At 41.0% G+C, this 144,179-nt stretch overlaps 1 protein-coding gene and 1 long non-coding RNA gene across 6 annotated transcripts; one reads left to right on the top strand and one right to left on the bottom strand.

Moving 5' to 3' along the window:
• Positions 1–25,569: 25,569 nt before the first annotated feature.
• On the bottom strand, positions 25,570–47,447 carry LOC132399745 (uncharacterized). Its single transcript, XR_009514056.1, has 3 exons — positions 47,321–47,447; positions 33,471–33,634; positions 25,570–31,847 (listed from the first exon to the last, which is right to left on the bottom strand). It is a non-coding gene; the product is annotated as an uncharacterized LOC132399745 (long non-coding RNA).
• Positions 45,590–135,272, top strand: LOC132399744 (ankyrin repeat domain-containing protein SOWAHA). 5 transcript variants are annotated; one of them, XM_059980445.1, is made up of 11 exons: positions 45,591–47,488; positions 68,492–68,553; positions 76,755–77,105; positions 83,484–83,633; positions 93,116–93,178; positions 102,629–102,730; positions 113,918–114,004; positions 114,986–122,543; positions 123,991–124,063; positions 127,459–127,554; positions 129,653–135,272. In XM_059980445.1, exons 1-8 carry the CDS (start codon positions 47,347–47,349, stop codon positions 115,019–115,021), a joined length of 993 nt encoding a protein of 330 aa, XP_059836428.1. In that variant the 5' UTR covers positions 45,591–47,346; the 3' UTR covers positions 115,022–122,543; positions 123,991–124,063; positions 127,459–127,554; positions 129,653–135,272. The 5 variants fall into 5 exon arrangements, with proteins under 5 accessions (XP_059836431.1, XP_059836428.1, XP_059836430.1 ...); XM_059980448.1 differs by lacking the exons at positions 114,986–122,543; positions 123,991–124,063; positions 127,459–127,554; positions 129,653–135,272 and adding an exon at positions 95,092–95,140 and having other exon boundaries at positions 45,590–47,488; positions 113,918–114,005; XM_059980447.1 differs by lacking the exons at positions 113,918–114,004; positions 114,986–122,543; positions 123,991–124,063; positions 127,459–127,554; positions 129,653–135,272 and adding exons at positions 95,092–95,140; positions 103,655–105,108.
• Positions 135,273–144,179: the final 8,907 nt, after the last annotated feature.

The following is a 144,179-nucleotide window of genomic DNA, read 5'->3' as shown; positions in this document are numbered from 1 at the left end:
AAGGGAGTCGCGTAGGGAGCGATCCCTGCGGAAAGCCGAGTGGGGGGGAGGGGAAGATGTGTCCAGTGGTGGGATCCCGTAGGAGGTGGTGGAAATTATGGAGGATTATATGTTGTGTCCATTCATCCCCCCCCCCCCCCCATCCCTCCCTACCGGCCTCCCTCCAGGCTCTTATCCCTGCAAACGGAAGAAGTACTACACCTACCCCCACACTTCTTCCGTCACCACCATCCCAGGCCTCAGACAGTCCTTTCAGGTGAGGCACCTCTTCACCTGCGAGTCAGCTGGGATGATATACTGTATCCGGTGCTCCCGATGTGGCCATTTATACACTGGGGAGACCCGCCGCAGACTGTGAGTTTCGCCGAACACCGGCGCTCAGTCCTCCAGCAGGATCTCCCTGTGGCCACACACTTCAGTTCCACAGACCACTCACACTCCGACATGTCTGTCCATGGCCTCCTCTACCATCAAGATGAGGCCTCACGCAGGTCGATGGAGCAATACCTTATCTCCCGCCTAGGTAGCCTCCTACCTGTTGGCATGAACATTCAACTCATAGACCTCCGTTGATACCCCAGCCCCCCCCCCCCCCCTTACCCCCAATCCCTATCTATTATTTTAGTCTGGTTCTCTTTCTCTCTGCTTTCCCCTCTCACTATAATCTCCGCCCAGCCCTACCTTTCTTTCTCTTTAATTTCCCATAATTTCCCCTAGCCCATTTCCCTTCAGCCTATCACTTCCCAGCTCTCTACTTCATCCCTCCCTCCACTTCTTATCCCCCCTCGACCATCCCATGTTACTTCACTCCTGATGAAGGGTTTCGGCCCGAAACGTCGTCACTACCTCCTTCCATAGTTGCTGTCTGGCCTGCTGAGTTCTGCCAGCATTTTGTGTTTTTAGGTGATAGAAGAAGGCAGGTGAGGAGGAAGGAAGGTTGCTGGGGGAAGGCGGTGAAGTGAAAGGCTAGGAGTTGATAGGTGGAAAAGGTAAAGGGCTGAAAAAAAAGGAATCGCATAGGAAAACAGAGTGAATCATGGGAGAAAAGGGAGGAAAAGGGTCACCAGGGGGAGGTGATAGTTAGGTGAGTAGAAAAGAAAGGGTAAGAGGGGAGCCATAATGGGGAAAGGAAAGGGAGAGAAGGGTGACGCTGGGGAGAAATTAACAAAAATTGGAGATGACAATGTAAACACTGTCAGGTTGAAGGCCGCCCAAACGAAGTATGAAATGTTGTTCCTCCAACCTGATTGTGGTCTCATCGTGGCAGTAGAGAAGGCCACGAACCAACATGTTGGAATGAGAACAGGAAGTGGAATGAAAATGGGTGACCACTGCGAAATCCTTCCTGATGCAGATGGAACCAGTATTTGGCCAAGTTTTCTTTTGCTAAAACAGATACTCACCCCTCGTCTTCTGTGTTTTATTAATTAATTAACATTTCAGCATATTTTCACAAATATGATTTGATTTGGCTTAAAACAAAGTGAAGTAGACTTTCACCTTCGCAATTTGAGCAATGATTTAGCAAAGCAGATTTAGGCTGAGACACTACCAAATTGAGATCGAATAATCAAGAATGCATTTCTACCAGTCCTTCTCCCCATTCCAAGCACATTAAGAACCAAATGTGGAGTCGCCGCAGTTGAATAGCTTGCTGAGAATCTTGTTGCAGTTTTGCAGAAAGTAGTAGTAACAAGGTTATCTGCTATTGTCTGGGTAGTTGGAATTGTACTGTAGCAATAATCAGTGCCCTGTAAGGAGAAGGAAAGCAACATTTCCTTGAACTGCTGTGGCTTGTTCTTGTGGAAACCTGGCTCACGGACAACATCCTTGCACCAAACATCTACAAACCATGCACTCAGGGACTTGGACTATATCATTATTTTTTACATGTATTTTTACTGCATCCTGTTTTGCTATCATGATTATATGTGCTGTGTGTGACCGTAGGTCCTGTTTTTCACCTTGATTCCAGAGTAACACTGTTTTGTTCAGCTTTATTCCTGTTAAATGACAATTAATCTTGACCTTGAACATTAGAATACATCCGTATTTAACATTTGACAGATGGTGTACACCCCAGGGTTCTGAATTAGGTGGCTGAAGAGATTGTGGAGACATTAGTAATGACCATTGGTAAAGAACCGTTGGATTCTGCAATGGTTCTGGAAGACTGGAAAATTGCAAATGTCATTCCATTCTTCAAAAAGGGAGAGAGACAGAAGAAAGGAAATTATAGGCCAGTTAGTCTGACCTCAGTGTTTGGGAAGATGTTGGAGTCAATTGTTAAGAACATGGTTTTGGAGTATTTAGAGGCACATGATAAAATAGGCCATAGTCAACATAGCTTTCTCAAGGGGAACTCTTGCCTAACAAATCTGTTGGAATTCTTTGAAGAAATAACAAGCAGGATAGACAAAAGAAAAGTAGATATTGTATACTTGGATTTTCAGAAGGCCTTTGATAAGGTGCCACACATGAGGCTGCTTAACAAGCTATGAGTGCATTATACTACAGGGAAGATTCTAGCATTGATAAAGCAGTGGCTGACTGGAGGAAGGGAAAGAGTCGGAATAAAGGAAGTCTTTTCTGGTTGGCTGCTGGTGACTAGTAGTGTTCCACAGGGGTCTGTGTTGGGACCAATTCTTTTTACTTTATATGTCAGTGATTTGGATAATGGAATTGATGGCTTTGTTGCAAAGTTTGCAGATGATACGAAGATAGGTAGAGGGGCAGAGAGTTTTGAGGAAGTACAGAGACTATAGGACAGGCAGATTAGGAGAATGGGCAAAGAAGTGGCAGATGGAATACAGTGTCGGAGGTGTATGGTCATGCACTTTGGTTGAAGAAATGTAAGGGCTGACTGTTTTCTAAATGGAGAGAAAATACAAAAATCTGAGGCACAAAGGGAATTGGGAGTTCTTGTGCAGGAGTCCCCAAAGGTTAAGTTGCAGTGAGGAAGGCGAATGCAATGTTAGCATTCATTTCAAGAAGAGTCGAATATAAAAGCAAGGATGCAATGCTGAGGCTTTATAAAGCACTGGTGAGGCCTCACTTGGAGTATTGTGAGCAGTTTTGGGCCCCTTATCTTAGAAAGGATGTGCTGAAACTGCAGAGGGTTCAAAGAAAGTTCATGAAAATGATTCCAGATCTGAATGGCTTGTCATATAATGGCTCTGGGCACATATTCACTAAAATTCAGAAGAATAAGGGGTGACCTCATTGAATCTTTTAGAATGTTGAAAGGCCTTGATAGAGTGGATGTGGAGAGAGTGGCTAAGACCAGAATAAAGGGGTATCCTTTTAGAACAGAGATGAGGAGGAATTTCTTTAGCCAGAGATAGGTGAGTCTGTGGAATTCACTGCCACAGGCAATTGTGGAGGGCATGACTGTATGTATATTTAAGGCAGAGGTTGATAAATACTTAATTGGTCAGGGCATGAATGGATACTGGGAGAAGGCAGGAGATTGGGGCTGAGAGGAAAATTGGATTAGTCATGATGAAATGGCCTAATTCTACTCCAATGTCTTATGGTGTTATGATCCAAGATCACTCTCCAGAAAGCCAGCACAGACCGAATAGTTTGAATTGTTTCCTTCTGCTATGCAAAGTGTAAGATAAGGAGATGTGGAATAATTAATTTGGATATATACAAATAGCTGAAAATTAGAATATAGGTTAAAAGAAAAGACTAACAAATTTGTGTATTCCTCTGAAGGGAATTAGATTCAAAAGTGAAGAGGTTGCTTCACTTGTAGAAGATTTGACTGCAGTTATCTAAATGCTGTCTATTCTGTTTTGTACACAGAATGTCAAGAAATATAGAATGATCTTGGGAAAAGTAACCTGCAGGTTCACCAGCGTAAAGTTTGAGACTAAAGGCTTTGTCACAGGGACATATTGTAAATATGACTACCATTGAGGGCTGCTGTAAGGGACTAAAAATTATTAAAGGTGATTTTGTGAAATTATTAACAAAAGGTGAAGAGAGTAAAAAATATTCTTTAAAAGTTTAAAACTAGGGCACCTCAGACTGAAATTAGACAGCACCTTGTTACACAATGTGATGGAAATGAGACCATTAAACCATAAGATGTAGGAGCAGAATTAGGCCATATGGACCGTTGAGTCTGCTCTGCCATTTCATCATGGCTGATCCAGTTTTCCACTCAGCTCCGATCTCCTGTCTTCTCCCCGTATCCCTCCATGCTCTGACCAATCAAGAATCTATCAACCTCTGCCTTAATATGCATACAGTCTTGACCTCTTCAGTTGCCTGTGGTAATGAATTCACCACTCCCTGGCTAAAGAAATTACTTCTCATCTCTGTTCCACCACTCGATAGGTTTCAAAGAGGTCACCTCTCATCCTTCTGAATTCTAGTGACTACAGACCATCAAATGGTCTTCATTGTTTTTTTTTGTTTTTTCTTGTTATCCAAGACATATCTATGTCCTGATTTTATTGATTTATGTTTATATTTTTGCTTCCAAACTGTTATTGCAATGTTTGATCTTATATATGCCTACTGCTTTTTACATCTTAACAATTGATAATTGATAATGTCCATTGAAATTTGTGAGCTGGAATGTAAAGGGATTGAATCATCTTGTTAAAAGAAGAAAGGTCTTCGGCCATATTAAGCAACTTAAAGCTGACATTGCTTTCTGACACAAATGGCCATTTTATTATTGGTTCTGGCGAATTATATAATACTAAGGTAGTACTAGCTAACCTGTATGCTCCCAATTCTGACAATGTTAATTTTTTTGAACGCTTTTTTTCCTCATTACCAGATCTGAACCTATATTCTCTTATATTCGGTGGCGACTTTAACTGCTGGTTAGACCCAACTTTGGATCGATCATCCCCTGTTAATAGATTTTTTTTCTTTCTTTTTTCTGTTTTTTTTATATTATACATTATGAAATATTTAGATTTACTATGTCCATACATATATCTTATGGCTTATGTCTTGGTAAACTCATTTATATTGTAACTATTATGTATGTTTTTTTTTCATATGTAATGGAATGTGTATGTTGGTAATTTCTTTATCAATATATCATCTGTATTCTGTCCATATTATTAATATTAATAAAAAGATTTAGAAAGAAAAGAAAGAAAGAACTCCAAACTAAATGTGACCTTCTCTCTACTCAACCAGTTGAACGTCAACTTCTTGAAAGTAAGAGTCGCTTTTATATTCATGGTGATAAATCTGGCAAGTTTCTAGTTAATCAGTTGAGACGTTCTAAAGCTAAACAACATAGTACAAAGATCCGGAAGGAGAACGGGGATATTACATCACATCACTCAGAAATTAATGACTTATTTAATAATTTGTATTCTCGGCTTTATTCCTCCGAATCCCTGAATGAGAATATTTCTGTTGATCTTTTTTTAAATAGCTTGAATATTCCTTCAATTTCATCTGATTCTAAAGCAAAACTTAATGAGCCTATATCATTAGAAGAAGTATCTTTTGCAATCTCTGCACTGTCATCAGGCAAATCTCCTGGTCCTGATGGGTTCCCCATAGAATTTTATAAGTCATTCTCTTCACTTCTTTCACCTCAGTTACTCTCAGTACTATCTGATTTGTTTAATTATGGTAAATTGCCACCCTCATTTAATTAGGCATGTATTATTCTTTTATTTAAAAAGTGCAAAGATGCAACAGAGTACTCCTCTTACAGGCAGATTTCTTTGCTTAATGTTGATGTTAAAATTTTGGCCAAAGTTTTGGCTCATAGATTAAAAACTGTTATACCATCTATTATTTCTGATAATCAAACTGGTTTTATTAAAAATCATCTTTCCTTTTTTAACATATGGCATTTATTTATTATTTTATAATCACCTTCAACTGGGACTCCTGAACGCGTTATCTCTCCTGATGCGGAGGAAGTGTTTGATCGTATAGAGTGGAACTACCTCTTTGTGGTTTTAGAAAAATTTGACCTCAGTCAAAGTTTTATCTCTTGGATCAAATATCTATGTCCTACCGCCTCTGTTTTGACTAATTCTCAGCAATCCCAGTTGTTTAACCTTAAACGTGGCACCCGTCAAGGATGTCCCTTAAGTCCCTTTCTTTTTGATTTGGCTGTAGAGCCTCCGGCGATTGCATTTCGAAGTTGTCCTGAATTGATGGGGATCTGGAGGGGGGGTGTTGAGCACAAAGTTTCTCTTTATGCTGATGATCTATTACTTTTTCTTTCAAATCCATCCACATCCTTACCTCCAATGTTTTCACTTCTTGATCAATTTAGCCAGTTCTCTTGCTATAAACTTAATTTACATAAGAGTGAACTTTTTCCAATTAATAAAGAAGCACAAGTATTAGTATTTTGTGACCTCTCCTTTAAAGTAGTTGATAATCAATTTACCTATCTTGGTATTACAGTTACAAGGAATTTTAAGGATTTTTACGTGAAAATTTTGCCAATCATTTGTACTCTACAAAACGGAGTTTGTCACAATGGTCACCTTTATCTATGTCCTTGGTAGATCTTGTTAATGTTATTAAAATGTATGTTCTCCCTAAATTTTTATACTTATTTCAATCTATTCCAATTTTTATTTCTAAAACCTTTTTTGATTCCTTAGACTCTATTATTTTGTCCTATCTGTGGAAGGGTAAGCGTTCCAGAATTAACAAAACTTACCTTCAAAAATCTAAAAAAAGAGGGCAGCATGGCCTTACCTAATTTCTGTCTATACTACTGGGCAGCTAACATTCGTTGTCTTATCTTCTGGTCTTTTTTCCATAGGCAGTCTGACCGCCCTAAATGGGTAGCAATGGAGCTGAATTCCACTAAGGATCTATCTATTTCTGCATTTCTTGGATCTGCACTCCCTAATAGTTTGCCTAGACTAATTGTTAATCCTCTTGTTAGACATACTCTGCAAATATGGGCCCAGTTTAGGAAATTTTATGGTTTCTATGGTTTTTCCCTTTCTAGTCCTATTTTACATAATCATCTTTTTCTACCTTCTATGCATGATTCAACCTTTTATGATTAGTATAGAAAGGGCATTAGGTATTTTGTAGATCTTTTCATTGATAATCACTTTGCATCATTTCAACAGTTCTCTGCTAAGTTTAATCTACCAAATGCCCATTTCTTTAGATATCTCCAAATTAGACACTTCATTAATCTTTATTACCCAACTTCCCTGAGATGCCCGAGAAAAATGCTATGGACTTGTTTCTTTCTATTAATCCATTGTGTAAAGGTTTAATATCTTTTATTCGTGATAAATTAGTATCCTTACGGCGCGCCACTTTGGATAAAATCAGAATGGCTTGGGAGCATGATTTAAATATCCCTTTATCTAATGAGGCTTGGGACTCAATTCTCAAGTCGGTTAACTCAACTTCTCTTTGTGCTTGCCACTGTCTTTTACAATTTAAGATTGTTCATAGGGCTCATATGTCCAAATCTAAATTATCTCGATTTTATCCTAATATTAGTCCTCTTTGTAATAAATGCAAAAGTGGCGAGGCTTCTCTCATTCATATGTACTGGACCTGTCCTAGTCTAGAGAAATTTTGGAGGGATGTTTTCTTAACTTTATCCTGTATTCTGAATCTCCACTTCGAACCTAACCCTTTAATTGCTCTTTTTGGTTTCTTGGCTGAGACAGATATACGTTTGAGTTTGACTAAACGTCGAATATTATCTTTTGCTTCTCTCCTGTCTAGATGTCTAATTCTTCTTGGATGGAGAGATGTTGCCCCACCCTCGTACGCTCAATGGCTTAACAACATTATGTCCTGTTTAGATCTTAAAAAAATTCATTACTCAATTCTTAATTCAGACATAAAGTTTCATAAGGTCTGGGGACATTTTATTGAGTGTTTTCATAACTTTCCTTTTGACCAAGTTTCTTTTTCAGTCCCTTGCTTTCAGCTTTTTTTTTTGGTAGAAGGCATTATTATCTTCCGTTTTTAATTGTATTTACAGTTTTGGGGGTTTGAATGTTCTGATTTATATTTCCTAAGTTTTGCTCTTGTTGGTCTGGAGTTTTTTTTTCTTGCAGGTGTGGGAGTGGATACTAACTTCACACGACTTCAATTTGGGTGCTTTTTCAATTATTATATTCTGTATTATATTACCATTGTATGTCTATCTTGCACAGTATTGATTTCCTATTTCGTTCTTGGGGTTTTTTTTTGTAGTGTTGTAGAAAATGCATAAACAAAACCAATAAATAAACAAATGTTCTTCATATGACAAACCATTCAATCCTGCAATCTGGAATTTGTTTGCAAAGGATTCTGTTTGCAAGATCGTTTGACATTTTTACAACCATAATTGATGAGTTTGCTTTAGCTAAATGTAACGAGGGATATGGAACTAGGAAGATAAATGGATTTGAGGGAGAAATGAGCCATGATCTAATTAAATGGTCTTAGATCCCACACCACCAGGTTCAGAAAGTTATTACTGTTTAACCATCAGACTCTTCACTCATCACAAGTTTGAACTGATTCTACAGACTTACCTCCACATAGCCCTTACAACTCATGTTCTCAGAATTATTTTTATTTGCACAATTTGCCTTCTTTTGCACATTGGTTCATTGCCAGACTTTGCTTATGCATAGCTTTTCATAAATTTTATTGTATTTATTTTCTTGCAAGAAAATAAATCTCAAGGTAGTATATAGTGACATATACATATTTCAATAAATTTACTTTGACATTGTAGGTGAGATTGTTTTTATAGGCAGTGGAATACAGGAGACCTAATGTTTTATCAGATGCATCTATTGACTGCATTATCAAAGACATGTTTTCAGATGCAGGTGCATTTGAAACAGGACGATGTTGCAAAGATGGATGCAGGTGGTTGATGTGAGACACTCTGCTTGTGGACAGAAATACATCACTTTAGGTATATCATGCCAAGTTTGCAAAAAGCGTGCTCCAGCCTCAGATAGTACCAGAGAAGGACAGAGTTACAGAGACATAAAACAATGGCTTTGTTTTTGCCAGTGTTTGGACAAAAGATTTTTTGCTCAAACAGTACAATACACAAGATCTTAAATCTTATGTATTGAACATCCCATTTAAACACTTACTCTGCATTTTAAACCAATTTAGAAGAAATATTTTATGAACAGATTATATTAAGTATCGCTGCCATTGTAGTTCTACCACACTAACGATTAAAATCATTTTCTTATTGTACCACTTGCCCAACAGGCTGGTATATGTCTAGGGGAAAAGGAGATCCAGCCACCCACCAATCCCAGCTCCCGTACATGCAGGTGCTGTGAGAATCGAGTTTATGCCTCGTGCCCGCCCACAGTATCAAACCCACAACAAATACCGTTATGAAATACACTTTAGAGAGTTTACTAAAATTAAAAGAGTATTAGGCAATACAATATATATGCAAGAGAAAAAAACAAAAAGGCGCCAACTTATCAAAGTTCAGTCAGTTTAGTGCACATCGTTGGAGCTCAAACATCGAACCATTCGACCCCTCGTCGCTTGCCTCCGACCTCCACGTCTTCGCACCTAGGACCACGCCCGGTGGTCTTCCGAGCAGTGCAGCGCACGTCCACCTTCCTCGACGTCCTCCTCCCGGCTCTCTCCCAAAAGCCCATGAAAAACCCCTCCCCCAAGTTCCCAGCCTCACAAGACAAAATAACATTCCCCATTGGTTAACAAATGAATACAATTACCATATCAACAAGTATAAAACAAAACAACTGAAAGAGAAACACTTATCAGACCAAGAAGCATTCCTACTCTTAACAAACCAAAAAATCCATTTTGAGTAACATACACAGGACATTGTACATTCTCTCCCCACCAGCAAATGTCATGCCCTCATGGCATTACCAGAGTTCCCCAAAGCTTCTTGCAACACACAAAACCCAACCCAGGTGCAGAAAACAGTGACATAACTACCCAGAGCAGTAGAAATCACACTCGATTCTCCTGGCACCACATATGTCAACCGCTCCGGGGGGGGGCGCCTAATCCTCTGAGATCTCCATACTCCTTCTGCCCCACTGGGCTCCCTCTTCACCTGCGAACCCACTGTCTCGGACTCCCCAGGTCTACCTGACAGACCCTCACCCCCTTCTTCACGGGGATCCTCCCTCACCTGAAATCTCTCCGGCTCACGCTCAGGTTCCACCCTCTCTCCCACCAATGTAGGCTGCCTCTCCATCTGACCCTCAAGACCTTCCCTCCTCTCACCCAACTCAGTATGGGAAGGGCCAGGAGCCTCCTCATCTGGTACTGGAGCACCAGCGAATGGGAACAGGGGCCACTCATCTGAGTCATCCTCTTCCGAAACGGTAGCCATTCCCGGGTGAGGGACCCATCCCCGCTCTTCAGCAGCGGGCTCTTCCCTTTCTCCGCACCCTTGCAGAGTCCTTGTACTAGGCGCAACCTCCCTCTCGGGCTCCTTATCCACCTGCACCACTTGACCCAGGGGCAGCAGGTGTTTCCGATGGAGTACCTTGATAGGCCCTTTCCCATCCTCAGGTTTCACCCGATAAACTGGCAGGTTCGGCATCTGGCTCTCTATTACATAGGGGCTGGCCGCCCATCGACAAGCCAGCTTCTGCTTACCAGGGAGTCCCAAATTCCATAAAAGGACCCGGTCGCCCAGCAATAATTGGACAAACTTCACCTTTCGATCATACCGCATCTTATTTCTCTGGTTTTGTTTGGTAGCTGCCGCCTCGGCCAACTCGTACGCCCGCTGTAACTCCCTCTTCATGTCAAACACATACTTTAGATAGGACTTCCCGGGTAATTCACCCACTTCACCCCCAAAACACAAGTCAATTGGCAACTTCGCTTCCCACCCGAACATCAGATAATAGGGCGAGTACTCTGTAGCATCAGTGCGGGTACAATTGTAACAGTGAACCAGTTGTCCAATATGACAACTCCATCTACTTTTCTGCCCAATCTCCAGCGTCCCAAGCATATCCAACAGGGTCCTGTTGAATCTCTCTGGCTGAGGATCTCCCTGTGGGTGATAAGGGGTAGTCCTGGATTTCTCAACCCCAAGCATAGTCAGTAATTCATGGATAAGACGGCTCTCAAAGTCCCGCCCCTGATCACTATGGATTCGCCTGGGAAGTCCATAATGAACAAAATATTTCTCCCATAACACCTTCGCCACTGTCGTCGCCTTCTGATCCTTAGTGGGAAATGCCTGAGCATAGCCAGTGTAATGATCGGTGATGACCAAGACATTTGCGGTGTTGTTGGTGTCAGGCTCAATCGACAGGCTCAATCCATACATACCAGGTCCAGAGGTCCCGCACTCTGCAAGTGCAACAGTGGAGCCGCCGACGCTGGCAGGGTCTTTCTCTGGATGCAACGACGGCATCCCCTACAGTATTCTTCGACGTCCCCCCTCATCCGGGGCCAGTAGAACCGGTCTTTGAGTAATCCATAGGTCTTTTCCACCTCCAAGTGTCCAGAATCATCATGTAAGGCCTGGAGTACAGCCTGTCGATACTCCTCCAGCAGGACCAGTTGCCAACAGCGGGGTTGGTCCGGAGGCGCCGTTACCTGGTACAAGATTTGGTTCTTTAACTTTAACCGAGACCACTCCTTCAACAACAGAGGCACGCATGGGTGTTTCGCCTTCTCAGCCAACACCCCATCCCCCTTCTCGACCGCTCTCCACACTGTGCCAATGCCCGGGTCATTTTGCTGAGCAGTTGCCACTTCCCCCGGACTCAGTTCCGGCAACTGTTTAGTCTGCAGTGCGGTCAGGTCGCAGTAAGCTAGGGGTATGGCGTCATCAAAACCCCCCCAAGTGGTCCACGGCTCTTTCCATCCTCCCTCTTCCCTTGGCCTTCACGGTGATAGCAAACTGACACATCGCCTTCACTCCAGGGGCAGGGACACTCTCCCACTCCTCGTCCTTTTCCTGTCCCCCCGGCTCCCGACGTGACAATGCATCCACATCGACATTCTTGCTTCCGGGGCGGTACCTCAGGCTGAAATCATATACCGTCAAGGCCGCCAGCCACCGATGTCCTGTGGCATCCAGCTTCGCCGAAGTCAAAATATAAGTGAGGGGATTGTTATCCGTTCTCACCTCAAACTTGGCTCCGTACAGGTAATCGCCCAGCTTGTCCACCGCCGCCCACTTCAGCGCCAGGAACTCCAACTTGTGAATGGGATAGTTTCTCTCCGATGGCGACAAGCTTCGGCTGACAAAGGCTACCAGCCTCAATGCTTTGCCATGCTCCTGGTACAGAACAGCCCCGAGACACTCTCGGCTGGCATCTGTGTGCAGCACATAGGGCTTCTGGGGATTGGCAAAAGCCAACACCGGGGCCTGGGTCAGTGCCCTTTTCAAAGATCGGAACACCTCTTCACATCGATCATCCCATCTTGAGCCAAAAGGTTCCGCTGGGTTCCAGTATCCTGTCTCTGGTCCCCCTTCCTTTTCTTTCCCACCGGGGGATAGCCACACAACAGCTGAGTCAACGGATGACACACTTTTGCATATCCTTTCACAAATCGGCGGTAATACCCACAAAACCCCAAAAATGAGCGCAGACCACCCACTTTCTGGGGTCTCGGCCAGGTGGTCACGACCTCTATCTTGGTTGGATCAGTAGCCACTCCCTCTTGTGAAATGATATGGCCAATGTAACTAACCGATGACCTGCAGAACTGGCATTTGTCCAGGGAAAGCTTCAACCCTTCTTCATTAAGCCGGCCCAACACCTTCAACAGCCTCTCCTCATGTTCCTCCAAAGTCGATCCAAACACTATCAAATCGTCCAGGTACACCAGCACCTCCAACAGATTCATATCCCCCACAGTTCTCTCCATGAGCCTCTGGAAAGTGGCTGGGGCTCCGGATATGCCTTGGGGCATTCGTTCGAACTGAAAGAACCCCAGCAGGCAGATAAAAGCAGTCTTCTCTTTATCGGCCGCACTCATCGGGATCTGGTAATACCCACTTCTTAAATCCAGCACACTGAATCACTTTGCACCGCTCAGGCAGGCCAACGCATCCTCGACTCTTGGGACAGTATATTGATCAGGGACAGTTCGCCGATTCAAAGTCCTGTGGTCAACACACATGCGCACTCGCCCATTCTTCTTCCGTGCCACCACTATTGGGGACGCACAAGGACTTCGAGACTCAGCTATGATTCCGGCCTCCTTCAACTTGCACAAGTGCTGCTGCACATCCTCAACATCTGCCGGAGCCAGCCGCCGGGATCTCTCTCGGAACGGGGTGTCCTCCGTCACCCGGATGGTGTGGCGAGTGCTTTTGGAGCAGCCAACATGAAACTCGCCCCGAGAAAAAACAGCTTCCATCTTCAGCATCTTCTCCACTAGCCTGCGTTTCCACTCCGGCGACACTGGGGAATCCCCGAAGTTAAAGGCTTTAGCGGTCAGCTCCCTTCGATGCTCCGATCCCTCCCCGTTAGGGGTCCTCACTGGTGCGTTAGACATTACCGTCACCGGGAACAGATGTGCCAGTGACATTCCCCTCTTAAAGGTGATTTCTCTTGCCGTGGTGTTCCTAACACTTATAGCTATACGCCTCGCATGTACCACCCCTGGTCTCTGCATTTCGGCCCTCACCAGCGCCTCCGCCGGAAATCGTGTCTCCCCTTCAAGATCACCCGAGGCGTCTACTAACAGGGCTTCGCCCATCGGCACTCCTGGGAATCTGGGGTCCCCATCACGGGTGCTACCTCCCCTGGTCGGATCACCTTGGGCCTCGCCTGCGTACACCACACCGTCCCTCGTTTACACTCCGGGTCCAGCCCTTGGGAGGCAACCCCTTCTTCGAACACTGCTCGAAACACTGGATGCACCGAGAGGGTCTCCAGAAAGTCTTCCCCCCCTTTCTCCTTACAAGCTCCCAGGAGCCATCGCACAACGGGGGAGTTAGTCCCCACCAGGAGGGCAGCGGTTTCCACCGGGTCAGGACACACCAACACCAACGTCTCAATAGGATCAGACACTCCCACATCGCCCTCCGAGAACTCCAATCTCACCGATAGGTACCCATCGTACGGGTAGTCACCCTCGCTCACACCCCAAATCTGCAGGGTGTCAAATGGGGTTACGGGCAAATGCTTTAGATGTTGATTGTAGAAAGACTGGTACAATAAGGTCACCTGTGATCCCGTATCAAGAATGGCTTCTGCGTAAACTCCCTCTATCCGTAGACCCACACTGGCACGGGGTCCTACCAGCCCATCCGGAATAGAGGCGTGGGCACCCGGTGGTCTTCCGGCTGATCTCTGGGAACGTGTTCCTCCAGAGGCTCCAGTCAGTTCCCTCACTGAGCCTCTCCTAAGTTTCCCAAAACCTCTCCCTTCTTAGTCGCAGGGGGGCTTGTCCTCCGCGGGACTCCTTGTCTCTCACAATCCCACCTAAAGTGTCCCTCCTCTCCACAGCTATAGCACACCCTCGGCCGCCCACAGTCCCGCCTGAAATGCCCCTCTTACCCACAGTTAAAGCACACGCTGCCTGCCGCCCCTCCTCTCCCAGGACGGCTCCCGCTGCCAACCCACTGCACTGGTCGCCTCCGGGAGTGGGTACCTCCCGTGTCCCTCCCCTCCAAAGGGGGTTCCCTACTCCCCAGGGGGTTGTCATTCCTCCACCCAGCCACCACTCCCTGTATCGCTGAGGATCGCTCCCGTAGGCCCGCGCCCCTTTTCCACCCCAACGCTCTCTCTTCCTCCCGCACCTCTCTGATCAGTTGCCCGAATGATGGAGGGGGGCCTTTCCTATAAGCCTGCCGGATAGTCCACGCCACCTTGTCCTCCTCCAGAGAGCCACTGAATATCTGACTTATCCTCACGCTAGCCACGTCAGGCGCCTTCACTAACCCCCGGCGCCGCAACCCCGTAAGCATCCCCTCCATCCTAAATATATACCCGGAGAGCTTTTCCCTTCTCCGTTGTTCCAGGCGTTGGAACTCTGCTAAAAGCAGCCAGGGTTCCCCTGACAACCCAAACGCTCCCTCCAAAACTTCTATGCATTCCTCCACTGAGGCCCCAGGCTTCTCAGCTTTCAACTCCCGGACTATTTTGGCTGCTAAACCCCTCAAACTTCCCACCAATCGCTGCCTCTTCTCCTCCTCTAAGCCTGGCCACTCCTCTAACATCAAAGACCTATGCTCGATCTAGGTCTCATAGTCCACCTCCCCGTCCGGAGTAGGCTTGGCTCCGGAGAATACCCCCAGCTTCAGCCGTGGCCTCTCGGCCACTCCCACCAGGGAATTAAGTGCGGCTGCCAGCTCCGAGGCTTCCACCCTACCTGGGGAGCGGGTCTTAGTCACAACTCCCTCCTCTCACCTCCCTTTACTAGTGCCAGGCACCTCTCTGGGGTCCACCTCTAGCTCTAGCTCCTCAGCCTCATCCTCGGAGAGGGTGTGGAGCCCCACGGCCCTGCCTCCCCCGGAACACTGACCGTCGCCGGCAGTTCCAACGTCCTGACATCAGCACTCGTACAAACCAACACCCAGCTAGACTCTACCTCTTTACCACACTGTCTAGCTACCAATTCTACCTGCCCAATACCCTTCACCAAACTTAAGCCCCACACTATCGCATCTCCCGAAACTCGAAAATTCAATCCGCTCACTGCACAGGCATACTGCACCGGTACACCTTCAAATTCGCACCAGTTAACAATCTTATCTCTGTCCATCTCTGCTCTGCTGCCTGTGTGATTCCACAGCCCCTGACAATCCAATCCCAGACAAGCCCCCACAAATGTACCACTTGCCCAACAGGCTGGTATATGTCTAGGGGAAAAGGAGATCCAGCCACCCACCAATCCCACCTCCCTTACACACAGGTGCTGTGAGAAACGAGTTTATGCCTCGCGCCCACCCATAGTATCAAACCCACAATGAATACCGTTATGAAATACACTTTAAAGAGTTTACTAAAATTAAAAGAGTATTAGGCAATACAATGTATATGCAAGGGAAAAAAGCAAAAAGGCGCCAACTTATCAAAGTCCAGTCAGTTTAGTGCACATCGTTGGAGCTCAAACATCAAACCATTCGACCCCTCGTCGCTTGCCTCCAACCTCCACGTCTTCACACCTAGGACCACGCCCGGTGGTCTTCCGAGCAGTGCAGCGCACGTCCACCTTCTTCGACGTCTTCCTCCCGCTCTCTCCCCAAAAGCCCGCGAAAAACCCCTCTCCCAAGTTCCCAGCCTCACAAGACAAAATAACATTCCCCATTGGTTAACAAATGAATACAATTACCATATCAACAAGTATAAAACAAAACAACTGAAAGAGAAACACTTATCAGACCAAGAAGCATTCCTACTCTTAACAAACCAAAAAACCCATTTTGAGTAACATACACAGGACATTGTACATTATCTTTGAATAAAATCTTTGAGTGATTGATGCTGCAACTCTTAAAGTCTCCACTTCTTTGTCAAGAGTTAGGGTCAATATCGAAAACAGGAGCTTGAATCCCGGAAGCTGTAGCTCGATGGCCGAAGCCTAAAGACAGGTGGCTTGCCCTGGAGTTGGAGGACTGTCCGTGAATGTCAGTGGGAGGAAAGGGGCTTGTTTTGCTGTTGTTGTTTTGTGGCTTGTATGTTCTGTCTTGTTCTGTTCTGTGCCGTTCTGCTGAGCCCAAACAAGTGGTAACATTTATGGGCTGCCCCAGCACATTCTTGGGTATGCTGGTTGTTAACACAAATGACACATTTCTCTGTATGTTTAGATGTGCATGTGATAAGTAAATGTGAATCTAACTCAAAGGAAGGCTTTCTTAACAAGAAATGGTTCTGCAGGTTCAGGAATCAAAGTCAGTTAGTTAAATTCATTACATGAAGGTTTATACATCAGATTGCTACTTCAACAGGGAAGGCATCCCCCAATCAGTTACATATATGGTTGTATCATCCTGCTTTAAGGGGAGAAGGCAGGAGAATGGGGTTGAGGGGGTTTAATAAATCAGCCGTGGTGGAATGGTAGAGTGGATTCGATGGGCTAAATGTCCTAATTCTGCTCCTATGTCCTATGGTCTTAAAAATGCCGAACTCCACACATCCTTGCTGGAGTAATTCAATAGGAACCCAATGTTCATGCAACCTCTCAGGCTAAGATTAGTCAATTCAGAAATGAGTCTTGGACTAGGAAACAAGCCATATGAGGTATAAAGGAAGCATCTTGGAAATAAACATCATGGTATTTTGAAATTTTATATTATGCTTGAATGAATGAATGAATGAAGGTTTTAAAAATGAATAAGAAAAATAAAGGGATGAAATGATAACTAGTTTGAATTATTAATAGAGAATGAACGATATAAAACTTAGTGGTTTAATATATACAGAGAAGCAATTACTCAAAATAAAGTCAAAGAAAATAAAGTAACACCTTTCAATTTATGAAAAACTACATAAACAAAGAAGCAAACAAGTGTGCAAAATAAGATGAACTGTGCAAATAAAAAAAAACAAGGATTTAATTGTAGAGTCTTTGAAAGTGATAGGTTGTGGAGTTAATTCAGTGCTGAGGTCAGTAACAACATGCAACTAGTTCAGGAGCCCGCTGGTTGAAGGGAATAACTGATGGTGAACCTGGTTGTGTGAGACTCCTGTACCTCCTGCTTGGTAATAGAACTGAGAAGAGCTGCAATTCTGCTGCCCACATCTGACTTGCTCATTTCCCTTTGATTAACCTCCACTGGTATCTGGTACAGCTGCACTTCAATTTAACATTACTTTTCTTTAAGTCCCTCCAGCCCTCTCCCCACCACAGGTTCTCAAATACTTAGTCAAATTCCAGTTTCCACTGCTTTCATTTTCCCAGTTTTAACCACACAATCTTGGCAGCTATTAGTTCAGCTGCCTGGACCTAAATCCGACAGATTTCTCATCGAGCCTCTCAGCCTCCCAACTTCCTGTAAATTCCTTAAAGTATACTGTTATGGCCATGTTTAGTTACCTGTCCTACAGAATCACGATTAGAATTAGGTTTATTTTCATAACGTATGTCAGTGATTCTTGTTTTGTGGCATCAGCACAGTGCAAGACAAAAATTTACAATAAAAGTTACAATTTAAAAAATAAATAAATAGCAAGAGAGGAGTAGTGAAGTAATGTTCATTGGTTTCAAGGACCATTTAGAAATCTGATTGTAGAGGAGAACAAAAAGACGTTTGTAAAATGTTGAGTGAGGGTCTTCTGAGTTCTGTATCTCCCCATTTTAGTAGTAATGAGTAGAGGGCATGCCATGGATGGCGAGGATCCTTAAAGATGGATGCTACCTTCTTGAGGCACCACCTTCTGAAAATGCCCTCAATGGTGGGGAGAGTTGTTCCCCAGATGGAGTTGGCTGAGTTGTAAATTCTCTGCAGCTTTTTTTGATTCTATAGAATCTCCATACCAGTCAGAATGCTCTGTGGTGAATCTGTAGAAATTTTCAAGTCAGTTTGTTGAGATTTTCCTCAAACTCCTAACAAAGTACAGCCACTGGCATCACACACAAAATGCTGGTGGAACGCAGCAGGCCAGGTAGCATCTATAGAGAGAAGCACTGTCGACGTTTTGGGCTGAGACCCTTCGTCAGGACTAACTGATCTAGGTTTTTCATGCATAACAGTCTCTAGAGTTTACAGAGAATGGTACTAAAAGCAAAAAAAAAAAATCCGGTGAATGGCCTGGCCTGATGAAGGGTCTTGGCCTGAAATGTCAACAGTGAAGGGTTTCGGCCCGAAGCATCGTCACTACCTCCTCCCATAGATGCTGTCTGGCCTGCTGAGTTCTGCCAGCATTTTGTATTTTTATTCTCTTAAACAAGAGATTCAACTCCCATCAGAACCGTTGGGCTCTCTTCTTCACCCAGTTTAATTTCATCCTCACCTACCACCCTGGCAGCAAGAATACTAAGACTGGTGCTCTCTCCTGGCAGTTTGATGTGTCTGAGGACAACGCCAATCCAGAGCCCATCCATCCTTGCTCGTGCATTGCCGCTCTGATAATTTGGGGAATGGAGGGGCTGGGGCTGGTGAGGGGCGCCTAATGGTCAGATCCAGCTTTTGTCGCTGCTACACTGCACATCAGAGTGTTGGACTAGGGTCAGTCCTATCAACTGATTGTACATCCAGGAATTCAACAGACCCTGGAATTTATCAAGAGATGATTTTAGTGGTCATCTATACCCCAGAATGTCCACAATTTTGTTTCTGCTTGTCTAACTTGTGCCCAGAACAATAATCATGCCAGCATCCTATGCCATGTCAGCTGCCTCAGAAAGCTCTTCAGATTCCATGCAATCTAGCTCACTGGCTACTTTATCATGGATCGTAGAAGGAACCAGACAGGCTTTGTAAAACTTGGGTGTGGCATTTTCATTTAATGCTAATTTTACCCTTGATATATTGAATTTTCCAGTGCCATCCTTGAACAATGCTGTGGCATCACCCAGTGAACTTTCTTAACTCGCTTTCACTTGACTCCATTGCCAGGATGTAGCATACAAATGGTGGAAATAGTTCCTGTTATGTTTCCCGTAACTGGGTGTCTAACCAGCAGAGAAAGAAGTATCCATTGGAGTCTGGTGGTACTATTTTCGAACAGTGTTTATTAGTAAAATACATGAATCAATATGAACAATGCAAATATATAGATAATACACATTAGCAATACTAAACCTAAAAATGTGGGTATAATAATAATCAATAATAAACAATGTTTATTAGGGGATGTCTAGGGGATAATGAATTGTCATTTATAAGCATAAAGTTCAGTTCAGTTCATACGGGCTGAGGTAGTTGTTGGTTGTGGTGTTGTAATTGTTGGAGAGAGAAAGAGAGAGAGCGAGCAAACACTAATAGCTACAGGCATTCAAACCTTCCTTTACTTTCTTGATCCGTTGATGTGTTGTGGCCATTCAGGTATGACCCCTCTGTCCTTCAGCTGGACCGTTCTTCTGTGGTGGACTCGTCACCCAGGCAAAGGCGGACACACACACAAGCCCCCACTGACCCTGCTATAACACTGTGAGTTAAACTGACCGATCCTTTGTTTGGTCCCCGATGCCCCACACCTTCATGTGGGTTCCAACACTCAAGCAGTGCTCAATAGTGTGTCTCCTGGTGTGTCTGAGGGGTGTCTCTCCAGACCTCACTTTTATCCCTACTCACGGGGTCTCAGGTGTCCATCAAACCAGCCCACTCCGGCTATCCACTGAGGAATTTTAATGAACAGAATAGCTTAAGATAAACAATCCTCTGAGAAGCCAAAAGTCTTTCAGGAGTCATAATATGGTGGAACAACAAGTCTCTCTCCCAGGATTTATCTCTCTCTCATCTGTAGCAGATATTCCAATTCCAGCATGTTTTCCCTTACATCTCTCTCTCTCATTAGCAGCATAGCAACAGTAACGGTTTGCGATTCTCCCGGGGGGGGGGGGGGGGGGGGATCATGAGCAACTCTGCACCCTTCTGCCCATCAGAGCTGTTCATCCTTTGTAACATTCCAATCGAGTTGTAGATGTAGATGACTCAACCAATTATGGCCCCACAATGTTGCCCCTCCTGTTTTTACCCCATACAAACCCAATGTGGCTTGTCGATAGTGGTATTTCACTGTTATTAATGTCACTCCCATAGCATATATCTTTTCCCCAGTACAAGTTCTTAGTTAGTTCAGTATCTTTGAAATGCTGTTCCAAGCTTATTTGGTGGAATGTCAGAAACAGCCCAGCCAGTGCCCAATTCCACTTTAATTAATTTGCCATTCACCTCTACTTTAAGCCATTTTGCTTCTCTCCTGTTAGCTTTCTCATTATAAATCTCATGGCTATGCAGTCCTGTGTCACTCCCAGCATTACCAGATTTTTTTTTATTATGAACAGCACGTAGATTAGTCTCCTTCCTGTGCAATCTATTTATTTTTGTCTGTCTGACATCCTCTTTGTCCTACTTTGTTGTATTTTCTGCAAGTTTCACCTTTAAACCTGCTTTGGTAGGGTGTAGGTGAGCCCATTGTCACAACGGTAATACATATTCTGTTTAGACATTGCAGTTTTGTTTATGCTCACTTTCATTCCTAAATGCAACTCAGTTATGTCTCTGGCTGTGGTTTCCGTTGATATAGCCATTTCAATTGTTCTTTCAAATGTGAGCTGTGCTTCAGTTAGGAGCAGTTTTTGAACACTTTTTTGTAAGATTCCACAAACTAAACAATCTTTCACTGCATAATTAAGCCCATCCCTGAACTGACAATTTTCTGGTAACTTCTACTTTACAAAAAGACCACTTGACAAGTTGATGGCCAAAAGAGCATCTTTATCTGGGACGGCAAATGATATTTACAATACAGAGGCTTCCAGGTACCTCGTGTGGCATGGGTGGAGGAACTACATACAATGCATACTGGGAGTAAAAAGAGCGGAAGTAAAGACCCCGCCAACCCCAGATCCCACCTCTTGCTACCAACAACTCCCCGATTAGTAGTAACTTACTTTTAATAATACTCACATTACAACACTTCTCCCCCTTTAAAATCCAACATTCCCCAAATATAGAAGAACTGGGAAATAAAAACAGTGGTATCATTAGCAACAGGTTACCAATACAAAAACACCTAAAAAACGTGGCAAATTCAACATTCAATCTAACAACAAAAGAAACTATCCAATCAAAGATTCAATCTGTCAGGAGGTTTGCGAGGGCGCTGCGATCTACGCATTACCCCCGGTGACCCAGCAGGCACCGCTGGTGAGGATGTTTTGGGTGGATCTACTGTTGAGTACACGAGAAGGGTCTGTGTGTCTGCGTGAGAGTGTCCATCCTCTTCAGGGAACTCTGCCCCCTCTGCCAGTGTCTCTCCCTCTAGCAAAGTCACTGGTGGATATGCTTTCCTGGTATGCATTAAGGGGTGATTGCTCCTTAACTGTTTTGGACTACTGAGCTTCTTTGAAATCGGTGGCAAGCTATTCTCAGCATTATTGGCATCTGCAGGTTTGCCAGCTAGCTTGGAACACACTGAAGCAGGAACTTTGGTTTTTTGAACCATCGTCACGACCGTGGCTCAGAATAGACCCAATTGCAAATTTTTCATAGAGTTCCTTGTTATAACTTGGAACTATCTGGAATTCAACAGCAGGAAATTGCAATGCATTTCAGAAAACCTTTTGTGTTTGAACAAAGTTCTTGTCTGTTAAATCACAGTCATTGATTTTGATGATACATTCATTCTCCTGGAGCAGGTTCTCTTTTCTTGAACGGCTGTTCTGTTCAATACCACGAATACTCAGGCCAAGGAATCTTCCACTCAGCGTAGAGTTAAAAGGCACCACATGGATTCCCAGGGGGCCACTGCCTCCAGAAGATTCTACTCTCTTCGTCAAATCACTTAGAGTGCTTTCTGAATGCTTGTCTGGTGGTCCTGGAGGCTCTGTTCTTACATCATCTGTGGGTGCCCCGTTTGCTACTGTTACGATTGGCTTCACATGCAGGTTCCTGTTAGCGGGATCATCAGGCTGAGATGCACCTTGCTGTAACTGGGCAGGTGGTACAAGAGCTGGGTCACTGCTTCACCGTACTAGAAGTGGTGTGCTGGCTTTCAGTGTCGAGGGGGTAACTTCAATTGCTCCTGTAATAGGCTGAAGAGCCACCAGCTGTGCTGCGAGCTCACTCTCAAATGTGTCCGGACTGTCCGTCACTCACATTGCCATCGACGACTTCATCTGCACGCTGCACCTCATGCTCTTCCATCATGTGTGCATATTTAATTTCATGCCAGTTGAGCCGGATTTTGCGAAGCCGGTCGCGGCCCAGAAGATTGGGCCCACTGCCCTTAGCTATCACCAGCCTGGCTTCAGCCTTCTGGCCCCCGGCCAAAATATCCACATATAACACCCCTAAATGAGGTATGGGCTGCCCCGTTTAGGTCCTGAGTTGGAGATTAGATGGTCTGATGGGAGGCAGGTTGGATCGCCATGTCCTCCTGTAGGTCTCCTCACTGAAGACCGATGCAGTAGCCCCTGAATCAACCTTGAACTTAATGTCCTTTCCCCTGACAGTGACTGTGGCATAATATGGTTCAGGTGGTCCCTCATCTGTTACCACCCCAAACATGTTGTAGGCACACGCTGTCTCTCCGTCTGCTTCTCCCAGGTGGTGTGTGGCTGCCCGAGTCTGTTGAGCTTCCCCTGCCCAGGCTTAACCTCACCCTTTATGCTCCTGCACTTTTTAGCTAAATGTCCCTTCTTGCCACAAGCATGGCAGACAGTATCTTTGAATTTACAAACATTTGCATAGTGCATTCCTCCACACTGAAAACATTCTGCCCCCTTTGCCTGTCTACCAGTCTCCCTCCTGACTTGGAGCACTGCCGTCGACTGCGACCCCCCCCCCCCCCATATCCTTGGCATTATCAGCAGCCATCTCCATGCCTTGGGCAATCCCTAGGGCCTCTTGAAAGTCAACGGCAGTGTTTCCCCCAATAAGCGGCATTCTTAATGCCGCATACTAATCTGTCACAGAGCATGTCATCCAACACGGCTCCGAAATCGCAATGCTCCAACAGCTGCTGAAGCTCAGCCACAAAATCAACCACAGACTGACCTGGCTTCCGGACATGGCTGTGAAACTTGAACCGTTGAACTATCACCGAAGGCTTCAAATTGTGGTGGTTCCCCATGAGCTTGACCAGTTCGTCGTATGGAATTTCTCCCGGTTTCCGCGGTGTAGCTAAGTTCCATATCAGTTTGTACGTCCTTGCCCCACACACACTCAGGAGAATAGAGCTCTTCTTAGCCTCCTCAGTAATTCCATTAGCACAGAAAAAGTGGCCCAACCTTTCCTCGTACTCCGGCCACTCCTCGATTTGCTCGTTGAACACACTGACCGTTCCGAACGCAGCCATCCAAACACGAGGCTCCTCGCCCGCTCACAGCTCCTGATCGAAAACGGAGCCAACCCGTCCACAAAACCAGTTTATGTTGTTGCCAAAAATATGTGGTAACTTCTACTTAACAAAGAGACCACCTGACAACTTGATGGCCAAAAGAGCATCTGTATCTGGGACGGCAAATGATATTTACAATACAGAGGCTTCCAGGTACCTCGTGCGGCCTGGGTGGAGGAACTATATACAATGCATACTGGGAGTAAAAAGAGCGGAAGTAAAGACCCCGCCAACCCCAGATCCCGCCTTTTGCTACCAACAGCTTCCCGATTAGTATTAACTTACTTTTAATAATACATTACAACAAATTTCTTCAATTCAGCCTCATAAGCTAAAATGGAGTTCCCTTCCTTTTGTTTCTGCTTATGAAAGCAAAAACTTTCTGCAATCAATGGTTTTGGTTCAAAATGCGCCTGTATTTTGTTCAAGATATCAGCAAGGCTTATTTCAATTAATTTGGTTGGAGTAGTTAAACTTCTAAGCAAACTGTATGCCTTTCCACCTGTTGCACTCAGCAAAACTGGTACTCATTTCTTATCGGTTATCCCAGAGGTCGGCAACCTGCGGCTCCAGAGCCACATGCGGCTCTTTGATCTCTGTGATGCGGCTCCCCGTGGTTTGTTAGCTTTTGAAATGTAATTCGAAATTTGAAGATTATGGTGATCTTGTACAATATGAAAACTTTGCGGAGACACCGTTTCCTGGCACATCCGAACCGGCTCACAATTAGCCACCGTTCCGGCTAAGGGAGATAGCCTACGGGGGTTTGTGAGTACGTGTCTTTTGGAGCATCCGCGCCCACGGGAACGGGTTGAGGGAGGCTTTAAAGCAAGGCTGTTTAGTTTGAATAAAGTTACCTTTGACTGCAGTCTTTATTTTAGCGCTGAGTGTAGCACTACACCGCTACAACGTGTTTTTTATCGCTATTAATATACATCACCACTGCCAATGCCTGACACCCACCAGTGCGCGCTTTCTTTTAATTCTTCGATCCAAGGTAGGCTACCTATGTAGTAACCTTCAACCCAACGTCTTTTTTTCGGAGTTCAAAATGTTTTTGTTGCATGCAGAAATGTAATTTCGTTTTCTCTGCAGGAGTTCATCAATTTCAAAAATGCAACACATTATAGTTTGTTTATACATAGCATAAAGGCAAAAAAAAACTCCGTTGTATGCAGTGTTATTTCATTTTGTGGCTCCCAGTGTTTTCTTTTCTGTGGGAAATGGGTCCATATTGGCTCTTTTAGTGGTAAACGTTGCCGACCCCTGGGTTATCCCATTTGATCCAAATTACTGCTCAATTCTGTCAGTATACACCCAGTTAATCTGTTGTGCAATTTGAATGCAGCTTTCTACTTTTTAAAAAAATAATCACCTGGCCTTCACGTTTATGAATCCATGAATTTTGTCCATTTTCTGCCTTAATTTTTAACTTAACCATTTCTCTCCCCTTGCGAAGCAACACTATTTAAAAACCCAAATGTCTCTCTCGCAAGAAAAAGAAACCAAAATGTGCTTGCTGGCTTTAACAAATAGAAAGACATTGTGTTTAATTTAAAGCCTCCTCATCACCATTGTTGTGCTTTGTAAATCAAAAAACTAATCAAAAGAAAAACATGGGATCCAGGGATAAATATGTCTATTTTGTTTTACTTTAGTGTGGAACGTACACATGATGTGGTGGCATAATGATGTCTGACATTTAACCTGTAATGAATTATGTAAACAAAGAATGCTTAATCAAACAATTTACAATACTACTCAAATATTAATACATAGTATATATTATGTGATCTGAAAGAAAGCAATCTTAATTTTCTGTTATCTATAAATTGTGTCTTTAATGTTTGTTTCAAAACTATGAGAAATTATGTAATGGATAACAAACACAAAATACTGAAGGAACGCAACAGGTTAGGCAGCATTGATGGAGGAGAATATACAGTCAACATTTTGGGCTGAGACCCTTCATCAGTAATGGGTATTGAGTTTAAGCAATTTATAAAGTTTGAAGGCTTTGAAAACACAAGACACCCGGAATTCAGCTGATTCCTCCTTTAGCTGGCATCCACAAGAGTCCAATGTAAGTCATAGGTAAGTTATCAGCACCTACACTCCTTCCAAGATGCGAGAACACTAAAGGCCGATGGCAGGGCTCCCCTGCACTAGAGATGCCCATCTTTTTTTGTTGCAACACTGTTGAAACAGTGAATAAAATGGAAACAGTGATGCACATTTGCTGTTCTGGAGCCAACACTGTCAAAGCCCTGTGAATCTGTGACAGGATTTTAAAATAAGTTCATCCCCCGATTAAATTTGTTTTCAAGGCAAGGATACCAGTTTGGAATAAGACTACCCAGACAAGGACTGTGGCAAATCCTGATCAGCCAAGGGAACACTCTTGAGGCAAGAACCAGATATTCAACTGTGCAAGAGGCCATGATATCATGCATCTTCTATCTAGAATCTCCCACTATTGCAGAAGGTGAAGAATTATGAGGCAGGATGAAATTGATGGGGAGCCTCTCAAGCATGTGTAAATGCTTTTATTATTGTGTCAAAACTTGACTGACATTGTAAGCTTGATTACGAGTGTCTTACATTCAAGACCAACAGCATGTTACACATTAACATACTGTTCTCTGACAATAAATGTAGATACTAGAAAATGTGGGCCTAGATCATTGGAGCCAACAATTAGTGAAAAGACATTGATGGTGAAATGCACTACTGGCTTCAAAGTACTAACGTGCCCTTTGGTTGATTAAGGGAAATGGTATGTGAAAATCCTGACCAAGTGCAAAACTCATGGTTTACTGGATAGTGGTGGCCGTTGCACTGCATTTACCTACAGCAGACTTCCAAAGGCATTGTAGGTAAAGTCTTTCAAATTCTTTGGAAGTACAATTGAACCAGTGAGGGTCCACATGCTCAGCACAGGGCTACACTACAAGGCTAATTAATCTGCTGTACCAGGCTTCCAAAATGGACCATACGAAATAGGAGCAGAAGTATGCCATTCAGCCATCGAGTTTGCTCTGTCATTCAATCATGGCTGATCCAATTCTTCCAGTCATTCCCACTCCCCTCACCCCTTGATGCCCTGGCTAATCATAAACCAATCTCTGCCTTAAATGCACCCAATGACTTGGCCTCCTCAGCTGCTCGTGGCAACAAATTCCACAGATTTACCACACTTGGACTAAAGTAATTTCAACTGCAAACTCTGTTGTGGGAGGAGAAAACCAGGTGGATATGTAGAAAAGAGCTTCAAACTTCCTTGAAGGACAAAATCCATACCGACTCTTTAGAATATCTGATAAATGATTGCTCAAAAAGTAGGAGCATTTGGGATTGTATTGAGAACCTCAAGCCAAGCACTGCAAACACACAGAAAGTGAATAAGAAACAGGAGATACAAGCCACTTCACAGACAATGTCCCCTCTAATTTGTAATGACCAGTGTGCACATTGATCTTGTGGTGTGCAACTGTTTGCCCAGTGACAAGAATGTCACACTGAATCTTAAGTGGAAGTATAATAAGTCATTATGCTTTAAATGAGCCAGTAGTTCTTTTATGCTGCATGTCCTTTGGCTTCTTTAGAATTCAACAATGAATCGATAATTTCTTCAATAAAAACAGTATAAACAAGTTCTAAAATCTGCAGACAACTCATTGCAAACTCCACATTGTGAACTGTCCACATCAGAAAACAGAAAAGGAATGTGGTTGTGTATGATCATGAAACATACTTAACATGCCAACGAGGTAGAGAGTGACAACCTTTTGTGCACAGTTGAAATACCCTTGTGCACTAATAGCAAAAGACATGCAGACACCTTAGAGGAAACATCCACAAATCACCCATCCACTTTTTGCATCGTCATCACCTAATCCATCTGTGGAAGGGTCTGCGGTTCCCACACTGGGCTCTTTAGTCACTTTAGAAAAAATAAAGAACACAAAGTGGAAGCAAGTTAACCTCAGTTTTGAGTGGTGTCACAACATCAACCTTGCTCTCAACACCAGTACAACCAAGGAACTAGTGGTGGACTTCAGGAAGAGAGGGGGAAGTTGAAAGAACACACATCAGTCCTCATCAAGGGGTCAGCAGTGGAAAGGGTGAGCAGTCTCAAATGACTGTCAACAGCTCTAAAGATCTATCCTGGGCCCAACATATTGATGCAAAGAAGGCACGACAGCAGCAATGATTCATTAGCAGTTTGAGGAGACTTGGTATGTCACCAAAGATCAGGAAATTTCTACAGGTGTACATTGGTGAGCATTCTAACAGGTTACATCACCAACTGGTATGGGGTGGCCAAGGGAGAGGATTGGAAAAAGCTGCAGAGCTACTCTCTATATACACATGACTGTGGCTAGGCATAGCTCAAATATCATCTATAAATTTGCTGATTATACAACCATTGCTGGTAGAATCTCAGGTGGTGACGAGAGGGTGTACAGGAGTGAAAATATGTCACCTAGTGGAGCGGTGTCACAGCAACAATGTGGCACTCAACATCAGTAAGACAAAAGAGCTGATTGTGGACTTCAGGAAGGCTAAGATGAAGGAACACATACCAATCCTCAGAGGGATTGTAAGTGGAGAGCGTGAGCAGTTTAAGTTACTGGGTGTCAAGATCTGAGGATCTAACCTGGTCCCAACATTTTGGTGTAGTTATAAAGAAGGCAAGACAGCAGTTATACTTTATGAGGAGTTTGAAGAGATTTGGCATGTCAATAACTACACTTAAAAACTTCTATAGTTGTACCAAGGAGAGCATTCTGACAGGCTGCATCACTGTCTGGTATGGAGGGGCCACTGCACAGGACCGAAAGATGCTGCAGAAGGTTGTAAATCTAGTCAGCTCCATCTTGGGTACTAACCTACAAAGTACCCAGGACATCTTCAGGGAGATGTGTCTCAGAAAGGCAGTGTCCATTATTAAAGACCTCCATCATCCAGGGCATGCCCTTTTCTCACTATACTATACCATCAGGTAGGAGGTACAGAAGCCTGAAGGCACACACTCAGAAATTCAGGAACAGCTTCTTCCTGTCAGCCATCCAATCCCTAAATGGACGTTGAATCTTTGGACACCACCTCACTTTTACTTTTAAATATACAGTATTTCTGTTTTTGCATGTTTTAATCTATTTAATATGTAATTGATTTACTTGTTTGTTATTATTTTTATTTTTTCTCTGCTAGATTATGTATTGCATTGAACTGTTGCTGCTGTTAACAAATTTCATGTCACATGCCAGTGATAGTAAACCTGATTCTGATTTGTAACACAAATTACTATATATGTATATACAGATATACATAGTATATTTTTTAATAGTGTCTTCAGTGTAATGCTGCCACAAAACAAATTTCACAGCCCACAGTATGTAAGTGAAATCAAATCTGATTCAGTACTATCAGACCAGAAAAGATGTATCCAGACAGTGATCAGGCAGGCAAGTTGGCTTGGAAAGATGATATGGCAGGAGATGTCAAGGACATCAGCCAGCAATCTTCAGAATGAAACTGGGAAGGTACCTACCTGGAAGACCCTCCAATAGTGATCCGAGAAGGATCAGACTCTTTCAGCCGAAAAGTCCTCATTTCAGAGGTTAACCCTTGTAGCTATATGTTCATGAGATTCATGTGCATTTTTCATACAAGCAATGAAGTTCAAAGTGCTTTACAGTGGGATAAAGCGCAAACATGAAACTAAAAGACAAAAAGATGTTAGTTAAAAGCAAAGTTAAATAATTAGGTTTTGTGTTGGCATTTAAGTGTTATCTGAGTCTGCAGCCCTTCTAGTTTAAAGTATTGAGTTCCACCATTTAGGAGCGTTGTTCAAAAAAACTGACCAGCCAATTATCTTTTGAGAGAGATAGTTTACATTTAAGAGACTGACAGAAGAAGACCTGAGAGCTTGAGCAGGGTTATTAAACAAAAGCAATTCTGTTATTTACTCCAGTCCCAGATCATTGAGCACTTTAAAAACAAGAGGACTTTAAAATCAAATCTAAAAGATACAGGAAGCTAATGAAGAACGATTAGGCTGAGAGTAATATACACTCATCCAGGCTTTAGTTAAAAGTCTAGCTGCATATGTGTGCCCTTTGATGGGAGTTTTCATGCGCAGCAGCCTCTACACTAGGGGATCTACACACAGAAGTGCTGGTAACAATTTCAATCCACGTCCTTCTATTCATTTGGAAAATAGCTCTGCAGGGCATCCTTGGACTCAATTGAAGACAAGTATTTATAAAGGAAATATGTAACAGCCAGTAGATTTAAAGAGTTTTAATGTAGGAAATTATTGCAGCTGGGTGCTGCAAGTAGAATAGGAAACTGAGCAGATAATCTATTTTAATTCTGTGCAACACAGTCTGTTGGAGGAATTCAGCAAGTCAAGCAGCATCAGTAGGGGAAATAAACAGATGTTTCATGCCAAGACACTTCGTTAGAACTTGATCCAGCATTTATCATTTACTTTTAATTCTGTTGCTTGAGGGATATTTATCAGCCATGTCAGAGGGAACTACATTCTTCTTTAAAGTGTGTGATAGAATTTTAATTTAACATTTCATCCAAACTGCAGAATTCCTGACAAGTTTTAGGCTTTTGGTCTAGATACTGTGTTTTTTTTATGGCTCTGTAGATTGAACTCATGACCTTACAACTCGAGTAAGACTACCTCCATTTAGCCACAACTGACAATTAATTGAAGTTAGCTTTAATTCTGACCACATCAACCTAGAACAGATGTCAGATTCAACGACTTGAAGTGACAGATGTGTGGAGATGGCTAGGTGCTATTAAAATAGCACATAATAAAAGACCGATTATACAAACAAAACATAGGATCGTATCTATCACATTTGGAGGACTAGGGATGCAGAAGATTATAGAGAGTGTGGTTATTTAAGCAATGATGTGATGTACTGAATTGAAAATAATCAGAAAAGCTGTTATGCTTGTAAATGTATGTTAAAAGCCCCAGCTACATAAAACAGTAGTCTGCTGTCAGAATTCAAGGGATAAAGGAGCACCACAAGTATTCACTTTCAAACTATGCTCCATTTTTGTTTTGTTATCAGATTTTGTGTATCACTGACAAATTCACTGAACCTCACAAATCAGGAAAATCCCATGAGTGATTCCTGATTTGGGCTGTTAGTTGATTAACTGTGGCAGTTGGCCTTGAGACAAAGAAATCAAAATTCTTACAGGGCTGACAGGGTACATGCAGGTGTGACATTTCCCCTGGTTAAGGCATCTCAGAACCAGGGGTTACTTATCCACATAAAGGGCAAGGCCATTTGGTGCTCTGATGAGAAGAAATTTCTGCACCCACAAGGTAGTGAATCTATTGGACACATTGTCAAAATCAGGTTTAATATCACTGATATATGGATAAAATTTGTTGCTTTGTGGCAGCAGTGCACTGCAAAATAAATTAAGTATTGCAAAAGAGAGCTGCTTCAATTTTTTTTTAGCACAGTAATTATTCCCAGCACCATGGGCTGCTGAAAGGAGAAAATGTCTAGGATTTTGACCTTGAGCACGACAATTATCAAGAGCAGCTAACAAGCAGAAAAGTCAGGTCAAAGCCAAATCAGGCTTATTTATAATGTCTTCACAACCTTGCACTTAAAGTTGTAAATTGGACAGAGTACATGCACATCAAACTCCAAAGCCCCTATTTGAGCACCCAGAGCAGTACTTGGTGCCACTGGAGATCCGCAGTCCTCCAGCGCAATCACATCTAATGATTCATCACATGAAGATTGTTCTTTTATCTTCAAGGGTCAGTTTTGGTTTTTGAGCAGATGGCTAAGAGTGAAGCAAGTGTTCTTGACCCTGCCTTGACTTCTGATCTATCCTGTGTTGGTATTTCACCTCCTCCTGCAGGAAAGAGAAAAGCATACTAGTAAGTTCATAAGTTCACCAGTGGCATGTTTACAATGTTTGGTTACCTGGGAATTTGTGGAAAATTGTAAGACCATAAGGTGTAGGAGCAGAATTAGGCCACTTGGCCCAACACATCTGCTCCATCATGGCTGATTTATTCTCTCTTAACCCCATTCTCCTGTCTTCTTTCCATTACCTTTGACACCCATCAACCTCCATTTTAAATATACACAATGACTGTGCCTCTACAGCCAACTGGGGTAATGAATATCATAAATTTGGCAATGAATGCCACAATAATTGATGTGGTTAATAATGTTGGAGTACTTTTAAGAAAATAAAACTGGGTTATTTCACAAATCTACCTGTAAAGAGGGTTTCTTCTTTTTGTTAACTAGCAGGAATGCTAATTTACTGATAATGAGAATGGTATTCCTTTGTAAACCAAATGGGGATTAATGTTCTTTCTTCTGAGTCTGTAAGCTTTTGTTGACGGGCTTTTGGGCAGATCGGCACGAGGGGGTCGAGAGAGACGACGCAATGCTGTAAGCTGGGCGAGGATCGGGGGGTCCGAAGCCGGGAGGTACTCCGAGGAGGGGGGATGAAGCTAGATGTGCTTGGTTGACCACTCGGAGGTACCTGAGCTGCGAGTCGAGGAGTTCGGAGGGGATCGAATGGTGGCCAGAAGACTTCAGAAATTGAGCTCCAACGGTTGTGCACGAAGTGGTTTGGACTTTGATAAGTTTGGCGCCTTTTCTTTATTTTTTTTCTCTTCATATATACTGTATCGTTATTAATCACTTAGTTATAGTAACCTTTATAAATTGTACTCATTTAATCGCTTATGGTGTACTGTCTGTTTTTGGGCGAGGCGGGGACATCACACAGCATCCACACCAGCTGATTACAAAGTTTGGCGGGGCCGAAGGCTGCTCCCCCTAGATGAAATGAGCTGAGCGAGCCTGAGGTGACCCAGGGGGTTACATACCTTTCTCAACAAATGCCTCCGGCAGATCCTCCACCTCAAGTGGTACGACAGGGTGTCAAACCTAGACCTATGGAAGAGAGCAAACCAAGAGCCCATGGTATTTCAGATAAGGAGGAGGAAGTGGAGATGGGTCAGCCACACCTTGAAGAAGAGCCAGTCGAATGTCACTTGACAATCACTCGAATGGAATCCACAAGGGAAGAGAAGAAGAGGTTGCCCAAAGCAAACCTGGAGGCATAGGCTTTTGGATGAACTGAAAGCCACCGGCCAAACCTGGGAGACTGCAGAAACATCTGCTAGAGATCACAGGAAGTGGAGGACTTTTGTTGAGGCCCTATGCTCATGGAGTGAAAAGGATTAAAGATTTCAGAAATCTGCTTGGTAGATTGGTGTTAGGCACATTTAGGGTGAATCAGATGGAGCAGTGATGGTAATAGTTCATTTAATGAGAAGCATAAAGAGGAATATTGAGTTTTCATAAATTTTATTGTATTTATTTTTCTTATAAATACTCAGAAGGAAATGATCTCAAAGTAAAAAACAGTGACATATACAGTATATACTATAATAAATATATTTCTAACTTTGAGGATGTGTTCACTAACCATGACCAATGCAAGGTTATTTACCTTCTTTCAATGATGGAAACACATCCTTAGCATTAGATTCCTGATGTTGAACTCCTGTGTGCCCTTCTCCCATTAAGACTTAGCAGTTTCCCTTCATGACTTCTCCCATCCCAAATAGGGTCCCTCCTCCGATGCACCTCCCTTAGCAATATCTCGTGTAGAGCCTGAGCAATATGGAAAAGACAGTTTTATTCCACAAATGGGCTGTACAGATTTTTCTAAACATGCCATTTACAGCCATAATGCACATTTCCCTTGAGCAGTGTTGTTCGAGATTTCATTATATCTGTCCAGGTACAGTTGTTCCTAGCCATTTAAGCATCAAGTAGGACATAGGCAATTCCAAGGTTACAATGGAGTTAGATTCCAGAGAACTGGTCATAAGCCAGAAATAAGCAAAACAATGTGAGTGGACGAGCTGCTTGGCCCTCCAGCTCTACTTGGCTCAACCCAACCCAGTTGTTACGGCTCAGGGATCTGTGAAGGGTAGTGGTTGATGAGAGATCGTAAGACAGAGGAGCAGAAATAGGCCATTCGGCCCATTAAGTCTGCTCTGCCATTTCAGCATGGCTGATTTATTATCCCTCTCAACCCCATTCATCTGACTTTTCCCCTTAACCTTTGATGCCCTTACTAATCAAGAACCTATCAACCTCTGCTTTAAACATACTCAATGACTTGGCCTCCACAGCCATCTGAGGCAGTAAGTTCCACGGTCTCATCAACATCTGGCAAAAAAAAAAATTCCTAAAGGGACACATTTTGAGGCTGTAATATCAAGGAAACATCCTTGCCATGTCCACGCTATCTAAGCTTCTCAATATTCAATAGGTTTCAATGAGATTCCTCCCCCCTCATTCTTCTAAAGACATCAGGCCCTGTTGGTGTACCTAGTAGGGTACTGAAAATCTGTGCCAACCAACTGGCAGGTGTGTTCAGGGACATCTTCAAGCTCTCACTGCTGTACTCAGATGTTCCAACTTGTTTCAAACGGGTGACCATCATACCAATGCAAAAGCTGCCTCAATGACTGTTGCCCGGTTGCATTCACATCTACTGTGATAAAGTGTTTTGAGAGGCTGATCATGGCCAGAATGAGCTCCTGCTTAAGCAAGGACCTGTACCTGCTGCAAACTGCTTATCATCACAATAGGTCCACAGTTGATGCACTCTCACTAGCTCCCCACTTGGTCTTGGATTATCTACATTAGCCTACTGTTTATTGATTACAGCCCAACATTCAACACCAGTATAAATCAACAAGTTCCAAAACCTGGGCCTCTGTACCTCCCACTGCAGATGGATCCTTGACTTCCTCATTGGGAGGCTATAGTCTTCCAGATTGGAAATAACATCTCCTCCTCACCAACAATCAACATTCCCCACTGCTCTGCTCTCTCTACAACTACGATTGTGGGCCAGGCACAGCTCAAACATCTTCTATAAGCCAATGACACAACTATTGTTGCCAGAATTTCAAATGGTGACAAGGTGTACAGGAGTGCGACAGATCAGCTGGCTGAGCGGTGTTGCAATAACAACCCTACACTCATCATTCAAGGAATTGATTGTGGAAGATGAAGTCAAGGAAACACATACCAGTCAATGTGAAAGCTGAGCAATTTAATGTTCCTGGAAGTCAACATTTCTGAAGATTTGTCCTGGGCCCAACTCACTGATGCAATTACAAAAAAGACAGGACAGTGGCTATATTTAATTAGGAGTTTGAGGAGATTGGTATATCACCAAAGACTCTAGCAAATGTCTACAGATATACTGTGGACAGTGTTCCCACTGGTTGTATCACCGTCTGGTATATAGAAGGGCCACTACACAGGATTGAAAAAAAAAACAGCTTAAAAGTTACCAACTCAGTCAACTCCATAGCCATGAACCTCCCCAGTATTGAGGACAGCATCCATCATTAAGGGCCCCAGTACCTAGGATCTATCACACCCCTTCTTCCTCTCTGCCATCAGATTCCTGAATGGGCAATGAACTCATGTACACTACCTCACTATCTATTAGTTCTCTTTTTGTACTACAAATTTAATGTTTCATATTTCTTATTGTCATTTAGTTTTTGTGTTTTGCAAAGTACTGCTGCCACAGAAGAACAAATTTCATGACATATGCCAATGATATTAAGCCAGATTATGATTCAGATTTTAAACTCCAACAAATACAGGCTCACAGCCATCAAATACTCATTAACCTTTTCAATCCTGGGATCATTCTCATGAACCTGCTCTGGTCCCTCTCTAATGACAGCACATCTCTTCTTCAATAATGGACTCAAAAGTTCTTGTAATACTACTATAAGTTCAAAGTAAATTATCATCCAGGTACACCATATATAACCCTGATATTCTTTTTCTTGCAGGTATACGCAGTAAATTCAAGCGACCACAGAATCATTGAAAGACCGCACCCAACAGGATGGGCAAACAATCCATGTCTTAAAGACAGCAAACCAAGCAAAAAAAGAAAAAAACATAACAAACAGCAAGTAGAGAAAAAGATGAAGATTCCTTGAAAGTTAGCCCATAGTTTGTGGGAACAAGTCATTGATGGGACAAGTGAAGTTGAGTGATGCTTTGGTTCAAGAGCCTGGTGGTTGAGGGGCAATAACTGTTCCTGAACCCAAGACCACAAGATCATAAGACATAGAAGAATTAGGCCATTCAGCCAATCAAGTCTGCTCTGCCATTCCATCAAAGCTGATCCCGGATCCCACTCAACCTAGTGGTTTAAAAGCATTTAACACAAGCTGTTTTCTCCGCCCGCCCACCCCCCCCCCCACCCCCAGTCCTGCCGAAGGTTTTCAGCCTGAAATGTTGACTGTACTTTTATCCATAGATGCTGCCTGGCCTGCCAAATTCCTCCAACATTTTGTGTGTTGCTTGGATTTCCAGCATCTGCAGATTTTCCCTTGTTTGGAAATACCCTGTTCCTACCCAACAGAACCAGAAAATCCATCCCACCAGTCTCCCAGATGCACACTCATATGTACAGTCGGTCTAGAAATCAGGCATTCTTAACTGGGGACTTTAATTAGTGCCAGCTGACCATTGTAGTCAATAGTAACAAGGGTGTAAGTATATATTCCCCATGCATACTCTAGTGGCTTCAACAGGCTAATTCACATTGCTAGTGCCAATGCCATTCCTATGGGCTTTTAACTCTCCTGCATTGATCACAGCAGTTCTCAAGAGATTAATATTTAATTCTTGGAAATTACAGCACAATCCCTGAGGATTTATGAACCTAGCTGCCAGGATTCTGTTCTCTAATGCATTTTGAATCACTGATTCGCTCAAATAGGTTGCCAAAGCTAAAAAGGAGTATTACAAGCCAAAAGCTCTTAATGACAGTACCCCTTTAAAATGCTTAATTGTACAGGTATCACAAAGCTTTTGAGCCTAAGCCAAGTTCCCAGCTTCAATCCTGAAAGCAAGACTTTTGGCATTGTGTAGAGTCTTTGGACCATGGTCTGCTAGAAAACTTTTATAAACATTGGCAAACAACTGTGCTAATGTTTCCATGCAGCCCTCCATTACAAAATCATCTAATGTTTTACTGACATTCTGCTTCCTGCATTGTTTGGCACTAGATTAACAACATGAAAAAGTGTTTCCTAGAGCCTTCACAATGACATCAGTGAAAGGAGCCAACATCCAATGTGCATTTTTTTTTGCCTGCCTAGTACAAGTTTATGTGCACATCTTTGTAAAAAGAGGTGATGTTAAGTTGGGGATTCACAATTTTCAATTTTAATACAGCATCAGATTTTTTTACCTTCAAATTATCTTTAATCAAACAGAAGGAATCAATGTTTTCAAAATTTTATATCCTAATGACTTGGTAACTTCCCGCACCTCTTCAATTCTGTTATATTCCCTGCAATTTCTCCGAAGATCGTCACCTTGTCATGGAGGAGAGGCTTATCAGTTCCTGAGATTCCAAGACTGATGTAGTCTGGAACTTAGCTCCTGGTAGGGCCATCCATGGTCAAAGGAAGGTTCTAGACCAAAAGCAATCCAACCAAGATGAGGCATCACAACAGCAGGAAAAACAGAGGAAAGCTACAGCAATCTAGGCCATTGAACTCAACCCTCATCTGTCAAGGACCATGCCTGTTCAGCCTTCCTACAGTAAACATTGTCATGCACAGGCATGATATGCACAGGCATAGGGGAATAACCCCTTAAAGAGAACACCATATTCTACTTAAGTGACTGCACTATTATTTCCCTGGGACTTCTACGCATACTTTACAGCACTTCTAATCATACAACACAGTAGGTCCATGGCCTTGTTAATGATTCCCATAAGTCTCCTTCCACCAAAGCTTTATGCTTATGAAGACAAGCTGAGGAGGTGAACAAACTAGACAGTTTTCAGAGCTGAGAAAGTTGGAGAACTGGAAAAATCCAATGTTAAAGAAGTTCTCTGCATGTAATAAATCTAATTTTCTATTAAGCACTTTGGGATGATCAGATTACTATAAATGCAAGCCTTTCTTCTCTTTATATTCTGGAAATAATTTATATCCAGGGTCTTAAGACAAGGTAATATGACCTGTTTAATGACTCATGGAAAGAAAATTTTCTAACTCAACTCAAAAATAATTCTTGCAGGAAGTTAAGATTTGATTATTCTATCTATTTCTCAACTTTCTTGAAAGCGGTGTTTTGAATTTTTGGAAGGTAAGCTATTTTACAGAAAATAGTAGCTTCACCTGGAGGAAAGTGCACAGGAAAGAGATGTATAATAATTCACTGCATGGTTTCTGAATTCTGCAGATGACACAAGCATGGGGGCACAGTAAACAGTGCAGAGAATATCGATACATTTCAAGATAGATAGATGGGCTAGTGGAATGGGTGAATAGATAATGGATAGATTTAATGCTAAAAATGTGAAATGTTATATTTTGGCAGGAAGCATGAGATGAAAGAATAGAAACAGTGGACACAATTCTAAAAGGAATGCTAAAACATAGGTACAGAAGGCATATCAATGATTTCCACACCCCCACCCCACACACAAAGTGGTAGGGCATTTTGAGAATGCTGTTGAAAAGAATACTAGGATGCTGAGCTTTGTACAGCATACAGTACAGAACAATGGATTTATGATGTGAAAATGAAAGAATCCTGCAGATTTTTTCCACTGAGGCCAGGGGAGAAAAAAAAACAGAGGTCATGGATGAAGGGGGAAAAGTTTAAAGAGAATTTTGGGGGGGGGGGGCTTCTTCACGCAGAGAGTGGTGGGAGTGTGGAATGAGCTGCCAGATAAAGTGGTGAATGCAGGCTCACTCTTGACATTTAAGAGAAACTTAAGACAGGTACGTGGATGAGAGGTATATGGAGGGATATGGCCCTGGTGCAGGTCAGTGGGACTCGGCAGAAAAATAGTTCGGCACAGCCAAGAAGGGCCAAAAGGCCTGTTTCTGTGCTGTAATGTTCTATGGCTCTATGGTTCTATGCTAGAAATCTGCATTAGAAACCAAAACTGCTGGAAACTACTCAGCAGACCAGGCAGCAATGCAGATAGACAGTTATCTCAAATCAAGGAGGCCTTCAACCTGAAATAGTCTGTTTTGCTTTCTGCTGAGTTATTGCGTGATTTTACAATTTTCTGTATTTAAAACCAAAATATAGGCAGCAGTCAGAATAGACAGGGAACAGTGGCTCTGATGTCCTTTGACAGAGGAAACATGAACTAGAAGACATGGAATGTCCATAATTTACACAAAAACTAGAAGTGCCATCAGTGTCTTATTTTTGCGTAATGAGTCTTGGGTTCTGGAATGCAGTGCTGAGTTTTCTTAGTGAGGGTTCAATCTCTGTTTCAGTTGGAGGCTCCCACCTGTTTCAAAAGCCCGACAATCATACCAAGCACAACCAAGAGCAAGGTGAGCTATCTCAAGAAACCACAACCACAAGAAACCGTTACCGAAGAAACCACAACCAAGGGAGATGAATGACTTCAGACCTGTTGCTTTGACGTCGCACATGATGAAGACCATGGAGCGGCTGATAATACAGAATCTGAGGCCACAAACCAGGCATGCCCGGGATCCTCTTCAGTTTGCGTATCAGGAGAAGGTGGGAGTGGAGGATGCTATCACGTACTTGCTGCACAAATCCCTCTCTCACCTGGACAGGGTCAGTGGTGCTGTGAGGATTACATTCCTGGACTTCTCTAGTGCCTTTAAGTTACCACTCAATGCACTTTAGTAAACTATTTAAGAACTTTTTAAAAGCTATTTATTAATGCTTTTTGGGAGGTTGATTTTAGATGCATATCATATTTATACTGAGTTAAATACTGTATGTAATTAGTTTTGCTACAATAAGTGTATGGGACACTGGAAAAATGTTGAATTTCCCCTTGGGGATGAATAAAGTATCTATCTATCTATCAATGACTAACATCCAGGTGCACTCACATCTATTGTGATGTGCTTTCAGAGGTTGATCATGGCCAGAATCAACTCTTACCCAAGGAATGACCTCTTAGACCCACTGCAATTGCCAAATAGGTCTACAGCAAACACAATTTCACTGGCTCTGCACGGCATTGGATCACCCAGACAATAGCAATACCTACATCAGGCTGCTGTTTATTGATTACAACTCAGTGTTCAACACAATCGCACCCTCAGGGCTAATCAACAAGCTCCAAAACCTGAGTCTCTGTACCTTCTTTTGCAACTGGATCCTTAACTTCCTCATTTGGAGACAGTCAGTACAGATCAGACACAAGATCCCTTCACTGAATATCAACACTAGCACACCTCAAGGATGCATGCTTAGCCCAGTGCTCTGCTCTCCCTACAACCAGGATATATGGCTAGGCACAGCTCATATGCTATCTATAAATTTGCTGATGACAACTATTGCCAGCAGAACTTCAGATGGCGACGAGGAGGCGTACAGGTGTGAGATAGATCAGCTGGTTGAGTGGTGTTGCAACAAACTTGCACTCAATGTCACTAGTTTTGATTATGGATTTCAGGAAGGGAAAGTTGAGGAAACACATACCAGTCCTCATCAAGACGTCAGCAGTGGAAAGGGTGAGCAATTTTAAGTTCATGGGTATCAACATCTCTGAAGATCTATCCTGGGCCCAACATGTTAATGCAATTACAAAGAAAGTACAACATCAGCTAAATTTCAGTAAGAGTGAGAAGACTTGGTATCAAAGACTTTCACAAACCTCTACATGTGTACCATGGAGAGCGTTCTAACTGGTTGCATAACAATCTAGTATAAGGGACCACTGCACTGAAGCAGGAAAGAAAAGTTGCAAACTCAGCCAGCCCCATCATGGGCACTAACCTCATCAACATCAAGGACATCTTCAAAAGCTGATGCCTCAAAAAGTCAGCATCCATCATTAAGGTCCCCATCACCCCGGGCATGCCCATAACATGCAGATAAAAATCTAGCACAATTTGGGGGAGATCAATTACAAATTAATCAAGGCATAGATCCATGTATCAGGAGCCAAGATACTCTCCAAAGTAAAGCCCCGACTGTGCCAGAATCTCAGTTTTAGGAACCTAAGCAGTTTTGATAATTCTGATACTTGCTTGGTTCTTCATGCATCACTGCTCACACACCCACCTGTGGTAGGTCTGTAAGCTGGTGTGAAGAGCTAGGGTACCTCAAGATACATTTCTCTGATCAATCGTTCTGTAGAGTTCCATTTCCCTGAGAATGAGTACATAGTCAGTGCCCTTTCCAGATGCATGAGAATCACTTTTCAAAATGCGCTGATGATCCTACACATTCAGGACTCAACAACACCTCTATGTGCAATCTGGACAAGGGTTATTAGGATGCAAAACAGCTTCTTCCACCAGGCTGAGTGACAAACTTCCTGCCACAACCCAGGTCTTCGCATATGAAGCACCAGTTGCCCTTTTTTTTTTTTAAAACATGTCATAATGCACCTCATTCTAAATATCAATCTGTCAGCATACATGTTATTATTTGTTAATTCATCTCTGGTAGTAGTACTTTGTATTGTGTTTGAGTTACATGTACCGTATTGTGCAGCTTGGTCAGGGGAAATTGTTTTCTTTGGTGACGTACATACGGTATATACAGTTGAATGACAAATGTGAACTTTAAGCTAAAGGAATTTGAAAATTGACATTTCCTCGTTGACTCTTACCAATTTTATTGATGCACTGTAGAAAACATCCCATCTGGATATACAACAACTTAATACGGCAACTGAACAACCGTGCTGAGCAGTTGACATACCAAGCATTAATCACCTGTGCTCTACTTCCTCTGTATCTGTTACAGTTCATTCTACATTGTTATTATTTTACATTGTTCTACCTCAATTCATTGTTTAATGATTTGCATTCTGTTTGGACAGAATGCAAGGCCAGTTGTTCACCATATCTCAGTAAATGTGACAGCAGAATACCAAATCCAGAAAACCCCTTTGTGATTGAGATAATCATCTAGTTTTGGGATGTGAGCAACAGTGAAAAACCCCCTTCTTCCTCAGTGACACACTCAACCACCTGTCCCTCACTGAAATAAGGTAGGTACAAATATGGTGCTGGGGTGGCATCTCCCATTCAAATTATACTCCTCTTGAAGAAGGCTGCAATGCAAAAGACAGGAAATTATAGGTGAGTTAGCCTGAATGCAGTGGTTGCAAGATGTTAGTCCATTATTAGAGGAGTTTTTAGGGTACTTGGAGGCCACAGTCAGCGTGGCTTCGTTAAGGGGGAAACCTTGCCTAACAAATGATAACAGGCAGGATAGCAAAGGAGAGCCAATGCATGTTGTTTACTTGGATTTTCAGAAGACTTTTGACAAGGTGCAGTGCATGAGATTACTAAACAAGAGCCTATGGTATTAAATGAAAGACACTAGTTCTGACAGAAGATTGGCTGGCTGGCAGAAGGTAAAGAATGGAATAACTGGGGCTTTTCCGGTCAGCTACTGATGACCAGTATTGTTTCACAGGGGTCAGCAGTGGGTCTGCTACTTTTCACATTATGCATTAATGATCTGGATAACAGAATTGATGTTTTTGTGGCTAAGTTTGCAAATGAAACTGTTTCCTTCCTTATGTTTGATGTGTCCAATTTCACTGCTTGTGGGTGAAAATGCCTTGTTAATGAGAGGTCAGAGGGGAAAGGCCAGATGGGTTAAAACTGACAGGAAGGCAACCATAACTCAAATAGCTATATTTTTCAAGAACATTGTGCAGAAGAATATCTCTAAGTGCACAACACATCGAACCCGGATGTGGATGAGCTACAGCAGGAAGACAACAAACAGACACTCAGTGGCCAATTTATTAGGTACAGGAGGTACCTCATAACATGGCCACTGAATGTAGATTGGACTCAGTTAAAGGCAGATGTTAATTCAACAAGATCAGTCAAAGAGATTCATAACTGCATTGCCACCAAGCTATAATGACATATTAATGTAATTCACCAAAACCTTAGCCAAAGACACATTTTAAGGAGTACCACCTGAAAAATAGAGCAGAAGTGGTCTCAGGAAGGAATTCCCAAATCTATAGCATTTGAAGGTCTGTTTGCCAATAGAGTAATTGATCACATGAGTGATGGTGATATATTTTTATTTACACACACACAAAATTAAGATAGAAGCAGCTTTAAACAAATTTGAGTCCAAAATAAGATGTGCTGAAAAGCCAAGTGGATAATGAGTTTAAGAGTAACTATCTGATGTCGTGGTGAATCAAGGTATTGCCATGTAGTAGGAACAATTAGTTATTGTGATTATTTGGATGTAGCTAAAAGATGACCACTAACATTGTTTATATTGTACACATAAGCAAAGAGGATTAAACAGTGACAACAAAACTCAGTTTTGGAACTCCAGACTATCACCCCACATCTTTGACATCAGTCCAATAAATTACTGTAGAGTCATAATCTTCAATTAAAATTTCAGGATCGCATACATTTCTAAACCATTTCAGTTCGCTCTACAAAATTCCAAATAAGGTTACTTTAAGATTCAACATGTTATGAAGCTTTTGTTTTCATCTTTCCATCCTATGGTGCAGAAAAACAAATGGGTATTTTAAATACTGATGTTTAATAATTTCATATGCACAAGCTGAGTATACTATCTAAATTTGCCAATGAACTTACAGCTAACTCATCCAAAGACCTACCCCTTTGAAGCATATCTTTCCTCAATTCCGAAAACGTATACAATGAACATCCGGGGCATTAAAAAAAAGCAGAACAGGCCATCTCCTTGCTAGTCCAAAACAAAGTCTGACTGAAGTCAACAGGCACAGATTAGGACTGCACAAGATGGCCTACATGGCCTTGTTCAAGACTAGTGCTCAATGAATACAAATAATGGCCAAGTGGTTCACTTGAAGACTGCCATAACTACCGGGGTAGAGTCAATTATTGGTGTAACATTGCAACTATTTCTGTTTACAGAGGCCAGGTGAATTGATTAATCATTACTTTTTATAAAGGCCTTGTTATGTTTACTGTAAACTAATGCCATCACTGCTCGTACAGCATATCATGTTTGATAAGCAGCAGACGATCTCACCACATAACAACTCTGATTAAGATTAGAGGTGGAATCAGATACACATCAACTCTGGCGGGGCCATTACTTCCTACAAAGTGAAACCTAACATCATGAATGGCAGTGGCGCTTCACTCCTAGATGAGCTCAACTTTTATGGCATGCTTTGAAAGGGAGAATAAAATTACTAGTTGAGTGGTGTCACAGCAACAACCTTGCACTCAATGCAATACCAAAGAATTGATTGTGGAATTCAGAAATGGGGGGGGGGGGGAAATACACCCCCCCCCCTCAGTGAGGTATCAAAATAAGCAAATTTCAAGTTCCTGAGTGACATCATCTCCAAGGATCTATCCTGGGCCCAACATATCGATGCAACTACAAAGAAGGCATCAGTGGTTGTATTTTATTAGGAGTTTGAGATTTGGTATGTCACTAGACATTCACAAATTTTTTACAGATGTAATGTGGAGAGCATCCTAACTGTTTGCATCACCATCTGGTTTTGGGGGAGGGGGAGGGGCAGGGTAAGCCACAAAAAGTTATAGACTCAGTCAGCACCATTATGGGCACTAGCCTTCCCAGCATCCAGGATATTTTCAAGGAGCAGTGCCAAAAAAAAAAGTGCATCCACCATTAAGGACCCCCAATACCCAGGACATGCCCTGGTTTCATTGCTATTATCAGGGTGGAGGTACAGAAACCTGAAGGGACAAAGTCAACAATTCAGAAACAACTTCTTCCCCTCTGCCATCAGATTTCTGAATGGGCATTGAATCCATGAACACTTCTTCAGTATTTTCTCTCTTTTTGCCCTACTTAATATTTTAATATACCCTCCTTAATGCAAATTAGTTTTATGTACTGCAGTGTACTGCTGCCACTTACAAATTTCACAACATGCCAGTGATAATAAACCTGATTCTGATGTTTAGCTTCTCCATATTCTCATTTACAGCATTATTGCCAAGTCACCTTTGCTTCTTTTTGAGAACTGTAGCACTCACTGCACAGACAAAAGAGGCTATTATTGGTTGACACAAGAAGAATGGCACTCAGACAGGAAGTGTTATCAGAGGTTGGTCTGAGAACTCCACTTGAGTTGCTTTAAGCGAAGTAGCAAGTTTTAGCCGGATAGCAGCAAAGCAAAACTCCCCTTGGTGCTGGTTTTGTCTTAGTGCCAAATTAGGAAGTGTTTTAAGATTAAAGTGGACAGTGTCACACTTCTTTATCTACCATGTTGTTAACCACACATTTAGTTTGTCTACATCTTGAAGTTTTTTTTGCATCCTTTTAATGCCCCAGTAAATGTGGAAATGCTACAATTAGACGACAAATGGTGAGCTCTTTGCACTACTTTCAGGAGCCTTCTGTGTACTCTCAATGCAGGCTAATGGTTCCAAATATCATCCTAAATGCTCTTCCTCCATTTTAAAATTCTGGATAATACCAAAGAACTTCATAACTAGAGTTAATCTTAATCTTTTATTCCCCCCCCCCCGAACACAGATGTTAGCTAAGTATTTGCTTCTAAAGTTTGTTTCCATCATTTATTTTTTGTTCAAGTTCAATTGGCATTCAACCATACACTAATACAGCCAAATGAAACAGCGTTCTTCCAGGGCCAACACGCAAAACACAGTACCAACTGTATACTGTACAGAAGAAAGAACATATTTGACACCAGTAAAATAAAGTCACACTAAAAAAATATAGCCCAAGTCCCTGAGTGACATGATCTCTAAATTAATGGTTCATGGGTGTTAACTGCTTCTTCTTGCTGATCCCAGCAGTCTATAGACAAATGTACACATGCACTCCAACTTGTCACTCCACCAGTCGAACACTGTAGGGCAGCACTGATGGAAGAGGTCAGCCCCCAATGCAGCATAGACACTGCTCTACATCACCTCCAGCTTCTTCTCTCCTGGACTGCTGCAACAGGCAAGCTCATGGCTTAAGCCCTAGCCCTTGCTATGACTGAGGCAATGAATGCAGCTTCCCCACCATCTGGAAATAGACTTGCATTGTTTTACATGATCAATGTTCAACAGGGTCTGTGATTGCAAGTGAACTGTCCAAGACAATCATTTGCAGTTAGACGTCACACCACCTTTGTGCACCAAATGCAATGTCATTCTGTGCAAGGCAGTAACAGTTCACACCCAATCCCGCTCCAGTTCAAGGTTAATGTCATTCAAAAATACATGAATACAGCCAAACAAAACAGCATTATTCCAGGGTGCAAAATACGGTACCGACAGTCACACACAGCACAAGACACATAATGCTTACGTGAGAATAAGCATTTGGCACAGACTAGAAGGGCCGAGATGGCCTGTTTCCATGCTGTAATTGTTATATGGTTATAAAGGACAGCAAGCACAAAAGAGATCAGTAAAACATAGACCAATGCCCTGAGTCAATAAATGTTGCAGCAGTCTGCAGTCAAATACAAGTTTGTCTTCTGCCAGGCAAACACTGGGGGCAACACCAACTCCAGCTTGGATACTGCACCACACCACCTCCAGTGGAGCACATTGACTCTTGACTTTTCTTCTCCTGGGCAACTGTAAACAGACACTTGCTTGAGACCTAGTCCTTGCTATGACTGAGGCCACACAGTTTTGCCACTGTTCACCCATGTTGTCTGCCAATAAATCAGTGAATCAGCCTTGAAGCATTAACATTGTCCAAAGGGTGTTGCAATCACCAGAAAAGTGACTAAGACAATCCCTCACTGTTAGGATTGCCCACCACCCTCACACAGACTCCTCCAACACCTCTGATGTAAGCACAGATCATGCTACTGCCAAGTCCAGTTCCTTCAGTTCCTCCGCCAAAGAGCAGCTCGCAGATGGAGTACTCCTGCAATACCCTAAGTTGTTAATGTTCAACGTTGTCCTGTGATCGTAAAGAGACAAAATCGCCTTTGGTTAGCTCCCAAGTGGCTGCTGCGTCTGAACGCGCCACCATCTTACTGGAATTTTGCTCTTCCTGTGTATCATAATTAACTCAAAGCATATTTTTAGTCGTACATTCCTAATCTAATGCAAGCTATTCAGTATTATCTTGGTTTGTCTTAAGTTTTTATTTGAGTCCCTGAAGCAGGACAGCAGCAAACCGAGAACTGAAGAGGTAGCAGACCAGAGTGCTATTGCGCAGGCGCCTTGGGGAGGCGCGGCTGCAGGCTGCGCCTGCGCGGTGAGTCAGTCGGCTGGAATTTGAAGCACGACGCGGGCGGCGCGCGGCGGAGGTTCGCGTCTGGTCCGTTACCTTCGGCTCGTCGCCTCCCAGCAGCTATGGCCGGGTGCGAGCCCGTCGAGGAGCTGCGAGAAGACGCCCTGGTCGATTTCTTGGTGAGGAATGGTGGCCGCGTGAAGAACAAGGAGCTAGTGCAGCGGTATAAAGGGTTTATCAATGCCCCCGATCCGCAGCAAAAATGTGAGTACTGTATACCACCTCACACCTGGGGTATTTATACCGTGTACGTCAGGGCTATTGGCTGCATGAGTGGTCAAGCGGAGTGTCAATCAATGCCGGAGCGTCCTGGACTACTCCTATCACGTTGGGCGAGGGTGGTCTTTGGAGGCGCCAGAGTTAAGTGCGGGATAGGAATTGGCGTGTAAGACACGGTGCATGGTGTGTGGCACCATGTGCAAATTAAAAAAATACTGGCTCGGCTGTCATTATGTACCTCTGAAAGCATTGCTATTCATCGTTAGAGATCTGAAAGGGAACCCTTGCGTTCAGCTCACCGGTATACCTGTAATGTTGCCTGTTGGGAGAGAAGGACTTGGCCACTGGGCGGGTAACACTGCCGAGGGTGAATGTATTTTCAGGTTGTGATGACCAATTCGGTTTAGATTTTATTTTAGTTTGCTTGGCTTCAATGTAGTGTTTTGTAGTTGCGACGACTGTCCATTGCCTACGATTTGATTGCGGTCCATACTTAGATTTGTAGGGATGGTGTCTTCTGACATTTAACAGGTTGTATTCGTATAGTGATTTTGATTATAATGCGTTTAATGTCCCAAGATGTTTATCAGACAAATTTTATAACGGAGTCATATAGAAATCTTGGAGACAAATAATCGGAAGTTTTGGTTAAGAGAGATGTTTTATTAAGTTTAGAGCAGATCAGATTTTTAAAAAATTGTTTATTTAAAAAAAAATCTCAATGTTGATTGAGGTTACCGGTGAAATGGCCTTCCGTAGTGGAACTTGGGAGACTGGCTAGGAGGTCTTTCAAATAGACAAGGCTGCAGGTAACCAGTAGAATCAATGATGGAATGAAGTAACATTGTAGAAGTACAAATATATTCTTGCACTAGAATCAAAAACACCACCACTTTTTTTTTCAGTATTTAGCTGGAAAAATCACTTCTCATTAATGCATGTTGGACATGCAGTGTGAAGTGGATTTTTGAGTGGGTGGCAGAATTGCACTTGGATATCTGAGAAAGGAGTGTGATGAAAAATTAGAGAAAAAAAAAGATGTTAATTCTTTAAGCCCAAAGTCTAAAACTTATGTACGCTATTGCATGAATTAAAAAGAAATATGTTGAGATTTGATCAGGGAAAGAACTGCAAGTACTGAGATCTGTACTTAGACCTATTTGGATGAAATAATCTTCTGTCTTTGTGATAGTTTTAAAAAGATGATTATTATAATAAAGTGTTAGTCTCAAGATTTATTGCTTCCCAGTGAATTAGTGCAGCATTGCTCATTCTTGGAAGAGATATAGCTGGAAGGTGTTTCACAGAAATGCATATCCTGTATTTATTTATAGTGTAAATGTTAGTATATGGTGAAAATGTCTAGGAGTGATGTATCAAAAAAATTGGGCATACTGTATTAAGGTTTGTATTTTCAGATACATTTTTTGTTTGCTATGATTAATGTGGAAAACATAATTAATTTTGGCCCATAATCCAGTTAAAATACATTTTTAGAAAGTAAACAATAAATACACAAAACTTGGCTTCACAAAATGTGCTTATGTAAGAATTTATTAAATGTCCCTAATGTATCTGTCTCCACCATCATTCCTGGCATTGCATTCCACATTCTTAGCACTTTCTGCAAACAAAAACTACCTCTGATGTTCCCCCTACAATTTCCTCCAATTATCTTAAAATTATGCATTCAATTAACCATTGCCATCCTGGGATAAAGGCACTGTTTATCCACTCTATTTATCTATACACCTCAATCAAGTCACCTCGTGTCCTCCTTCAGTCAAAAGACAAAATCCCTAGCTTACTCACCTTTCCTCATAGGACACCTTGGCAAGCCTCTGGACCGCATCTTCCAAAAAAAAGGGCGCCCAAAATTGAACACAATATCTCAAATGTGTAACCAGAGTTTTATAGAGCTCCAACATTACCTTGTGCTTCTTTCACTCAATCCCCTAACTAATAAAGCCAAGCAAACCATATGCTTACTTAACCACCCTATCAACTTCCATGGCTACTTTGAAGGATCTGTGGGCATTGTCCCCAAAATCCTCCTTTTCCTCTACACTGCTGCGAATCCTGTCAGTAACCATGCAGTCTGCCTTCAAGTTCAACCTTCTAAAGTGTACTACTTCACACCCCTCCAGATTGAACTCCATCTACCACTTCTCAGCCCAGCTTTGCATCATATCAACGTTATGTTGTAACTTATGATAATCTTCTACACGATCCACAATATAACTAACTTTTATGTCATTGCAAACTTACTAACCCACTTCACTTCTTACTCACTTCTTCATTTAAGGCATTTATAAAAATCACAAAGAGCAGAGGTCCTAGAACAGTTCCCTACGGAACGCCACTGGTCACCACACGACAGACAATAGACGCTCTATCTACTTCCACCTTCTGCCTTCTGAGGGCAAGCCAACTTTGAGTACATGTATACAAGTTTCCTTGGGTTACATGCATCCTTAATTTCTGAATGAGTTTACCATCTGGAACCTAATCAAACAACTTACTAAAATCCATGAGGAATATAGCTGTAGGAGAGAAGAAAGACTATAAAATATCTTTGGCAAGTAAAGTTATGAAAAACTCCAAGCTATTCTATAAGGATGTCAGGTGCAAGAGGGTTGCCAGGGGAAAAGTTAGTCCTGATAGGTACCATAGGAGTAAATGAACACTTCCCATCTGCATTCACCAAGGAGAAAGAAATAGAAAATAATGAGTTCAAGTAGGGTAGTGGTGGGGGGGGGGCAGTTGTTTAGATGACATGGAATGTATAAGGGTTGATAAATCCTCAGAGCCAGATGAATTCTATCCCAGGATACTTTTGAAAGGAAAGAAGAATCTAGCTGGGTTTCTTACAGGTATTTTACAACTTTGTTAGGTGTAGATGAGGAGCCAGAAGACTGAAGGATAACTAATGTTCCTTTTTTTTCAAAAAAAAGCGTAGCAGGGATAAGCCAGGTTGATTAACCTGGCATCAGTGGTATAGAAATTATTGGAGAAAATTCTAAGGAACACAATTAATGTAAATTTGGAAAAGCAGGGGTTGATCCATGGAGAGTCGGCATGGCTTTGAAAAAAGGAAATCCTCTCTCAATAATTGAATTTTTAAGGTGGTAACCCAAGAATATTGAAGCAGGTTGGTAGCCTTATCTGTATGAACTTTAGTAAAGCATTTAACAGTAATCTAAAATATGATAATCTAAAATATTAAAGCACGTAGGACAAGGCAGCTAATTAGATCAAAAATTGGATTGGTGATAGGAGGTATAAAAGAGTTGTAGAAAGTTGTTTTTCTGTTTGGAAGCCTGACCAGCAGTGTACCACAGGGATCAGTGCTAGGATCCTTGTTGTTTGTAATGTATATTGATCACTTGAATTTGACTGTAGGAAGAATGATTAAGCTTGCAGATGATATGGAAGTTGATGGTGTTAGATATAGTGAGAAAAATTGTCCAAAGCTACAGCACAATCTGGATTAGTTGGAGAATAGGCAGATTTTTTGGCAGATGGAATTTAATTTGAGCAATTGCAATGTAATGCATTTTGAGATGAAATAAGGTAGGACACAGACACAAACAAGAAAATCTGTAGATGCTGGAAATCCAAGCAACACACACAAAATACTGGAAGAACTCAGCAGGCCAGACAGCATCTATGGAAAAAAAAGTACAGTCAGCGTTTCGGATCGAAACCCTTCGGCAGGATTGGAGAGAAAAACAAGTAGATTTGAAGGTGGGGATAGGGGAGAGAGAAACACCAGGTGAGAAGTTAAACTTGGAGGGGGAGGAATGAAGCAAGGAGCTAGGAAGTTGATTGGTGAAAGAAACAGAAGGCCATAGAAGAAAGGGGTGGGGGAGCACCAGAGGGGGTTGTGCCTCCACCCTCCACCCCCTCCCCCATTCACCATTTCCCATCCCCTTATCCCTCTTTCATGTTATCTCTTATCCCGCCCATTGCCTCCCTCTGGTGCTCCTCCACTCCCCCCCCCCCCTTCTTCTTTCTTCCATGGCCTTCTGTCTCCTTCACCAATCAATTTCCTAGCTCTTTGCTTCATCCGTTCCCCTACAAGTTTCACTTCTCGCCTGGTGTTTCTTTTACCCCTCCCCCCCCCCCCCCACCCCACCCCACCTTTCAAATCTACTCCTTGGCATTTTTTCTCCAGTTCTGCCGAGTTCTTCCAGCATTTTATGTAGGACATGTACACTATTGATGCTAAGAAACATTGATGAACAAGGGAGACCTTAGGATTCAAGTCCCTTGTTCCCTGAAAGTGACAATGTGGGTAGGTGGTGAAAAATACATTATATAGTTGTCTATGTAGGTCCAGGCATACAATATAAAAGTTCAGATATAATGTTACAACTTTTCACTGCTCTTGGAATACTTTGTGCAATGCTGGTTGTCATGCTAAAAGAAGGTGTGGTGTTGGAGAGGATGCAGAGGAAATACACTTAGATGTTGCCTGGATTGGAGGACTTTCATTATAGGGAGAGGTTAGAGAGGTTGGTCTTATTTTATTGAAGAAAAGGAGGCTGATGGGTGATCTGATAAAAGTTTACAAGATTATGAGAGGCACAGATGGAGTACATAGAATATTTTTCCCATGTGGTTGAGGTGTCGAAATCAAGAATTCTTAGCTTTAAGGTGAAAGGAAGGAACTTAAATTGAGGTTGAAGGGAATGTTTCTTGAAGAGTTTGAAATGAGAGTAAAAATTCTGCTGAAAGAGGAAATGGAATCAGATATAATCACTACATTCAAGTGGCATTTGGATTAAAAATGGGCTTAGTGTATAGCAATGCAGTGGTGGACTGGGTGGGCCAACGAGCCTGTTTCTGTGCCGTACAACTCCAATTAAAACATTTAAGGACTTTGAGAATATAAATTAGATTTTACATTTGCTGCCAACTGATTAGCTAACTTCTTATTATATGTTTCCCAAAGATTTATATTAATACTGGGTAAGTATTTGGTAATTGGTTTAACATTACCACATGTACCAAGATACAGTGAAAAGCAGTGTTTTGGCAGACTGTTCAGACAGATCATTCTAAGCATAAATACAATGGGGTAGTACAAAAGGAAAATTAATAACAGAATGCAGAATATATTGTTACCTTACAGAAAAAGTGTGGTGTAGGTAGGTAAAATATAGGGATGCACAAATTCAATCAATCAATCGCACTAAGCCCACCAGATAAGTATTTCTGCCCTTCCCTCTGAGCTTTAAGCATATCCATATGGGTCACGTAGATTGATCCTACCAGACAATGGTTGGAAGGTTTACACTGGGGTAGGCTGTTAGGTTTCATTTGAGTAAACCATATCATCAGCTTTCTGCTTATCTGGGCTGTCATTCTGATGGAAACCAAAATGTAAATGCATAGAACGTAGTTCTGAAAAGTTGCACGGAAGTTAACAAGACCAAGGCTTCTCAGGTGATAAAGTGCAGCAGCATGTCAGGCAGAATAGAACCTTGTAAGTTTAATGGTTTTGTTCTGCAGCTTCAAAACATTGTGGTTAGTCAGCTAACCAATAAGTATGTGACTTAAAAAAAAATTGCACTAACTTTCAGAAACATTGCTGCAAAATCTCAAGTATAATTTATAAACCTCATTCGTTCTGGGCATACACTACTAGCAAGCACATTCCATTATGTACAGTGTGAACGTATAAAATTTGCAGTAAACAGAGGTGAATTTTACATTTGAATCTGAGGTTGCAAGGCTACTACAGGCACTAGAGATTATCAGAATATGTGGAACAATTCCATTAAGCTCAATTGTTTTAGATGAATAGCTGGATGATTTTAGTTGGGAATAAACAATACAATTTGGAGATACACTATCAAGAAAGAATTGCTGGAAATTAAAAGAAATGAAATAAGCAATGCCAACTTCAAAAATTGTATTTTGCAAAAGTGTATATCCACTGTATTACAAATGAAATATTATATTCAATGAGGATATATTTTTAGGATTAGAATCCCAGACTGCTGTTGAGTGTAATGGACATATTTCAATTAAGTAATTCCATCAATCTCAAAGGCAATGCTTTTAATTCTATATGATATTAATGGTTTGCTTGGTAGCAGTTGGACATTAAGTGGGCTGCTAATTGTAGCAGTGTGCTCCACACAGCGCTGGAATAACGATATGCAGACGGTGAGTTGCAGTTGTGTTCAAACTTAGTGGCCTCGCTTTTAAGCCTTCCCGTTTCCGCCCTCCCCGGGTGGGAATGCTATAGGGGGCGCATATTCACAGTCCCTTCACACGCGTGGGCTTTTCCCCTTGCTGGTGAAGAAGGCTTGGTGCCCTTTTTGGGGCTGGCCTCTGCCAGCGCGCACCGTTTTGTGAGCCGGTTCAAGTGCAATGGGTCGCCACATAACCCCCCCCCCCCCCTCCAGAACCAGCGATACACCCCCCAATGTCCACAGTCTGAGTTGGCCTCTGTTTGGGAGGTCTGCCTCTGCACCTCGGTGCCTGAGCCCTGACCGGCTGCGCCAAGTCCACATGGGCCGGTTTGAGTCGGTCCACTGTGAAAACCTTCTCTTTCCCCCCAATGTCCAGTACAAACATGGACCCGTTGTTCCTGATCATCTTAAACGGCCCCTCATAGGGCCACTGTAGCGGTGCCCGATGTCTGCTCCGGCGTACAAAAATAAACTTACAGTTCTGCAGGTCTTTGGGTACGCAGGTCGGGCTCTGTCCATGCTGTGAAGTGGGTATGGGGGCCAGGTTACCGAGCCTCTCACGTAGTCTGTCCAGGACTGCTGCGGGTTCTTCCTCCTGCCCCCTTGGGGCAGGTATGAACTCTCCTGGGACGATCGGGTGCACAGTACACCAACTCAGCCGACAAGGTGTGCAGATCCTCTTTGGGCGCCATGCGGATTCTGAGCAGGACCCATGGAAGTTCGTCCACCCAGTTAGGCCCTTGCAGGTGGGACATGAGATCCGACTTCAGGTGACGGTGGAAATGCTCCACTAGCCCGTTCGATTGTGGGTGGTAGGCATTTGTGTGGTGCAGCTGTGTTCCCAAAAGGCTGGCCATAGCTGACCACAGGCTGGAGGTGAACTGGGCGCCTCTGTCGGAGGTAATGTGGGCTGGTACACCAAAGCGAGATACCCAGGTTGCAATTAGTGCTCAGGCGCAGGATTCGGAGGTGGTGTCAGCGAGCGGGACTGCCTCTGGCCATCTTGTGAACCGGTCTACGATACTTAGGAGATGCCGCGCTCCTCGCGACACTGGCAGGGGGCCCATGATGTCCACATGAATGTGGTCAAAATGCCGGCGGGTGGGGTGGAACTTCTGCAGCAGGGCTTTGGTGTGCCACTGCACCTTGGCTGTTTGGCACTGCATGCACATTTTGGCCCATTCACTGACCTGCTTGCGGAGTCTGTGCCAAACGAACCTGTTGGAGACCAACCAGACGGTTGCCCTGATGGAGTGGTGCGCTAAGTTGTGAATGGAGTTGAAAACTCGCCGCCGCCAGGCTGCTGGGACGGTGGGGCGAGGTTGGCCGGTAGCCACGTCACACAGTAGGGTCCTCTCACCTGGGCCTACGGGGAAGTCTTGGAGCTGAAAACCGGAGATTGCAGTCCTGTAACTAGGGATCTCATCGTCTGCCTGCTGCACCTCTACCAGCGCTGCATAGTCCACCCCCGGGCCTGGATGGTAGGTCTGGATAGGGCGTCCGCCACGACGTTGTCCTTTCCCGAGACATGCCGGATGTCTGTCGTGTATTCAGAGATGTAGGACAGATGTCGCTACTGGTGGGACGATCAGGGATTGGACGCCTTCGTGAACGCAAAGGTGAGCGGTTTGTGGTCCATGAGCGCAGTGAGGGACCTACCTTCTAAGAAGTACCGGAAATGCCAGATTGCCAGGTATAATGCCAACAGCTCCCGGTCGAAAGCACTGTATTTGAGTTCGGGTGGTCATAGGTGTTTGCTGAAGAACGTCAGGGGTTGCCAGTGACCCTTGATGAGTTGTTCCAGCACTCCACCGACTGCTGTGTTGGATGCATCCACTGTTAGGATGGTAGGGACATCCGTTCTGGGGTGCACTAGCATCGCGGCGTTTGCCAAGGCTTCTTTGGTTTTAACGAAAGCGGCTACGGCCTCCTCGTACCAGGTAATGTCCTTGCCCTTACCCAACATCAGGGTGAACAGGGGGCATGATTCGAGCTGCTGAGGGGAAGAAGCGGTGGTAGAAATTCACCATACCCACGAATTCCTGCAGACCTTTGAATGTGTTGGGTCGGGGGAAGTGTCTACCTTGGCGGGTAGAGGGGTTGCCCCGTCTTTAGTAATCCTGTGGCCCAGCAAGTCGATGGTGTCGAGTCCGAACTGGCATTTGGCCGGGTTGATTGTTAGACCGTACTCACTCAGTCGGGCGTAGAGTTGACAGAGGTGGGACAGATGCTCCTGACGACTACTGCTGTCTATGAGGATGTCGCCCAAATAGATGAAAGCGAAGTCCAGGTTGCGTCCCACCATGTCCATGAGCCGCTGGAACATCTGTGCGGCATTCTTTAGGTTGAACGGCATTTGGAGGAATTCGAAAAGGCCGAACAGAGTTATGAGTGCTATTTTGGGGATGTTGTCCAGATGCATTGGGATTTGGTGGTATCCCCGGAGGAGGTCTACCTCGGAAAAGATTCTTATGCCATGCAGGTTTGCTGAAAAGTCCTGAATGTGCGGCACAGGGTAGTGGTCCGGTGTTGTAGCCTCGTTCAGTCGGCGGTAGTTGCTGCATGGTCTCCAGCCCCCTGTCGCTTTGGGCACCATGTGCAGGGGGGAGGCCCATGGGCTCTCGGACTGCCGTATGATCCCCAATTCCTCCATCCTCATGAACTCCTCCTTCGCCAGTCGGAGCTTGTCCGGGGGAGGCCTTCGAGCACGGGCGTGGAGGGGTGGTCCCTGGGTCGGGATGTGGTGCTGTACTCCGTGTCTGGGCATGGCTGCCGTGAACTGTGGTGCCAGAACTGATGGGAACTCCGCCAGGACCCTGGTGAAGTCGTTGTTGGACAGCGTGATGGAGTCCAGGTGTGGGGCTGGCAACTTGGCTTCACCCAGGGAGAAAGTTTGAAAAGTCTTGGCGTGGACTAGTCTCTTCCCTTGCAGGTCGACCAGCAGGCTGTGAGCTTGCAAAAAATCTGTCCGCAGGAGTGGTTGGGCCACGGCGTGCCAGTGTGAAGTCCCACGTGAACTGTAGCCACACCGTACGGGTGCCGTAGGTCCATATTGTGCTGCCATTTGTGGCCCGCAGGGTGGGTCCCGGTTCTCTGTTGCGGGTGTCGTAACTCGTCGGAGGTAAGACGCTGATCTTGGCCCTGGTACCAACCAAAAAGCAGCGTCCCGACTGTTTGTCCCAGACATCCAGGAGGCTACCCTGATGGCCAGCCGCCGTAGCCATCAGCGGCGGCTGGCCCTGGCGTTTCCTGGGAAGTTGCAGGGCGGGCTCCAGTGGCAGGCTTCTGTTCCCCACTGCTGGTGGTAGTGTTACGTACTCGTGGGTATCTTGTACTTGTCACGTGACGGGTGCTGAAGCTATACTGGACTTAAGGTAATGGTCTTGTGATGGTGGAGTGATGTCATTTTTCTGCCAGTAGAGGTCATGTGACAGGTTTTTTCAACAGTATAAAAGGAGGACCCCCTCCCTGTGAGGAGGGGCAGTTCATTGCTGGATTTGCCATTTTGACACCATGCTACTGCGTGGTCCAATATTATGATGCAGTTCTGTTGAAAGGTGGAGTTTTCTTTAATGCCTAAAGTTTAAAAGGTCATTGCCGGCAGTTTCTTTATAATACTGCCAGTTAAAAATCAGTGGAGAGTGAAGATCAGAGTTCGAGAGCTAAAAGATCAAGGAAAGTCAATTTCGATGGTGAAACAGGTTTGACCTTCTTTGATCCTCATTTGGAAGGAATTCGTTGGCTGTCCCCGTGTTAGCCCCTGCGATAAGAGCAGAAAGGGTTGGGTACAGTTTCGTCAAGGAAAGGTCAGTGCCTTTAAGCCCTTTCATTTTCATTTTCGTAAATTCACCGGGAAAAGTATAGTTCGACTGGGAACTGCAGCAACACGACGTGAAAGAGAATTTAAATCGTCTTAAAAAAAAGTCTCTACTTTAATAGACTGTAAGCATTTTGAACTTTCGCAGTACTACGTTGAAGAACTGTTTTTGCAACATCGCTTTAAGAACTGTTTTGGCTTTATCCCTTTAAGAACTGTTTAAGCTGTCGCACAGCAGCTGATTTCCGGTTGCGCTAGTTGTTTGTTTACTTTTTGGAGTTTGTTTTTCAGTGTTTAATAAATGTTTTATTTGTTATTAAAAAAAAACCTGCCTCACTTATATATTTATTGTTGCTGAATCCGTAACAGTAGAAGCACCATTGTTCCTTGACCTCCGCACTGCTGCCTCTGGGTTTTGTGGGCTCTGCTGCCGGGCCTGGTCCAGTCTGCTGTTGGGCGCATGGCTTGGTGATCTGTGCGACGGATGCCCCACTCTCCTTAGCTTTCCACAGCACATCTGCCCTGGCCACCACCTTCCGGGGGTCACTGAAATCTGCGTCGGACAGCAGCAGGCGTATGTCCTCGGGCAGCTGCTCTCAGAATGCCTGCTCAATCATGAGGCAGTGCTTGTGTCCTTCAGCCAGGGCCAGTATCTCGTTCATTAATGCTGATGGCGGCTTGTCTCCCAAACCATCCAGGTGCAATAAGCGGGCAGCTCGCTCGCGCCGTGAGAGTCCAAAAGTCCTTATGAGCAGGGCTTTGAATGCTGTGTATTTGCCGTCCTCCTGTATGACTGTATGAACTCCTCAACCTGGGTGGCCGTCTCCTGGTCGAGGGAGCTCTCCACGTAGTAGTAACGTGTGGAATCCAAGGTTATCTCCCGAATGTGGAATTGGGCTTCTGCTTGTTGAGGTCGCAGCGTCTAGAAGCTTGGCAGTTTTAACGAAACTGCATGAACAGATGCGACGTCGTTCATCTTTGGTCCAAATATCGTTTGGGCCATCGGGGTCACCAATTGTAGCAGTGCTACACACAGTGCTGGAATAATGACACGCAGACAGTGAGTTGCAGTTGCGTTAAAGCTTTATTCAAACTTCGCAGCCTCGCTTTTAAGCCTTCCCGTTTCCGCCCTTCTCGGGCAGGAATGCTGTATTCAAATATTCACAGTCCCTTCCCACGCGTGGGCTTTTCCCCTTGCTGGTGAAGAAGGCCTGGTGCCCTTTTTGGGGCCGGCCTCTGCCAGCGCGCACTGTTTTGTGAGCCGGTTCGAGTGCGCTGGAAAGTGGGTCGCCACATAATAAACCAGCATTTTTCTTTGTGTGTAACTAGTAACATTGTTATCCAGTTGAGTGTGGTTAAAATAAAACATCTGACAGCTGCTTTCATGAAATGATTATTTGAAGCGTGTTTCCTCTGAACGGTGCTAAACTGTTAGTCTTGATTGTGATGACGTCTGTAATCCACAATTGTCTGAATCAAATGTGTGTTCTGCCAACTGAGTAGAGTGATTTTTAAGGGTGCATCTGTGGTCCATTCTTACACTGTCAGTGTATCCTTTATAATAAGAAAGATCCTGCTACTGTATCATTTTTATTGCTGACCAGAAACCTCCATAATCTTAAATTTATCAACTGAAAATATGAATTTTCATGAAATGTGAGTTCCATAAAATTAATACTGAGAATGTTGATGTTTGCTTGCTTTGTGCCCTTCCTCTTTTTACTACTTAGATATTATCCTGCATTGCCTTTTGTTAAATTTATTTAATTTAATTTAAGAACTCTGTGCTGGTTTCCAGATACTGCTCATCACTAGCGGAGTTTGTGACTGTTAGGTGCAGACCATTTTATTTGCCACGTGAATTCACCTCTATCCTTGTATTTGGTGTCTACATTCCCCCCCCCCCCCAGCGCTAATGCTAAGGAGGCGCTATGTGATCTGTATGGGGCTATTAGTGAACTGAAGAACGCGCACCCTGATGGTCTGTTTATTGTCGCCAGTGATTTTAACCACGCGAACCTTAAGTCAGTGCTCCCCAAATTCCATCAGTATGTGGACTTTGCAACGAGGGGAGAGAACGCATTGGACCTGGTTTACACAAACATCCCCGACGCGTGCTGGGCAGAGCCCCGCCCCACCTCAGATACTCAGACCACATCTCTGTTATGCTAATCCCAGCATACAGACAGCTCATCAGGTGCTCCAGCCCAGTTCAGAAGCAGGTGAAAACCTGGCCAGCAGGAGCCATATCTGCTCTTCAAGACTGCTTTGAGCACACTGACTGGCACATGTTCAGGGAGGCTGCAACCGATGGCGACTCTACCAACTTAGAGGAGTATACAGCATCAGTGACCAGCTACATCAGAAAGTGCATTGATGATGTTACTCTGTCCAAGACCATCACTATATGTGCCAACCAGAAGCCATGGATGACCGCAGAGGTGTGTGCGTTGCTGAGGTCACGCGACTCCGCCTTCAGAGCAGGCGACAAGACAGCTCTAACAACAGCAAGGGCCAAACTGACCAAGCCATCAGAGGGGCAAAGCGTGCACATGCCCAGCTAATCCACAGTCACTTCCAGGACAGCGGCGACACGCAGCGCATGTGGAAGGGCGTCCAGGACATCACCAATTACAAGACAACATCACCTGACTGCAGGTGATGCCTCCCTCCCAAATGCGCTGTATAATTTCTACGCCCGGTTTGAGGTGGAAAATGACGTGGCTGCGAGGAAGTCCACCTCTCCTACAAATGACCAGGTGCTGTGTCTCTCCGTGGCTGATGTGAGAAGAACCCTATGCAGGGTCAACCCACGGAAGGCTGCTGGACCAGACAACATCCCTGGTAGAGTGCTCAGAGGATGTGCAGTCCAGCTAGCAGATGTTCTCACTGACATCTTCAACGTCTCCCTGAGCAGCGCCACCATTCCAACGTGCTTCAAGGCCGCCACCATTGTCCCCGTGCCGAAGAAGTCTTCAGTGTCCTGCCTAAATGACTACCATCCCGTTGCACTTACATCCATCATCATGAAGTGTTTCGAGAGGCTTGTCATGAGGCATATCAAGACCCTGCTGCCCCCCTCACTTCACCCCCTGCTGTTTGCGTACCATCCCAACATCCCAACCATACAAGAGCAAGGATGTCCTTTTGCATTTGTACAGGGCCCTGGTGAGACCACACCTGGAATATTGTGTACAGTTTTGGTCTCCAGGTTTGAGGAAGGACATTCTGGCAATTGAGGAAGTGCAGCGTAGATTCACTAGGTTGATTCCTGGGATGGCAGGGCTGTCAGAGAGATTGGAGAGATTGGGCTTGTACACACTGGAATTGAGGAGATTGAGAGGGGATCTGATTGAAACGTTTAAGATAATTAAAGGATTTGATAGGATTGAGGCAGGAAATATGTTCCAGATGTTGGGAGAATCCAGTACCAGAGGGCATGGATTGAAAATAAGAGGTCAGTTATTTAAAACAGTTGAGGAAGAACTTCTTCTCCCAGAGAGTTGTGGAAGTGTGGAATGCACTGCCTCGGAAGACGGTGGAGGCCAATTCTCTGGATGCTTTCAAGAAGGAGCTAGATAGATAGATATCTGATGGATAGGGGTTATCTGATGGATAGGGGAATCAAGGGATATGGGGACAAGGCAGGGACTGGGTATTGATAGTGAATGATCAGCCATGATCTCAGAATGGCGGTGCATCTATTGTCTATTGTCAGCCGCTCAACAGATGACGCCATTGCCACCACCCTCCACCTGGACAAAAAAGACACATATGTTCGGATGCTGTTCATAGACTTTAGTTCGGCATTCAACACAATCATCCCTCAGAAACTGATTGGAAAGCTGAGCCTACTGGGCCTGAACACCTCCCTCTGCAACTGGATCCTAGACTTCATGACTGGGAGACCTCAGTCAGTCCGGATCGGGAGCAGCATCTCCAACACCATCACACTGAGCACAGGGGCTCCCCAGGGTTGTGTGCTCAGTCCATTGCTGTTCACTCTGCTGACCCACGACTGTGCTGCAACACACAGCTCGAACCATATCATCGTTCGCCGATGACACGACCATGGTGGGTCTCATCAGCAAGAACGACGAGTCAGCTTACAGAGAGGAGGTGCAGCAGCTAACGGACTGGTGCAGAGCCAACAACCTGTCTCTTAATGTGAACAAAACAAAAGAGATGGTTGTTAACTTCAGGAGGGCACGGAGCGACCACTCCCCACTGAACATTGACGACTTCTCAGTAGAGATCGTAAACAGCACCAAATTTCTTGGTGTTCACCTGGCGGAGAATCTCACCTGGTCCCTCAATACCAGCTCCATAGCAAAGAAAGCCCAGTAGTGTCTCTACTTTTTGCGAAGGCTGAGGGAAGTCCATCTCCCACCCCCCCATCCTCATCACATTCTACAGGGGTTGTATTGAGAACATCCTGAGCATCTGCATCACTGCCTGGTTTGGAAATTACACTATCTCGGATCGCAAGACCCTGCAGCGGATAGTGAGGTCAGCTGAGGAGATCATCGGGGTCTCTCTTCCTGCCATCACGGACATTTACACTACACACTGCATCCGCAAAGGAAACAGCATTATGAAGGACCCCATGCACTCCTCATACAATCTCTTCTTCCTCTTGCCGTCTGGGAAAAGGCTCCGAAGCATTCGAGCTCTCACTACCAGACTATGTAACAGTTTCTTCCCCCAAGTTATCAGACTCCTCAATGCCCAAAGCCTGGACTGACACCTTGCCCTACTGTCCTTATTATTTATTGTAATGCCTGCACTGTTCTTGTGCACTTTATGCAGTCCAGTGTAGGTCTGTAGTCTAGTTTAGCTTTCTCTGATTTTTTTTATTACGTAGTTCAGTCTAGTTTTTTGTACTGTGTCATGTAACACCATGGTCCTGAAAAATGTTGTCTCATTATTACTATGCACTGTACCAGCAGTTACGGTCGAAATGACAATAAAAGTTGACTTGACTTGACTTGATGCACTCTTGACTGCTGTAGGCATTACTAAGGAGAAGAAGGTACGAGGGAAACTGAAAGGCCTAAAGGTATCAATATGCCTTTTTCTATTTCCCATTGTAATCTATAATCTATGGTCCACATCCCAGCTACTTTTGGGAGGCCTGCCATCAGGGTCCTTTTACCTTTGCAGTTTCTAAACTCAACCCACAAGTATTCAACATCTTCCCAACCTATGTCCACATCTTTCTACTGATTCAATGCTATTCTTTACCATTAGAGCCACACCACCCCACTGCCTACCTTCCTATCCCTCCGATCCAATGTGCAAGTTTGGATATTCAGCTCCAACTACAACTATCCTTTAGCCACGATTCAGTGATGGCCACAACATCATACTTGACAACAAGATCAACCACCTTATCTCTTGTACTCCATGCAATATATAACACTTTGAGTACTGTATTTGTTACCCTTTTTGATTCAGCATCCTTCATGCACTGATACACTCACCCTGTTGGCTGCAATTTGCCCCATCATCTGCCTGCCCTTCCTGACAGTCTCCCTGTATGCTATCTTTGCTTTTTTACCATCCGTCCTAACCTGAGTCCCTTCACTCCGGTTCCCACCCCCCTGCCAAATTAGATTAAACCCTCCGGAACAGCTCTAACAAACCTGCTTTGTTAGACTATTGGTCCACCTCAGTTTCAGGTGCAACCTATCACTTTTGAACAGATCATACCTCTCCCACGAGAGATTCCAGTGATCTAAGAACCTGAAGCACTGCCCCTGCACCAGCTTCTGAGGCACGCATCAATCTGCCAGATCAGCCTGTTTCTACCCTCACTGGTGCATGGCACAGCAATCCAGAAATTACTACCCTGGATGTCCTGCTTCTCAGCTTTCTACCTAGCTCTTTAAATTCTCTTTTCAGGACCTCTTTGCTTTTCCTTCCTATGTCATTGGTACCAATATATACCAAGGCATCTGGCTGCTCTCTGACTCTCTCCAAAATGCTGTGGACATGATCCGAGACATCTCTGACCCTGGCACTGGGAGACAACATACCATCCGGGTTTCCCTTTCACATCCACAGAATCTCTTGTCTTTTTCCATGACTAATGAGTCCCCTATCACTACTGATCCCCTCTTCTCCCTCTTTCCCTTCTGCACCATGGACCTATGCTTAGTGCCAGTAACCCGGTCTCTGTGGCATTCACCTGGGAGGTCGTACCTCACAACAGTATCCAAAGTGGTGTACTTATTATTGAGAGGAATGGCCCCAGGGTTGTTCTGTGATAACTGCGCTAGCACATTTCCATTTCTCCTGACAGTCACATAGCTACTCGCCTCCTGCAACTTGGGGGTGACTACTTCCCTGGTGATTAAGGATCTCATCACCAAGGACATTCCCTCTTCTGATTGCTATCATCAAGGAGGAGGTAGAGGAGCCCAAAGACACATACTGAACTTTTCAGGAACAGCTTCTTCCCCTCCGCCATCAGATTACTAAATGGAAAATTAACCCAAGTATACTACCTCACTTTGTTTTGTATTACTAATTTAATCATGTATATTTCTTACTGTAATTTATAGTTTTTATTATGTGTTACAATGTACTGCTGCCATAAAACAACAATTACAACATATGCCTGTGATGCTAAAACTGATTTTATTATGGCAAAGTGTACAGAGTTTTGTAAAGGGAAATCTTGCCTGTAAATCTGTTGGAATTCTTTGGGAGGCAATGTGCCATTTAGATAGTCAGTGGATGTTGTTTACTTGAATTTTCAGAAGGACGTTCACAAGGTGCCACACCTGAGATGTTAAACAGATAAGAGCCCATGTTAGAGGCATGTTATGAGCATGGAAAAAAGTTGGCTGACTGCCAGAAGTCGGAGTGGGAATAAAGGGGTCATTTCTGGGATAGTTGCCAATGATCAGTAGAGTTTGCAGAGGTGAGTGTTGGGACTGCAACTTTTCATTAATAATCTAGATGAAGTAACTGATGGAGTTTGCAGATGTCAGCAAGACAGGTGAAGGAACAGGTAGAGTCCTTTAAGTAGGGGCTCTGCAGAAGGATTTGGGCATCTAGGGACAGAGGGAAAAGAAGTGACAGGTTAAATACTGCATAAGGATGTGTGGGGTTATGCACTGTAGCAGGAAGAGTAAGTGCATCGATTATTTTTTACTTGGGAAGAAAATTCAGAAATTAGAGTTGCAAAGGGTCTTTCTTGGAAGTCTTGGTTCAGGTTTCACTCAAAGTTAATTTGCAAGTTGGGTCGGTAGTAATGAAGGCAAATGCAATATTATCATTCTTTGGACGTGAATATATACAGGATGTACTGCTGAAGCTTTATAAGGCATTAGTCAGACCACATTTGGAATATTATAGGTAATTGATGCCCCATATTTAAGGAAAGATGTGCTGGCCCTGGAGAGGGTCTGGAGGAAGATCACAAGAATGATCCCAGAGACATAGGCTTAACATATAAGGAGCATTTGATGCTTCTGGTCCTTTATTTGACAGTTCAGAGAGATCTCATTGAAACCTACCAGACACTGAAAGGCTTGTATAGAGTGGACGTCAAGTGAATGTTTACATTAGTAGTGGAGCTCAGAATCCAGGAGCTGTGAAGACCAAGTCATTGAGTGTATAAGAGGCTGAGATAGCCTCTTAATTGGTAAAGAAGTTAAAGGTTGTGGAGAAAAAGTGGTAGAATACCAAATGAAAAAATCCATTGTGAATGCCAGAGAGAGCCTGATAAGTCTATTACCAGTGATTCCCGATGGGGCAGTTGCATGTGCTCAGGGGGCATTAGGGAAAATAGAAGTCATGGTGGGGGGGGGGGGGGGAGAGATGTGGTAAGTGGCACCTTAACTTAAGGCTCGAGACCTGACAGACCACATCAGCTTGCTGCTGTCCTCAACATCCGATAGGCATTCCCAGTTTGTGTTTTTTTTAATTTAGTCCCATTAATGATTGATAAATATGTGCAGCACATCTGTGAGTCTGAAGGCAGTGAAACCTTGAATTCTAATCCTGCTAAGAAACACAAGCTAGAGGAAGTGCATCAATACAATGTTACATACCTGGAGAATGGTTTTATTCCATTTCCATCAGATCAGCGACACCCCATAGTCTTATTTATAATATTGTACTATCTAATGAAACGCCAAGATTGCAGGAACACTTCCATAAAAGACACCCTGAAAAAGCTACTTACAGTATTACTCATTACCAGAAGATGAAAGAAGCATTTAAAATGTGTTGCACGTTCAGGTCATCTGCCAGGAAAGCTAAAAGTGACCTTGATAGTGGACTCATTGCTTCTTATAACATCTCCAAAATGATAGCAAAGTGTGGAAAATTTCAAACAATTGGTGAAAGATTAATAATGCCTACTGTATCAGAAGTGCTCACCACTGTTCTCAAAATGGACACCAGTATTTTACAATCAGTTCCTCTAAGTAATAACTAGTTCATCTTATTGACGAAATGAGTGAAGACATTGAGTATCAACTATGCACAGAGCTACAATAAACAGAATTCGGGATACAACTGGATGAGTCAACTGTGAGACAATGAGGCAATGCTAATGGCATATGTACGGTTTATTAAAAATGGATAAGTTTATGAAGAGATTCTCTTTTGTAAAAAGTTAAAAACAAATATCAATGGAAAATCAATTTATGGCCAGTTCAAAATGTATATTGAAGATAAAAGAATTGCGATTAGGAGCATAATTTCCTGTGCAACAGATGGAGCACAGGTTGCTATGCTGGTTTAGCGGCATTTATGAAAAAAGAAATTCCAAGTCTGTCTGCAATCCATTGCGTAATTCATTGTCAATATCTCGCAGCCAAATACCTCAGCTAAAGACTTTTTTCAAGCATGACTCTTGTAATATCTGCTATCAACAAAATTAAAGCTTATCATTAAATCGCAGAGTATTCCACCAGTTATGCCAAGATAACAGTGAAGAATTTGAATGCTTGCTTCTTCACACTGAAGTGTTTTGGTTATCACAAGGCTGCTGCTTAAAACGATTCCTTCATCTTTTTGACATTGTGGTTGAATTTTTGCTCCAAGTCATCTTGGGGAAACAAGATGAGGCATACCTAGCTGATCTGTCTGAGAAAATGAACGTTCTAAATATGAAACTGCAGGGTGAGACTTTCAATTTAATCCAAACAAAATGTGCAGTGACCACTTTTAGAGGAAAATTGAAAATATATAAGCAAAACACTGGGAGAAGAATGTTCTTACAGTTGCCCTGCATGGAAAGTATAACACTTTCTCTCACAGACAGTGATTTGCAAGAATACTGCTTACACATGCAGTCACTGAAGAAGGATCTTCAGAATTGATTCAAGGATTTGAACGATCTGGAAATTCTGGACTGGGTAATTAACTCATTTCTTTGCAACGTGGAAGAACAGGAAGAGAGCTTGCAAGATGAAATTTATCAAAATTCAGAATGAAGAAAAAGCAAAAATGCTTTTCAAACATGTCTGCTTTTGTGGTATGTGGCTACACTGTCATACAACATTTCCTGGTGTTTGAAGAAGAGCCAAACTGCTCTTCATTGTATTTCCATCCTCCTACCTTGTTAAGAGGCTTCAGTGCAGTGAACCACATACTCACAAAAAAAACAAACCACTTGGACACTGTTACACGTGGGGACTTGAGGTTTTTGCTGACACGACTTGAACCAGATGTTTGAACTCTTGCTAAAAGCCATCAAGCTCAAGGATCACATTGATATTGAAGCTGCTGTACAGTGCACAGGTACTGTGTAAGCTAAGTTTAAAGACAAATAAAAATTTAAAGCAGAATAATGTTTCTGATATTAGCATAAGGTAGACATGCTTTTACACAATGGAAATGCTGGAAGGTATATTGTGCCTAAGAGGGGCGTTGGCAAACACAAAGGTGCTTTAGGGAGATGTTGTGCTGAAAAAGATTGAGAAACACTGGTCTATATCCATATAGCTTATGGTTTTTATAGCCTTTGCACCTTGTTGTCAACCACACTATACTTTATCTTTAACTGTAACATATATTCTGTCTTCTGTTATTGGTTTACCCCCCCCCCCCCAACTATTTTGAAGTAATTGGCTTAAAATGATCTGTGTGGATGGCTTAAGTTTTTGACTGTGTCTCAGTGTGACAACAATAAATCAATATCAATACTGGAATTGCATACAGTACATGATCTGTGGTATGTCTAAATTCTTATGCAAATACCATAAAAACATTGCACATGGGAGCAGAATTAGGTAATGCATCAGCTCCGACATTCCATCATGGCTGATTTATTATTCCTCTCAACCCCATTCTCCTGCCTTCTCCCTGTAACTTTTGATATTGGTCTAATCAAGAACCTATTAACCTCCACTTTAAATATATCCAATGACTTTGCCTCCACAGCTGCTGTTCAGTGAATTCCACAGATTCATCACCCTCCAGCTAAAGAAATTTATCCACATCTCTGTTCTAAAGGGACATCCCTCTATTCTGAGGCTGTGCCCTCTAGTCCTAGACTCCCCCACAATAGGAAACACCTTTTCCATATCCACTCTATCGAGGCCTTTTAGTATTCAATAGGTTTCAGTGAGGTCCCCCCCACCTATTCTTCTAAACTCCAGCAATACAGACCCAGAGCCATCAAACCGTCCTTATGCATTAACCTTTCATTTACAGAGTTGTTCTTGTGCCCCTAATTTTAAAATCCATTATTTATTTTGCTGTTATTACTTTGAATATTTACTAACTTTGGATAATCTACAGTATATATCAGCCTTCTCACACCTCTGAAATTTGTTTTCCTACTTTAAAAAAATATAGCTGTTGAAGATGAACTTTTGCTTGATGGTGCATCAGTTTTTACTTTATTGAAGCTTAATTATAAAAAAAAGCTGCATTGAATGTTCTAGATCTAGGGATGGAGCTACAATGCAAAATGATACTAAAATCTTTATTTTTCCACAGCTAAATATCGTGATATCTTTAAAGATATTATCAACAAGATTGCAGTGGTAAAACAGGAAGATGTGAGTATTTGCTATATTTAACTTCTTTCTTCCATGCTTTCTTTACCAATGTATACAATTTGCTTACAAAGATTTACAACTAAATCTTTATTACATACACCTAGATATTCAATTATGTATAGGGAATCCAATAAATGAAAGTGTGTGTGTGTGTGGTGGCAGTTTTGATAGCCTTCAGTATGCTCTATATGTCTTGTTTACAATTCCAGTGGAATGGGAATGTTACCTGAGCAAATTTATTTTGAATTTCATAGGTTGAGAATCATAAAGAGTTCATTACTGAAACCAAAAAGCTGGTTAGTTGTGTGACTAATTTACATTTCCAAACAGTTAATGTTTCTAATCAAATCCCTTCATATGGATTGAATGACAGGAGAGACAGCCAGTATAAAAAAAAATTAGAATAAGAACTAACTGGTGATAGGTGCCAGTAGATGATGGTGAGAGTTGGAATTATGCCAGAATCTGAGAGGTGATTGGTGGAAGTGATAAAGGGCTGAAAATGATTAAATTTGATGGAAGAGGAAGTTGGAGCACCTCCCTCCCTTCCCTCATAAACACAAGAAATTCTGCCAATGCTGAAAAACTTCAGCAGTGTACACAGAATGCTGGAGGCAGCATCTACAGAGGGGAGTAAATAGTTGACGTTTCAACCCAAGACCCTTTATCTAAATAGTAAGGATGGGGGGCAGAAGCCAGAATAAGAAGGTGGAGAGGGGAAGAAGTACAAGTTGGCAGGTGATAGCTGAGACCAGGTGAGAGGAAAGTCTGTGGGTGGGGGCGGGGGGAATGAAGTAAGAAGCTGAAAGGTGATGGGTGGAAGAGGTAAAGGTTGAAGATGAAATGCTTTAATAGGAGAGGACATGAAGCATGGAAGAAAGGGAAGAAGAGGTTGAACCAGGAGAAGGTGAGGAGAAGAAGATGGGTGAGAAAGTAACCAGAATGGGGGATGGAAAAGGAGAGAAGGGGTGGGTGATTACCAGGAGTTAGAGAAATTCATGTTCATGCCAGCAGGTCCATGAAGTGTTGTTAGGCTGTCCATAAGGTGACTGATAGGAAATAATAAAGTTAGTGGGAGGAGGTGTTGATCAGTCTTACTGCTTGGAGAAAGTTGCTGGTGGTTCTGCCGTGGGTTCTGTATAGCCTCCTCCTTGACGGGTGTGGGACAAACAGTCCATGAGCAGGGTGGGTAGAATCTTTTACAGTATTGTGGCGACCCATTTCCTAGCGTATCCGAACCGACTCACAATTAAATAGCCTACGGGGGTTTGCGAGCACAGAGCTTTGGAGCCTCTGCGCCATGGGGGGCCGGTTGACAGAGGCCTAAAAGTGAGGCTGAAGTTTTCGAATAAAGTTTTTTCCTTCGACTGCAGTTACCGACTCCGTGTCGTAATTTTAGCGCTGCGTGTAGCACACCGCTACAATTGGTGACCCCGACAGTCCAAACGATTTTTGGACCAGAAATGACCGACGCCACCTCTGTTCATGCGGTTTCGTTGAAACTGCCAGGTTTCTGGACACAGCGCCCGGACCTATGGTTCCAGCAAGCCGAAGCCCAATTCCACGTTCGCCAGATCACCTCAGAAGACACCCGCTACTACTACGTGGTGAGCTCCCTCGACTAGGACACAGCGGCCCAGGTCGCGGAGTTTGTACAGTCGCCCCCGGCAGACGGCAAGTACATGGAATTCAAAGCCCTGCTCCTCAGGACTTTCGGACTCTCTCGGCACGAGCGGGCTGCCCGTTTACTGCACCTGGATGGCTTGGGCGACAGACCTCCATCGGCTTTAATGAATGAGATGTTGTCTCTCGCCGACGAACACACACCCTGCCTCATGTTTGAGCAGGCATTCCTGGAGCAGCTGCCCGAGGACATACGCCTGCTGCTGTCCGATGCGGATTTCAGTGACCCCCCGAAGGTGGCAGCCCGGGCGGACTTGCTGTGGAACGCCAAAAAGGTGAGCAGGGCGTCCATCGCACAGATCACCCAGCCACGCTCCCGGCAGCAAACCAGTCCAGGCCCGGCCACAGAGCCCGCCAACCCCTGGCCCAATGAATACTGGTGCTTCTACCACCAGCGGTGGGGCGCAGAAGCCCGCCGTTGTCGCCCGCCCTGCAAGTTCCCGGGAAACGCCAGGGCCAGCCGCCGCTGATGGCTACGGCGGCTGGCCATCGGGATAGTCTCCTGTATGTGTGGGATAGAAGGTCGGGACGCCGGTTTTTGGTCGATACTGGGGCTGAGATCAGCGTTTTACCTCCGACGAGTTACGACACCCGCAGCAGGGCACCGGGTACCCCCCTGAGGGCCGTGAATGGCAGCACCGTAAGGACCTATGGCACCCGTCAGGTGCAGCTACAGTTCGGCTCCAGCCAGTTCACGTGGGACTTCACACTGGCCGCCGTAGCCCAACCGCTTCTGGGTGCGGATTTTTTGCGGGCTCACAGCCTGCTGGTCGACCTGCCCAGGAAGAGACTGGTACACGCCGAGACCTTTCAGACGTTCTCCCTGGGTGCAGCCCAGTTGCCAGCCCCTCACCTCGGCTCCATCACGCTATCCGACAACGACTTCACCAGGGTCCTGGCGGAGTTCCCATCGGTTCTGGCACCGCAGTTCACAGCGGCCATGCCCAGGCACGGCGTACAGCACCACATCCCGACCCAGGGACCACCCCTCCATGCCCGTGCTCGGCGGCTTCCCCCGGACAAGCTCCGACTGGCGAAAGAGGAGTTCCAGAGGATGGAGGAATTGGGGATCATCCGGCGGTCCGACAGCCCATGGGCCTCCCCCCTGCACATGGTGCCCAAAGCGACGGGGGGCTGGAGACCGTGCGGCGACTACCGCAGGCTGAACGAGGCTACCACACCGGACCGCTACCCTGTGCCGCACATTCAGGACTTTGCAGCAAACCTGCACGGCGCACGGATCTTCTCCAAGGTAGATCTCGTCCGGGGATACCATCAAGTCCCGATGCATCCTGACGACGTCCCCAAAACGGCTCTCATCACCCCTTTCGGCCTTTTCGAGTTCCTCCGCATGCCGTTCGGCCTGAAGAATGCCGCACAGACGTTCCAGCGGTTAATGGACGCGGTGGGACGGGACCTGGACTTCGCGTTCATCTATTTGGATGACATCCTCATAGCCAGCGGCAGTCGTCAGGAGCATCTGTCCCACCTCCGTCAACTCTGCGCCCGACTGAGTGAGTACGGTCTTACAATCAACCCCGCCAGTTCGGACTCGATACCATTGACTTCCTGGGCCACAGGATTACTAAAGACGGGGCAACCCCTCTGCCCGCTAAGGTAGATGCGGTCCGCCACTTCCCCCGACCCACCATGATCAAAGGCCTTCAGGAATTCGTAGGTATGGTCAATTTCTACCGCCGCTTCCTCCCTTCAGCTGCCCGGATCATGCGCCCCCTGTTCGCCCTGATGTCGGGTCCGAGCAAGGACATTACCTGGGACGAGGAGTCCGCCGCCGCTTTCGTTCAAACGAAGGAAGCTTTGGCGGACGCCGCAATGCTAGTACATCCCAGAATGGACACCCCTACTGCCCTCACAGTGGATGCATCAAACACGGCAGTCGGTGGGGTGCTGGAGCAGCTCATCGCAGGTCGCTGGCAACCCCTGGCGTTTTTCAGCAAACACCTGCGACCACCCGAGCTTAAGTACAGTGCTTTCGACCGGGAACTGTTGGTGCTCTACCTGGCAATCCGGCATTTCAGGTACTTCCTCGAAGGTCGGCCCTTCACCGCGTTCACGGACCACAAACCACTTACCTTTGCGTTTACGAAAGCATCTGACCCCTGGTTGTCCCGCCAGCAACGCCACCTGTCCTACATCTCTGAATACACGACGGATGTCCGGCACGTCTCGGGTAAGGACAATGTCATGGCGGATGCGCTCTCTCGCCCTACCGTTCATGCCCTTTCCCAAGGGGTAGACTTTGAGGCACTGGCAGAGGCGCAGCAGGCGGATGAGGAGATTCCGAGTTACAGAACCGCAGTCTCCGGTCTGCAGCTCCAGGACCTCCCCGTGGGCCCAGGTGAGAGGACCCTACTCTGTGACGTCGCCACCGGCCAGCCCCGTCCAGTCGTCCCGACAGCATGGCGGCGCCGCGTTTTCGACTCTATTCATAACTTGGCGCATCCCTCCATCCGGACAATTGTCCGGATGGTTTCCAGCAGGTTCGTTTGGCACGGACTCCGCAAACAGGTCAGTGAATGGGCCAGAACGTGCATGCACTGCCAGACGGCCATGGTGCAACGGCACACCAAAGCCCCACCGCAGCAGTTCCATCCCGCCCACCGGCGTTTCGACCACATTCATGTGGATATCGTGGGCCCCCTGCCAGTGTCGCGCGGAGCGCGTTACCTCCTGACTATCGTGGACCTGTTCACAAGGTGGCCAGAGGCGGTCCCGCTCACCGACACCACCTCCGAATCTTGCGCCCGAGCCCTGATCGCCACCTGGATATCTCGCTTTGGTGTCCCGGCCCACATTACCTCCGACAGAGGCGCCCAGTTCACCTCCAGCCTGTGGTCAGCTATGGCCAGCCTTTTGGGGACTCAGCTGCACCACACAACTGCCTACCACCCACAGTCGAACGGGCTAGTGGAGCGTTTCCACTGTCACCTGAAGTCGGCCCTCATGGCCCGCCTGCGAGGAGCCAACTGGGCAGACGAGCTTCCCTGGGTCCTACTCGGCATCCGCACAACGCCCAAGGACGACCTGCACGCCTCGTCGGCCGAGTTGGTATACGGCGCGCCCCTGGTCGTCCCCGGGGAGTTCCTACCAGCCCCAAGGGGGCAAGAGGAAGAACCCGCAGCAGTCCTGGGCAGACTACGCGAGAAGCTCGGTAACCTGGCCCCCATACCCACTTCACAGCACGGGCGGCACCCGACCTGCGTACCCAAAGACCTACAGAACTGTAAGTTTGTGTTTGTACGAAGAGGCGGGCATCGGCCACCGCTGCAGCGGCCATACGAGGGGCCGTTTATGGTGCTCCGGAACAACGGGTCCACGTTCGTGCTGGACGTTGGGGGGAAAGAGGAGGTTTTCACGGTGGACCGCCTCAAACCGGCCCACGTGGACTTGGCGCAACCGGCCGAGTTTCCGGCGCCTCGGCGCAGAGGCCGACCTCCCAAGCAGGTTCTGGTCCAGACTGTGGACATTGGGAGGTGTATCGCCTGTTCTGGGGGGGGGGGGGGGGGGTTATGTGGCGACCCATTTCCTAGCGTATCCGAACCGACTCACAATGAGATAGCCTATGGGGGTTTGCGAGCACAGAGTTTTGGAGCCTCTGCGCCATGGGGGGCCGGTTGACAGAGGCTTAAAAGTGAGGCTGAAGTTTTCAAATAAAGTTTTTTCCTTCGACTGCAGTTACCGACTCCGTGTCGTAATTTTAGCGCTGCGTGTAGCACACCGCTACAGTATCACTGGCCCTTTTCCGGCATCTTTCTGTATATATGTCAGTGGCGGATAGGTTAGTGCCAGTAATGTGTTAGGCAGTTTTGATACCCTTTGTAGAGCATTCATGTCCATTGCAATGCAGTTTCTGTACCAACGTTGATGTCGTTTGTTGGGATGCTCTTTACTATGCATCTCTGGAATGATATTAGTATGGATGTGCAAAGTCCAGCTTTCTTCAGCCTCATCTGAAAGTAGAGGCATTGGTGAGCTTTCTTGACTGTGTAGGATGTGTTCTGGGACCATGAGAGGTTGTGTGTAATGTGCACTCCCAGGAGTTTGAAATTGCTTGTAGTTTCCACTGCTGTGCTATCAATGTAGAAGGGGGGTGTGAGTGGTGTTAATAACCATTTCCTTTGTCTTGTTGACATTAAGGTAGAGGCTATTTGCATGTCACCAAGCTTTGAACTCTCTGCCTCCTTTCTGTGGGCCGTCTCATTGTTGTTGGTAATGAACCCCACCACTGTCACATCATCAGCGAACTTGACAATATAATTGCTTGGTGTGCAAGACAGTGTTTGTTGCTCTCCTGTCTCACCTGCCTATAACAACCCCCTCTCCACCATGATCCACCTATTGCCTGCCAACTCTTGGTTCACCTTGCTCCCGAGTTTTTTATATTGGTTATCTCCCATCTATTGTTGGTCTAAATAAGGGCCTCAGTCCAAAACGTTGAATATTTCCTTCCATAGATGATGTCCGCTAGCTGAGTTCCTCCAGGTTTTTGTGTATGGTTTATCTGTTCTTAGCTTCATAGTTTTTCATTTTTCCATCTGACATGGAAGGCAGCCATTTTGGCTCATTGAGTCGATGCAGACTCGGAGAGCAGACCCATTCCCCACTAATTTTCTCACTAATCTTTTCAATCCACTTTTACATCACTTCCTTGTCCATGCCTCTAATTACATCCTCATAGCATCATACTAAATTTGTCAAATACAGTTACTTTTCAGAATACCATGTTGGTTCTACCTAATCATTGTGACTTTTCTAAGAAGTCTTTCATTGAATTTGTACCTATAATCCATCAACGTAAGTGGAATAAATCAAGTCATTCATTGATTCATTATCAGCAATAAACTTAATAATGTTTCTATAAATAGTCTTGTGAAACTGAGACCATCTGTTCCTTTCAGCTGCACTGTTTCATTAGAATTCTTGTTTTTATTATTTGATTTATCTAAAACTGATCAGATATTGCTGGTATCATAACTGAGGACTCAGATTATCTTGTCATTATTATGATAGTGAAAATGATGTGCATGTTTACCTCATTACAACAGTAACTACATATCAAAAATAATTATCTTACTTGCCTTTAGACTAGAACTCTAGAATTTATTTTGAAGCATAGAAGTAGATAAAGTCTTTGCAAGCTTTCAGGAGAGCAATTCCATCAGCCCATTCCTATTTTCCCATCGCTGTGAAATATATTCTTGCACTTTCTATGTAATTCTTGTCTAAAGATACCGAGGATTGTGTTTCTAACAGCTGTAGAGGCATTGAATTTTTAATCATAATTACGAGTAAAACATTTTTTCTCATTTTTCTGCTTCTTTTCCCAAAATTTTATTATAATAACCCTAGGCCTTCCGTTAATGAGAAATTTTCTTTTCATTCTGTATAAACCAGACATTACTTAGTGCATTCGTAACAGTGTACACCTTGATCAAATTTCTCAAGTTTTGCTTCAAGAGCTGTACTGTCTTTGAGTGTACTCTTGCAACTGAAATCTTTGAGCACTAGACCAGTAAATGTATTCAGTGCCCTCTCTAGAAATTTCACACTTGAGATTGCTTAAGTAAAACTTCAGTAGTTAGGGATATTTTTGGAGATGATGGCAAGGCCCCATCAAAATCATGCAGGGCAGCCACAGCACAACGACCCACACAATATTCTTTAACAATGGATATTGTACAAAAAGATCTTAGAAAAGGGGAAAAGAAGATAAAATCTGCCCAATATCCAAACCAGAGTCCAGTTTTTATAATTGGAGAAATACTAAAGCCCTCAGTGTCTACTATTAGAATATGAATTAAATCCTCGAAGTAAAAGCTGAATTTTTGAAAAGAACTCAAGTGCAAACATTTCCTACTCCCATGAGTTATGAAGCTGATCACCCTCTCTCCATAATCACTCCCAATAATCTTTGCAGTATCCCTTCCATATACATGCATGAATTTACCTACAACAAGAATAAAAACTGGGAGCAAGACAGTATCAGAATGATGTGTATTAAGCACCATTTGAAGACTGAAGATATAGGTGCAATGAGCCTTTACTCAACTGATGGAGAACTGTGATGGAAATCTATCTGAGATTAAGAACATAATTGAATTTTCTTCTGGCAACTGATTATTTGGTGTATCCATTATCCTGCCTGCAGCTCTAGTACAAATGGTCCTGACCCCTTATTAACTTGATGTCTTAATGGTATCATTTTACCTTTTTTCGATATGTACACTCCACGTCCAGTCAACAATTATTCACAACCCATGCACCTATTGTCCCTTGCTCTTCGCCCTTACCTCTCATCCTGGTTGTTAAAGCATTGAAACAAACTATTATTCTTATGTTGAATGGCTCATCTCATCATGTCAATTTGAGCTGCTCAACCCTCTGTTTCAGTCTCTGCTCTTTCTTCTTTGGTCCTGCAGTTTGTATTGATACTTAGCAATTTTTGTGTGTCCCAGTTTTTAAAAAATGCTGTAATTTATTTTTTTTTTTAATTTCAGGGTGAAAAATATATTATTCTTAAAAAGAAGTATCAGCATCTTATGCAACCAAGTAGTAGCAACAGCTCAGAAGAGAAAGTCATTTTGAATACACCTGTGCAGGCATCATTTGAACAAATACCGGAAAAGGTCCAACCTGTGAATTTTGGGGAAGTAAAGCAACCAAGCTCTTTCTCTGATGTTCAGCGTTCTATGCAAATATCACAAAGTGAAGCATCAGAAATCAGGGAGCTTTCCAGTACTGTATTTACCACACCAGCGAAGGTGAATGCATGTGAGTGGATCGCAGAAGATTTACAAACATTACACACAATACCTAAATCTCCTTTGGAAGTAACTAGTGATTGCCAGGTAGAGTACATCTTGTTTTTCTTGCTATCTTTCTTGCTATCTTAGCAATCCCATTAAAGGCAGGGTGTTCTAACTGAGAATCAGCTCAAGCATCCAGAATCTTTGGTCATTTTGCCTAAGATACCATTCTGCATGAGCAAATCTGGACTTCGTACTCTGTTATTTGAAGCAGTTTCTATGCATTTTCAACAAAACAAACAAAAGATGTAACTTCTGGGAATGGGAAAAATGTATATTTTAAGTTTCTATATATATATGCAATGTAAAGACAATGTAAATGAATACACCCCTATTTAAAGAATATTAGCTACTCTGTGTGTACCCCTTGAAAAATCTAGCTACATTCTCTGTAGATACATACTGTACACATACCCATGTCCTCCCTTTCTCTTGAATGTATATTTAAAAACCTTAATAAATTTTCTTTTCTGCTTGCAGTGTTTCTCTTGCTGTAGTATCCATTTATATATAATCATTTTAAAACATACTTTTGCAAATAGAAACTTGCATCCATATAGTTGTTCTCCTTGTCTAGTGTTTCTTCATTTTGTTTGAATTGAGTGGAGCTGTCCATGACATGAAAATACTGGACTGAGAGTAAAAATAACATACTACATTGGAATTCTCAGTTGTTCGGTTTTTGCCACACTGCCATTTGGAAATGGCATACTAAAATCCTTGATAGCACTCCCAAACATTGACAAAGCATCAAAGGAACTCACTGCAATATCCCTGTTGTGCCTTGTTTATTTTCCATCCATAATTTAACTGTACTAATGTTAATTTGGTGCTTCTAATACCTCCATCCAGTTCCATGTGTGATGAGGATAAATCTCCATGCTATTCGGCAGTGTTAAATAGGGTTATAAACTACAGTGTTAAATGCTGTCTTTTCATTGCAAATGGGTACAAACCCTTTTTCAAAAAATATACTGGCCATATTTAAGTATAAACTTTTCATACAATTTAAATTATTTCAACACAGCCTCAATAAGGTGGTATGATGGCTCAGAGCTCATCCTTTGCTTAAGACCATAAGAAATAGGAGCAGAATTCGGCCATTTCGCCCTTCGAGTCTGATCTGCCATTCCATCATGGCTAATACATTTTCCCTCTCAGCCCCATATCCCTTCATGCCCTGACTAATCAAGAATCTATTAACCTCTGCCTTAAATATACCTAATGACTTGGCCCCCACAGCTGCCTGTGGCAACAAATTTCACAGATATACCAATCTGGCTAAATAAATTCCTCCTAATCTCCGTTTTAAAAGGACACCCCTCTTTTTGAGGCTGTGTCCTCTGGTCTTAGACTCCCCCACCATAAGAAACATCCTCTCCACATCCAGTCTATCAAGGCCTTTCAACATTCAACAGGTTCAGTGAAGTCACCCCTCATTCTTCTGAATTCTAGCGAGCACAGGCCCTGAGCCATCAAATGCTCATCATATGACGTCTTTCAGTCCAGGAATCAATTTCATTAACCTCTTTTGAACTTCCTCCAATGTCAACAGATTGTTTCTCAGATAAGGGGCCTAAAACTACTCACAATACTCCAAGTGAGGCCTCAGGAGTGCTTTATAAAGCCTCAATATTACATCCTTGCTTTTATATTCTAATCCTCTTGAAATGAATGCTAACATTGCATTTGCCACAGATTCAACCTGCAAATTAACCTTAAGGGAATCTTGTACAAGGACTCCAAGTCCCATTGCGACTCAGATTTTTGAATATTCTCTCCATTTTGAAAATGGTCTACCCTTTCATTTCCTCTACCAAAGTGCATGACATTACACTTTGGACACTGTATTTCATCTGCCACTTCTTTGCCCTTTTGTAATTTGTCTAAGTCCTTCTGCAGTTTATCTACTTCCTCAAAATTACCTGCCTCTCCTGCTATCTTCATATCATCAGCAAACTTTGCAACAAAGCCATCAATTCCATCATCCAAATCACTAACATACAACGTAAAAAGAATTGGTCCCAACACAGACCACTGTGGAACATCACTAGTCACCGGTAGCCAACCAAAAAAGTCTCGCTTTATTCCCATTGATTGCCTCCCACCAATCACCCACTGCTTTATCCATGTTAGTATTTTTCCTGTAATACCATTGGGCTTTTAATCTGTTAAGCAGCCTCATGGGTGACACCTTGTCAAAGGCCTCCAAGTATACAATAGCCACTAATTCTCCTTTGTCTGTCCTGCTTGTTATTTCTTCACAGAATTCCAACAAATTTGTTAGGCAAGATTTTCCCTTGAGGAAACCATGCTGACAAAGGCATTTTTTTTTATCATGTGCCTCCAAGTACCCTGAAACCATGTCCTTAACAATCAACATCTTCCTAACCACTGAGGTCAGACTAACTGACCTATAAATTCCCTTCTGCCTCTCCCCTTTCTTGAAATGTGGAGTGGCGTTTGCAATTTTCCAGACCTCTGGAACCATGCCATAATCAACTGATTCTTGAAAGATCATTACTAATGAGTCCGAAATCTATTATTTTAGAACCCTGAGGTGTATACCATCTGGTCCAGGTGACTTATCTATCCTCAGACCTATCGGTTTCTCAAGAACCTTCCCCCTTCACGCATGACCCCGTGAAAGTAATGGCAACTTCACACATTTCATGACCCCGATGCATGGAACTTCTGGCATAGCAAAATAGTTATTTCCCTTCATCTGCCATTTCCTCATCCTTCATTACTACCTCCCCAGCATCATTTTCCAGTGGTCCGATAGCCACTCTCATCTCTCTTTTATACTTAATGTATTTGAAAAAAAAATTGTTGAAACCTTTTTCATATTATTGGCTAGCTTACCTTCGTATTACACCTTTTTCTTAATGACTTTTTTTGAAATTGCCTTCTGTTGGTTTTTAAAAGCTTACCAATTCTCTAACACGCCACTATTACTTGCCCTCTCTTTGGCTTTTATGATGGCTTTGACTTCTCTTGTTACCCACAGTTGTGTCATCTTGCCTCTAGAATACTCCTTTGTCTTTTGGATGTATATATTCTACACCTTCAGTTTTGGCCAGCTCTTCTCCCATGCCTCTGTAATTCCCTTAACTCCATTGTAATACCGATACATCTGACTTTCACTTCTCCTTCTGAAAATTCAGGGTGAATTCTACAATATTATGATCACTTTCCCTGAAGGGTTCCTGTACCTGAAGGTCCTTAAACAATTCCAGTTCATTCCACAACACCAAATCCAGAATAGCTGATCCCCTCGTGGGCTCGACCACGAGCAGTTCTAAAAAGCCATCTTGTTGGCATTCTAGAAATTACCCCTCTTAGGATCCAGCTTAAACCTGATTTTTTCCCCATCAAAGGTTTCAAAGGTACATTTAATGTCAGAGAAATGTATCCAATATACATCCTGAAATGCTTTTTCGTCATAACCATCAACAAAAACAGAGGAGTGCCCCAAAGAATGAATGACAGTTAAATGTTAGAATCCCAAAGTCCTCCCCAGCTCCCCTCCCTTCCACGCATATGCAGCAGCGAGCAACGATTCCCCCCCCCAGCAAAAAAAAAGCATCAGCACCCACCACCGAGCTCTCAAGTATGCAGCAAAGCAACAGCAAAGACACAAACTTGCAGTACCCCAAAGACAACTCGTTAACCCCTGTAATCTACCTGTATATTGAAATCCCCCATGACTATTGTAATATTGCCCTTCTGGCATGCATTTCCTATCTCCCGTTGAAATTTGTAGACCATATCTGTATTACAACTCACATCAGGTTCTTTTAACCTTTACAGTTCCTTAGCTCTTCCCACAATGATTAAACACTTTCTGACCCCGTGTCACCTCTTTCTAATGACTTCATTTCATTTTTCACAGCAGAGCCACACCACCCACTCTACTTAGCTGCCTGTCCTTTTGATACAATATGTATCCTTTGACATTAAGCTCCCAGCTATAATCTTTTTTCAGCAATGATTCAGTGATGCACACAGCATCTTGTATGTCAACCTGTAATTGATCTACAAGTTCATCTACCTTGTTCCATATACTGCACGCATTCAAATAACACCTTCTGTCCTGTATTTACCCTTTCTGATTTTGTCTACCTTTTACGTCACTTGTCATCCTATTGACTACAATTTTGCTCTATCATTTAACCTCACCCTGCTAGCAGTCTCACTACACATTGCCTCTGTTTGTTAACCAACTACCTCATCATCAGCACTATTACTCCAGTTCCCATCCCCCTGCAAGTTAGTTTAAACACTCCTGAACAAATCTAGCAAGCCTACCTGCAAGGATATTGGTCCCCCTTGGTTTCAGATGTAACCTATTCCTATTGAATAGGTCATACCTTCCCCAGAGAGATCCCAGTGATCCATAAATCTGAACCCCTGCCCCCTGCACCATTTCCTCAGCCACACATTTACCTGCCAATTCATCCTATTCTTACTCTAACTGGTGCATGACTCGGGTAAAAATCCAGAGACCACTACCCTGGAGGCCCTGTTATTCAGCTTTCTACCTAGCTCACTAAAATCTCTTTTCAGGGACCTCCTCACCTTTTCTACCTATTTCACTGGTGCCAATATGTACCAAGACTTCTGGGTGCACATTCTCCCCTTTAGAGTACCATGGATTGGATCCGAGACATCCTTGACCCTGGCACCTGGGAGGCAACATACCATCTGGATATCTGTATCATCAGAGTCTTTTTACCCTTACGGTTCCTTAGCATTATTTGCTACAATTCAACACGTGACCCTATGTCACCTCTTTTCAATGATTTGATTTAATTTTTTTTATCAACAGAGCCATGCCTCCACTTCTGCCTACCAGTCTATTCTTTTGATTCAATGGATATCCTTGGACATTAGGTTCCTAACTAAGATCTTTCAGCCATGATTTAGTGATGCCCACATCAAACATGCCAATCTGTAACTGAGCTACAAGTTAATTTATGTTATTCCTTATATTCTGTGCATTCAAGTATAACAGCCTCAGTCCTATATTCCATAACTTTTGTTTGTTATTCACATACAAAGTTCCATTAACCTCACTGTGCAGTGCAAGCCTCCCTTGTCTGTGCCATATTTCTAGCAGACTAAGTATGGTAAGGCCTTCTTTCATAGCTTGAAGCCAAATTATTGGCTGGACAGTGTTTGGCTTTTGTTTAATAGTGAAGTTGAAATCAAACAAAGATTGCCATGCAAGCTTTTAATATAAGGGACAGTTTGTACATCAATTTTAACAAGGTGTTAAATAATTTATTTGCATTGTAATTTAAAGCCCTAAATGAAAATATATCAGTTCAGAACTTGTGCAGCTATGTATGACCCTATTTCTAATAAACAGCTTTCTTGTGGGTATTAAGGAAGGAACAGTGGTGAGAAAACGGAAACAGAGAATGTGCTTTAAACCGCTGAGGGCTGCACACACTGTGGTTACTCAATGTTTATATTTGTTTGTAGTCAAGTTGACATCAACAATTTGTATTTATGCCGAGCTTTTATCACTGCAAGTTGCTTCAGAAGAGACCTTGAGGTGGGGTGGGAGGACAAACACTAATTTTGAGCCACTGGAGATATTTTGGTTCATGACCAATAGGATGGTTAAAGGTACAACTATTAAGGAAAATATGAAGAAAAGATATAGGGAACTTTAGGAAGGTAATTCCAGAAATGGGACTGTAGCAGCTAATAGTGTCGTGAAAATTGGGAGAACGCAAGAGCTCACATTATGATACGATTTCCTCTACTATCTTGGAACATTAAGGATTAATATTTAAAAATAAATAATTACACAAGGTTAAAAATAATTAGAAAACTCAAATACATTTCACTTGTGTTATTTCAGTTACTTAATCTTTCCAGGAATTAAGCGATTTCCCCATTCCATCATCCTGTTACGTGAATGTGTTTCAATTCTTCTTTTGAATCTAGGAATCTCTTAATTATAAATTAGCCTCTAGAGGTAAATTTGATATTGATCAGAAATATCCTTTAACCCGTGTTTGACTGTATACTGCTGTTGCAATTTAATATTGTCATGCTCTTAACCACATATCTACAAGATGATAGCACATACTGTAACTTTCCCAAGTAAAATAAAATCACCACGTTACCCATTTTATTTACAGTTACCTTAGTGACCTCTCATAAATTCTGCTGATTTATTATTTGGAGTTTTGCCATATCACTTTTTTTAATTTTTCCCTCCAAGTTGCATGTGACTTTGTATTAAATTTCACGTGTTGCTTTGGTCACATGCTAATCTGTGACTAGCTTATTGTACAACTAAGGAACTGCTGCTGGAGCAAAGCCCACAAACACAAGACGAATATTAAATTGGAGCTAGGTCTGGCTTGCACAGGCAGATGACTTTTATTGATTAAATTGCAGGGAAATCCCAGACTTTGCTGCAGCGAAGCAGCTGAAGAAAAGCAAGATGAAAAGTTATATGCTGCTTCTGAAAGTAATGCAGAAAATCCAATGAATATTGAAATAAAGGTAGAAGCAGCTCAGGAGGAAGAATTTGACTCTGTGTTCAAGGTACTACTTTTTTAAAAAAATTATAAATTAGAGGTACAGCTATGGTAACAGGCCCTTCCAGCCCAATGTGCCACCCAATTACTGCCATGTGTCCAATTAACCTAACCCGTATGTCTTTGGAATATGGGAGGAAAGCAGAGCACCCGGAGGAAACTCATGCAGTCGCAGAGAGAACATACAAACACCTTGCAGACAGTGGTGGGAATTCACCACAAATTGTTGGCACTGTAATGCATTACTCTGAATGCTGTGTTATAAATCTGTCCCCTCCAATCTTTTGCAAAAATTTAGCAGACTGGGGGAATATTGAAATATAGGCAGAGCTAAAATTTAATACAATCCTATTTTATAACTTGGAGTTCAGCTTGCCCTGAAAATGCTGTTGAGGGGAAATACTGTATCTGAATTACTAGAAGTATGAATTGCCATTAAAGGTTTAAGAAATAAGTAAATAGTAAATTGAACTATAATTTAAGAACATTCCCAAATGTATATTTTGTAAACATCCTATGTCATATATTTCATTTACATTGTACATGCTTGGACTATATACCAAATTATTTAAAGATCTTCCTCTCCGCCCTCAAATTTCTGAATGGACAATGAACCAATCTATGAACACTACCTTCCTATTTTTCTTCTCTTTTGTACTGCTTATTCAGTTTCTTTTTTTCTTCATATATTTATTATTGTAATTTATAGTTTTTTTAATGTACTGCACTGTACTGCTGCTGTGGAACAATAAACTTCATGATGTAAGTCAGTGGTATTATACCTGATTCTGATTTTAGAGTGTAAAGATGAGCAGTAAAAGAGGTGTGGTGGTGTTGAAGTCACTGTCGCATACAAAGGAACATTCTGTTAATTGTGCATGTTCCTCTAATTTTCCAACTATTTGTTTATGCAGCTGTTGCCTGATAGAAAGCAGGTGCCTTCTTGCTGAGTTGTGAATAATGCCCAAAGCGCAGATTGTTTTATTGCAAAATAGATTTAAATTGTCACTCCTGAAGTGCTCAATAAGAGTGACTCTTTATAGATTGCATCAAGTTCATTATCATCACAGAAGAATAGAAATGCTTTGGGAAGGTTGTAGAAAAAGTTTTAAATTGGAGTAAGTTCTTGAGAGGATAAAATGCAATCTGTCTGAATTGACAAATTGTATAGCGATGATTTTTTTTTGGTAAGGATCAGTGGATACGCATTTCAAATGCTTGATCATGTAAAAGACTTCAATTTGGTATAAAATCAGTAATAGTCAAACATTAAATGAAATTGTATAAAATTGCAGTGAATTAGAAGGAATGATAATTGCTTCAGGATTTAGCATTTTGGCAGAGGTTTGTTTATGTAGCCCAGAATAATTTCAGATCTGACCACCATTTCTTACAAAGCCAAGTTCTGCTTGACTGCAGGTCAGAATTACAACACTGAAGCAAAGTCAATTCTGACTGATAAAACTGACATGGAAATTGCCATTTATTACAACATAGTTTCAAAGCTAATTGCAATCAGATTGTTTTACCTTTTATACACTATTGTAGATACTACTGCATAGAATAGCTTAGCTATCTCTCTTGTCGGCAAGACTAATAAGCAACTAATTTTATTTATAAAATATTAATTATTTGTTCCTTACCATAAAAGTCTTCCAATCTCTACCATCTGGTCATTTTGTAATTAGCATAGATTCCCTGTACTTTGTAAAATTCAGTGGTGGGGTGGGGGGGTGTTAGAGTGCAAAAAGCCTCTGAATTTCCTGAATTATAATTGCATTTGTTACTTGAACAGGTCCCGGGTTGTTTAAGGAAGATAATGCTGAGTTATGACTTGATGTAGTGCAAATCTAAATTTGTCGTTGTGATTTCTAGTTACCCATGGTAGTTCTTAGTCAGTATGAGTTTCCTAATTCTCAAAGTATACCATAAGTTTAATACCACCAGTGTTGTCACTGTGCCACTACTACATAATATTGCCACACCTTTCAAAATCTGAAAATACTGTGTAAAATCCATGTATAACCCCTTCTGAAGTAAAGTCATTAGTCCTTATAGAGATTCAGTTTTTCAAGTGCCTCCTTCCCTCTTGCTCTTCCCAGATTGCTTGTTTCCATATGTGAATCCAGATAATGTATCAGTACAGGAATGGAGGGGGTTAACACATGGATCTAGTCTGTTTGGATGTATACACACATTCTTTCCTCTTAATTCAATGGTAATTTTATTACTCTCATCTCCAAATCCTGTTCACTTCATTGCACCAGCCAAATGCCTGATTGTTCACCTGTGACCCTTGTTCACTATCACTGCCACTGGTTAAGCAGTGTCTAAATTTAACACTGATGCACAATTCCTCACTTCTGCCAATCACTGATTAGTTCCAGCCTTGTAACGCTTGGAGATATCTGTGCCCAGCCAGTTCTGAGACTGGGTGGTGTTAAGGAAGTAGAAGTGGGTCAGCTTTGTGGTGGAGAGGATATGGAGTCTGAAGCTTGTTGCAGCTGGACATAAACAGGGAGGGGAATAGGAATAGTGCTGGTGAGAATTTATTGCTAGTACCAAAGGCATTAATTGAATGAAACATTGCTACATCTAGGAGTGTAAGTTGTATAAATTTGTGGCGTGAGGATGGGCAAAATATTTGAGAATGGGTTGGAGTTGATATTTTTGGAGAAAAGAAAGGAGCCGAATATCATATTTCTAGATAACAGTACAAAAGGGGATCTAAGAGGAGGTCAATCTCCTCTTAAACAAAGAGGAGTATAAAAGTTGCATTCAGCACTGCAGAGTGGCAGACTTCCATCTGGACAGCCAGGGCATCTATATCCTCCACCAGGGTAAAGTAAAATTGCATGGTATAGTTAAAGATTCCTGAATCTGTCTGCCAGCTATTCATGTTGACATTGTGGCCTGCTTTCCCCACCATCTCAGCACCTCACACATCCTCTGACTTGATCAGCTCCCTATTTGCTCTCCTCTTTCATCTGTCAGCCATGTAACCAGTAACTTACCAAAAGACAGTTAAATCACTGCCTTCTCTCATGTTTCTTCTTCATTTTGTTCTTTTCTAAATTCAGTGTATCTGTAATCTGTGTTTCTGATTAAAGGGTTCACTGCTAAGTATTAAGATCTTTTTTTGAAGATGAGAGGGTGAACAGCTAGAACTTGTACATGTTAAAACAAAAAACTAGGGATGAGTATGGGGGTTAGCTAGGAAGTTAAAATGCAGGTCCTCAAGGGTAGTAATCTCCAGATTACTCCTGGTGCTAGGTGCTAGTATGGTCAGAATTAGTATAGGCTAGATTGATTTGACATGAGCTGGTGCAGAGGGCACCAGAGATCATTGGGATCTCTTCTGGGGTAGAGGTGATCTGTACAAGAGGAATTGGGTTGCACTTGAATCAGAAAAGGGCCAATGTCCCTGCAAGGATATTTGCTGGTTTTACACAGAATGGTTTAAACATTATTGATGGGGGGGGGGTGGGGGGAAGACTCTGAGCAGAAGCAAGTCATGAGATAAAGTAGCAATCAGCAAGAGCAAAGTTACTAATCTAGAAAGTACTAGAATTATGGGTGGAATTCGTAAACTGTTTTCAGGAAAGTTTCCCAAGGTAATATATAGAGCTCCCTGCTCAAGAAGGTGCAATACAGGACCTTCATTTAGGAATTGAGACAGGGCAAGTAGGGCTGATAAGAGACATTGAGGGTCTGGCCAAGAAAAAGAAGGAAACATACATTGGGTTTTGGAAATCAGGAACCACAGGAAATGGATGCAATTTTTAAATAACTACTTCTCCTCTGTGTTTACTGAGGAAAAAAATCATGGTTGCTTAAGAGATAAGAAAAACAAGTGGAGATGTTTCAATAGGTACATTTAATGTCAGAGAAATGTATACAGTATACATCCTGAAATTCTTTTTCTTTGCAAACATCCACGAAAACAGAGGAATGAGTGACAGATGTTAGAACCCCAAAATTCCCCCCCCCAGCTCCTCCCTCCCACACATAAGCAGCAACAAAGCAATGTCTCCTCCCCTCCCTCACCAGCAAAAAAGCATTGGCAGACCCCACTGAGCACTCAAGTGTGCAGCAAAGCATTGATAAAGACACAGACTTGCAGTACCCCAAAGACTACTCGTTCATCCAGTATTCAACATACCACAGGCTCTCCCTAATAAGGGTAAAATAAGTGTCTCCATTTCTCAGCGAGAGGGGAGACATAACAAAACAACTCACTGATTTAAACCATTTTGTTGCGTTGCTTCCTCTGAGCTCTGTGCCCAAAGAATTTGGGTTCCTTGACACACAGCCAGTAGCCAACTCGCTGCTTTTGATTTACTGGAGGAAATTCTGAGAGCAGGATTTACCAACATTTGGATATACAGGGTCAGATTAAGAGGTGTTAGCAAGGCTTTGTGTGGAAAGTTGTGCTTAATGAACCTTGTAGAGTTCTTTAAAGAGATTACAAAAATTAGATGTGGATAGAGCAATGGATGTTGTCGATTTGGACTTTAGCAAGGCCTTTAAGATCATGTATGGTAGACTACTTTGTAGGTTTGTACCAAGGAATCCAGAGAGAGCTAGTTAATTGGATTCAAAATTTGGCTCAGAGGAAGGAAGCAGAGAGAGGTGTTTGTAGGTTGTTTCTTGGAATGGAGGCTGGTGACTACTGGTATGCTGCGGCGGTCAGTGTTGGACCCTTGTTATTTGTTATTTATATAAATGATTTGGATGCCAATGCACGAAGCTTGGTCAGTAGGTTTGTGGATGTCATGAAGTTATTAAGTGTTATTGACAATGAAGAAGGTTACACTGGGACTTTGATCAGTTAGGGGAGTAGCAGATGGATTTTACTGCAGATTTTGGAAAGTCAAACCAATATCAAATGTATACTATGAATGGCAGGTTTCTAGCGAGTAAAATGAAACAGGGAATGCAGGCACATAGTTTGTTGAAAGCAGTGTTACAGGTAAATAGGGTGGTGAGAACAAGCAATTGGCCTTCAGGTAGGCTATTGAGTGTTGAAGATAAGACATTATGTGGCAGTTGTACAAGTCATTCGTTAGACCACACATGGAGTACTGAGTTTTGGTCATCCTGTAATAGGAAAGATGTCGCTAAACTGGAAAGAGAAAGATTTGCGGGGATATTGCCAGGGTTAGAGGGCCTGAATTGTAGAGAGAGGTTGGCCAGGTTAGGATTTTATTCTTTGGAATGTAGAAGAATGAGAAGCAATCTTATGGAATGTTTAAATTTATGACAACCATAGATAAGATGGATATCATTCGTCACCCAGGACACGCCATTTTCTCATTGCTACCATCAAGGAGGTGGTAAAGGAGCCTGAAGAGACATGCTCAATAGTTTCAGGATCAGCTTCTTTCCCTTCTGCCATCAGATTTCTGAATAAACAGTGAACCCATGCACACTACCTTGTTATATTTATCCTCTCTTTTTGCACTAATTTATGTGTGTTTATTTATTTATTGTAAATTATAGTTTTTTTATTATGTCGTGCAATGTACTTCTGCCACAAAACAATATATTTCACAATATATGTTCGTGATATTGAACCTGCTTTTGATTCTGTTAGTAATAAATAGTCTTTTTTGCAGGGTAAGGGGCATTGGTTTAAGGTGAGAAGGGAAAGATTTAAAACAAATCCCGGGGGGGGTGGGGTCACATTTTCATGCAGAGGGCATTGTGCATATGGAATAAACTGCCAGAGGAAGTAGTAGAGGCAGGTACAATAATGCCTTTTAAGCAGCACTTAAATGGGTACATAGAGGGGTGGGGCTTAAAGGGAAGTGGGCCAAACATAGGAAGCTTGAACAAACTGGGTGGATTCTGTAGTCAGCATGGACCTGTTGGGCCAAAAGACCTATATCTGTGCTGTATTGCTCTAAGAATCTATAACTTTGACTCAGCTTTTATTTTTTTAATTTAATTTTTTATTTATAAAGTTTTTTTTAATGTTTGCTCTCATGGTGTTTTATCTTCACCTATGTTGTGTGTTGTGTTATTCTCTGCTTGATGGACAACGCAAGATGGAGTTATTTAGGTTTCATGATGAGCAAGGAACATATAACATAAGGTATCATATTGTATCTCATTAATGAGCAAAGGCTAGAAATACAGGTTTGTTATTACTATGGTTTCCCACTATATTGTGAAGTGGTGCTTCAGTGTCATTTTCTGATGCTCCGTGAATGTCAAATAAGGTTCTGAATGTTGCATTCAATATTGTACACAAAAAATTAATTCCTAAGTTATCAAAAGAGTTTTCTAAAATAATCATCTCGAATAGGTGGAAGTTACCTCCATAGTGTGTCAATTATATTGCTCTAGGAAGATGGCAGCATACTCAGATGCAGCGGCTTCTACAGGGTCAACCAAAGGTGTTAATGTCTTTTATAAATGTGTATTTTACAATCGCACACTGCTAGACATTAGGAACTTGACGTTCTGCAGGTCTACACTATCAGTGAGTTGCTCGTTGGTAGAGAAACTGTAGGAGCTGGATGGTGTGGATTGTGCTGCTGCTTCATTCATAAAGGCATCAGTGTATGAAGGAGGTGTGCAGTCTAACAGCGAGTGATCGCCTTGGTTGTTTTTCTTCTGATCACAAGGCCCTGTTGGACATTGTTAGTGTGGAATGCTACAAGTCCGATTCACTGTTTTATTGGCAGAAGGTGGGCTAGCTGCATGGCCTTAGTCGCAGCAAGGACCAGGTTTCAAGCCATGGTGTTGCCTGTTTGGAACTGCCCAGGGGTGCTTTTGAGTTGGAGCTACTCCCCAGTATTTGCTCAGCAGAAGACAAGCTATATTTTGGTTGATTGCAGACCGCTGAAGCATTCATGGACTTGGGGACTTGGACTATATTTTTTGTGTGATTTACTGCTATCTTATATGTGCTTGCTATCTTGTATGGCTTATGTGCTGTGTATAACTTTTGTTACTGTGATTTGCACCTTGGTGCTTTAGTAATACTGTTTCATTTGGCTGTATTCATAGGCATTTATGTATGGTTGAATGAAAATTAAACTTGAACTTGAACTACTAGATAATGTAGAAACCCAGCATTGATACCCATCCTATGGCATTTTACTGGAACTTAAATCATATACTATAAGTTTCTTTTATAAAATTGCTCTTGCTGGTAATTCAGAAATAAAGCTATATGATAAAGAAACATTTAGTTTGTACTTAAATAACAATGTTAAGGGTATTATACTTATTTTCCTTTCACTTACATAGAACTGTGTAAAGATTGATATACCCAGCATGTGGTAAATAGGTGAAAGTGAGTCTGTATGAAGAATGACACAGTAAATCTGATAATATCTTGAATAATTTAAATCTCTCCTTTCTAGTGGAAGCATGTAATGCTCTAATGATTTGTGATTAAAAATTAGGAACACCCACCACACCAGCAACAACTACTTGTACTTATTTAACACTATTAATGTGAAATGATTGTTTCTCAGCATATTGAGATGATTTGGAATTCTGATTGAGAAAATCCCTGATGTTACTCTTTGATTTTACGTTTTTTGTCTTTACTTGTTTAGTTTGTAGATTTTTTTTTTAGTTTTAATTTTCCTTGGAATATAGTTGTCAGTACATGGAGTAATGCAACCAGCTTACAAAAATGCTGCAAGTTGGTGAATTAGGTAATCATTAACTTCTAGTTTAGAAGATAGTGGAGCGTAAATGAATGACTGGATTAGCAGCAGGATTTCTGGATCATGATTCAGCCCCACAAGAATATGTTCCACCAGGATAATTGTAGAATTTAAAATCAACTTGTTAAAAAATCTGAGATAAATCTTAGAATTACTATACCAGTTTGTAAAAATCAGGGAATCTGCCATCCTTAGTCTAAACTATGTGTGACTCCCAATACACCAGCAGAGCTGACTTGTGGTTTTGTGATCTGTGGTTTAGTGGCAATTAGGAATGAGAAATAAATGCTGGCATGACTAGTGATATCTGCACCCCTGAGGAGAGCAATTATAAAGGAAATTTAGTTGAAGTTAATAACTGTTTAATTCCAGCCTTAATCAGTATTAAAGGAAGCAAAGTATATTTAACAGGATAAAGTTAAAATGTCGGGAGTAATCTCCACAGAGTATGCAAATGTTTACGGTTTGCAGGCATGAATTTACTTGAGCATGAAATAAAGCCCTTAATCAGAACAAAAAGTTACTTGCATCATGAAACTGCTTTCTTGCAAGACCACAGAATGAAAGGAGGCAGAAAGATTGCATTTCTTTTGTAGTCTGCAAAAGGGTCTCAGCTTGAAACGTCGACTGTTTACTCTTTTCCATAGCTGCTGCCTGGCCTGCTGAGTTTCTCCAGCATTTTGCGTGTGTTGCTTTATAAGGCATCGCCTTGTCTAAAATTTTAGAACATTTCACCATGTCACTTCAGACCCCTTTTGTGAATGTGCAAAACCAGTTTAATTTCTTATGACAAGACCATACATGGAAATCACTAAAAATGGGAACTATTTTACATTTATCACTGTTCTGCAAATCCATAAGTGAATAATCCTTAATGTTAACGGATTGTTGGTGTTTGGAGTTTTGAAGCAAACTCAAAATAATTTCTGTGATTCAATTCAATGTGATTTAACACTATGACTTGCTAACTGAAAATGTTTTGAATTTCAATCATCATATTGCTAGTAGTTGTAGTAAACTATTTTGAAATATGTTTGATAATTTAGTGTGAAATTTTTGATAATGTTGCTTGTAAAGAAATTCCTAGTGAATGCATAATATTTCTGTAATTCAGGAATTAGAATTTTAGTTATGTAATTTTAAAGATTATTAAAGAACTGAATTTTCCTTATTAGAGCAAAGGAGGCCATTCAGTCCATAAAGTCTATGCTGGCTCTCAGAACAATCCCTTTCACCCTCTTATTTTGCTGCACCCTGCTGCTTCAATAAATTAACAACCATGGTTCTCCAATCTTCCGACAAATCACAGTAGCAAATTCACCTAACAACATCTACATATTTTTGAGATGTAGGTTAAAAATGACACACATGGAGGAACTGTGCGTAATCATGGGAAGAATGCAAGTCCATCCAGACAGTCTGCAGGTCAGGACTGAAACCAAGTCCCTGAAGTTGTGTGGTGTTAGCATTACCTTATCTGAATGAACCATATCTGTTGCCATCTGACACAGAAAATATATCAGTAGCACAAATATAATGTGCAAATGGAAGAGGTTCACTAGGTTACTAAAGGCACAATTTGCCTTGGAAATAACTAACAGAATTCCTCACTGGAAATTACTATTTCGATTTGTGTACTAAATAAAATTGTGCTGCGCCACTGAATGTGTAGACCATTTTGTTTTAGAATGGGCCATACCAAGTGTTGATTGTACTGGTCACAAACTGAATTATAAAAGTAATATTGAAAATTAATGTATAACCTGCTTTTGTCCATAATGTTTATTGTTATGTATTTCAGGATGATTTGGAACAAAACGGACTTGAGGATGGCAGTGGAAGTATGGGATCACCTTCTGTTGCTGTAAGTATTGATAATACTATGATGGTAATGCTTGTCATTTGAAATTTATTGTATAATTTAATTTGGCACTGACTTGTAATTTGATATTTTAATCAGAAAGCAAGCTTGTAAAATATAAAACCATATTTAAAAATAACCTTTTTGGAGTAAAAAATACTGTAAAAGTTGATGATTTCAAATTGGTAGAGCTTCAAAAAAACTTTAATGCATTTTACTCAGATAGTTTATGCACTTCCTGTTGAGGGTTTATGGAATAACTGAGGTGCTGAAATACAGAGAAATCTACTTACAGAATCGGAAAATGAGATGTCAATAACTAACGTTGTTTGAGCACCATTTAAGGATGGCTCACATTTTACAGTGAGATTTTTAACAATTGGAATGAAACTTCAAAATAGATTAAGGTTTAAATTTAAACCTTCTTCAATCTCTTAACTGTGAGTGTACAACGTGCTTCCCATGATTTGGACTTGCATCTCATTCGGGCATTGAATCAATTTTTTATGCCATATTGATGCATCAAATTGCATCAATTTGCATCAATTTGGTTCATTTCTGTAGTCTTTGGTGCCTATAAAACTATTACAAACATGAACTGATAATTGTACAGTTGGGGAAATGAGGTATTTGGGTCCTGAATAAATATAAGAACTAATCTTTTAACCAATTAACTAAAATGATTGAAAAGTAAAATGCAGACTAACTGGGCAGCTAGTTAAAATAGAGAAAAAGAGTTTGCTGTCAAAGCATTAGAGAGAAATATGCAGTCAAAATCAGTGATGGATGAAGTAAGGAATGAAAAATCTAGGAACATTTTTAACATGCCACTGCAGCCCAAAATTCAAGTGTTTCCAATGCCAGAGAGGCTGATCCGCAGAATTTAACACATTTTTAAAAGGGTGCTTATTAAATACCTAAAATAGGTTTGATTTGTACATTCTGCACAATCACAGCAGCTTATATTTATTTATTACTTCTCAATACTGCACCCAACATTAGTAGCTATTTGCAAAACTAGCAGAGATGCATGGAACTCGTTCAGCTTTTGGATATTCACATTTCACTCTGTGTCAACTCCTCACCTGAAATTACTTTATCGGCTACGTGCAGATAACAAGTGGCATTTGTTTATAAAATCCAGCCTAATTTACAGTACTAAATGCAGTAGGCATCATCTTCTGTTTGTTAACCTACTAAGTAGTAGCAGCATTTACCAGTTATTAATATTCTTTTAATTGCTTGAAGTACTTTGACTTAAAAAAAATTCTTGTACGTTTCATACTTCCATTGTGTGTAGCAGGTGTTTTCAAAGGTTAGAAGTATAGGCTATTTGTTTTCTCAATTCATGCAATTGTCGTAATTCAGTTTTGTTATACTAATAATAAGAAAAATCAATATTCAACAATATAAACAGAGGAGAATTTGCAGATGCTGGAAATCCAAAGCAGCACTCAAAATGCTGGAAGGACTCAGTAGATTAGGCAGCATCAATGGAGGAGAATAAACTGGACTCATGATAAAGAGTCTCAGCCTGAAATGTTACCAATTCATTCACCTCCATAGATGCTGCCAGGCCTGCTGTGTTTCTTCTACATTATGTATGAAAGCAATAATCAGAACTTTTGTTAGAAATTTAACATTATTGTTGAGAAGTGTTTTCAAAAATGTAATCCTACGTCAAGATATTTTATTTCGAGTTACATAATCTGTTAACATCTTATCTGTTTGTTAAATGCACTTTCCAAGAAATGTTATGTAATTATGACCTTTTGTACATTGCTTAGATTTTATACAATGCAACAGTTGCATAGAAATCGCATTTCTCTATATGTTATGTTCCATACCGTCTCCTAGCTTGTCTTCATTTTGCCTTGTTACGGTATCCTTCTGTTTTTCTCTTGGAAATTGTTTAGCCTCCACCTCAAGCACATCTGTTATTTGTCTCCATCACTCCATGCAGAAGTAAGTTCCACATTTTGGATATTCTCACAGTCGTGATGTTTCTTTTGAAGTCCTTGTTGAACTTAACTAGTGTTTGTCCTGTATTTAGGAAATTTTTTCTTTAGGCTGCCCTTCCTGATTGTCCTGTCTCAATTCTGTTCTTCTCCCATTTTCCTTTGTGATAATCTTTCTCTCGTCTAATTATTCTCTCAGAAACAGTGGGACTCTTAATTTAGTTCAGAATTATGTGTACATTGCAACAGCAGTAAATGACATCAAAACTGATCTGTATCTTCATTCCATCAGGTCTGCATTACCTATAACTATGTTTATTCTCATATCTCAGCATATTGTACAAAGTACTGTTTTGTTGATAGTAATGCATTGGCAGAAGCACAATGTGTGATACAATCCCCAACAACTTAGTCCTGCATCACACATTGATTTTAAAAAATAACAGGATGCAATGGGCCAGAGATCCTCCTTGCAATTTACCAGACCGAAGGAGCTCACTTAACCAGGACCTCAAGGTTGGATTTTTACCCAAGCCGGGTACAAATTGTACTGCACAAGGTCATTAGAGAAGTCACCTCATGAAAGAGTGTGATAGAAGAATCCGGTTTCAGTGGCACTTGCATCAACACCAGAAGAGCAAAAATGAGAAATGTGTGCAAACTATTAAATTGGGAGATGCAATCTTAAAATAAAGACATCCCAGAGCATGCAGTAGTGTGTGATACTTCTGCAGAAACCCTTTAGAAAAGCATGTTCCATTGGCATTCTTATATTCTATGTGCTGCATACTTTGAGAAGTATAAAGCAAGTTCGTTATTGGTACTAAAAGTTCTTGTCGTACTCGTTGCTTGCTTAGTTCAGTGAATTTATAAAGGAACATTACAGACTGGATGACATTGCCCACAAACACACTTGTGGACTTATGGACAATGAATTAAGACTGACAAGATGTTTTAAATTCATAAATCAGTAACAGTTATTAGAGGACAGACATTTTTCAAAGATGTTGTGTTACAGTAGGGGTCGGGAGTTACATTCCTAGCAAATGGTCCATATTTCCAATTTTCCTGTTTCTCATAATGAGAAGTCTCAACTCTTGGCCATATCTCAGAAACATTGGTTGAAAAAAAATGTTTATTTCCTTCTATTTCGTATAAATTCTGTGCAAGCAAATTTAATTTTGTATCTCAAATTTTTGGGTTGTGATTTGTGAATTCGCTTAGGGTGAATTTCCCTTACTTAAACAGCTGAAATGGATGTTGCCTGTATCTGTTTCATCTAGAATAGGAATGACAACTATTCTTTACATCCTCTTACCTCGCACTTCCCCAACCCCTTCTCTTTTAGTAATTGCTCAATTTTTATGAGTCTTAGGTACTTTTGATGTAATTCATTGCAATATGGTCATCAACTTTTTTGTGTAATTTCTGACTTGTAGAAGTCTGTAAAAACAGAACCTATTTGCTATCCAGGGGTGACTTGTTGCCTGCAATTCTCAGTTCCTCTGGGAATTCTAGGAAGCTTCAAGTATCCTGAATGAGCATAATTGGAAGTCTTTAACAGCTGTACAAAGTGGTCATCACCCAGCTACAAAGTTCTAACTAGTAACTAGTAAGCGGATAGGAAGAGATGGGCAATAAATATCTCTTGAAATTTTCTTCTAAAAAGTGTGTTAGCATGTTAGGGATGAAGATGGGTATTATTGGAACACTTACGAGAGATTTAATAAATACTTCATTTATGCTGCAAAATGGGTATTATTTTCATAAGAGCAAAGCAGGTCATATGGAAATTTTGATAGACAGCATAAATTAAGTCTTAGAGTCATGGAAAAGTACAGCACAGAAACTGGCCCTTTGGCCAATCTAGTCCATGTCGAAACTATTTAAATTGCCTACTCCCATAAACCTGCACTGGGACCATAGCCCTCCAAACCTCTACCATCCATGCACCTATCCAAACTTACCTTAAAAATTGAAGTCAAGCTTGCATGCACCATTTGCGCTTGCAGCTCGTTCCACACTCTTGCGACCCTCTGAGTGAAGAAACTTCCCCTCATATTCCCCTTAAACTTCACATCTTTCACCCTTAACACATGACCTCTAGTTGTAGTCCCACTCAACAAACTTTCTGCACCAGATTTGAACTCCTTCCTGTATTCTTTCGAATTAAAGTTTGATATTAGTTGCTCAATTATCTGATTAATAGCTTGATGTCCTTAATGATAATTTTCTCATCTGGCCAAGTAGCTTACTTCCACCAATACCATTCTTCAACATCCAAGGAAAGATGTGAAAGCAATGCATAACTTGATTCTTCAGAGTGTACCCTTTCCCCTTCCCCTTTCTAATGCCTCCTTCAGCCTTTTCAGGTAGTGGCAACTTGCTGTATTAAACTGCCATCATGCCCATGAAGAACCTGCTAGAGCTTGCTCAGACTTTACAAGTTTCTGCATCATCTGGAAAGTGTGTGTGTGTGATTTGTCCTCGATTATTATCACTCTCATTGATCTATAATTTACCACACCTAGCCATCCTTTATTCTCAATATGTTGTCTGTTAAGTCCATAGAAATATTTGTGTTCAGTGTTATTCATGTTGTGGAGTTACTTTATAAATATACTGAACTTAGTAAGTAATGAATACAATGTTGTGAACATCTGAGACCACTTAAGAGGGAATGGAGGGAGTTATTTCATCTTAAGGTACTGGGATGTTTATAAAAAGTATCAAAAATGTTATCTACTTGCTTTATTATTGAAATATGCGCACGGTTATATACAGTTCTAACACAGAATTCTGATATCAATAATGGACTGCTTTATGTGCTTGTATTAAAGCAGTGTTGGAAATAGATGAATTTATTACATTGTGAAGTATATTTCCAACAGTAAACATAATGCCAGTTTTGAGTGATTGCAGTCGTTGAGGGATCATCCATCATGAAAGCATAAGCCCAGTTTAATAGTCTGTCAAAATCTGTTTTTATTTGCCTTGGGTCACTCTTCATTGGAATAGATGCAGTGAATAGGCAGTTGTAATCCCTTGATACTAAGTGAATTTTATTCTAGGAATGTGTAAAGCCGTTCTTATGGATGTGCATAGTGTATTATTCCAACAAGTAATTACACTAAAGTGGTGACATTAAAGCAACTGTGATTGCAGAAAATGATCAGCAAATTAGATCTTATTACTGGGCACATCAAAAACTAGCCTTAATACTTTAACTCTGTCAGTAATGATGTTATGTAATCATCTATCAGACAGATACAGGCTGGATCTGACTGGGATACTACCAAAGATTTGTATTTTGGTAACTAGTATTTTCTTTTGCAGATCTTTTAATCATGCTTTGCAGTTCAGTAAAATTGAAATGAAAAGATAAAATTAATATAGGCAGATAATTGTTGACAGATTTGAAGGATTAAAATGATTTCTACAAAGATTTGCATTAAACTAATTGTGTAATTCTATTTACTATCTTCCTCATTTTTTCAGATGTCGTTTTTTTCTCTGTTTATATTTAGTTTCTGTTGCAGAAGTGAACTTATAGAATGAACCAACGGCTCTATGAGTCTGCTCAGCCATTAAGATCATGGCTAGCCAAATATTTGGACTCCATCTTTTTTCCGCCTAACGCGTGTAACCCTTGCTTACCTATACATCAGTCTCAATATTATGGCACAAGAATGACCATTTGGTCTATTGAATACCTGCTTTTTATAGAAAATAAATTCAGACATCTTTCCTGCTTTCTTTAAGGGCTTATTCAGTTTGCTTTTCAAAGCGCTCATTCTTTTTCCACCATCCCTTCAGGCCTTGAGTTCCAGATAATGTGTCTCACCTACTTTTTTTTAAATGCGCACATACACCTTTTGCTGATGATATATCAATACTCCAATTCCTTCGTCAGTGCACAATTTCCCAAAATCTACCCTATCTATAGCAGTCAAGTCTTCCCTAATGACTGTTACTTCCAAAAGAATAACTCTAACTCTTCTCATTTAACTTTATAGATTTCCCTCACCTTATCGAATTTGTTCTGCATACTCTATGATCTTCACCTTCTTTTGGAAGTTAAGTAATTATAAATGGATGCATATGTACTTAATGACCCAAAGTCCACAGCTTTCTGAGCTAGAGAATACCAAAAATCCATAGCCATTTGAGAGAACAAAGACCTCTTCATTTCAGTATGGTGTAGTTGTTCTCTCATCTTGGGATCTTACCACTTAATTTGAGATTCCCAGACAACTGGAAACTTCCTCATACAATTTGTACTGTTGTTTTCCCACAAGTTTGTACATCACCATTCTTAACTTCAGTGTGTCAGTCCATTGTGCATAATCTTTTCTTTGTTGACAATTCAGCCAACCTAGAAACCAGTTTTGAGTTGACATTGCATAGTTTGTACGTGCATACTCTCTCAAATATATTTCAAAATTATACACAATAATTATAACTGAGTTCCCACCAAAACGTTTAATGGCTGCTAGATTTCTTTTTTTATCCTTTTCCTACATCAATTTAAGGGCCAACATTTGTCTGATTACTTGAGGCACCTTTATCGATTATTTTTGTGTAAGAATACTGAATTTCTCCAAACATTAACGTTTGTTAGTCACTCGTCATTTAAATCATTTTCTGCCTTTTGTTATTGCTTCATTCATGGAAAATCTTTTTTTTCCTCGCTGTGGTCCATCTACCACCATTTCTCAGCAGCTTACTTAGCCACCATTTGGTGTCATCCTCATAAACAAATTTTAGTTAACATTGAGAGTAGAGGTGGCAGCAAGAAGTCTCCATTACTGAAAGATGATGGTTAGACACGTAAAAAAAATCCTTTAAATGAGTAGGGCAAGCATGGGGGTTTTATAACCCCGTTGATTTTATTCTGTGATACTTAAAGTTATTTAACAGCTTGATAAAGCTCCTGGTGTCATTGTTACCTTGCAATACCTGCTCTATTAAATAATGATTAGATAGCAGTTTCATTATTTTGTAATATAAAGTGCTAGCTCAAATGCTGTCACTTGAAATTGGGTCAAGTTTTTGTGTGGTACTTAACCAAAATAGTTCTTAAAAGGACTTCGTAATCTGTGCTGCATAAAGTCTACCATATTTTCTCAACTTGAGCTCTAATGTGCTTAAAGGCACCATTGTAGGCAATACACATGCTATTTGAGACTTCAGTTGTGTGTGTCTATCAAATTCTTAAGCAGGCTTCATAGTATATTAAGTATGAGGCCTGCTTCAACATTATGTAAGGGTGACCTGCTTGTGAGAACACAGCTCTTGGAATTTTATACAAAATAAATATAAACCGTGCCTCTACCTAATCTCTTTTGCATGTGCACCCTCTTTCAAAAGTCCCTTTGGCTTCTTCCCTCTTTCATGTCTTTTTTACCAGTGTTTTTTACTTCTCTTATACAGTTTCAAAGTTCATTTACTTACAATGCAAGGTTTATTATCAATGACGATTGTCTCCATCTATATCATTCTCTCTGCTTGCCAATGAATTGCTTAATTTTCTTTTGTTACCACCCTGTGTCTAGTCAACTCTCCCCTTAAACCTGATCTCTGTGGGATATAATCAGCTATCTGTGTAGCTTTTTAAAATGTCGGCAAGCATTGGTAACTCAATAGAGATCCAGAGCTCACCCCATGGTGACGTGTGGATTTTAATCTGGAGTAGATAGGGATAATTTTGTTCTTGGTCACATGCAAGAAGTTGTGATGATAATGGCCTAAACCAAGCACGCCCTGGCATCAGGAAGCCCTGATCCCACCCATCCATTCTCACCTGTCCCAGATTGGGTAAGCAGTTTTGTCTCATTGGCAATCACACCGGGACACTGTTGTGCACAAACCCAGCTGCTAGAATGTGCCTGACTGACATTTTCTGCACGTGGATCTGGGGCTGACCTGTCAAAACGTTAAAAGAATTTTAAAAGTTTACATGTCTCTGTGCCTTTTGGAACTATTTAAACCCCATTAAAATTTGAAGAGCATAATTTAAAAACCATAAATAAAACAAAGCACTAAATTGCTTTACTTTAGTGTTACTAATTGAAATACCTTCCCTTCAGCTTCCTTGTCCACAACCCTCAGAATATGATTGAAATTAATGAGGTCTCCAAGAATACACTCGGTCTGACCTGCTCAAAGACTGAAGAGGTGATTTCCCTTGCATAGTGTTGGGATCCCAGCAAGGTTGCCCTTCTGCTAGACTCCATGTGATGACAGGTGCAATCTATCTGTCAGCAAATCACGGATTTCATCACTTGGCTGTGCACAGGTGGGACTAAGGCTTGCTGAAGTTTCATATGGACTCCAGCTAACAATATTCTTCCCATGGACTTGTACAAACTGAATTTTGGAAGAGGAGTATAATTTGTATCATCCTCTGTTTATATATTTTTTTTACACATGTTTATTTTCACAGCATAATACATTTTTGGATGCCTCACACGTACACAAGGGTTTCTTGAGCTATTTTTGTTTGTCAGGGTTATGTTTATCCCATGAAGATATCAAATACACTTAGAAAACAGTCTCTTACACATCCTTCAGTAATTGCTTTCAGCCTTAACGCATCCCTGCCCCCATCCATCCATCACAGAGTAATTGAGGCTGCTTTGCGGTGTGGAATTACTGTCATTGAGAATTGGATGTAATTTTGGAGACTTGTCATAAGATACTCACAGATAGCTTTCAGAGAATACTTCATTTAGAGAGTTGGATTCAAAAGTTATGCTGACCTAGGCTATTTGCTTTATTTGTATGTTTTAATCTGCTGTTATTAGCAGTGATCAAAGATGCATGTAATAACTAAACCTGTGGTTATGTTTGCCTGGGGAAAGCAAGGTTAGAATATACAGGATTTCTATCTGCAATATATGTTGTATACATTTCTGATCAGCTAAGACCTTTTTTGCAAGAATTACCCACAAAAGTATGCAATTTATTGTAATATGTTAATAGGTTTGACCTTTCATAACAGGGTTATTCTGTACTTCCAAGTTATTGCTATAGCAGTTGCACCCTATAAAATGAGTGTCTTGATTTGCAATGTTCCATCTTGTAGTGCAAGTAGAATTACATGAAAAATGGTGAATGGGTGCAGTCTTTGATTATGCTGACTGCTTTACTGAGGCAGCACGAAGTGTGGACAGTGAATGGGGGAAGGCTGGTTTCCGTGATACGCTAATCTGCAGTTTCTTGCAATTCCATAGCATGCATTCTATGGTGTATTGATGAAAAATTGGCAAGGGTCAAAGGGGACATGTCAAATTTCTTTCTCCTCCTGCGGATATACAGGAGCTAGTAAGTTTTCTTAGCTGTAGCTTCAACATGGTTGGATGCATGGTTTCTGATAAATGGATGATTCAGTCCTGTTATCCCAGATTGAGCAACAACAAATCTTTATGGAAAGTAGTGTTGAATGAAAAAGTATTTGCTTAATGAAATATTCTCAATCTTTTCTTTCTTAAAGTTGGATCCTTTAGAGAAGGAATGGCTGAAGTTTGCTGCCATTGGACATTTAACTGCTTTGTGTGATCTTCTCAGGCAGGATCCATCTCTGGCAATGAAAAAGGTAAACTTTTTCACAGGTGAATTAACTTACATGTTATAATAAAAATTACATGGAAAAATAAATGCAACTGAAATATTTTTGTAAATAATATGCAATGGTATAATTAAAAGTATTATTAGAACTTTGTTTTCTTGAAGCATCCTTTTAACGATAGAGATTCTTGATAGCTGCTTTAGGGATTGGGATGGGAGAGTAATATTCTGCCAAATTCTCCACTCATTATTGTCCATATTCAAATTATGTTCTGTACATCTGGGCTATCTGACTTGTATAAGCATTAACTGTACATCTTCTTTCTGATGTATTCCAGCCTTCTGCTATTACTATGCACTTGGAGCCTTGTTCATTTGTCTTACAAACAATGCTAAATAATCAAAGGCATTCTAGACCACCCAAGTATGAAAATACTAGCAACAGTAGGAATTTCTTCTTCAATAGCCTGTGTATTTCACTTTTACTGAATGTTTAATCTAACAATTAACATGAATGCCACTTCCCATCCAATAATTGTTTGTATGATTTGGAATATCCAGTGAGAGCTGTTCATTATCTTGGCCAGAGTTGTAATGTTGCCCTCTGTATACAGTGTGGAAGTGGCAGATCAGATGTCAGTTGTGTTGATAGCTTTCAAAAAAATGTTTTCCACACTTTGGCAATCAGTTTCCAATGGGGTCCACTTTCACAGGTCTTATAGACTTTCGTGGAGATAAAATAAATCCCTAGTTTCAATAGAAAATCTGGCTCATTAGGATTAATGTGCAAATTTAACACCTATTGGATATACAGTACTATGTAGTGTGGTCAAGACAGTTGCAGGTTATTAAAGAACTTTGCTTCATTTATTATTTTGTGTTAAAGTAGAAAGAAAACATTTTAAGATAATTTTGTCTCTTCCATGTAAACTGTTCTATTGAAATTCTGAAGGACTTCACATCTGTAAGTATCAATGTTTCTACTTCTAGTTTTTTAAAAATCTTTGAATATACTTTAAATTTATGGTATTTAAAATGTCTTCAATCACTATCTAGCTAATCAATATCAGACAACATTTTCACAAATGAAAGATGCTGTTCAACAGTGCTGTTATAAAGTTGTTGAATCATACTCCATTCCAGTGATGAACAAACAATTGCAATTGAAATCCAGTGGAATACTATATTTCTGAGGAGACAACCTGACCCGTCGTGTGCTCGGTGGAAGACAAGAGATTCTGTAGCCCTAATACAAAGAAAAACTGAATTTATCCTGGTGTTATGGATAATACTTATCCTTAAAATTCAACAGCATTTTAAGGAAATAAGTAACCAACATATTCTTGCTGTTTTGGAGAGCTTTTCTATGTAAATTGGTGCTTTGTTTCATATACTAAAATTGCAACTAGACTTCTAAAATACTTCATTCATTGTAAAAACACTTCAAAAGATCTCAAGATCTAGCAATACCAGTGGTTTTACTGCATTATAATGTTAAAGTTAATTCACTTCATCAGGGCATTTTATAACTTAACGAAAATTTTCAGAAATGTATTGTTCCATCGATTTGTCCTAATCTTTGACAATGGCCACTGTCAAAGTTTGTGTTTATTTTGTAAAACTTTTGCTTCCTTTTCCCACAAGCAATGCAAATGCTAATTCTATTAACTCCTTTATTGTAGCATCTGTTGCTGTTCTAATATTGGAGATTTAATATTAACTGTTAAATATTAAAGATATGCAAATGCCTGAGTATTTTGCCGTACATTTAATCTGCAGTTCAATTTGTTGATGTTTTAGAAGTTTTAAATAATTATCCTAATTCATAATTTTAAAATGTTTCCTTTTCTCCTTCCATAACTCCTTTGTAATTGGTGTGCTGGAATGATCCCACTAACTTTGAAATGATCTATGTGATAATAGGGGGTAAGTAGTTGACCACAAATGAAACATTCTTGGTCATGTGTCAAGTTGTGTCATGTGTCTTGTTACTGATCAAGGAAGAGATAAGCTGAGTTCTCCATTAACTAATCCATTTGAGGCAGGACACTCCAATTGGCTTGTACTTAGTAAACCCAGGATATGCCAGTCCAAAGAATCTGCACTACTTTGAGTTTGAATTGGAAGTTGACAATCTTATAGCATCCTTTAAAATGGCATTGACCTTTCTCAACCAATATAACTTTGTAAAGAGCTATGCTTTGAAATAAATAGAGTTCTGTCCAATGTCAGCACTAATACTTGATAAATTTAAGTTTCTAATTTCTAGCACTGCAACATCTTGTGAATGACTATTGTTAAAATAGATCTCTTGACATTTAGAAATTATTCAAAGACCCATCAATATGCTAGAGCAGCAGTCTACTTCATGAGACAAACATACCACCCAGGCTCAGACTGTTGGTGATCTGTGGCATAAGGTAGTAGTAGATAAAAAGACCACTGCACCTTTTGTTATATTTTAAAAAAAAGCATTGACCAGTTGTTCAGGATCTGGAGATTTGGGTTTGAGATGTGAAATTGATTTTTTTTTCATGTGCATAGAGGAACACAGCTATCCAGAATAGAAAGTTCAGTTTTCAGTCAGTTGAGAACCTCTATCAACTTCATCAGAATATAAAGTACAGCCAAATTGGTATACTAGATGTTATTAATTGCCAGAAGTATCAGCATTGTCATAACAAATGAATAATTCACAACTAATTCTCAACTCTTTGCAAGTTCCTTCAAAATTAATATTATTCTGATAAAAATAGACATTTCAAAGCCAAAAGGTTTATTGGTATGATGTTAATTATCAAATATAACTATAATAATTCAGTCTAATATAGGAAATCTAATGATGAAGAAAACCCAACAGCCACCGCAACTGTATAGATGTGTTTAATTCAAAGATTCAGTCATTGAGATATGACGAGATCAACAATTTGCAAACTACTCTTGATATTTTTTAAACAAGTAAATGGTGGCTTGTTGAATGATCAATCTTTTTTATTTCATACTAAACTATAATTAATGGTTAGTAATTCCACTGCTCATCAAATATTTTATAATTGGTCTATTTCATTCAGGTAATTTATCCAGTCTGTCATGGTTTTTAAAATCTCAGTTTCCCTTAATATTGTGCGTGTCTCAAATATTTTGCATCTTTTTACCCTAGAGATAAGCTAAAATTTTCAATACTTTGGTTTATGAGAATTGCTTGAGGGAAGAAAAAAAAATCACTTTCTATGGTCTTTAAAGATCCCCAGTGTCTGGTGAATAAGAGGCCAGCAGATCTGAAAGGAACTCCAGTCTAAAGATCTTTATGTGCAGTTTTCTTGAAAGATAACAGCCAGCAAAATCAGGGCATGATTGCTTTGCCTAATTATTACCTGTTAACTTTTACCTTTATGTGATTTTTAAACAAGTCCAAGTAAGAACATCCATCACTCGTCACCCCTCCAATGGCACATAGTGGCTGTAGTGTATAGCATTTTACATCACAAGGATTGCAGTTACTCACCTGCAACTTTTTCCAACCAGGAGGATGTGCTCAGCAGTGCATGGGAACACTACTACTTTCAGGGTTACACGTTTACTCAGAAAATAAGAGTAGGCAATTCCAGCCTACTCCGCCATTTGATATAATCATGCCCTATCTACTTCAAGAGTCAGCTCCTCTTCTGTGCCAAATCCCAAATCTTTCAAATGTGTATCTACCTCCTCTTTAAACATCTTGAGAGATGTGATCTAGCCTCTTCCTGCCCTCTGGGGCAGTGAACTCCAGAGAGGTTCCACCATCTGAGAGGAACTTCCTGTGCACGACGAGTTTGTAAATAATAGCCTCCTTTTGACAATGACCACTCCCCAACCCCAAAATTTAAAATATTCCCAGAGTGGAAACATTTCAGCATCATTCCTTCTTAAGATATTGTTTCCATCATATTGCCTCACTTTTTTCTATTCACTCTGCTTGTTCATATGTTGAAGGAACTTCTCAACAAATCTCTCTACATGATTTTCCTTTCATAAAACCATGATTACTTGGCTTGATTGCATTAAACTTTTTGATAAATCTAACTATTTCTTTCTTGATAAGAAGCGCCAGCATCTCCTGATGTAGTCATCTTGCCTATGATTTTTAATGCAGCACTTGAATTGACCATTAAACGTAAACAAAAGATGTCTGGTACTTAACAACAAAAATGCCCTCTTAACAATGTCATATTTGTTAATGAATATCATTCAGTCAATTTTACCAAGAATAACAATTATATTTTGGTATGTGTTAGAGATGCATATTGAGAACTAATAACAGATTATTTTGTTTACATGCTATAAAGACTGTATTTTGTAAGGAGATAAACTCGTCATTGCATTTATTTGTTGAAGTTGATATAAATGCCTGAATTCCCAAGGCATCTCCAGGAACACAAAACTGTAAATTTACCTTTTACCAAAAGTGAAGCTGCACACAGGTAACCTTGGAATAGCTCTATAAACTTGGGTCTGCATGCCCTTGCATTTGCGAATTTGCCATGTTTGGAATATAGAATAGATTTATTGAGGTATCTTTGTGTTCAGGTTTCCCTCACTAATATTTTTCTCTATTTATCTTATCACAATTTGTTTCTTGTCTCTGAATTATGGATCAACTCTTCAACATCGTCAATTGTTCGTCGTCATAGTTCGTAAGTTTCTTTTGTATCTTAAATTAGCAGTAAAAGGATTATTCTTGTTAAATTTATTAATACTGGATTTTATTGACTTCTAGCCCTATGAGTTTGACTTAATGAAGGAAGATGATCAAAGGGAAGAAAATTACTGTGTTTAACATGAGCATTTTTTTAAACATCCACTGAATTTGGGTGTTTGTCATACTTCAGTTCTCTCAGTCAGACTCATAATTTAAGTATCCATGCTGTCTTAATCCTTCAGCATGAAGTGAGTTCTCCATAGTGATTTGTATCCTCTTTGTAGTACGTGGACCTCTCTAATGTGATGTGAATATTATGGAATAATCTGTGTACTTTCCTGACAAAGTATCCAGGTTTCTGTTGGACCTTGCTTTACTACTGGTATCTTCATCTTACCTGGTCTGTGAAAATATTTAACACTGCCCGCTAATTTTAAGTACTCAATTTTAATTTTATTTCTGGTTTCTTTATTTATATACCCAATGTCACAAACCCTTGTTCACGGTCTGCCACTTCATATTTTTTGGTATTGGGCTTCATTTATTTCTTGTAAATTCTAAATGAAACTTAAATTCATTAACTATATTTATTGTTTGAGGGCTTGGGTAAAACTAATAGTGATGGTGTAATTCAAAAATAATGTATGTGAAGCCATGAGACTAAAGAATTACTGAAGGACCTATTACAACTTTGTGGTAAACCCATGTTCTTAATTTAGAAGTCAGAATAATCTCCTTTGGATTGCTTACTACAGGAGGAGAGGGTAGGAGAATTTGAAGTCTCAGTTCCAACTCTGATGAGTTCAGTTTGTTACGTTTTGCACACTGGTTGTCAATTTTTCTTTGATTATATTATGGTTACAGGTGGCTATGGCTATGGTTACCCATTTTTCAAACGTTTGCTTTACGGCAGACCTATATTAGTATGTGGTACCTGTTTTTGCTAACCACAGACCATGGATTTGCGCCTTGGAAGATTTCCAGGGTGCAGGCCTGGGCAGGGTTGTATGGGAGACCAGCAGTTGCCCGTGCTGCACGCCTTCCCTTCTCCACGCCACCGATGTTATCCAAGGGAAGGGAACTAGAACCCAAGCAGCTTGTTGTTGCAGAGCAATGTATTGTTAAGTGCCTTGCTCAAGGACACAACACGCTGCCTCAGCTGAGGCTCGAACCAGTGACCTTCAGATCACTGGACCAATGTCTTATCCACTAGGCCACGCGCCATCACATGATTTCAGCTTTTACTGCAATGAATTTAAAGTACTTTGGACCTTGTGACAGAGTAGTTACCTTATGAAGCTGTGATGCATCTGGATAGGATCCAGCATATTATTCTCCAGGACTGCCCTGTAATTCAACTTCAATCACAAGTTAGTTTCAAAGCAGAATTGAAGATCTAAATTCCATAAAGCCATGATTTTCCTTATGGTCCACTTTGAATCTGTTATCAGAACCAGGGTGTGTAACGGCTGATACAGAATGTCAGGTTCCCATGAGTTAGAACTATGTTTCTGTTTGTGACCCATAGGTAGAGACAGGTCTTCACTGCATTTTATTCGATGGACCTCCAAGGATAATGCTGGATGTCCTCCAGGGTTGGTCCTTCTGAGTGAAATGGCTATCATTTGGGTATTCAGGAAAACCCAAATTTATTCCTTTACTTTCTGTTATTGGTATCATTTCCTCATGTGGCTAGAATAAAGAATAATCCCTATGGAAAGGGGAGGTGGGGGTGGGGAGGGAAACATGTGCTTAGTGGCAGGATCCCATCGGACATGACAGAAGTTCTGGAGAATAATATGCTGGATCCTATCCAGATGCATCACAGCTTCGTAAGACAACTAGTTTGCCTGTGATTACAAGAAACTGCAGATATTTGTGGATACAGCTCAGCACATCATAGCCCTCCCCTCTATGGACTCTGTCTACACATCGCACTGCCTCAGTAAACAGCCAGCTTAAACAAAGTCCCCACCCACCCCAGACGACTTATCCTCTTCCGCCCTCCCATTGGGTGGAAGATACAAAAGCCTGAAAGAATGTACCACAAACTTTAAGGAGGGCTTTTATCCTGCTATTATAAAACTATTGAAGTGACAGTAGTATGATAATATGGACTCTTGACCTCACCATCTACCTCATTATGGCTTTTCACCTTATTGTCTGCCTACACTGCACTTTCTTTGTAACTAATACTTTATTCTACATTCTGTTATTTCTTTGCTTTGTACTACTTCAATGGCTATTGGTAAATGGATTGCATGCAAAACATTTTTTCACAGTACCTCAATACGTGTGATAGCAATAAACCAATGTACCAATTTCCATGTGCAATAGCAGAATTATTCCTTAGATGATGTATGTTTCTAATAAGGCTCATTGTATATGGCCTGTAGGTAACAGACAGATAATCAGGTCAATTTCATCTTTTATCTCCATCTCTCCATCCTCTTCAGCTGCTAACTCTGGTAGGTGAACTGAAAGGTTTTTGTACACCATGTACATCTTCTGTTTTCTAAGAATGCCTCAAAGAATTTTCTGTAAAGGGAAGGCAGCTTTTGGATCTGATCACTTTTTTTCATGTCACATATATAAAGCATGCCTGCATATAGAAAGTAAAACCTCAATTGGTAATGTCTTTCTTTGCCACACACGTCAAAGATCTGTGCATGGAGCTATAAATTATGCTCTAAAGTTAGGCCTGTATTGTCTGAATTGAATGTTTAGATTACCAAGAGACGATCAGAAAAGCTGTTCAGTTATAATGAGATGGTAATAATACTGTCTCATTAAAATAAATCTACTTCTAGAGGAGGTTTCTTCTCCCAGGTGCCTAATGAGCCCATTGCAATTACTCTGGTTTTCTTTCTTTCACTAAAATTATTTTTAACATAAATATTAAGCTTCAGTTGTGACATTCCCACTGAGCGGTATGTTGGTGAGAGCATAACTAGGCCCCTGTTCACCAGGGCTGATGGGTCGCAGCAAACATCATCAATCATCAGTCCTGTCAGGCACTTACACCTTGGCTTCATTTTAGGCACGCTTGGTTTGTTGTTTTGTAATTAGCATGGCCGAATGGGCAGGAAATGTTGTACATACATTTGTGAGCAGCTGGCAAATTCAGGGAACTTTCCAGAATGAAGCAGACGGTGAACTACAAACATGGGGCCTCCAAGGAGGGAAGGTGATCATCAGGTAGTAACAGCCCAGCACGTTTCTTAGGATCATCAAAGACAGATCTGTGGACCATTTTGGAAAAATGTTAATTCAAAATTTTCTTTAGTATATCTGTAAAATATACCTGCAGTTGTTAGACTTGCTCCATTTGAAGACCTGAAAGTTATTTAAATGTGTAAGTATTAGAACAATTTAAACTTGTATTTTAATAGCAGGTTTGCCTTTTGTATTTTAGCAGCAAAACGCAATTCCTCTCAAATGTCCTTTACTGTCTCTCTATTAGGTAATCAAATAGGATGTGAATGTTGTGATTTATTTTAAATTGTTAATGCCCTATATTATCTATTGAGATGAAGATATTGAGTGAACAGCAGCCAGTTGTTTATTCCAGTTTTATCCCTTCCCTGGTCATTCTTTACTAATTGAGATATAGTTTCCTGAGTGCTGGGCTTGCACTAATACTTATCTCTTGGGATTTCTCATATTTGAAGCATGATGCAAAGTGCTGAAAATTTGTTCACTTTCAAATGGTCATTATTTGTGAACTCAGTTCTGTTCTTGACTAATGCTCAGGGGCCAGAACTCTGGGAGGCTGAGACACAACAGCATGACACAAATCAGAATAGGGATTGAACCGGGTATTTTGAGTATAATTGAACAACTTGACAAGCCAACTCATTGAGTACAAGAGTTTGAATGTCATATTGTATCTGTGTGTGTCTATATATATATATATATATATATATATAAAAGCAACACATTGGTCTGGCTGCACTTGAGAGTATTGTGTACAGTTTGGTCACCACACAACAGGAATGATGTGATACCATTGGAAAGAATGCAGGAGAGATTCATCAGGATGTTGCCTGGAATTGTGAGCTGTGATTAGAAGGGGAGGTTGGATAGGCTGAAGTTGTTCTCATTGGATTGTAGAAGGCGGAGGGTGACTGTATAAAGGTTTATAAAATGATGAAGGGCAAAAATGTGGTAGATGGTTGGTCTTTTTCTGGGGTGGGAGAGGCTAAAACTAGAAGGCATAGGCTTAAGATGGATGGGAGAAATTGAAAGAAATTCTGCGAGCTGCAGAGTGCTGTTATTATGGGTCAAGCTGTGTGGGAAATGATAGACACGGACAAAAGTATAACATTGAAAAGGCATCTGAATGGTAATGGAGTGGAGTGAAGTGGGAAAATGAGATGGGCATCTGGACAAGTTAGGCTGAAAGGCCTGTTTCTGTGCTGTACAACTCTGGCTCTGATTGTATTTAATCACATGTTAAAACTGTTGAGCCATCTGGATCAAAGAAGAAACATTAAATATTTAACTTAGCACAAGAGCATATATTTGTTTGCATTTTTGATGACCAGTGTGTTCCATAGTGATTTAAGCACCTGTTGGAACTAACAGCCAATTAGTGCACAGTAAGGATGAGCAAGCTAATCATGATGGTGGTTGGATAATGGCCCAGATTTTGTGAAGTCCAATATTTCTGTTGTGCTTATAGATTATCCCAAGTGTCCTGCACAGAACTAGTTTAGATTAATAAAGAGGAATTTACTAACCAAAAATGTGTGACCCCCAACAGCTGTGCTCTTCTTGATGTAACGTATTACAGATGAGCCTGAGCAAGCTCCCATCTATGAAACTGCCAAGGAAATCTTTGATAGCAAACTACCTCTAACTTCACCCTATTTTCAGAACGATCATGTTTTTGGAATGTTTCTGATTACCCCTAACATTCAGGACATTCAAAAACTTAACAGGCAATATACACAATTGAAGGTAATATAGTTTTAAAAATACAAGCAATTGTTAAATAAATATTTGAGTTTCTGCAAACTCAAATAATGCAGAAAGAGAGAGACTTTTTATTGTCTTTATTACTTGCAGCTATAAAATTTAACTTCACATGATCTCTTGGGTGCTGGCTTAGGCAGATTCTTTGTGTCAGTAGCTGAGAAATTTTCAGGAGTTTCTGTCCCACATTTGAATCCATACAAAGCCTAGTGTTGGAGTGTATTGACATGATTGCTGCCTGGAATGCTTTTGCAAGTTCAGGGCTTCTCTACATGGATTTGCATGAGCCAGTATCACAACACTTTATTTCTGGGGATGAGTGCTGGCAGGACTCCATATTATTGCTGGAATTTTATAGATAAGATTTTTCCCAGCCCATTCCCAGCTCGGGGATCAATATTGACCAAGGCATTGAGGAAGAATGCCTGTTCATCTTTGGACAGTTCTTTGTGATTGTCTATACTTACTTAACAGTGTAATTTAATTTGCATAAGAAAAATGGCATCTCTTGCAGTATGGTCTCCTGCGGTATTGCACCAATTTGTCACTGCAGATCAAAACTGTGGGTTTTAGAGATATCATTCTGAGGTAAAATAATGCTGACAACCAGTTTAAAAAGAGGTTCTGATTTGTTCCAGGGGTGAAGAACAATAAACTACCAATGTTTGAAATATGAAATAAAGAGAAAATGCTTAAAAAAACTCAGCAAGTCGTGCAGCATCTGTGAAGACAAACAATTAGTGTTTAATTTCCAGAACTCATCAAAGCTCTTCTGTGCTCTTCAATGAAAACTTCTGCAAAGTTGGTCCAATTATTGCAGATTATCAGAACTTCCTTTTCTTCCATCCATTGGCCTCCCCCACCATCTCAATCTGAGGTCCTGGACTCTGTTAACTGTATCTGTTTCCACAGATGTTGCCTGACCAGAGTTCTTCCAGGATTTTCTGTTTTTATGTGTATGAAGAAAAGGACATAAGTCAGGCACTACAAATATTTTGAAGTGAATACAAATTATTTTTTATTCTTTTGGGAAAGGTACAGAGATTGCCGTTTAGGACATATAACATCACTCTCTTTTTCTAACAACAACACACACAAAATGCTGGTGGAACACCGCAGGCCAGGCAGCATCTATAGGGAGAAGCACTGTCGACGTTTCAGGCCGAGACCCTTCGTCAGGTCTCAGCCCAAAATGTCGACAGCACTTCTCCCAGAATTTCCAGCATCTGCAGATTTCCTCGTGTTTACTCTCTTTTTCTGTTTGCATTTCACAACAAATTTTGGCACATTCTAATAATGAACACTTAATTTGAGTAGTATCTTGAATATAACAGCTAGTCCCAAAATATTTTATCCACAGTGCTATTTTAAACAAATGTGTAGTACCTGAATTAGTAGGTATTACCGTAATAGATGACACAGCATGTGTTTTTTACTTGTCTATATCTGTTAATACTTCATCTTTTATAAGGGAATCAAATGAATCCAATGTGGCATTAACTAGCATGTTAATATCAGCACTTGTTTTTCAAATTCCTAATTCTTTTTTTCTCCTTCCAGACTGCTTTACACTGGGCAGCTAAACATGGTAAAGAAAACATGGCACGGATGTTAATAAATGCAGGAGTGGATATTAATCTCAGAGCTGTGAGTTACATATTCTCCATTTTAATTTTGCTTTCTTGTAGGAGGTTTGAATGTCATAAAAGCATATTTCCATAATTAACAATCTGAAATGAACGCATGGTAACACAACTCTGCAACTTAGATTCTTTGCTGCATTGCTGATTATAGTGAAGAGTAGGTATTTTCCTTCCTTGAGTAATTTAACCCAAATTTGGTATATAATCTGGTGAAAGATCACTTTTTCTTTAGTATAGAACCTAAGATGCAGAATCACCTGTCTTTGAAGTTTCCTGTGAATACATTGTGTAAAATAGTGTGAATCTTATTTTAAGTTGTCTGCTGATTTTCTCCCCTTTGTGATCATTTCCTTAATATAGTAACTCACGCTATGTCTAACTCATAGTGTCACCTGCTCACTAGCTGCCCTCCTCTGTCATCCAGTTTGCTATATTTCTTAGTCCTGTGGCCTTTACAAATTGTAGGAAAATGTCCTAGATTGTTGCTGCCTAGACAAGCTGCCTAAGCAGCATGTGTTACAGATAAACCTGCTCTTTGTGAGTTGCATGAAGCCCCGTGATCTGCTATCTAACCTCTTTCTGTCTGAAATACAACTTATTTTATCCATGGTTTTAACATTTCCTAACTAATTAAGAGTACCATCTTAGAAATTTTTTACATCTAATGTTTTGTTTCTTTGTTAGACATCCAAGAGATTCAGTCAATAAAATTTGGTATTGAACATTACCTTTCAGAATGATGTTTTCTGGAGTTAATATCTAGGATACCTTCTATATTATGACTCTTATCATTGGCATATTTGGCATTGCATCTGTTAAAAACTGCATCTTCAAATATTTTGGCCGGATTTTGAATGTTTGCTGTAGTATTTCATTTTTAAAGAAGTTTTTCTTAAGACATATTCAATGAAGATTCCTTTTGGAAGCTTGATTTGCTTAGCATGGTTTCAGCTGAATTCTATCCTTGATTCTTTCTTGAATTCAGGCAATAAATTTAGACAATAAGTTAATCTGCATGTGACAACATTAATACAGATGCCTGGCTGCTGGCAACTATTGGAGAAGGCTCTCCACATCAAAGACCTCCTGTACGCCTCTCCACGTCACCATCTGAAGATCTGCCAACGATATCATCGGCAAATTTATAGATGGCATTTGAGCTGTGCCTAACCACATGGTTGTGATTGTAAAGAGATTAGAGCAGTAGGCTAACCACACATCCTTAAGACACACCAGTGTTGATTGTCAGCTAAGAGGAGATGTTACTTCTGATCTGCACTGTCTGTGGTCTCCAAATGAGGAAGTCAAGAATCCAGATGTAGAGGAAGGGACAGAGTCCCAGATTTTGCAACTTGTTGATCAATACTGATGCTGTTGATCACTGAGCTGTAATCTATAAACAGCATCGTGTCATAGGTACTTCTGTTGTCCTGGTGATCCAAGGCCCAGGGGAGACACAGCAAGATTGCATCTGATATAGACCTATTGTGTAGATGGACAAATTTTTAAACTTTTTTATTTATTGAGCTACAGCGCAGAAAGGGCCTTTCCGCCTTTCAAGTTACACCGCCAGCAAGCCCCTGATTTAATCCTAGTCTAATCACGAGACAATTTAAAATGATCAATTAACTTACTGAACTGGTATGTCTTTGGACTATGGGAGGAATCCTGGGCATCCAGAGGAACCCCACTTGTCACAAGGAGAACTTACAAACTACGTGCAGTGGAGGGAATTGAGCCTGGGTCACCTGTACTGTAATGTTTTGTGCTAACCATTACGCTAGCATGCAGAAAGTCCAGGCCCTTTCTTAGGCAGGAGTTGATTTTGTCAATGACCAACCTGACAAAGCACTTCACCACAGTAGATGTGAATACAACTGGGCAATAGTAGTTGAGGCAGTTCATCCTGCTCTTCTTGGGAACTGGTATGATTGTTGCCCTTTTGAAGTAGGTGGTAACCTCTGACTGCAGCAGTGAGAGGTTGAATCTGTCCTTGAACACTCCTGCCAGTTGGTTGACACAGGCTTTCAATGCTCTAATAAGTACATCATCAGGGCTTCACACCTTGCAAGGGTTCACCTTCATGAAAGATGTTCTGACATTGGCCCCTGAGGTGGAGATCACAAGTCACCAAATACTGCAGGGATTCGAACAGGTGTAGTTTTATTCTCCTGCTCAAAGCATGCGTAAAAGGCGTTGAGCTCATCTGAGAGGGAGGCTGATGTACATCCAATTTTGTCTTTAATTTCAATCAGAATTGTCTTGTTTGGTCTTAATATAGCCTTCTTAGGTTACATCTGGATTTCTTGTGTAATTCTGGATCACCAGACTTAAATGCTACAGATCTAGTCCTCAGCAGTCTACAAATCTCCAGGTTCATCCACGACTTTTGGTTTGGGTATGTTCGGTATGTTCTCGAAGGCACACACTGATCCACACACGTCTTGATGAAATCTGTGACAACTGTGGCGTATTCATTCAGATTCGAAGATAAATCCCTGAATATTGTCCGGTCCACTAACTCAAAGCAGTCCTGTAAGTGCTCCTCCGCTCCCTTGATCATACCTTCTTGGTCCTCATCAATGGTGCCATCGCTTTTAAGCCTCTATCTTTCTGCCAGGAGTAAAAGTACAGCCTGGTGATCTGACCTTCTGAAGTGCTGGTGTGGGATGGCACAATAAGCATTCTTGATAGTGATATACACAGTGGTCAAGTGTGTTTGCTCCTCTGGTTCTTCAGATGATATATTGGTGGCAGTTTTCAGAGACCTCTTCAAGCTGACCTGGTTGAAATCCCATGCAATGATAGGGAAGACATCAGGTTGCGCTGTTTTGTGACTGCTGATCACAGTACTCGGCTCCTCCAGTGGCAGAAAACTCCCACAACAGATAAAATGGACAGTACTTGACTGCCAGATGTTCCAGGTCAGGTGAGCAAGACTGAGACAGAACTGTCATGTCTACGCACCGTGGTAAGTTAATCATGAAACATATTCCACCTCCTCTGCCTTTTAAAAGAATCATCTGACCTGTCTTTATGGTGAATGATGAAGCCCTCACCTGCAGCACTGTGTCCAAAATGGCGGGGGTGAGCCATGTTTCTTTGAAGCAAAGTGCACAGCAGTCCCTGATGTCTCTCAGTATTACTGCAGTCTTGCTCTGAGGGCTTAAATTTTATTTAAATGCACCGGAGACAGTGCATTTGCCAACAGGTTAGTCAAGAATGGGGGGGAGGGTTTCTAAAATCTCTGTGTTTCAATTGTAATCTGCAAACCAGTCTGCATTTCTCGCTTCCTTTTTTCTTAAAGGGGAACAGCACTTGCGACCTGGGTCTGCTGATTCTGAGGATCAATAGATAATCTTAAACATCTTAAAACAATGTTGTTTACTGCAATACCCATGGCAATGGATCTCAGCTGTTGTAGTCCTAATCGGGGATACTTGAATATTCCCATTGGAGCTGTATGCAAAGAGTCATCACATTGGCGCCATCTTGTTAACATATAACTTTGTCGCAATTGTGATGGATTGGAGTCACTGAATGTGGCTTCATAAGGCTGTAAACTAGTTTATAATGTATTGTATAAAATTACATATTTACTCACACTGGTGTCCTTACAATAATTTGAAATATATTTCAAATTACAATCCTACTTAACCTGTTTCATTAAAATAGCATTACAATATATTCCTTACATGGCATGATTATTTACATTATATATAATTACACAATTATGTAAATGATTAAAATGAATGCCACATGTTCTGAAGCACAAATAAATTAACTGAGAAAAGTTGTCACTTGTAGAACATACAATCATGAACCGGCCTGTGCACTTGCAGACAGTAGAGAATAGACTTGACACAGGAGCATAAAGGCAGAAATGGAAGTGGAAGAAGGTTAACCAATGTACAAAGCTAATTGTAGAGGTCATTATTGAGTGGGTAGCATGTCATAGTCTGGATTAATATACAAGTCCTTTGGGCATTGAGTAACAGTCCATATGACAGGCAGCTGGAGGAAGAGAATGGACAAGGCAAAGAATTCATACTTGGCCAATTAGGCAGGTGTGGAAAAATGGTTGAGTGGAAAAAAAATAATTGGAGTTAAAACCATGATAAGCCTATGTGATAAGTGATGAAAGTACCATTTTAAAACATTATATAGTAATATACACCACTATGGAATCATCAAAATGATAGAAAAGCTGCTTAATTTCATTTGCATTAAATATAAGTGCACACTTCCACAAAAATTGTACCAGACTACAATAATGGTGCATGGGAAATGGCTTTGATCACTTAAAATTTTATCTGTTGTATCTCATTGTTCCAATATGCTTATACAAAAATGTAATAGCTGATGTATTGTTGTTTGAAATATTCTAGGGAATAAAATGAACCTACGAGTTAATTTCAAGAAACAATAGCTTATGACACTGTTCCACAATGTACAATTAAAGTTGCTGAGAATAAAAGATAAAGTTATTTCCTCAAAACAGTTTATTAAAGTTCTTGTTCCCTGGCCAGGGAGGAGAAAAATACAGCATCAAAATTTCAATGAAACTTAGTGAAGGATATATAATACATAGGATATTTGTAAATACCAAGAAATTGGAAATAAGGAGTGAGCTAAAAGCTCATTTTATTTAAGATATAGAAAAGGAGTTTCCATTTGGAATGTTTGAATATTAAGAGTATGATTAGCTGTTAATTTTTCCTTAATTCCTCGATTTTCTTTCTACCAAGTTATGGCTGACTGTGTGGTTTGAAACACTGCCTTTTGCTTTATGGCTGCTTTGCATGTTTCAGTAAGGCAAACTTGAGTGCCGTAGTATTCTCAGTAGTGTACTGAAGGAGGCTGATTAGTTAGTTCAACTGTGGCCACTTTCAAAGGGGCATTAACAGCTGACCCAGATTGAACAACATGTTGTATATTGAACTATTGAATAAGTGTAACATACAGATCTAATTTTTTGACCTAGGATATCCAAACCTCCTTTTGTTGTTTCAATTTACCATGTACTGTAAATTATTAATGAAGTTAAGTGTATAACTTTTTGTTTCCTTTTTCACTGCTTTCTGCCATCTGATGGATAAACAAAGCATGTAAGTTCATGTTGTTTAATACTGTTGTTTTGAGCAACTATGACCTGTTGAGTGAAAAGCAAATTTGAGGATTCAGCACAAAGGCAAATAAATAACCACTAGATGTTTGAGTGCAACTTTTCATAGTTTAGTTAATTCCAAATCTAAATCTCTTAAACTTGTGTTATTGAAAGAAGTACTTACATATTTCCTCACCAGTTATCTCTGACAGTTTTATCCTTCCCCTTGTTGAAAGTATTGGCTCCTTATTGACCATGATTTTATTGCCATGGTCCATATTTACAGTCTGCCCTCCTTATCTGCGGATTCTGCAAACGCAGATTCAACCATCCACAGATCAGGAAAACCCGGAAGTTCTCTCCAGCACTCGATCTTTGAACATGTACAGATTATTTTTTTTTGTCATTATTCCCTAAACAATACAGTATAACAACTATTTGCATAGCATTTACATTGTATTAGGTATTGTAAGTGTTATGTACCCCATCACTAGGTCACTTACCAGCAAAGATAGAGAGGTCTGTTGAAGTCTGATGGTATTATTTTTAAAAGTCTTTATTTATAAAGGGGCACAAAAATAAGATTAATACAAACATTCAGATAATATACATCGTCACTACTCAATCTAAAAGCGCGGGTCTAATAATAACCATCAATAAGAAACAGCTCGATCGTTTGTCTAGGGGATAATATATTGTCCGATGGAAATATAAAAGTCACTCAGTTCCTGCAGGCTTCAGCCTTTTGGGACCGCTGGGTTTTCACTTGTTGGAGAGAGAGAGATTTGTGAGAAAAGAAACTTGCCCGGGTCTTTTATGAAGCAAATCCGTTGAATCGGGGAAGTTTGTTCCCCGTTGTTAGTTCAAGAACATTGGTTCTGTGGTACCTGCCACCGGCTCCCAAGCAAAGGGGAACCGAACGCACGTGGCTTCCTTCAAATTGCTTCCCGCTACTACGGGATCGTTAGCGTTTCTTCTGGTGCGTCTGAAGGGGTTGTTCCCCCAGACCCTCTTTTATACCTCCTCACGGGGTCTCAGATGTCAATCGGGTTGGGATGATGTAATCTCTCTCTCAACCAGCCCACTTTGCCCGAGGGCTTGCACGTAGCATAGTCCCCAATCCACAAACGTGGTCTCCAGGAGACAATGGTCAATGTCGCATTAATTTGCATCACCGGGGAACGAGGCATCCGGCACGTCTCTCTCCCATTTCCTGGGTCTACTGACCCCCCCCCCCTCCAACTAGTGCTCTTGCGATTCTCACAAAGGAGGGGGCTGCGGACATAACATAAGTAATCTAGAGATGACTCAGAAGTACAGGCAGTCCCCAGATTATGAATGAATTCCGTTCCTGAGTCCGTCTTTAAGTCGGATTTGAAGATGGAACAGGTACATGCGGTATTATTTAGTGTCAGTTAGTCAAACGTTTTTCTTAGTATATAGACAATAGACAATAGTACATATTTTACCTTTCTATGCATATAAAACACTTGAGAAACATACGTAGTTCAATAATTAAACCACTGCGTTGCTTAGTAATAGTTGTAGCTTTCATCGAAGCAGGGCCTTTCACATGCTCTATTAAAGTTGTTCCGATCGTTGACCGACTGTAGCCTAACACTTTTCCAATGACCGATAGTGTTTCACCTCTTTCCGATCGCTTTATTACTTCCACCTTATTTTCAATTGTGTTTGTGATTATTTTCATGAATAGAAACACTGTGGATTCAGAGCTACATCGCCGGGTCCTAATGTCCACCGCACTGAGACATGTTAAATAAAGTACTGGGTTCTCCTTGGTCCTAAAGACCACCGCACTGAGACAGGTTAAATAAGGGACTTGAGTATCCACATTTTTTGGTATCTGGGGGGGTGGGGGGGGGTTCTCGGAACCAATCCCCTGTGGATAAGGAGGGCCGACTGTATTAATTTAACTTTCATTTAAAATGATGTTTTTGGCAGTATTGAATGGAAAAACCTTGCTGACCACCTGTTTATATAAGGTCTACTTCTACATGGAATGAAGTGATTAATTTTGTTTTTGACTCTTCACAAATCGAGGCCTTTGTAGCATCCAACTGCAATCTCTATACTGCTTAGTTCTTAGTATAGTTTTACTCCTGGCAGTGGTTGTTGTACTGATTATCATTTACACAAAGGTAATTACTTACCAAATTAGGAATTTAACAAGTGTGAAATATAAACTTGACTTTTATTATGTTAGTTTTCAAACCAAACATTGAATCATCATTTTGATATTCTTGAGTAAAGATTGATGTTGCACCATAAGTCAAAATTAATATCAAAATTCAAAGTTGGCTGAAATATTTAAGTTCAAGCAATTTTATATTTTAAGGAGACAATTACAATATAAAAAGAAAGATTTTGTGTTTTAAAATCTTATAGTGTTACAATGCCACCATTACAAATTACAATTTCCTGGTTACTGCCAGTTACTTTTAATATTTCTCCTCTGGTAATGTTCTAGTCCATTTTTTGAAGAATGAATAGACTTTAACATCAGACTCCCTCATCATAATCTAGTCAGATGAAGAAGGGTCCTGTTTTCAGTCCTCAACAGTCACCACTTCAGTGCAACCTACTTGGGCACAGAGCCTCTTGCAATAAAATTGATTTAATTTGCCCCAAAATACCCATGAAAGCTTTTGTGTCTGATTCTGCTTTGCACCCAGCTATACTGACTTTAAAAGCTGCAGTATATATGTAATGATTTGTAACAAAAGATATTTAAAGGTTAATGTAAATTTACAATTTCAAATCATCTATAAATCATATTTTTTTAAAAACTTAAAAATAATTGGGGACAATATTTTTTGGATTCTGCAACAGGCCCTGGTGCAAGGGTTGATTTGGAACTCACAAATATAATGCTGAAATACATCAAGTCTGAACCGCTGGACTCCAAGTGGCAAAGCTAATTTGTCAGTTGTAACATCAGTCAGTAAGTTTGAGACTTAAATGCAGGTCCATGATTTGCTGCAGTTTGAACAGCTGAATGCTGATGGTTTTGTTTAGAGCCATCAGACTTAAGCAGAGCAATCTAGCCTTGTATGGCGGTTTGACATCATGGACAGGTTTTATTCTAGGTCCTCACTATTCTACATGATTGTTTTTTTAAATGGTGTTTTCTTGTTAAAATCACTACAACTAGTTACTTTGATTATAGCATGTGTACTATTTCTTCACCATCACTAGTCAGTAATATTTGAAAAAGATTGAAGATTAAGTGTAAATGAGAACCATCAGTACAGTAGGAATTATTCTGATGGGTATGAGGAATGAGACTGGGGTGTGGGAGAGGAAAATGATTAATTGTTGTTAATTCAATCCTTAAGTAAATGGCTCCTTTTATCAAACTTATTTTTTTCTTCCCTGCTTTCGGTGACTGTCTCATCATCTGCTTCCACTACAGGGCGTGAGTATTACAAGTCCTTTTAATTATTATTTTGTTTGCCTAATAAACTATCCATATTAGTTGTAGCTTTAATTAGTTATTTTTAATGATCACTAATCTGCTACTTAAGATGTTATGTGCACTATCATTCGCCTTTGTGGTTTACTTTTTTAAGGATAAGACTGTCCAGTATTTTGGGGGGAAATAATTCTTTTCAATACTTAACTTTGGAATGCACTGAATATTTGAGAAACTTCTGGAGGGAAAGGTGGGGGTGGTTGGGGAAAGGAAAAATATTCAACACATTGCTTATTTATAAGTTAGTACAGTACTGCATAGTGCTGATGTAAGCAAATGAGAGGATTTACAAACATGCATAAAAATGATGCATCTTTGGTGGTTCACCTGGCACTTCAATAACTCAATTCAAGCATAGCTATGAATTGGTTGATTTAAGTTTATTTTTCAATCAGTCATCAGTTTTCTGGTGGATAATCTTTTAAAATCTTGTTGTAACCATAAGTGCACTCATATTCTATTATTCTTACTGTGCTATGAACACACGTACAAGTGATCAGCCAGTAGTTTGTTGGAAGGAGAGTATTTCACAGATAAAAGTGCAAATGTAAAATCTTGATGCTAGAAAGATGAAATTAGAAACAAACATATCGTAACTTCTTTTGGGCAGGATCAATGGTAAAGTTATTAAGAAAATGAACAGACCTTAATTTAATGAGTTTTAATATGTTAGAAACAGAGCTGATATAGAAGTTGTGATATAGAAGTGTTTTAATTCTAAGAATCAGGCTACTTATAATGTGTGAGAGAGAAGTAATTTGTTTTGAGGAATAATTTATCTTAATTACTTTATAAATACACCATAAGACATAAGAGCAGAATTAGGCCATTTAGCCCATCGAGTCTGCTCTGCCATTCAATCATGGCTAATCCTTTTTTGCTCCTCCTCAGCCCCACTCCCTGGCCTTCTTCCCATGCCTAATCAAAAGAACCTATCAAGCTGTGTCTTAAATACACCCAATGACCTAGCTTGTACAGCTGCCTGTGGTAACAAATTCCACAAATTCACCACCTTTTCTCCACATCTCTGTTTTAAATGGACGACCCTCTATCCTGAGGCTGTGCTGTCTTGTCCTAGACTCTCCCACCATGGGCAACATCCTTTCCACATCTACTCTGTCTAGGCCTTTCAACATTCAAAATGTTTCAATAAGATTCTCCCCCCCCCCCCACCCCTCCAGTCCTTCTAAATATATCAATGCTGATGCCTTAAGTGGGTATGAATTTTCCCTGGACTGACAAATTGCATTTAATGGGAATGCAGGGGGGTGAGGGAAATCATCTACACAGTGACAGAAATGAGGCTTTCCAATTCTTCCTACAAAGCATCGTCATGTTATTATGGTCAGCCAGGAACACTTAAAGTAAAAACTATTAACTGTTTCCTCAGGGGTACACTCCATTGCACATAGCAGCTCTCCATTCCCACCTAGACATCGTGGATCTTCTAGTTCATAACTATGGTGAGATTGCTCCTGCATTCCATGTCTATTAATGTAATATTTTTGTTGTATTTATTGGTAACTATTCCACAATGTACAGTACTTGTAAAAAGTGTTAAAATAAAGTAATCCAAAACTCTAAAATGAAGAAAACTTTAAGGATGGGGATAGACAATAAGATTTGTTGATTAAGATATCAAATTAAAGATTTGATCATTATTCAAAATATGGACAGCTTTTGTTGAACTGTCTGCTTTTTAATCTTAGCAAAAAAAGTTCTTAATTTTGTGTTGTGATGGATTCAAATGATATATATAAAAGCTAAAGAATTTTATTGGTTTTGGAACAATGAAGTAATGTTAATTTTATGTTATTTTGGATCTTGTACAACATATTGGGTAGTGGTGTCCAAATAGTGGCCTCAGGATGTAACCTAGTTGATGTTTTGTAGCTTGTTTGCCCCACATCATTATAGATCTATCCTCCATACGATGAGCAATTGTGGGGGTATCTTCTGCAGGGTGGTGAGCTTCCCAAGCTTTGCTGATTGCCTGTATGAGAGCCCATTTGCTGGAACAGTCATCCTCTGACAAATACGCTTCCAGCGGATACAGATCAAATGAAGTGCAGACTCACTCTTCGAACGCTAGGCACCTGTGATGGTCTCCAGCCTGGGGACTGGCTAGAAAAGCTATTATTTTGATTGAATATTTATAAATGATTTTGATATTGCAAGCACAAAATTTTAGAAGATGTTATTAACAAATTTTAACAATAAACACAAGAATTTTTTAAAATTAACTAGTCTTCAAATTAATTATCAAATAAAAGGAAAATGAACTTGCTATTGTTCCCACAACAGTTTCTTCCCATTGAAGCAGAGGACCTGCCAACTTGGCTCAAGCTCACTTGAAGGTCGCCATGAGGAATTTAATGGCAGATCATGGGTGGCTTGGAGTTGGAATACAGCTAACAGAAAGCAGGTTCAGGTCTCTTGAGTTTCCACCTGGTTAATTAGGTAAAAGTCCATAGTACCAGGAACAACTGCCAGCTTTTAACTGGAATACCTAGTGCTTCGATTCAAATATAGGCATTATCCACAAATGGAAGCAAAGTACCACAGATTGGCTTTGGTCAAATTGAATATTGTGCCTAATTCTGAAGTTGTTTGACGTTAAGTTCTGCTTAAAGGACATAATTAACTATTGTGTTTACGGCCTGTTTTGCCATCCGTGAATTAGGGGCAATTTTGGACATCTGAAAATACCCTTAACTATTAAACCTGGCAGTTTGTTAGTTCAAACAGACATTCTTCAAAAGAATGATGAGAGTGGGTGAAGATGGTTAATTGTGCTGTTAACACTGCCTGTTAGGATTCTCAGTTCCTTTCAGTTAACTGTATTACCGTGCTGTGTTTGTATTCTGAGCAAGGACTGTGTGATGCAGCAGTTAGTGTTGCTGCCTCAAGAACCAATCCTGACTTTGCTCTTTGTGGTGTTTGCTTATTCTATCTCTGATTGCACGGGATTCCTTCAGGTACATCAGTTTCTTCCACGTCCTAGGATATTCAGGTTAATTGACTACAATAAATTATTCTTTGGAGTAGAAAATTGCAAAAATCACAGAAGAATTTGATGGGCAGGAATACAAGGGACTAAGAAGAGATAGAATTGGGTTGTTCCCTAAGTGCCAACATGGACCTAATGTGTTGAATGGCCCCTTTTGGTGTCATTACATAGTATAAAGCAATGTGCCAAAGAATTTATTGAATGCAAAAAAAAAATTATCAGCCACAATCAGCCTTTCTCAACCCTTTACCCCTGGAAGAATCCTTAAAATAATTTTCATGTCTCAGGGAATCTCTGCGTAAAAATTATTATATTTACAGCTCATGGTACATTAGTGTGATCAGTAAGCTGTAGATATAATAATCCAAAATTAACTGTCAATGCCTCCAAGACAGACATTTTGTTTCCAGATTTGAAGACAAAGCACTAAATATATCTTGGCCTTTGTTTGTTTCGGGCAGCTCTTTGCAACAGAAAAAGTTTTCTTGAATTTCATTATCATTTATAAAACTTACAAATGGTACAACATGACACTTATTGGTGAAATCTGTTGACTCATCAACCTGGATAGAGAAGGTGTTGTTTTTCAGTTTATCACACAAAACCTCTTCATCGTGTGACATGTCATCAATACGTTGACTTATGGTACTGTCTGAGAGTGAAATCTTTTCAATTTCTCGTACTGCATCTTGTCCTAACATTTTACCTGCTATAATTTTACATGCTGGCATTATTAGTTTCTCACCAACTGTGTGACTTTTCCTTTTCTGGGTAATAAGTTCTGTGTCTAAATAACTTGCTTTCTGAATCTTTTTACTGACTGACTTTATTAACAAAAGCTTTACTTTGTTTTGAGATTCCAATAGCTGTTTAAAATAATCGGCACTTTTATGTGTATTATGGCTGTGATTTGTAGTTAAATGTCTTCAATTTTGCTGAATCTATTGCTGCTTTGGACTGTCAGACATGTCTGGAAAACACGGGTTAATAATATATAAAAAGAACAGCATGATAGATAACTAAACGAGAAAACAGTAAAAAATACAAAAACTTCACAATACAATTCACTTCACAATACAATTCACTACACAATCCACCTTTTGCAACATTTACAAGAGCAAAGCAGCAGGCCAGCAACTGAGTAGCAGCATGTAAAAATTCCTTCTTTAGAATGAAAATTTCCCTCCAATTCTCTACTTACACCAGTAGTTTGCGAGTTTGTTGCTCCCATAAGTCATACGGTGGCACGTAAGTGGAAGTTAGGGTAATTTGGGAGGGAGGGGCTGACATCACAGCTCAAGTTTGGGAGTCCATTCAATGCTTGAAAACACACTTCATGTTCCTCATCAGATTGTCATGTGTGAAAATCCCATGAGATCAGCAATTCCTGAGATACACAAACACTCTGTCTCTCACCAACAATCATTCCATGGTCAAAGTCACTTAGATCACATTTCTTCTCCAATCTGATGTTTGGTTTGAATATCAACTAAACCGCTTGACTATGTCTATATGCTTTTATGCACTGAGTTGCTGCTGCATAATTGGCTGATTCGATATTTGCATTAACGAACAGGTATACAGGTGTACCTAATAAAGTGCCCACTGAGTGTTAATTGGCCAAAAAGAGTAACTGTTACTCTTCCTACAGATGCTAACTACCCTACTGTACAGTATCGTGCAAACTACTTCTATTGTTTCAAATTTGTTGAGCTGCGTTAACATTTTATTGATTGCTTGAAATGTGTTAATGCTATACCAATCCACTTGTAGGATTTCCTGTAAATATAGATATGTAGGTGGATACAATGGATGTTATAATAACAAATATTTTTTATCGTTAAACAGGAGCAAAAACAAACGTACGGGATTATAGTGGACGATTTGCGTCTCACTATCTAAAGGACAATGATGACTCTACTGATGGCTCTAATGTGTCTTCAAGTAAGCTTTCCTTGTACTAATGTACTGATTATTTACTAAATCCTATGTGTTTGCTGATTGACTTCTTTGTTTTTGAAAACACGATAGCAAAACGTTGAACACAAAGAAAATTATTTTACATTTCATTACAGACAGACAGACATACTTTATTGATCCTGAGGGAAATTGGGTTTTGTTACAGTCGCACCAACCAAGAATAGTGTAGAGATATAGCAATATAAAACCATAAATAATTAAGTAATAATAATAATTAACATTCTAAAACACAGAATAGTGATACAAAACTGTTCATTATCTGCTACACAGTACAATAAGGGTAGAACTGGTTGTCTGGAAACTATTGGAATCCGTGATTAAAGTCAAGGTAGCAGTACAGTTAGAATAGGCAGCCATTATAAGAAGTTTTGACAAATCTGACTATTTCAATGTAACCAATTATCCCAGAAATGAGCAATTATCCTCAACTTCCAGGCCACATTTTTTCCACCAGTTGTGCAATGGCACAACAGATGGTGCTGCTGCCTCTTGGTTCCACCAGTCAGAGTCGTTCCTGACCTTGGGTATTTGTGTGGAGTTTGTGGGTTTTCTCCAGGTTTTCTGGTATGTTATATCCTTGGAGTGTGGAAAGGTGATTGGACAGCAGAAATTAACCTTAGTATGGTGGTTAGTGGACGATTTTGGTGTGGGCTGGAGAAAGGAAAAGATAGTTTGATGGCCAGTGAAGGGAAAAAGGTGACATGGAAATAGGTTGAGGATTGGGATGTGTATGAATACTCAAAGATTTTTTCTGTTTCCTGTGTCATAACATAATCCAATAAATTTATTATCTGATTATGGAAACCTGCTATGTGTAAATTGTCTGTTGTAACTGCCTACATTAAAATCATGGTTATTAGTTGTTATAAAGTGTCCAAGATTGCATAATCAAAAGGTTACAGTTGCTCAAAAATAGAACTGAAAATAAAATACATGAGTACTCACCAAATCAGGATACTGTAATGAAGTTAATACTTAAAATTGTTGAATTTTTTAGCAGAACTGAAAGATCCATGAACTGTTTTCTTTCTCCAGTGATGCTAAGTGATTGATTTCCAGTTTTTAGGTGCAAGTCTATCTTCATTTATGCAGCTTCTCCAAACAAGAACAGGATATCCTGTTGTCAATATTTGTCCATCAGATAATATAAGCAAAAAAAAATTAAGTTTATGTTTGTGGGAGCTTGTATACGTTTTTGCCGTGTTTCTCCGAGGACTGTAACGAGCTCAGGGACACAGGGTTATGAAAGGCACTATATAAATAGATTTTTAATAAATATTTTTTTGTTTTATCTGCAAACACTTGCCAAGTTATAGTTTTTTCATCAAAATGATTAGCTTGTTTGTAGTGTGGTTAACTTTAAGTATGCTTTGTAGCATTGGAGCTTACTAAAATAAATAGTAGTAATAAAGCTTTTTCTAATTGTAATTCACTTTATCCCATTGATAATTAATTCCACTGGATCATTATTGTTTCCAGTAAAAATTTAGTGATATGCTGATGTAGAATGTTTTAGGCATGTTACTTTGACAGATGTAAATGCATGATTTTGTCAAGAGCCTTTGCTTGTAAATTCCTGCACCAGCGTGAACTGCTCTTTATCTTTCCTCTTCATACTGAGATACCACATTCAAATAACTGTATTTGATAAAATAACTATTCTTTGCCATCTTCCATGGCAGTTTAATGAAAGCATTTAACAGATGAAAACAAGTTAATTTAAAAAGTTTAGATAACTCTCCTACTTGTAATTTTAAGTCACTTCACTTTAATAACTAAAGGATTAATTTTCCTTTTGAAAACAGTGTCATGTGTCCCATAATTAATCTGAGTCACTCCAGAATTTGATTGCAGAGCTGATCAACAACTGAATCCACAAGAACTACCTCTGAACAAAGGATTCATTTTCAAAAGAAAGAAAACTGTATAAACTTGATTTACAAAGTGTTTAGTACTGTTATTGTTCTCGTGAGCCAGTGTGATTGTGTTATCTGTAATTGATTTTCAATTAACTACAGTGAATTTGGTTTTCTTGGCAATAGATCTTTATTTCTGTTTTAAGATTTCCAGCAGTGTCGGGGAGAGCGGCGGAACCGGAAGCTTGCTGGACTCTTCCTGCCGAAGAGTCATGGAAGCAGTAAAAAGAATTGGAGTTCAGTAGAGAACTTGACAACTGATGACAAAGATAGTTCGATATTCCTATCTGTACCGACGTCGTACAAAGCTGTTCGCAAGTTCTCCAGATAGGACACTTAAATAAGGAAGAAATTGTAATTTGGATAAGTTACAGCCTTTTGTTTTAAGCAAGCTGCAAGCATATAGTTTTTAAGGGGAATCTTCCTTACTTATTATTTTAAACCATTTTATATAGTCTGTTCATGTTTGGTTCTCTATTTCCCATTCCACTTACTGCAAGTCTAGGAATGGAAAATCCTTTCTTGACTTCAAGTGTCCATGCATATGAAAATCATTGGGGTGGGGTTTGTTCAGGCTCTCTGCCTGGCTCTAATGTTTCATCTTTCATTTGAGATGTGCGTGTTCGGGCCTCAATGTGGGTAAACATGTGGGTTTTGGTGCCCAAGGATAGTCATCCATGTAACAAAATAAAATCAGTAACATCCCAACTAATGTTGACGTGACGGTTGGAAGAGGCGATAGGTGTTGACACCATCCTTACATAATTCTGCTATCCTCATGATTCCCAGTGGCTAGTAATGGTTATCTTTGAATTTTGTGGTTTGGTTCCATTGTGCAGATTTCCAGTACCAACACACTGTTCATTGCATTTGTGCCACGTATGATCGGGGGTCACGAGGGAAGTACTAGAAAGATACAAGTATGCTTGGGAGAATATCTTTGAGTAAAATCAGGGACTCTAGGAAGTGAAGCTATCTGAAGTAAAACTAGGAAGAAAAATCAATATATTCCTGTTGTTGTACTCAAGAAAATTTGTAACTCTATATACAGAGTTGTAGTTAATCCAAATCAAGATTAATAAACCGTAAATGTCAACAGTATGATAAGAGGGTTCAATTTGTAAGATACCTATTTAATTAAGTGTAATGTGTTTAAGCTTGTCTGAAAACAGACATGAAGCAATGTTGTAAAGACTATTGCACCAGTTGCTCATAAAATAAATTTGCCAGGAAATTGAGAGAAACTGTCCTTTTGTAGGGCATCTTATAGTTTCCCTAAGCAGTTCTGCAATAGCACATGATTTTAACTAAGTTTTACTTTTGTATAGCTATAAATATCATCTATGATTTACACCTATTACTTCATGTTAAGCCTTGAGATTCGGGTTTCCTATGATCTACAGTGCAAAGACCAGATTCATGCTGATTCCAGTATGATTAACCTTTATTAAGTCACTTGAACCTGTACAATCTGTGCAGTATGCCAGGCTGTTTAGTTACTTGGCTTCACTTCAGAATAGGTTCTAAAATCTTACTGCAGTAATTCTACATGAAGCTATTTTTCAGTGGTATAAAGTCAGAGATCGTGTAACTGCAGCTTCAGAATAATGAGTAAGAAACCTTTTAGCACAACTCTGATCTTCAATTATACATTTCCCTATATGTAGTGTTTAAGTGTGTATAAGGACTTGAAATACATCAATTATTTATTTGTTAGCTATGACCCAGTGCCACAATAGTACGATTGCAGTATTATTACAGGTTTACAATATTAACTACAAAGAGGGTATTAAGATCAATGAGAAGTATTGTTTGAAACAATTAGTTACATGTCCTGGAGATTAAAATACCTCTTAAACTTTTTATTTCATTGTATTACACTGACCCATGCTGACCAAAATAATCTTGAAGTTTATGCCTGAATTATTTTGTCACTAATAGACTGTAGTGTGTAGATGTGCTGAGCTGGGTTGGTCTAAAGTTCAAATAAGCTGCTAACAAGCAGCTGTTTTATGGAAAATACCCACATAAATTAAGTGCCAGATGACTGAAGCATTTTAGATTCCCATGGCTGTGTGTGAGTTGCAACTTTTGAGATTTCATGGGTTAATAGGAAAATCGCACAATATGTAGAGTTCAGATTGTTAAGAACAACTTGATTCATAAAGTGCTAAGTAGCAAGCTCAGCACAACAAAATAGTACTCTGATTTTGCCAAAATGTCTTCCATGCATTACAAAACATGTAGATTAATTAGTTGTAAGTTAATTCAAAATATGCCAGTTTTAATGAATTTAAATTTCCTGAAACAGTGTCCTGAATGTTGAGGCCTTTGTACATGACAGTGTAATATAGAAAAAACATTTCTACTTGAAATGTTGATATCCCTCAGCAACTTCTCCAGCTCCTCTCACTTTTTTCAAAATAAGAGTGTACCATGGGCACTCACATGGGCCCCAGCAATTCCTGCCTTTTTGTCACTATATTGTCGATTGCATTGGTGCCGTTTCCTGCACTCATGCTCTCTTTAGAAATCTACTGACTCTTACTCTTGACTCTATCTCTTCGCATCCTGTCATTCGTAAAAATTCTATTCCCTTCACTCAGTTTCTCGGTCTCCACCACACCAGTTCTCAGGATGAGGCTTTCCATTCGACAACATCTGAGATGTCATTTTTTTCAAAGAATGTGTTTTCCCCTTCCACCACCATCAATGCTGCTTTCGCCTGCATCTCTTCCATTTCTTTTACACCCATCCTTCTGCCATCATAACAAGGATAGAGTTCCCCCTGTTGTTGTCTTCCACACTAAGAGCATCTGTATCCAGCACATCATTTTCCATATTTTCCACCATTTCCAACAGGATCCTACCACAGAGCACATCTTTCCTGCCTTCCCTTGCTCTATGTGACTCATGTCCACTCATCCCACTTGACCCTACACCACCTCCCTCGCCAACACTCAGAACCGCAGAAGTCCTTCCAGGTCAGGCGCCACTTTACCTGTGAGTCTTTTGGGGTCATCTGTTGTATCAGGTGCACCCAGTCTGGCGGCCTCTACATCGGCAACACCTGATGTGGATTTGTCAAGCACCTTTGCTCTGTCTGTCATAAAAGGCAGGATCTCCCAGTGGTCACCCATTTCATTTCAACTTTCCATTCCCATTCTGACATGTCTTTCCATGACTTAATGCCGTGATGAAGCCATGCTCAGGTTAGAGGAGTAACGCCTCATACTCTGTCTGGGTAGCCTCCAACCTGATGATATGAACATCAATTTTTCCAACTTCCAGTCTTCCCAACTTCTTGCCTCTACTCTATTTCTATTCCCCATTCTGGTACCCTCTCACCCCTTCTCACCACCCATCACCTCCCTCTGGCTCCCATCCTTCCCCTTCTTCCATGGTCCAGTGTCCTCTCCTATCAAATTCATACCTATCCCCTTCCAGCTTTAACTTCTCCTACCTTCCCCCTAACTTGGTCTCAGCAATCACTTGCCAGCTTGTACTCCTGCCTTTCCAGTCTTGATGAAAAATCTCAGACTGTGTGTGTGTGTCTCTAAATCTCCAGCACCTTCAGAATCCCTTGTATTTCTGTTTCTACTTGGTAATTTTCAGAAGACTTCCGTGAACAAACAACTATCTGTTACATTTTATAAAGAAAAAATCAATTTCTTGGCAACAGCCAACTACTCAAGTCAAAGTGACATCTTAATTCAAAGATATTTGTGCTTTGGAATCCTCAAGTGACCCTCGCTCTGGCTAATCTAACCCTCAAGGTGGTTGGATTAGCCAAACTAAAAAATGTCTAATTAAAAATAAACAGCAGGTGGGAAATGTAAAAGAGAAGTAAAATCATGCATATTGCTACGCACATCTGACAGTACTCTGAAGGAGACAGGATATAACAATTTGTGGGAAGTAAGGCTGGTCAGCTGCTGGCTCTAAAGTCTTTACTTAGTGCTGTTTTCTTTAATGTTAATAGCAGAGATTTATGGAATTCTATATGGTCTCCAAAGACCTGAAATGTGTACTCTATTATCAGTCTCAAATCCTTTGGAAGACCTGGTATAGATTAAGCAGCTTACATGATGATTTTATCCAGAGTTTGAAGCTCATTATGCCTTTACTGGATAAATTATGTGATGTGAAAGGTCAGAAATCTTTTTGTTCACAAAGTACAAGAAGCAGCAGCTTCGGTGGATAAAGCCTTGATAATTCAGAACCTGAGGAAGAATTTTTTTAGCCTGAGGTTGGTGAATCTGTGAAATCTATTGCTGCAGATGGCTGTGGAGACCAAGTTATTGGGTATACTTAAAGCAGAGGTTGATAGGTTCTTGTTAATCAGGGTGTCAAAGGTTACAAGGAGAATAGGTTTGAGAGATTAATAAATTAGCCGCAATGGAATGGTGAAGCAGGCTTGATTGGCCAAATGGCCTAATTCTGTCCCATGTCTTATGGAGTTTTTTTCTGCATACCTATTATAGAAATTCTAAGTTATTGCAGTTTTCATTCCTCAGAATAAAAATGTTGAAGCAATAGTGAATACTGTATAATTCCACTAAAATGTTGTAAGAGGATGCAAAAGCAATGCAGTGTTTTAAAGTATGAATGATGGAACAAAATAATTAGACACAATTTCCAAAGATTGAAACGTATAAAATGAAGAGAGCCCAGGTGTCAAATGAAATGTGATACAAAACTATTTTACAGAAATGTTACAAGACTGTACATTCTCTGCCAGAGTTTATTCAAGCAGGAAGCAAATCAGTGCTTTAGAATAGATATAAATGTTCAAATAAAGGAATAAGGAATACTGTAGTTAAAACACATGACGTGAATACCATTGTTTATCTCTCTCACAGATTCTGTGAGAAATTAATTACTGATGAACTATTTCAAATACAGTTTAAATTATCATGTAATGTATATGTCATCAAATCTGTATTAAATACAGAGTACCATATACATCGGCGGAAGAATACATTGGGTTTCATGTTTCCTTAATAAATGCAAATGGAAAGTCCACAGTGAACAAGCAGTCTGCTTCTCCACAGAAAATAAATTTGCCTCATTGACAGCACATCTTTAAACATGGTATATAGTTACCCAATCTGTGTAATTCTAAACTATGAATTCCAGTATTGGAACATGATACAATTGAATACAAGAACTACTTTGTGGATGACTGTTAAGAGCAGATTGAAACTTGCAAATTTCAGTGGTAGGTGAATACTAGGAAATGATTGTCAGGAATCACTCTGTGGTAAGTTGGTTGAAAACTGAGCTCTTGCAGCAGAGGAAGCCCATCAACTCATTGTGTCAGTACCAACTTTGGAAATATTCAGTTAGTCTCATTCCCCTATTTTCCTCATTTTTCAGATGTGTTTATTATTCTTAGAAATTTAATAATGCATCTGCTTCTATCTTAAAGCAATGTACATAAAAGCCTAGCTACATAAAATTGTATTTGGATCAAGCATTTACTTGAGAGCTTGTTGAAAAGATAATGGCTCTACTGTTCAATCTATGGTTACTGAAATTTTTCTTTCTCAGCTTGTACTGTATGTTGACTCCAAGCAGAGACAGATGGATGTTCAACAAGCTTTACAAGGCTGCACTTTTCTCTTTGGTTCATCTGTATTTTATGTTGTTGCTCTGCATTTTGTTTTTTAAACACAATAGCTTACTATAATGTCCACAGATAATTGCTTGTAACTTGATATTTATGTTGCCAAACTTAAATAAAGTGACAGTTGCATCTTCAAATGTGTTTTTATTTAATCTGGGCAAAATACTTTTGGATTACTGCCACCTTCATATGTACATTAAAAGATGCACTGAAATGTGTCAAATCAAATCAGTAAGGATTGTACCGAGCACAATCTCACAAGTCTCGCTACGTTTCTGACACCAACATAGTATGCGCACAACTCTCTAACCCTAACCATGGGAGGAAACCAGAGTCTGTCTGTCTGTCTAGGTACCATATCTGATTAGGACGTTGGTGACCATGGTTTTCCATACATATCTATCCCTCAATGACAATGATGACTTCCATTTCCTCAATGTGTAGCCACCTGGCTAGGCTTTTGATGTACATAAGCTGAGGTCTTCCTCTAGATTTGCTCCCCTCGATCTTTCCAGAGAATATGAGTTTTCTAGTTCATTTTTCCGCATGATGTGTCCTAGGACTCTGAGTTGTCTTTCTCTTATTGTTGGTATGAGTGATCTAACTGCTTGGGCTCTTCAGAGAACTTCTTCATTTAATGTGTGTGTGGTCCATGATATTTTTAACATTCTCTTGCAGAATCATAATTCAGCTGCTTCCAGTCTCTGTTCCATTGCTGGAGATATGACCCAGCATTCACTTCCAAAAGTCAGGATAGAATAAATGTAGCACTGCAGTATTCTGTTTTTAGTGTACATGCTCACCTTTCTGTCTGTTAATATGGTCTTCATTTTCTGGAAAGCTTCTTTCACCATTGTTATTCTGTATTTGATATCTGTGTCACATCTGCCATCACTTGTTACTAGGCTGCCAAGATATCTGAATTTGTTGACTTGTTTGACATTTGTATTTCTGATCTTGATCACACATTGTGGGATGTTTGTCTTTCTGAAGATGACCATGCTTTCTGTCTTCTTGGTGTTGGTGGAGAGGCCTCTGCGATTACTTTCTGCTGGCACTATAGTGAGTAGTTCTTGAAGTTTTGTTTCTGAGTCAGCTGTTAGTACGATGTCATCAGCATTTCTGACATTATTTATATTATGGCCTCCAATTGTGAATCCTTTGATGTCTTTGATACTTCTCAAGATATTCTCACTATACAGGTTGAATAAGTCGGGTGAAAAGACACAGTCTTGCCTGACTCCTCTCATGATATTCACATACTCACTCACTTCTTCTCCTATTCTGATGGATGCTGTCTGGTCCCAGTATAAGTTTCTTAAGAAACATATATCCTTTTCCACCTATGTCAAGATCTTGAAGCATTTCCAGAAGATCTTGGTGTCTGATAGTGTCAAAAGCTTTTGTATGATAGATGAAACATAGGTATATGTCTTTTTGTACCTGGATGGCTTGGTCACAGATCATCTGTAGCATGGAAATTGCATTTCTGGTTCCAGTGTTCAGGGATTGAAATGCTACAAACCCATAACCCTGGAACAAAGTTGATGCACAGTAAGATTAATGAACTAACGGGGAAATTACAAACAGTGGGAATTAAATCCTGATCAGTGATTGCTGGTGATTTAAAAACGCTGTGGTAACTGCTACACTATCATGTCATGGGGAAAGTTACCTTCAGTGTCAGAATTACTTGAGGGGTCCTGAGTGAGGCACGGTGCTGATACAGTTGGAAAGTACTTGGAGCAGGGAGAAGGAGTGATAGAGGGTGGGGAGGCTTCTCCCACTCAGATGTTGCACTGCCTACAGAAGTAGCAATTGCACAGCTTATCCAGGGAGGAGCCCATGTCTATTTGCATGGAAGAAGCTCCATCAACCTACAGATTCATACTCCACCTGACCCATGAAAGTACGTTTTGCAGTACTACACTGGATTAAGTGTGCTTGACAACCTGTGTGAAGCAGTACCTGGGCTGTAAGGGAGGATATAAAGGAACTGGACAGGGCACAAAATTGATTTATTAGAGTGCAAAATTCCAGAAACAAGATTAGAACAGAGAAACTGGGATTGTCTCCTTTAAAAAGGATGTGGAGTAGTGATCTGTAAAAGGTGTAGAAGATGAGGCCTGGTTTAGAGATCCTCGGACCTGGAAGGGCAAAGAGGGTGTGTGGCAAACAGTAATTTTGTGCAAGTGATACAAGGGAGAAGTAGGTGAAAGAAAGCCCTTTACACTGAAAGAAATAACAACTTTATTTATTTAGCAATACAGAGTGGAGCAGGCTCTATAGGCCCTCTGAGCACACCACCCCAGTGACATTCGACAAAACTGATTAACCCTAACTTAATCACAGGACAATTTACAATGACAAATTAACCTACCCGGTACATGAATGTGGGAGGAAACTGAAGAAAACCCACACATTCCATGGGGTGAACATATAGACACTTGTTTCAGAATGGTGTCAGAACCAAAATCCAGAACATCCCAAATGTAATAGCATTGCACTCTCTGCTATGCTAGCACAGTGCCCAGAAGACCTTCAACAAGGTGTCACACATGAGGCTGCTGAGTAAGATAAGAGCCCATAGTATTACAGGAAAGATACTGGAATGGATAGAAAATTGGATGACTGGCAGGAGGCAAAGAGCAGAAATGAAGGGCTAATGTTAGCTGGTGGTGCTCTGTAGGGGTCTGCTTTTCATGTTATATGTCAATGATCTGGATAATGAAATTGATGGCTTTTTGGCCAAGTACGCAGGCAATATAAATAGGTGATGGAGCAGATTGTGTTAATGAAGCAAGAAGTCAGCAGAGGGCATTAGGCAAATGGACAAAGAAGTGGCAGATGGAGTAGTGTAGGGAAGTATATGATCATGCACTTTGATAAGGAATAAAGGTGTAGACTATTTTATAAACTGGGAGCAGATTCAGAAATCAGAGGTGCAAATGGACTTGAAAGTACTAGTGTATGTTTCACTAAAAGTTAACTTGGATGTTGAGTTGGTAGTAAGGAAGGCAAATGCGATGTTAACCTTCATTTCAAGAGGAGAGAATATGAAAGCAAGGATGTAATGCTGAAGCTTTAAAACGCTTTATAATTCAGACAATACTTGAAGTCTCATAAGCAGTTTTGGGCCTTTGCATGATACAAATTTAAAGTATCGCAGCTGTAATATAGGAAAAATGCCAGCCAGTTTGTGACAAGGAAAATCTCTCAAAAAGATGTGCTGAAATTGGAAAGGGTCCGGATGAGGCTTACGAGAATTATTCCAGTAATAAATGGGTTGAAGTATGAGGAGTATTTGATGACTCCAGGGCTGTACTCACTGGAGTTTAGAAGAATGAAGAGGGATATCATTGAAACTTATTGAATATTGAAAGGTCTAGAGAGAGTGTTTCCTATAAGTGGGGAAGACCAGGGGGTATTGAATTTGTGGAGTTCATTGCCACAGATGACTTGGCTATAGAGGCCAAGTTAGTGGGTACATTTAAAACGGAAGTTGACAGGGTCTGATTAGTAAGGGCATGAAAGGTTACAGGAAGAAGGCAGAAGAATGAGGTTGAAGAGGATTATAACTTAGCCATGATCAAATGGCAGAGGAGACTTGATGGGCTAAGTAGACTAATTCTGCTCCTATGTCTTATGGTCTAATCGAGAATGTATGGTGAATGCTGAATCAATCACAGTTTTCGTATGGACAGTTAATGAAAAATAATTTGCAGGTTGAGGGATGAACATTGTGTTGGTGATTGGGTAAGGAGGGAGTAAATCTAAAGGTGTAAATAGCAATTTGGAAGGAAGGATAACAAAAGTGACAGTGGTTTATCTGTGGTCAGAATATTAGGAAGAAATTGAATAGAGGGAAAGCAATGTGATCATTTAATGGGGCTGTCACAAAGCAAGTTCACAAGTTTCTCTTTTTTGCCCCACAGATGTATCCTGACTTTGCGCTGAATCAGTTCAACAATGAAAATGTAATATGGCTGGCAGATGGCGCAAAATTAAACACGCTCTGAAAATGATTACTAGCAGAGCTACTCCTGAGCTCCCCTGATGGCTCAGCAAGTGAGTCTGAGATCAGAACAATAGGGGAATCTCTGATCCTTGGTCTGTGGTGAGTTAGCTGATATTAATTGAGCCATAGGAGAGCTGCAGTAACTTTAGTGCTACTTCAGAGTGGGATGGAGATGTCAGCCAAGGTGCCCACTCCTCATTGCTATCCAATGACTCCTTCTGGAAGCAGGAGAAAGATGATGTTGGGTTAGGTCAGCCTCAAGTTCTGTTGAAGTGCCCCATGCAGTCACATAACCTGTCAATGCTGTCAGTTACTGTTTAGAGATGCACATCAATAATAAACCAATATAAGTTGATACTTCCAAAAAGAGGGAGAAGTGACTTGGAAGGGAAAACAGACTTGTTACAATAAATACTAGCCAATTTGTTTTTAACCATTATAAGCTGAAGAATTATTTTGCGACAGTACAGAAATGTCTAGGTTTTGCCTTTGGACTTTGAAGTAAACCTGGCCACAACCTAAAGCAAAAGGTGATAAGGAGACTAAGAGAACGAGCATAACATTTATTTGGGAGAGGAAGAGGAACAGTGGAAAATACAATTAAAATTTGCATTTTTTGTGATATAAGGCATTTAGTAAATGACTATTGAAATAAAAGTAGTGAGATGCATCACCAACAAATTAATTTAACAGACAAATTTCAGTGCTGACTGTACCATGAATAATAAGGCTGGAATTACACTGTATTCTTGCAGACCAATTCTCCTTGGTACTTTAGTCAATCCTTATCTCTCAATCTAACCAGTTAGATGGTCATGATCATATTACTCTGAGAGACTTTCCTCAACACAAACTGGCCATAATTTTTCCTATATTTCAGCTACAATTATACTTTAAACTTGTATTCATGCAAAGTTTCACACCAATTTTGGAGAGAATCATGAACTTTTGACACATTTGTCCTACCTTCTAATTGGGCAGTAGACAACAATAATCATAATTCACTAAACTGCGTAAGCACAGATTTGTCGGAAGTGGCTTATAATTATTCAGCAACAAACAATGTAAGCTTTGTGGTTTAGGGACCACCCTTTGTTGTAGTCCCTCATGTCAATCTCCCGATGAGGTGGCTACAACTCAATTTGTCAGCCCAGTTAAAGTCAATACCCCCCCCTCCCAACACACACTCACACAAAATCACTTCCTCTCATAAAGCTGATTTCCCATACTGTGAAGCCTTTTGGTGGTGAGAGATCAGATATAATTATTTGGCAGGAATAGTAGTGCATCTCTTCCATCTGCGCTGCCTTTCTCTGCTGGATTAAGCTTCAGACAGGTGGACTCATGATTTTCACAGCAGTTTGTCAATTGGTGCATAATCAAGCCAGAATTCAACCGTACGCTCAGTGGCCACTTTATTAGGTGCCTCGTGTACCCAATAAAGTGGTTACTGATTGTATGTCTGTGGCCGCCTGCTGTTGTAGCCCATCCACTTCAATGTTTGTTGTGTTGTGTGTTCAGAGATGCTCTTCTGCACACCACTGTTGTAACATGTATTCATTTGAGTTACTGGCGCCTTCCTGTCAGCGTGAACCAGTCTGGCCATTCTCCTCTGGACTCTCTCATTAACAAAGTGCTTCACCATAGAATTGCCCTTCACCGGATGTGTTTTTTTGTGTTTTTCATACCATTCTCTGTGAACTCTAGAGGCTGTTGTGCATGAAAATCCCAGGAGGTCACATTTTCTGAGATACTCAAACCTAGAACCAACAATTAGTCCTTGGTCAAAGTCACTTAGATCACATTTCTTTCACATTCTCATGTTTGGTCTGAACAACAACTGAATCTCTTGACCATGTCTGCATGCTTTAATACACTAAGTTGTTGCCTCATGATTGGCTGATTAGATATTTGCATTAACAAATACGTGTACCTAAAAAAAAAAACACTGATTGTATACCTGGCACGCTGTACACTAAATTATTCAAGTCAATTGTGGACCAATGAGATTTCTCTTTATTTTAATCAGTTATTCACTTAAATGAATAAATGATTAAAATAAAATGTTTGACTATAACACTTCCATGTATAAATCCACTTATTCTTTCCTAATGTTTCAATACTTGCCTAAGTACTACAGTGTTGACACAAATTGGAATATCAGTTTTATTTGCCACATACATTTACAGGTATTAGGTTATTAATGTGGTGTGTTAGCACTACGTACAGCAAAAAACAACATTCAACAATTACAAAGAATAAAGTTAGAAGTACAGGTATGGAATAAAATGTGCATAAATACATAAGTACCAGCATGAGTTTATTCTTTGAAGTGTATTGCTAAAGCAGAGGTGTTCAGGGTATTTTTATTATTTGTCTAAAATGTGGATCTGTTGGTTTGCCAAGATATTCCTGTGTTTGGTGTTAATCCCAGATGCAAATCAGCCAATCATGTGGTGAGAACGATACTTTGAGCAGGGTTACACACACACACCAGGGATCAGAATAGGAATTGCAGGATTCCCAGTAGGACCAAGCTCTAGGATGATATGTGTCAGAGGGAAGATCTTGTACCTTGAGAAAGGTAGGAAGTGGGACAAGATGGTCAGGGCCAGTGTTAAAGGAAATGCTGGAGCTGTCTCCTCCCAGCTTGAAGATGCCCACATTCTGACTCATTGCCAAAGGAAAACTTATGCGCCTGCACAAGTAAAGACAAATGGACACACGTGACCACCCACACCACCAGCAGCTCCTCAGGAACCCAGTCACTCAAATGGTTATTCTTACTATTGTTAAAATGAGTACTCCTTCGTAATAATGATCAGAGAGGCACAGAGAGAATCTGTATTTACTGACGAGTACCTTTATTGTCTTAACTAACAAATTCATACATAAGTACCTGTGTGCACACCCACCAGGTTTCCCTGACTCTCCTGAAGAGTCAAAGAATGCAAAAGTTAATACCCAAGCACAGGAGACTACACTAGCCAAGCATTCCTTGCAGTCCCAATCCATTTTCCACTTGTTCCACAGTGGGTCGCTCATACTTGTACCAGTGATGGTTAATCTCAGGAGTTATCACTGCTTTGCATTTAAAGCCTCTTCTTTGATATTCTTTCTTTACCAGTTCAAATATTGCATCAGTGTCTGGCTATGGGTCACCCAACTGACCTGTAACACCTTCCCATTGGATGTAGTCCAAGGGCTACACAACTTCATGCCTTGTGTGTCTGCTTTTGTTCTCTTCAATTCTGGTTCAAACCAGGCCAGTCAGACACTGTGCTGAGATAATGGGATTACCTTTGCAAACCTGTCATTGTGCATTATACACAGTTTATCTGAGAATGACCTCAGGTTTAGCAGGTCAATACAGAAGCTCCCTGGGTCCACATTCAATTGCTCTGATTAGATTATCCCAGAGCAAGAATCAGTTCTCAAACAATTCACAAGATGGAGGTTACAGAACTGCTTCACAAAATGGCAGCCTCCATTCCTTAAAGCACATGGCAAGAACAAAGACAGTTAGTTTATCTACTTCCACTCTCCTTGATTCATTTTAATTCACTGATTTGAAGACTGTAGTTCTTTCTGGCCAACACCAGACAGCTACCCACACGCCAGGATTGACATTCAGCTCCCTCCGCTCTTTCTCAATGCCAGAGCATGGGAGCAACCTGAAAGATCACATGGAGCTGGTGTTCGAAATGATGGGGGACCGGTCAAAACTGATCAACTTGAGCATGAGATTGGCAGAGCATTTATATTCGTACGTAGATAATGAGATTACCAGAAAACTACATTTTGATGACTGAACGAAACTTATGATCCTTGGATGTCATCACTACTGCATTCTATATCTCTACTTCTAGGCTTTGTCTGCAATCCCCTGTTACCATGTTAGGATAAACCACTTTCCCATTTACTGGTTAATAGTCCTCACTATTCTTTCTTCTACAATAGACCCCCTCTAGGCTCATAGTCTAAAATGACCAACAGGGCCCAACTATTAGATTCCTAAGAGCATCCTTATTTGGATTCCAAAATCACAATGCCCCTGATGCTGATGCTTTACCTGCCATTGTAGTTCACACACTAAAATAATAACAGTCATTAAAACAAGCAGCTGTACAACAGTGAAAATAAGAGTCATAAGTCGTGTCCTGTGGTGGATTTGTACAAACCAAAATGTTCCAAAATGAGGGGTTTTCCAGATCCACCTTGGCTCCATTCTCCATCCCATTTCTTAATGACTTCCTTATCCTCTCAGATAATCATTTCTGAATCAACAGTATAGTATGTAACAGTATAGTATACATTGCAACTACCCCTTGTAATATGCCCTTGTAATGTGGTGCAATGTAGTCGATGTCATTCACCAAAGTATACTTTAGAAAAATTTCATTATTAATTGCCAATACGGACAGGGAACAGTTATCATATGTAATAAAATCACAGTCCTTCAGTCTTCTGCATTCAACCCCTATGGACATGCCCAATGATTCTCCTTTTGATGATATACTAGAGAGAGTACAGAGGAGATTTGCTAGAATGTTACCTGGGTTTCAGCGCCTAAGTTACAGAGAAAGGTTGAACAAGTTAGGTCTTTATTCTTTGGAGTATAGATGGTTGAGGGGAGACTTGATAGAGGTATTTAAAATTATGAGGGGGATAGATAGAGTTGATGTGGATAGGTTTTTTCCATTGAGAGTAGGGGAATTAAGAATTGAGAATTAAGGGGCAAAAGTCCAGGGCTAACATGAGGGGGAGCTTCTTTACTCAGAGAGTGATAGCTGTGTGGACCGAGTTCCAGTAGAAGTGGTAACGGCAGGTTTGATTTTGTCATTTTTAAAAAATTGGATAGGTATACGGACAGGAAAGGAATGGAGGGTTATGGGCTGAGTGCAGGTAGGTGGGACTAGGTGAGAGTAAGTGTTCGGCACGGACTAAAAGGGCCGAGATGGCCTGTTTCCGTGCTGTAATTGTTATATGTTATATTGCATCACGTTTACTCCCCTCCCCCACCTTC

This window comes from Hypanus sabinus, chromosome 9, assembly GCF_030144855.1.
Source record: "Hypanus sabinus isolate sHypSab1 chromosome 9, sHypSab1.hap1, whole genome shotgun sequence".
Classification (NCBI taxonomy): Eukaryota; Metazoa; Chordata; class Chondrichthyes; order Myliobatiformes; family Dasyatidae; genus Hypanus; species Hypanus sabinus.
The sequence above is the reverse complement of the archived record's forward strand: the minus strand, read 5'-3'. Positions and strand labels throughout refer to the sequence as shown.

What these genes read in the sequence shown, in the direction of transcription:
- LOC132399744 (XM_059980445.1), top strand. Translation starts at nt 47,347, where the DNA reads ATGGCCGGGTGCGAGCCCGTCGAGGAGCTGCGAGAAGACGCCCTGGTC. An exon ending in CAGTGGTAAAACAGGAAGAT is followed by an intron (nt 68,554 to 76,754) that starts GTGAGTATTTGC and finishes TTTTAATTTCAG; the next exon opens with GGTGAAAAATATATTATTCT. An exon ending in TGGATATTAATCTCAGAGCT is followed by an intron (nt 114,005 to 114,985) that starts GTGAGTTACATA and finishes TCTTGAATTCAG; the next exon opens with GCAATAAATTTAGACAATAA.